At 37.8% G+C, this 106713-nt stretch overlaps 5 protein-coding genes across 10 annotated transcripts; 3 read left to right on the forward strand and 2 right to left on the reverse strand.

Moving 5' to 3' along the window:
• The first annotated feature begins 1302 nt into the window (after positions 1–1302).
• Positions 1303–15560, forward strand: LOC149069279 (RNA exonuclease 1 homolog). The gene is made up of 3 exons (XM_089249967.1): positions 1303–1383; positions 10268–10373; positions 12259–15560. Exons 2-3 carry the CDS (start codon positions 10355–10357, stop codon positions 13509–13511), a joined length of 1272 nt encoding a protein of 423 aa, XP_089106093.1. The 5' UTR covers positions 1303–1383; positions 10268–10354; the 3' UTR covers positions 13512–15560.
• A 4806-nt stretch (positions 15561–20366) lies between these two features.
• Positions 20367–42316, forward strand: LOC149069280 (uncharacterized). Its single transcript, XM_089249905.1, has 7 exons — positions 20367–20725; positions 24145–24246; positions 24419–24571; positions 36667–36800; positions 37614–37752; positions 38764–38893; positions 42163–42316. Exons 1-7 carry the CDS (start codon positions 20441–20443, stop codon positions 42255–42257), a joined length of 1038 nt encoding a protein of 345 aa, XP_089106031.1. The 5' UTR covers positions 20367–20440; the 3' UTR covers positions 42258–42316.
• A 257-nt stretch (positions 42317–42573) lies between these two features.
• ais (DExD-box helicase 52) lies at positions 42574–59445 on the reverse strand. The gene is made up of 14 exons (XM_089249518.1): positions 59205–59445; positions 56556–56670; positions 54045–54148; positions 53064–53249; positions 52682–52762; positions 51588–51756; positions 50698–50770; positions 50344–50547; positions 49630–49720; positions 48980–49253; positions 46655–46730; positions 44110–44181; positions 43906–43995; positions 42574–42702 (listed from the first exon to the last, which is right to left on the reverse strand). The coding sequence occupies exons 1-14, from the start codon at positions 59283–59285 to the stop codon at positions 42630–42632; spliced, it is 1689 nt and encodes a 562-aa protein (XP_089105644.1). The 5' UTR covers positions 59286–59445; the 3' UTR covers positions 42574–42629.
• A 1984-nt stretch (positions 59446–61429) lies between these two features.
• On the reverse strand, positions 61430–92171 carry LOC149069282 (uncharacterized). 6 transcript variants are annotated; one of them, XM_089249897.1, is made up of 13 exons: positions 91992–92142; positions 88122–88152; positions 85839–85920; positions 85613–85751; positions 83743–84264; positions 80236–80281; positions 74093–74127; positions 69248–69301; positions 68967–69064; positions 68732–68861; positions 68412–68622; positions 66721–66993; positions 61430–61681 (listed from the first exon to the last, which is right to left on the reverse strand). In XM_089249897.1, exons 1-13 carry the CDS (start codon positions 92002–92004, stop codon positions 61645–61647), a joined length of 1671 nt encoding a protein of 556 aa, XP_089106023.1. In that variant the 5' UTR covers positions 92005–92142; the 3' UTR covers positions 61430–61644. The 6 variants fall into 6 exon arrangements, with proteins under 6 accessions (XP_089106023.1, XP_089106022.1, XP_089106024.1 ...); XM_089249896.1 differs by having other exon boundaries at positions 85613–85754; XM_089249898.1 differs by lacking the exon at positions 69248–69301 and having other exon boundaries at positions 85613–85754; positions 91992–92171.
• An 8944-nt stretch (positions 92172–101115) lies between these two features.
• Tbcb (tubulin-binding cofactor B) lies at positions 101116–104287 on the forward strand. The gene has a single exon (XM_089249871.1). The coding sequence runs from the start codon at positions 101279–101281 to the stop codon at positions 101957–101959; it is 681 nt and encodes a 226-aa protein (XP_089105997.1). The 5' UTR covers positions 101116–101278; the 3' UTR covers positions 101960–104287.
• The last annotated feature ends 2426 nt before the right edge of the window (positions 104288–106713 follow it).

The raw sequence follows: 106713 nt of genomic DNA on the forward strand, positions 1-106713 counted from the left end.
TGATCTCACATATCAGTCAAACATGTACGTTTTTTTTTTTATGAATTACATTTTGACTTGAAGTACCCAAAACCGTTTCACGATTGGATCTTTTTCAGCTATCTTAAGGATAACATATTATAGACTAGCTATCTTCACTTGCCTTTGACAATTCTTTGGCTATAAATGACAACTTTATTGGCCTTTAACAATTTTTTGACTGTTACACTTCACCTGCTTTCGACAATTTTTTTTTTTTTTTTGGCTTTGATTAGCAACTTTACCTGCTTTGAACTTTTTTTTTCAGCTGTGATTGGCGATATATATCATCCTTGACAACTTTTTTTGGCGATATCCCGTATTTTTATAAAAGAAATATTTATATATATTATATATATATATAATATATATATATATATAGGTCATAATAGATATTTATCGTGTTGTGTGTATTGATACTGCTCCACCCGGAAAACTTTCGGCACAACCCTTATCAGACGTGGAGCTCGGTGTGAAATGGTAAGAATGCATAATAACCGGTTATTATGTATAATAACTCAGGCCCGCAGCCAGAAATTCCGTTCGGGGGACCACTTTCATTTCGGGTGGGGGGGGGGGCAAAGTAATAGAACAATAGATTTGGCCATCTTTTCCCCCCTCTTTTTCTCTTTTTTGGTTATTTTCTCACACTTCGGGGTGGGGACCAGACCCCCAAGTCCCACCCCCTCGCTATTTACCGCATTTACCGTAACCGGGGGGGGGGGGGGAGCAGGCGGGCCCCGTTCGCTAGACCCGAGGAGAGTGCAAATTTCATTCTGAAACCTCTCCTTCAATACAGGGGGGGGGGGGCGTCAAAATGCTCTCTTGCCCCGGTTGACCAAGCATTTAGTTGCGGCCGTGATCGTAAGGGCCATTCAAGTATTACGTAAGCAGATTTTCAACCATTTTTGACCCCCCCCCTGTCAGCAAAATTCCGTCAGCAGCTTAGAATATTTCATATCTTCAAGAAGGGGTGGTTGATGACGTAAGCAACCTTCAACCCCCCCCCATCTTCCCGCCCCCCCCCGTCATCAAAAGTCAGCAAATCCGAAACTCCCCCCCCCCACCCCTCGATGCTGACATAATACTTTAATGACCCCTAACGTATACATTCCTTGAGGAAGGGAGGGGGGAGAGAAGCTGAAAAAATCCCGCCATTTCCCTCCCTATCTCTCTCGCTGTCCTTCCGTATCTTTCAGTCGCCGCCAGATGGCGACGCCAGTACAATTTCCGATATAGATAGATATTATTTTTCCGCTCCCGCTCTTGTGCCATGCGGGGACAGAGAGAAGTTTGTTTTTATTTTTTGTCATGTATAATCATTCCAGGTTTTGTTTCAGCCGGGCGAGGACGTGCGTCGCTCCAGTGAGTGGTACACAATTAATATTATCATCATTATTATTATTTTTTTTCCTCTCTCTTTGAAACGTTTCATTTTCGTTTCTTTAGCGCGTCGCTCTTTTGTGTGGGAATTAATTAATTAATCGATTAATTAATTCTCTTTTGTGGTTTCTTCTTCTTTACTAATTGGGATCAAGTGACGGATGATGAAATAATCGACGGGGGTGGTGGGGATCGCGGTAACCCACTTCGTCCGATTTCACGTGCTCTGTTTTTGCTTTCATGTTGACATGAATTTACATGATATTTGGTTTCTAATGTGGAGATTGATTTTTCAACCGTGATTATTATATTCTCTTCTTATCAACCTTCAGTGTGCGGTAATGTAATTTTTACTTTATGACATTTCATGTTTTTATTTACATGCCTCGGTTTAATGTATGTCCACCCGTCCCCCTTCGACATCCTGGAGTGGGGGGCCCCCGTTATCTATGATTTTCCAAGCCCCCCCCTGGCCAAAATCTTCATGGGGGCCCCCTCTAGCTAGAATTTTGTAAGATAATTAAAGTTGATGAGAGATTCGATATTCCTAGCTGGAGCGCTACCCTCCCACTCATGTGAGGGGGCCCATGTGTTTATCATGTTGATTTGAATGTATGGATCATGTTATACCACCGTCTCAAAAATTTGACTCTTTTCTCAAATGGAATCCCCCCATTCTTCGATTTATGCATTCTATTTGTGGGTTATGAATGTCGAGAGATTTACATGATATGTGGGTTTACTAATTATATCAATTATCATGTTGAATATTTGATTTCCCCCCCCCTTAAATTATTAATTTCATCTTCCATGTCCAAGGATGGCTAAAGAGCAACATGGGTCCCGTGTCTCCACATCCTGGGACAAGGCCCAGGGACGTCATTTCAACTTCTTCCGGGGGGGGGGGGAGACAAAGAACATGTACTCTCAATGTATTTATAATTTTATATATATATGTGTATATGTATATATAAACCATTTTTAGTGTATTTTCAAAAGCCAGGATTTTTAAGCCGCCCCCCCCCCCAAATGACGGGTCTGACAAGGCCTTAGGTTGGAATCTTCCACGGGCAAACACCTATAGTGAATTTATAGCATGGGGAAACAAAAACTGATGGTAATTGTTCCGGGCCCCAGGGCTGGAGCCCTGTCAGCCCCCGCCGTTATGGGGGGGGGGCATGATGAGTTCCCCCCCCCTTCCAGTAAAAGTGATGTTTTTGCCCCCTCTGAAACTGTTTGTTTACCAATTTACATGATTACTGTAGAAAATTGTAGTAGATAGTTGTAGTATCGGATTTCGTTATTACAAGACTGGTTCTCATTTTTGCGTGGCCCCCGGACCGTGCCCGGGTGAGCCCATGGCTTAAGACGGCACTTCTCTGGTCATGCCGTGTTGACCATTGCATTGACAGTTCAGTTGCTGCGTCATGGACCACATCCAAATTTAATTATTAATTTATAATTATGGTGTCTAATTGGATCCCCCTTGAGCTTTTAAATGATGTAAATTGGATCCTTCATGTCCAAGGATGTCTCAAGAGCAACACGATGATGGCAAACTCGAGAGGCAAAGTGATGTTCTGGGCAGGGCCGTCTTAACAACATCACAGCCCCCCCCCCCTCCTCCCCGGGCCAAGTGATTTTTCTAAGGTCCTGTACCCAGCTCTCATTCTTGTGTGGCCCCTCCTCTGTTTAGACCCCCGGGTGGGCCCATGAGTCATGATGGCATGGGTTCTACCCCCCCCCCCCTCCGTAGCTGGTGTTTACTATGATTTCTGTAGAAAATTATGGTATCGATTTTCATCATCTCGAGGCCCCGATCGGGGGCCCATGCTGGTGCCGTCTTAACGCATGAACACTCCCGAGGGGGTGGGGATTATCGAAAGTTAGCGTATTAATTTTGAAGTAGGCATTACTATATAGGTAGGACCCCAGGATGTTCTTAAGACGGCCTTGCCCCTGCTTTAACTTTGGGAGGCCCCATGATGTAACAGCGATGTTCATTTCCATGTTGACGAGTAAATTGATAGCCCAGTTGCTGTTAAATAAATGAACGCGTGTTATATTCACCACATGGAGAACAACCTCCCATTTGCTCGATGGGAAACCCGAACCCACAACCTCTAGTGCAGGACCTCCTGGCGAGGACTCCTAGGTCAGAATCTTCGCAGGTTCCCATTCAAGCATTTTTCGAGCCCCCGCCCCCTTTCTACGAAATAAATATAGAAAAAATTGCGAGATTCTTCCGCGGCGCACAGGGCTCTATCCTCAGCCAGAGTTTCCAGAGAAACAGTTTGACTTCCCCCCCCCCCCATGTGGGGTCATACTTACAATCATGTTGTGCCGTCTAAATACGTGGACCCATCCCTTACATGGCCCGGGGGGGCGCCCTCAAGTGTGGAAAAGGCCTCATGAAAATGACATCTGATTTAAAAATTATGGAAAGTACAGTGAAACCCCCTCTTAACTGATACCTCACTTTTAATGCCAAATAATATTTCCCCTTAATAATAAAACAACGTATTTCAAGCCCCTTATTAACGGTCACTCCTCTTTCACGGACGGATTTTTTTTTTGTTCCACCGGTGTCCGCAAAAGAGAGGTTTTTCTGTATATAAATTAGGAGGAGGAGGGCATTTCTAGTCGGGGGGGGGGGCCTCGGGAAAAAATCACTTTGCCCGAGGCTCCAGAATGCTCAAAGACCATCCTGGAGACGGCACTGCAATCATTTGTGTACCGTTAATATTTTTTTCTCTTTTACTGCTTTCAAAATGTATGTATGGAGGATTAGCCTTTTGAAATGTTTGAATGTCGTGTAAAAGAATGGGAGGGGGGACGCGGAACATGTCTTCTCATGTCTGTGTGTGTGTTGCGGTTTCTTATTTTCATGTTGAAACATGTACTGGGACTTGTGGTTCTCAATATTCTGCGGCTTCCCAGAATTGTTTGGTAGATATTTTCGCTTGTCCCTTTCAGACCCCGAGCATTCTTTTTTTTTTTTTTTAATTTTTTAAATATTTTTGCATTTTTTATACTCAAAAATGCAGTGTGTGTGTGTGTGTGTGTGTGAAGAAAAGCCAAGTTGATGCATTCGATTCTTCACATAAAATATTTTTTTGCCACATTTTTATTGCTAAATTTTATGTAATTTAGGATTACTTTTTATTATTTACTTTTCCCGGAGACACTTTCTCCTGGAAGCCTTCTTAAACACCTCCCCCCCCCACCCCGAAAGTTCAACTTTAAGTGCTAAGGGGCCGTTCAAGTATTACGTAAGCAAATTTTCGGCCAATTTTTACCCCCCCCCCGTCATCAAAATTTCGTCATCAGCTCTGCCCCTCTGAATCCAACTCATATTTTCATGAAGGGTGGTTGATGACGTACGCATTATACAAACCCCCCCCCCACCCACCCTTGTCATCAACAGCCAGCAAATCGGAAACACCCCCCCCCCATCGATGATGACGTAATACTTGAAGGGTCCCTAAGCCCCCTAAAGTTCATATTCATCATATTTCTAACTCAAAACGTACACAAGGCAACTGACTACGTGCAGGGTTTTTTTTTTTTTTTTTTTTGAAATCCTGTGATTTTTTACAAAGTACAGTAAAACCTCGCTTTTGCGTACACCGGCGGGACAAAAAAAAATTCGTCCATAAAAGAGGGCTGACCGTTAATGAGGTGTTTGAAATACATACATTTATTATACAAGGGAAAATTATATTATTTGGCCTAAAAAGAGGGATGTCCATTAAGAGGAGGTTTTAATGTATTTACTACTTTAATCATAATACCATATAAAACAAGGAAATCCAGTGAAATATTTGAGATATTTTCTATCTCCCCCCTACCCCCATGCCAAAAGCATGAACGTGAAAATTTTCGCATTTTGATTTTACCCGCTGGTTGGATCCCTTACTTTGCTATCTACGTTTTGCCAGAAACACGAATGTTTAACCCGTATTGACACGCATGTAACACTTTTGACACTCACAATAAGAGTAACATGGGTATAGTAAACATTTAACGTTTATTTCCCATGTTTTGGATATTTGCACATTCATGCTTTTTGGCATGACGGGGACGATATAATGTTCTCAAAATTAGCGTAAAATTCACAAGCGCGGGGGGGTGCATGTGTGGTGTAGCAGTAGGTAGGGGCTCGGGGAACCATGATGTTCTTAAGTCAGCACCTCGTTGGGCAATTTGCCTGTTGTGGCGTTGTATTTGTATAAAAAGCACATAAATGAGCACACAAACATTTTCCCCACCTCGCCGAGACGCACACTTTGAGGAAACACAGCACTTGCGGTTAGTACCATGACCGTTTCAATAGCGGAGTTCCCGGGTAGAGTGATATTTGAGGTATTCTACCTGGCTCGAAGTCCTACCAACCTATTTTCCCGAAAAGCATTATCACGGGGCTTCCGTGTCGTTCCTAATGGACCTTCTCCCATCGTTAACATGGGTCTTGATTAGAACACAATTGACCGAATTTTGTTTAATTCGTTTATTTCATTAAAGAAAAAGTTCGAGCAGCATGAGGCATGGCCGTATTAAGAGCATCATAGGCCCCGGGCCAATTGGTATTTCTGGGGCCCTACCTCGTAAATTCTAGAAAATTTCAACCGGATCTCATTTTTGTGAGCACCCCCCGCCCCTCTCCTGAGGCGCCCGGGTGGGCCCATGCCCATGCGTTGAAATACTTGTACAGTAGAACATCGATTATCGGAAACAATGCGGACTGGAGGTGTTCGGATAACCGATTATTCACGGAAAAAAATTGTACCAGTGTCATAGGAGCAACATGTAACAAAGAAACAGTGTGATATTACACAAAAAACTATTATAGATTTTGTATCGCACGCCTTACAAATAATACAGAGAACCTACTTCAATGGTTATTTGGGACTTTTCAAGTTTAGTTTGAAAAGTTCCAAATGACCATTAAAGTAGGCCTACAGTTTAGGAAAAGAAGTCCAAAATGAGTCCTGAGACTCGTTTTTTTTTTTTTTAAATCGCGTAAACGTTTTAAAGACAGCATTGGACTGCATCACATTCTTCTTGTTGTTCTAACCACTTCATAGCCGCCGTCTCAAGGCAGTGAATTTGCCGACTGAAACGCTTTCGTTCAACCGATGTTTCGGTTGATCGGTATTCGGATAATCGATGCTCTAGTCGCTAGTGTATTACCTTGCACAGAGGAAAATTTATTTAAAGATTCAACCCCCCCCCCCTTTTCTTTGATAAATTGACTTTTCTATTAAATTTGTAGTGCATAAAATTCTCAATAAATTCGGTTGTTAGCCCATGGTCAGCCTACAATAGAAAGGTTGGAGGGAGGGAAGATGCTCAAAGTTCAATATAAGACTCTCAATCAGGCTTTTTTTTGTGTAGACGCTATGATCAAAAGCGTATTTATGGGGGAGGGAATATCATGCTATACCCCAGGGCGGCAAATTTGAAGAATGAGTGGTCAATTAATAGAATTAGTGGACGTGAGTAATGAAGTGTGCAAGCATGTGAATGACCAAGAGAGCGACCTACAGAGATTGCAAGCATGCAAGTGATTTACAGAGCGAGGGGCATGATCACTGCGTCCATGACCACATTACAGAGAGTGTCGATGAATGACCATAAGAGTGGTCTAGAGAACAAGAGACCAGTCAGTGACTGACATAGAGTTTTCAAGCACGTAAGTGATTTTTGAATGTGTTAACATTGGAAGAACGCAGGTGTCGAGGGGATATGATCCAAGTGTTTAAAATTTCCAACAGGATGTTTAGGGTTGAGTACGAGTTAATACGCCGTCAATCAACTGCTTCGACAAGGGGACACCAGTATCGTTTAGTAACGGACAACTCCGGAGTGTGGTGTCGCAGGGTTTTTCTGTAATAGGCGAAACCATAGTCATTAATAGATGGAAGGGCTTACCTCCGGGGGTCGTGAATCCTAAGGGACCATTCAAGTATTACGTAAGCAGATTTTCAGCCATTTTTGACCTCCCCCTCCCGTCAGCAAAGCACTGACACCCCCCCCCCCCCCCCGTGAGCAAAATTTCGTCAGCAGCTTAGAATATTTCATATCTTCAAAAAGGGGTGGTTGGTGACGTAAGCAGCCTTCAAAACCCCTCCTCCCTTGTCATTAAAAGTCAGCAAATCCGGAAACCCCCCCCCCCCCCGATGCTGACGTAATACTTGAATGACCCCCTAAACACACTTCACACGTTCAAAAAGAAGTACGATAAACATAGTGGGATAAATCGAGAAGCTCTCCATAGATGAGACAACCATAATCTTTTTTTAAGGGCAGAGTATTGTATATTATTAATTATTTTCGAGATATGTGTGCTTTTATATTGGGTTGCTGTATTTTATTTAGACATCCTTAGACATATTAGACATCCATATTTATTATGGGCATCTTTTTTCAGCCTCCTCCTCCCTGGGCAATTTGTGGCCTCGAAAAATTTCAGCACCTCGGATTATCCGGACCCTCGAACTTTCGAGACTGCATTTGAAGTGCTCGTGAGAAAAAGAACAATGTACAGGATAATAGAAAAAAAGAAGTGATTATTATTGTAAATGTTTCGGTTTCTATCGATGATGAAAACGAATGGCTAGCGTATTTCATTGAAAAGTTTTCTTTGTATGTATTGGATAGCACTGGGTTTGCCCTTTCCTCTTCTTTTTTTTTTTATAGCTTTTTTTGCCCGGTTTTTTTTTTTTTTTTTTTTCTTCACGCTCTTCCGATTCTTTTCCACGTTCTGAAAAGTTTGTTTGTATACATTATACATATATACGTGTGTGTTAACGGGATATTTTTTCCTCCTCTGCAGAGAACTCCCTCTCTAATAATTCTATTGCCCAGCTGCAGCACGTGCTGCTCACTCTTTCTCAACTGCATGTCCCTTCGTGTTTTTTAGTAGGTGGTGAATGCTATTTGAATTTCTGTTGGGTGGGGTGGGTTCCGAAACAAAGTTTTTGTTTATTATCGTGATGGTGAAATGTATTCGTGAATATTCCGTGGTGAGATGTGTGTGGTGTGTTGCTGGTAAAATATCGCCAATCACATTCCTAAAGGTGTAATTTACAGGGGGCTGAGTGAGCTATTTTGCCCAAGGGGTCAAATTCTTGGGTGATGGGGGTGGTAGATTTGGGGAATGAGTGGTGAAGAAGATTAATAAAATTGGAGAACGGTGGCAAAATTTATATATAGCCCTATATATGCATAATTAAAAACTAATCCGCCTCTGCCTAGAGAGCGAGTCAGTGAGCTACCTAAAGGGTTTGCAAGCACGTTGGTGACCATAACGTGCTCGCAAGTACGTAAGTGACCTAGAGAGAAAGAGGGATTAGGTTTGAGAGTGACCAAAAAGCGTGTGCAAGAATGTGAATTAGCAAAAGAAGGATTTAGAGAGCAAGAGACCATGTCGATGAATGACCAAAAGAGTGACCTATAAAGTGTGTCAGCAGAAAGTGAGTGACCAAAAGGGTGACAGAGGCGTATTTACAGTGGCGGGGAGTGGATGAGCGGGGCATATCCCAGGGCGGCAAATTCGAGGAAGTGAGTAGTCAAGAAAATTAGACTGGAAAACAGAGGCGTGGGAAATGTTTCAGACGTGTGGGTACTCAACTTGGTCTTTATATAGGAGATTTTGATTTCTTGATCAATTCTTGGAGGTGCTCAGACCGGTGCTATAAATACTGTGGGTCGAGCACCCCCCGGCTCCGACGCCATTACCAGAATGCTAGAGCGAACACCTCTGTGCACATTACAGTAGTACATGAAAATCATAGTACCAAATCTCATTACCATGGTATTAGTCTCATATGCAGCTTTGACCCTCCATGCACTTAACACAACCTTGCCCGTATTTCAATCATTCCCCAATTTATGGCTCTGGTGATGTGGTTGGTTTTATTGCCTGAGAGAAGCTGTGAGCTGAAGAGTCTACGCGTCCTGTCTGTGATCTTGATCTTTGTCACTCTACTCTACAACTTCGTAATTTAAGATGGTGTGCATATAAGCATGTGCTAGGTCACAAAACTGTTCTGCCGGGAGTGTTGGGACATCGGTGTCTGCATAGCGGTTTTTGCTTTTCCAACTCCGGCTCCGTTTTATTGAGACAAGATACAGGACCCCCGGAATTTCTCTGAAATTAAGTTTCGGGGACAATTTGCAAAAAAAATAGCTTATCCGTTCACTAGGAGAATGCAACGCCTGTTCAGCTCGTTTCAGAGAAGATTCTTGCCACTGAATGTTTGTAAATCATTCCCGCGCGTAGGGCTGTGTGACAGCTGCGGTCGCACCGGGCCTCACACTTACAGTAATAGAAATGGAAAAAATATACATAAATTATATTCAACGAATAATACATTTTTTTCGTACCTAACAAGGTGTCTGAGAGATACAGTTGATTTGATTCTGGAAATTTCTTCAATGCTGGAATTAGTTAGCCGATTAATTCTGAATTTTCATCGACTGGCATTTTTTCCCCTCATCAATTCTGAGATACTTTCTTTCATTAATTCTGAATATTCAGATATTCAAAATGCAGATTTTCAGGCATTCAAAATATCTGAATATTCATATTTTTCAGCATTCCTGTATATTCCGTAATAATTCACGAATATTTGGATGCCCGATTCCCCTTCCCATATATAAAATCGGAGCTAAAGAGCCCCGACACTATTTTCGCACCGGGGCCCCGCATGTTATAAGGGTGGCCCTTGCGTACAAAATATTTTTAGAAATCATTGGATCACTGCTCAAAAATATTTTGTGTGCATTATTCAGTTATTTTACATTACATAATTTATTTTTATGTAATTGGTGTGTTTTTTTTTGTTTTTTTTTCATTCAGATTTTCCCCACACACAGGAATTGCCTGTAATTTAAGATCGTTCATATCTCGTAAGTAGAGGAAACGGTAATCCGAACGCTTGACGAGATGATGACAGACAGGGGAGGTGAGTTTCATTCTTCGTTTACTCCGCTAGTGCGCATGTGATGTTGTTTTCAATTTCTAACTCGAAGGGATGACTCTTATCTAAGGGTCCATTCAAATATTACGTTCAAATATGCGGGATTCGAACCCACACCTGCACAGTGAGAAGCTAGTTCCCTAACCACTCGACTGCCAGGCGGCATGAATTTCTTGCATGAATTCTGAATTTTTATCAATTGCAAAGCTGTTATAACTTCATTACTTCTTAATTTTATGAATTCTAGAAGTATTTCTTTCATAAATTCTCAGTTATCAATTCTGGAATTGTTTTTCCTCATTAACTCCGAATTTTTATCAATTCCGGAATTATTTCTTCTGAATTTTCATCAACTCTGGAGTTATTTCTTTCATTAATTCTGGATTTTCATTTTTGCTTGAATTATTTCTTTCAGTTATTTTCAAAATTCATCAGTTCTAAAATTTTCATTAGTTTCGTGAATTGTTTCCTCTCATTAGTTTGAAACTGTCTTCAGTGCTGAATTTTCATGAATTTTTTGTGCGGATATTTCTCTGCACATTCGTGTACATTCTGAAATAAGATGCTAACTGATGCTGATTCCCCCCCCCCCAACAAAATATATAAAATCTTAGCGAAGTGGAGGGGGTCCTAAACATTTTTGGTGCCCCAAAATTGTCGAGGTGCACAGGGCCTCGCGTCAACTCTAAGGTTGGCCCTGTGCTTCTAAACAAAGAAGCCAACGATGCAAGGCACAGGCGCTGCAAATTATTGAAGGCCTTCACCTATATATTCTGGATTTTCAATAACTCTTCGATTATTTCTTTTTCAGAATAATTTTGAATTTTATTTAAATTTATAAATTCTCATTAATTCTAGATAAATATGCTCATTTTTCTGGTATTTTGATATTTTATAGCATTTGTATTATTACGTAGGCCTTTTTCGACGCCAACATATTTCCCCGGTTTCCAGAAATTTCGCCCTGGAATGTTTCGTCCTCGGTACATTTCGCCTGCCATGACCGTATGAGTGAAGTGACTAAATGAGAAGTTGGATGAGTGACCAAACAAGTGGGTGACTGAGTGTGATGACGTATGGTTGAGTGAGAGACCGTATGACTGGTCAAATGAATGGTCGTATGAGTGGCCAAGTTAGTTACCATACGGGCACGCACTCGTTCACTCATACGGTCATTAACTTCATCATTAATACGGTCATTAACTTCATCATTAATACGGTCACTCACTTGGTAATTCATATGATCACTCACTTGGTAATTCATATGATCACTCACTTGGTAATTCATATGATCACTCACTTGGTAATTCATATGATCACTCACTTGTTCACTCATACTCTCATTTAATTGGTCACTCATACTCTCATTTAATTGGTCACTCATACTCTCATTTAATTGGTCACTCATACTCTCATTTAATTGGTCACTCATACTCTCATTTAATTGGTCACTCATACTCTCATTTAATTGGTCACTCATACTTTCATTCAATTGGTCACTCATACGCTCACTAACTTGATCCCAATACTGTCAGTCGGTAACTCATATGGTCACTCACTCACTCACTTGTTCATTCAAACGCTTGCTCACGCATTCACTTGGTCACTCACCCGCCAACATTATCACTCACACGGTTAGGGTAGGCGAAATTTCCCGTGGAGAAACGTGCCAGGGGTGAAATTTTGGGGAAATTTCCGTAAACCCATTCAACACCCACCTCAAAAAATGCATTTTGCAACTTCTTTTTTTCTTTAAATGTTTGGCGTAAAGGTCTCTTAAAAGGTCGTTGAACAACGCAAAAAAAATAGAAATAAGAAAAAAAAGCCGTTTTTGATATATATGTGGGAAATGTTTCTCGCCTCGTTTCAGGTATCCCCGAAGGCACGAATGAAGATGCGGCCCGTGGCTCGAGTCCCACGTGCAAAACTGAACAGCAAAGCAAGGGAGAGACCGACTCCGATAAATTGTACTACAAGATGTGCGGCCTCACGTTGAGCTACAACACACTCATCGAGAATTCGTATCCTCTGGACACGCCCGAGGACCCGCTCATGGTGCTGGAAACGGAATATTTCCGGCCCGAGGACGGCTCCTGGGACACGAAGCTCTGCGTACGTTGCGGCCGGTCCTTCGACGTGACCAAGAGAGGAGTGCAGGTCGTCGACAAACCGTGCCATTATCAAAAAGTCAAAGCGGGCGAGGGAGAGAGCTGCTACTATTACTGCAGCGGGGTGCAGAGATTCGGCGAGTGCCGGGTACGGCCGTACCACGTCAATCCAGATTGTCCCGCCCGAAAGATCCAGTTCAAGAAAACGGGCTCCGTCCCGTCCAGCTGCAGGAGCGTGTTCGCCCTGGACACGGAGATGTGCGTCACCGAGAACGGCAAGGAGGCCACTAAAGTCTCGGTGGTCGATTCCGAAGGCCTCGTCGTCTACCACACCCTGGTGAAGCCCGAGAAGAGGATCGTGGATTACGTGACGCAGTACAGCGGCGTCAGTGAGGAGGACCTGGTGGGGGTCGAGACGACCCTGCAGGATGTCCAGGCCAAGCTTCTGTCCATGTTCGACAGCAACACCATCGTCGTCGGACATGGCTTGCAGAACGACCTGAAGTCGCTGAGGATCATCCACACGACCGTCCTCGACACGTCGGTGCTGTTTCCGGATCCCAAGGGACACCCGTTCAAGAGGTCCCTGAAATCGCTGGTGTCCGAGCACCTGAATTACGAGATCCAGCCCGAGGGCAGCGGGCACGACAGCGTGGAAGACGCCCGGGCCTGCATGGAGCTCGTCATGCATTACATGAAAGGCGGTGCTAAACATGCACAGGGAGTGGTGAAAAGATGTGAGGTCCCGTCGCCGCCGCCAAGACCACCACCGAGCTCTTGGAAGAAGATGACCATAGAGTCAGCGTACTACTACCACCGCCTCCGTTACGAAACGCCAGCCTTCGCTTGTCCCAATTCCATCGAGTGTCACAAGAACCCTAACTGTTCCATAAGCGTCGAAGGACCCCCGGCTTTTTATGCCCCTATGTGTTATGTCCCGTATCCATTGTATTCAGTCAATTATTACTGCTTCCATTGCACTCGTCTCTACGCCTTCTTCCCGTACAGTCCATAGGTAGCAATCATGACGTGTCTGATGCTTCTGTGCCACGCACACACACCCAAGTCACGACTCGTGTCCTTTCTCAAGTCACTCCATACTGGTGTCCATGTTAAAAAAAAAAATTCTCTATTGAATGGAAATGTCACATTTCATAATAACATCAGTAATAAATACAGTGGGTCAATTTTTCTTCCTCTACATGTTGTCATGTTTCGGACAGTGTTGTTAAACTACATCTTTCGTAATTCAGTATAGATGCCTACTCTGTTGTATTAATGTGCACATCTAACATGCATGCCATCCATGTTGTTAATATCTTTTGTGATTGTGGAATGTATGTGGAAACAAAAAATATTCACACAAGGTCCAATTATTGTCACGCACATCTCACAAAAATCCATTCCATGACCTGATAGGGTTCCCAGCAGGTTGAAAGTCAGAGAAATGCAAAATGGTCAGTGGAAAATGTAAAATACATATATTTGGAAAAGTCAGGGGACAATTCTGTGAAGGGAAAAAAACTAAAAACATTTGGAAGATTTGAATTATGTACTTTTTTCTTCTGAAGTTCTGGTCATGGAAAGTAGTGAAATTTTTGAGTTTCAGTCGGAAAAAAGTCAGGAAAATTTTTTGATGTGTTGAGATCAGAAAAAGTCTGGGAAATTTTTGAGTGTTGATCAGGAAATTTCAGGGAAAATTGATCACAAGTCAGGAAAATTTTTGAGTTTTGGTCAGGAAACTTTTTCAGGGTTGGTCAGAAAAAGTCAAGAAAAGTTTTGAATGCTAGTTAGAAAAAAACGAGGTAAATTTTGAAATGTTGGTCAGGTAAATTTTTGAGTGTTGATCAGAAAAAGTCAGGGAAAATTGGTCACAAGTCAGGAAAGTTTTTGAGTTTTGGTCAGGAAAATTTTTCAGGGTTGGTCAGAAAAAGTCAAGAAAAGTTTTGAAAGAGGAAAATTCTGAAATGTTGGTCAGAAAAAGTCGGAAATTGGTCGCAAGTCAGGAAAATTTTTGAGTTTTGGTCAAAGCAGTGATCAAGCAGATTTCGCTAAGAACCCTGTCATATGATATAGAATTTCCTTGGTAAGCACTTTAATTCTGGGTTGCCAGCGACCTGAGAAGTTTGGAAATGAAGAATGTTTAGGGAAAGTCGAGGGTAATGTGAAATGTATATAGCAAAAGAGTCAGGGAAATATGCAAATACAGTCAAACTTCGTTAGTGCGTCACCCGGTTAACACGTCACTCCGCTTACCGGGTCACTTTTTGGAAGTCCCGATTGTCCTCAGGCAGGAATTGGCACAGCTATGGCTTACTCCGTTTAACGAGTCACTCCGCCTACTAAGTCATATTTTTGCTCTCTCAAGAGTGACTCATTAACGAGGTTTGACTGTATTTTATAAAAGTCAGGAAAAAGTTCTTTGAAGGGGGAAAAAAACAAACTCGAAAAATAAAAATTCGAAATTTATAAACAGGTTTGTCTTGAATTATATTCCTTCTCTTCCGGAGTTTTTGCCAGGAAGTCAGGGAAATTTTTGTCGTTTTGGTCGGGGAAAAATGATCTAGCAGATTTCGCTGGGAACCCTGTAATTTCTACGATCTGAAATATATATTAGCCGCCATATCTATTGTTTTCGATGAGCCCTATTCTTAAATTATCTGTGTCAGATATGTACATATAGATGCTCGTAATTGTGTTTAATGGAAAGACAGTAAGGCCTATGAGATATAATGCTGATCGCTTTAAACATCAGTTTTTAAAGGCCCCTGTCCACATGATTAGCAAATTAGACTCCTACCATTATGATATAAAATGAGATTAATTTATTGTTCAGACCTCAGTATAACATCACCATGCTTTTAAAGGGTCCTGCCAACATTAGATTAAACTATTTTAGTCTCTTGCTGTTCAGATCACTTTTGTGGTTATTCACATACTTGCACACTGTTTCGATCACTCCCGTGCTTGCACACGCTCTAGGCCAATCTTAATAATCTCATACTCATAGTCTCTAGGTCACCGTTTTGGTCGCTTTTCGACCTGGCCCTTTGCACTCTAGGAAGAGCCGTAACTATGGGAGGGGGGGGGGGGAACAGGTAGGTCAGGTACACTGCTTTTTTCTACATTACTGTGGGGCGCCAAAATGAGTGCTTGCCCTGGCTGACAAAGTATCTAGTTGTCGCCTTGTCTCTAGGTCACTCTTTTAGTCTCTCACTGACTTGGTCCCTTGTTTTCTAGTTTGCTTGCTTTTGCTTTCTAGGTCCCTTGCTACTCTTTTGGTCATCCATATGCTTGCACACTGTTTTGGTTACTCGCATGCTTGCAAACCATTTTGGTCGCTCAATGACTCAGCCTGTTGATCTCTACGCCAGTCTTTTGTCCATTTACATGCTTGCAAACTCTAGAGCAAGCGTTTGATCACTCACTAATCTAGGCAAAGATCGGATCTCGGATCTATGGCTGTGGGTTATACAGATTTTGCTACCCGTCTCGCATTCCACTAATTTTTTAACCAATCATTCCTGAAATTTGCCGCCTGGACTATAGCCCGCTAAGCCACCCTGTAAATAAGCCTCTGTCGCTATTAAAGTACAAAAGCCTTATGACGTCATTTTTTCAGTCATTTTCTATCTCCGCGGGTGATGTTTAACCGAGGTCTAACTGTTATTCAGTAAAACCTCTCTTTTGCGGACACCGGTTGGACAAAAGATATCCGTCCGTAAAAGAGGGGTGAACGCATCTGAGGGACGTCCAATAAGAGGGGTTTTACTGTTTATATGAAAGTATGATTATAAATTGCGAAGAGCTTAATTAAATGCACAAGAGTTTTATGGGAGTCATACGTATCCGAATTTATACAAAAATATTTCTCATGTTTTGTATAACTTTTAACGAAACTAAAGACGAGTCGTTAGTATATATACTTTGACATATACCATTACTAAAATTTTCTATACAGTTCGTATATTTTAAAAATAAACAGCAATTTTTTTTAATGTACATAGATTTGATACGTGTTTGACGAGCTTCAACAGAAATATTTTGAGATTTTTTTCTTATTTGTATATCCGTCCGTTAGTTTAAATTACATGTTTTTGTATCTGTTATACATTCTTTTTTATAATGAAATACCATCAATCATGAGAGAAATATGTATATACAGGCAATGCATATTGCGATGATTTTGGTGATGATTGACATTTATGTCACTATTAGTCGAACTGTTCAGTTGTGCCAATGATTAGGATGTTACTTTTTTTTTGCTTTGCCATGAGCATGTTTAGCTGCTGCGTGAATATTATTATTACATATTATTTCTGTGTAATGTGCAATAGACGAAGCTGATTTGTTTCTGCAAATAATTATATTTTTGATTTTTCTTTTCCTATGCTGTTTGCTAGGATGTACGTGATTCGAGATTATCACTTAAACAGAGGAATTCCGTTGCATTTATTGATTGTGTCGTCTTACTAAAATTGTTATGTATGGTTGTTGTCATTGATTGATGGTCTGGTTGTTATTGTACAGTAATTTTCTCATGTGTCGTTTCTTGTGGAAAACAACTTTTCTTTTTTTATTCATTATCGAGAATAAATATAAGCTAGAAAAGTGAGATTTGTTCTTTGAGACTCGTATTTTATTCACTTGCTTAAATAAAGAAAGACAAAAATTTTAGATGGAGGAAAAAAATCTTTGGTTAATTTCGGAGTATGGCCAAGGGAATATATCTCTCTCTTGAGCTGTGTCAAAGCCTGTCAAGGAAGGAGAAAATGTACGTAAAAAAATTGGCGAAGAGAGAGATGTGCTTGTAAAACCCAAACGATGAGAAAAATTGAATTTAACTGGAACATCATTCGTTTATTCATAATTAAGTGCAGTAATACTTCGAAGTTACTATATAGTTGGGACTGACGATAACCGCATAAACCGGGGATACAATTTTGCATACAGAGACATATATCTAAATGTTAGTTTGATTGGGACCAGAATTTAGAAAAAACATATCTTTTGGCAAAACGTGCATTGAAGGACCGGGCGCACCCCACTTTACACCTCAGAGAGATCGAAGTGTTTCCGGAGGATGGATATGTCCGGAAATATTTTAAATAACAAGCAACATGAAGCCGCTTCCGACAAAGGCAACAACAGTTAATTGATTAATGGCTTCAATTAATCATCCATACACCAATATCATGAACTTCGAAATATAGATTTAAGGCAATCTCTGGCCCAATATAACAATGATTAATCTAGAAATCTCGCCATATAACACTCATCGATCGGAGCTTCCTTGAGGCTCGGTGAGCGTCGTGTTCAGCGGTAACCTAGGATGATGATGACATTCCACTAGTGGTTACATAGTGAAATGAGATGTAGTCGGTCCAGGTTCTTGCACCGCAGCTTACGTTGTTGCGGAGACCTGACGTCCAGCCGCCATAGTGTTCGTCCTAGTTTAGATAAAATGTCTTCATTCCTCTATTCACGACACGAAAAAGACCCTCTACAATGCCTGCTACTTTAGCAGCGGAAAATCTGGAATCGCAGTGGCGTAATCGGGTATCACGGTGGTCATTTTAAATCATAAATTATCTCAAATTCGAGGATGGTCAAGCCCAATATATGTGATGCATATAATTAGTAACTGATAGATCATTGCATTCTTGTGTGGTTACCGCTGTAAACGTTCAATCGGTTCCAGCCACCGAAGCGCCGCTAATTATGTTATAAGTATACGCAGTAGTGGATCTTAACACGCAACTGGACGGTGTGTAGTCGGCATCCGTTTAATCAATTCGTCGGTGGCCACCTCTCCAGGTAATGCAGAAGTTTCGCCATACGCTGATAACTGGGCGGGCTTTGCAGAACCCTTTACTTACAAATATATACTGGCAAAAATTACAGTAAAAAACGTAGTTATTCTTGCACAACGTACTAAATGATGGATGATGTTCAAGACGCCGGCATGAAGAAAACGTTGGAGGGGGAGGGGCCTACTACTAAACCACACATGTACCTCGTCCATATTCCTCTGCGGAACCTCTAACGAATTGGTAAATGCGGGCATGTACGTGTAGTGAAACCTGACGTGAAGTTTGTTTCTGTGTTATGCTTGTTATGTCTAGTGTTGCCATCTGCCACCAGTTTTTCTAACTATGAGTGAAGTGAGTGTAATGATTGAATAATTAATCGCTGTTGCCTGTTTGGAGGGGGGGGGGCTGAAAGTTGCTACTACACCACACATGCACCTCATCCATATTCCTCTGCGGAACTCCTAACGAATTGGTACATGTTGAATGTGCTTGTCCTTGTTGTGAACCGAACGTAAAGTTTGTCCTTGTTTAATCCTTTTTGTGTGTAGTGCTGCCATCTACCATCAATTTTTCTAATTATGAGTGAAGTGTAATGATTGAAAATTTTACACTTCATTCACGCTTGAAAGTTGCTGGTCGTCCCCTATACACGGGACTCGAACCTTAATTCCTTAAAGTCCATATTCTCCGAAATCTGTGCAAACGAAAGTCACGTGCACATCACAAATGTGTGAATTATATTTCGAATGCTTTCATTAAACCTTGGTTTCGGAGGAGAGAAAATCACTTTCTCCTCTTCCTGGGTTGAAATCGATAAAGAGTTAAAGCCCCAATGAATTATTATTGAAAACTTCTAATTAACTGCACAACTTAAAAAAAAAAATCCGTCGAATTTTTGCGGTTTTTTACCCCTCTTCTGATATTGCACTTGGGCCGGAATTAGACTGTAAAAGTTCAATAAAAGATCTTTTACAAAACTTGAAACACAACCAATAAGCCTATTGGCTGCATTTTTCAAGTTTTATGAATGACAGCCCCAGTTCATTTAAGTGGCTCGATTCATTATTTGCAGTTTATTTAATTGGCCCTCACGCTTGCAGATCACTTGAGCAGCCAGCAACACATTTGCAGTTCACTTGAGCGGCTGGCAGAGCATTTATAACTCATGTAAATGGCCCGTGGCACATTTACAGATTATTTTATTGGATCTTGGAAAATTTCTTGATCACATTTAAGTGACTCGAAGCACATTTAAGAATCACTCAAATTGCCTACTGCACATTTCGAGATCCTTCAAGAGGCCAGTGGCGCTCTTTCAGATCACCGGAGTGACTCACGGCACATTAACAGATAGCTGAAGTACCCCGCGACACGTTTTCCATTCAATGATGTGGCCCCGCACTCTCCAAAAGATTAAGAGCCTTGATTTATAAAGTATTGAATCGAAATGTTTCTTATGAATGCAACGTATATCACAAATGAGTAGTTCGACTTTTCAGATAACTATCTGAAAAAAAAAAAAAATACAGCGAAAAAAATGTTTAAAATCAGTAGTTAGAACTCGTCAGGGCATATATACTCGGAGATAGACTTGGAAGTCTGGGGGTGCAAGGGTGTAAATGTATTGCTGGGGGGGGGGGGGGGGGGGGCGCACGATGATGATGATGATGATGTCAATTCACATATACATATATACATTAGATCAATCGACTCCACCTTTGACGCTGGGCTCCCCCCCCCCCCGTATCTCCGCCCATGCGTTAGGGCCGTCTTAAGAGCATCGAGGGCCCCCGGCTCAAGTGATTTTTCCGAGGCCCTACCTGAAGAATTCACCAACTCTTCATTTTTCTGGGGCCCCTCTGGTCTTGAGGTTCCCGGGCCGTGCCCGGGTGGGCCCATGCGTCAAGACGTCACTGGAACCCGTTTCTCAACATTAATAATATATTTGTGAAATTAATACAGGATGTAATTATGCTTCGACGTCTTCTAATTGCGTCGCAAGTCACTAGATGACAGCACCGGAGTCTCTAAATACAAACACTCGTGGAGTGTTTGTTTACTCGCACTTGAACATATTGTTAAAGGAAATAAATATTTCTATTTTGATTGAAAATCGGACGAAAGATAGAGGATGAAAAAATCCAAAGGAAACGTCATCCAAGAAGCGAATGACGAAATCGCGGGAATTTGTGAGTCGGCTTTGGATGCGGGATTTACGAGGCGTGAAATCTCTGATCACATCCGAAGTGCTCTTCTCTATTCTCCTCCTCCTTTCAAGAAATCCAACAATGGACACAGAAGTAGGCTTTTCGTCTTCTCGCTGGCCGTGGTCATCTTCGCTGGACTCGGGCCTTTCTGGACGTCCAATCACGTCCGAAAATACCTCCATAAGTATGGACGGCATCTCCTTTTTCAGGTACGATTAAGGTGATAGAAAAAAAGTTTAAGGACAATCAAAACACCCGGTATATACAAATATCTTGAAAACCTGTGCTTGTAAATGTATAAAAATTCTATAGTGCAAATTTGTGAACTGAACTTGCTCCAGTAAACATAATTTAGGAAAACCAGAAAAAACAGGAAAAAAAGTATAAGAACAATTAAAAATTATGCGCAAAAATTCTATTTTAATATTGGTTTTCTTTATAATCTTTATCTTTCGGGATGTCATTGATAGAGATAAGCCATTTAGTTGCATAATCATCTTCAGTAAATATTACGAATTCAAATAAGCGTCGTGGGGAAAACGGGACGTAATTGGTCGATCAAGTTGTTTCAGACACTTTACTGGTCCTCGAGTTCAGAAAGGTTGAGAAGGTCGCTCACTATCCTGGTTATTCCATTTCTATGTCGGTCTTTTGATAAATCACGTGCTTGCGCACACGCTATAGGTCACTCTTTTGAACAGTTGCTTGCACACACTAAGGCCAATCTTTTGGTCTCTGACTGACTTGCTCCCTCGCTCTCTTTTTGGACATTCACGTGACTGAAAACTCTTCAGCTCACTCGTGTGGTAACTCGCTGACCTAGTCCATCTCGTTCTGGGCAGATTTATAGTCGGGTATACTAATTTGGTCACCCTTCTTTCATCCTTCTAATTTTTTTGTTTACTTGTTCTTCAAATTTTCCGTTCCTCCGAAATTGCTGCTCTAGGCTGTAGCCCACTAAACCCCCTGCAAATATGCCACTGATTGCGGAAGAGTCTCGATCACTTCCGTAGTTGTTGTTTTCAGCTTAATACCTTCAGTGACACGTTAGGGCTCATTAAAGTATTACGTCATCATCGAGAGGTGGGGGAGGGGGTTTCGGATTTGCTGACTTTTGATGACGGGGGGGGGGGGGGTTGAAAGTTGCTTACTTCATCAACCACCCTTTTTGAAGATATGAAATATTCTAAGCTGCTGACGAAATTTTGCTGACAAGGGGGGGGGGGTCAGTGTTTTGCTGACTTTTGGTCAGGGGGGGGGGTCAAAAATAGCTAAAAATCTGCTTACGTAATACTTGAATGGCCCCTTAGGTGTGAACTTAGTGTCTTTGACCCACACAAGAGGAAATTAAACGTGGTGGGGCGGTTAAATCTTTAGCCCGAGGTGGTGCGAACCTTTTCTTGAACTTTAATAACAGATTCTGTTGCAAAATACCAACCTAATCAGTTTACTCTTTCACTGGGCGAACCATTTCTAGAACGACGGTATCGGAAGGCGATATTTTCATATTGCATTTTATTGGGTATAGCAAATAGCTTCAAACATGCATGCCAAAATATGAAATTGCTTATTTTTGGATCCTGAAAGACAAGGGTTATGGTTTCCAAATGCCATTAATGCTAGGGTTACCATGGCGTCCTCTTTTTTGATGTCATACTCCTACATTTTAGGAAATTCGCCCTTTTGTCCTCCTCTTTTCAGGTTTCAGAAATTATTTTTCTTTTTTTTCGGGAGAATTTTTTTTTCTCACTCTAAAACACGCATAAGGTGTGTATATATATATATCTTGTTCTCCTCCCCATGCACATTTCTACACGCTTTAACCAATAACCGACGAAATTCCCAGTTGCCTCCAAGCAGGGCAGATACTATTTTAACCACGGCCCAGCTTGCTCCATGATAATACGAAAAAAACAGTCCGAAAAACAGCTCTGGAAGAACAAAACCGCAACATCCAGTTTAAGAATAGCCTAACATTGTTTGTTCACCAACATGGCGTTTACTGAAATGGGAAGGGGGGGGGGGGAGGGTGTTACACACCTTCTTTCATTCAGAAGTAAAGAAAATAGTACGCAAACAACACTCAATTCTGATTCCTATGACCAAAAAAAAGCAACGCTCCCGAAAGAACAAAAAACATTCTGAGGGTAGGAAAAAAATCTCTCGCACTGCTCCAGGTAAAGTAATAAAACTCGCCAGACTGTGTTAACAATTCATTATAAGCGAGGGAAGACAGGTCGTTATTTGTTCTTTTTCCGCTCTTTTTAGCGGTACTGCTTTAGTTGGGAATAGGATTGCCAGAGGTCCTCCTTTTTATTTAATGTCATTTCAAGCGTTTTCTTATTTTTTCCACTTTCATAATAGTACATTTGTTTACTGGAATGAGTGTTTTTGTGGTTTTCCCCCCATTAACTAATAGCCATCGAAATTGCCAGAATGTTTTTCTGTTTTTACGGTTTTGTTTTAGTGGGGAAAAACTATTCCTGTGGCCGGTTTTATCGGTCATAATAGTGGCGCCATCTGTTAGGTAAATTGGGAACAGTGACGTCAACAAAGTGCACGTGCGCAAGGGCCCTCCTTTCCCAATTTCCGAACCTGGTAACCCTAATTGATGAGCATTTGCACTATTTAAGTCAATTTTTGTTATATTGAGTTTTTAATGATACAGTGCCATCTGCACGTAAAAATTTGAACTACAATTATTTTTTTTGCTGCGATTAATCAAAAAAAATCTCTACGCCATGATAAGTATTTTCGTGCAAACCGCGCTTTTTTATGTCAATTTGGTTGATATTTTATTAATTTTTACAATGTGATCATGAACTTTTTCGAACACCCTGGAAAAAACTGATTATTTTTAATTACCTAATGCCTTCGATGTACGGGGTGCTCCATAAATATGTAAATAGTTTAAAAATTCATAAAAACTGAAGAAATTGGTTTATTTAAATGCGGTTTGCGAAAAAGTTATTCCCACGAAGAGGGACTTCTTTTTCCAGCAGGAAAAAAATGTAGTTGAAATTTTTGTCAAAAGAGGGCACTGCACGAAAGGCTGACAGGAGTGATTTGCCATGAACCTTTCTTCAATCTCTTCTGAAACGGTGATTCAGGGGGCTAGGGTAGAGCCAGTGCCGTCTTAACGCATGGGCCCACCCGAGCACGGCCCGGGGGCCTCACAAAAATGAGATGCGATTGAAATTTTCTAGGATTTACCAGATAGGGCCTCCGAAAAACCACGTGGCCCGGGGGCCCATGATGCTCTTAAGACGGCCCTGGGTAGAGCAACTTCACCACTAGCATTTTATCCAGCAATGGCAACATCACAATGAAATCTTTCGAAAGCGCCAGTAACAGGACAATTCTGCTAATAAAATGAGCTGTTAAACATTCACCCTGCATTTTATAGGGCTCCGATTTTCATATATCTCAAATGGTTTGCTTTCGTGCAGCTCCTTCTGTCGACAAAAATTTGAACTATTTTTTCCTCTTCAAATAAAATATCCCCCCCCCCCCTTCATGAGAATAACTTTTTCGCAAACTGCACTCAATCTCATCAATTCCTTCAATTTTTACGAATTTTTAATCTATTTACGGTTTTATGGGACACCCTGTATTTTATCGTTGATAGATACAACCATGGTGGGACTGGTCGTACATCTATGACAGTTCCTGCTTGATGTACAACCCATACTACAGGCCGGTACAAGAAGAATCGGCTTTCGATTGCAACGTGAGTTTTTCTTTTCCACGTTTTAGTGAATTTTTGCCAATAATATTCGTCAAAGACACCCAGTAACTCTAAATCGTCATTTACGAATCGTATGAACGAACGACTCTATCTCTCTATATTCGGTTTTTTTCCCTTTCTTCTCTCTATTAGTTACGATTTTATTGTATTCTAGCCTTGCGAAGATTTGACAGCGTTGGATCTCCTGAACGACACATCTACGGATCATGTATACCAGGAATACATGCGGTATGACGCACCGGTGATTGTGACGGATGCCATCAAGGACTGGCGACTCTCTGGCCTAGTAATTTCTAATATAACGACGGTAATCCAAAAAAAAAAAGGCGATTGTTTCGCATGTCATATGTTAGTCTATTACATCTGTTAGTTACGGTGCCGAGTTACATATTTTAACACAAAAGATATACATAGTGGTTATAATCAAACGGATCCTACTCAGCGACCTATGTAAAGCCCGTTCTGGTCAAAGTCTGTTGAAACTCCTTATAAGATGTTATACGTGGACTATGGGGGGAAAAACGGCAAAAAACAATATGTATATTATAAATAATTCAAATTTTTACCACCAGGTAAAAAAAATGGTACATCAAGAACAAAAAACACAAATTGGAAACACAAAACTTCATTTAAATACAGCGTGCGTGCATTCCATTCAGGGCTATAACTTGGATTTTTGTGAGAGAAGGGGGGGGGGCAGACATTTACCCCCCCCCCCCCCCACTGAAAAATGTAATGATTTTATTTATATATACAGTATAATGGTGTTTTTTTTCAACCTAAAATTTGCCCCCGGACAAGTTCTGGCCCTAAGGCATTCGGGAAAACTCCTCGGAGTTACCCAAACATCTTCAAAGTGAACATGAAGTACATACAGGGCCGCAACTAGGGGGGGGGGGGGTGCAGGCGGAACTGGTGCCCCGGGTGCCAGACTAGAGGGGCGCAAATTTCACACTTTAACCTCTCCTTCGACATTATGAGGGGGTGCCCAATGGTCACCAGCGGATTGACTTGTTACAGCGGATGTTCGCAAAGTACTCGTAACGGAACACATTTAAAGGGCTTTGATGAGAATTGATTGAAAATTAGCTCATTGAACAAATGGTAAGATTAAATGAAGTTTCATGTTTCTGATTTTATCTCTTGTTCTTTGTGCGCCACTTTTCCACCTGATGGTCAAAATTTTAACAATTATTTTTCATTTATTGCAGTTTTCTTTTCCCCGTGGTACGTACGGCGTTTTTCAGAATTTCAATTAAATAACTCAACCAGGATGGGCTCTACATAGGTCTGAGTAGAGTCATTTTAATACTCTAATTACTCTCATTTTAATACTCTAACTACTTTAATACTCTCTACAAAATAACTATACAGTGTATTTTAACACCCCCTTTAGAAGAAATCAGGCTGAATGAATGAATGCAGAACTATGCCACCGGACTTATCCCGTTGCCTAGATCTCTTCCAGCCCAGCTTCGTAGCAGTGTCTGAAGAAATCTGGGACTGTACTACCTGCTCATGCTTATTCTCATCCGATCCGAATTATAAGCATCGGTTCATAAGCATGACGTTAAGAATAATCCGAAAAACGATACCAAGGAATTATTCGTAGGCTCACTCCTTAACGTCACGTGACGTGAAAAAGGGAAAATCAAAGAAATCGCTTTCTACACAGGGAAAAGCTATTTTTCCCTTTGGTCGATCGACCACTGACCAATCAAAATTAAGCTTGGCATATACAACTACTACTATACATTTACTGAATATTTTGTTCAGTGACGGTGGCAACGCAATTCATTTTTGATGCACGTGCAGAGCATTTGTGTTGTTGTTTTCTTTCCACATTCTTTAACGTCAAAAATGGAAGGTGTTAGCGGGCTATCGGCTAGATAAGTTTTTTTATTTTTTTTAATGGGGAGGATGGAAAATAAGAGTATGAGAAGAGTTATTTCTATAATTAAAATATATTTTTCAGCGTGTAAATATTATTCAGAAAGATATTTCAGCATTATAATTAATTGAAGTTCTTTTTAAGCCGTACCTCTCTCTCAAAAGGAACTACCAAAATCACATTTGGATAAAAATGTATTGTCCTCCATTGCCTATTTTGATGGACGTGGGTGATTATTACTTTGCTTCATTTATTTTATATATATGTATATAATTTTAGGATAATATAATTATAATCGAGAAATATACCGTGAAAAAAAAATCTCGAAAAGACTCGAAAAAATGTAGCTGTAGAGGGAATTATCGTTATATCGAGTATCGTTGTAGCGAGGTTTCACTGTATACTACACTTGGATTTCTAATTGAATCCGTCCAATCAATTGTAAAAAGCCGACGAAATTGCAGTTTTCTTTCAAGGAAAAACACCACTTAAGTCATCGTAATAAATTTCCAAGTCCAAGAAATAAATTTTTCGTATTTTCCACTCGCCATTGCGAGTGGAAAATACGATCATCCGATGCTTAAGAAGTGGGTCTCCCCTATCCTTATCGTCATCCGAATATTCGGAGAAATACGATGCTTGTTTTCGGAGGGAGAATGCTGCTAGTACGGAAATTTCCCTTTCATGCTTATATTGTCATAATCGGCGCGGATACGGATCGGATTCCTGATAAGCATGAGGAGATAGTACAGCCCCAGACTACATCCCTAGCAACTCATCCTTACCGTCGAAGGAGTTTTGTTTTCTTTATAATGGTAGTTTTTATGAAAAACAAAACCGACGGTTGGCAAACTCCAATCATAAGTGTCGCAACATCCACCGCATATACAGGGTGATGCAGAAAAGATGGGAAAAACTAAGAAGTGGTAGTACACACAAAAACAAACAATTTTCATCAAAAAATGCATGGTCTAACATGAAATTCTAACGCGCGTTTCGAAACGGCCGCTCCACAAACGTTAAAACGACATTCATGTTGAAATTTATCGGAAGGAAAACAAAAAAACAACACCATGCATGCAAATGTAACCTGGGGAAGGAGGAGAAACCGTATGACAATCTGCGTCACAGTGAATAAAGGGCGCGGACACCAGCCCTGTGAAGTCATTCCAACATGCAACTGTTGTTTTCTTGTTTGTCTTCCGATAAATTTCAACAGGAATGTCGTTTTAACGTTTGCGGAGCGGTCGTTTCGAAACGCGCTAGCACTTTTGCGTTTCATGTTACTGTAGATCATGCATTCTTTGATGAAGATTGTTTGTGTGTAGTATTAGCTCTCAAAGTTTTCCCCGTCTTTTCTGAATCACCCTGTATGTCGGAACGGTACAAATTCTCTTAAAGGTTTTTCCTTATTTTTCTGCTGTGGTTCCAAAAGTGTGGGTCGGGAGAGAATTTCAAAAATAAAAGCTTCTTTTGACAGGAAATTTATTTTCATCTTCCGCAACGTAAATAAAATAAAAACAATGAAGTGATGCCCCTAACGCGCAAGTGAGCTATTTTACACACACGTGTATTGAAATTCTACAGAAATTAAATATTGAAATTCTACAGAAATTAAATATTGAAATTCTTCTTCTAAAATATGCAGTATTTGGAATTATTTAATCAATATATACACTGCTGGCCACCCAAATTGCAACACCAAGAAAGACAAGAGATATCGCAACAATATTTATTTTGTAGATAACATGTTGACCAAGCATCAAATGATTAAATTTATAGACTTCTGTGAAGTGTGGTTCCTGCCAAAATCAGTAGCCAGAGTAGCCGCCATTGTTGGAGATCACCGCTGCCACGCGCCTCGGCATTGATTCAAAGCGACTTTGAATGTGTTCTTGGGGTACAGCAGACCAAGCAGCTTCCACGCGTTGCCAAAGTTGATCTGGTGTGGCAGCTGGGGATGTAATCTGGGTCAATCGTTGAGCAACCATGGACCACATGTTTTCTATCGGCGAAAGATCCGGAGAGCGAGCTGGCCAGGGAAGCAATTCAATCTGGCGATTGACGAAGAACCTTTGGACAATGCGTGCCACGTGTGGTCGCGCATTATCCTGTTGAAATATGGTTGTGGGCAAGCCCTGAAGGTAAGGAGGGACAACTGGCTCCAACACCTCGGAGATGTAGCGCTGGCTTTTTAAAGTACCGGCAATGCGTACTAGAGGAGTGCGAGAATGATATCCAATACCGCCCCATACCATGATACCCGGTGCAGGACCAGTGTGGCGGTGCATAACGCAGCTGTTCAGCATCCTCTCTCCACGGTGTCTCCAGACTCGAATCCGACCATCGTGGTGTTGCAGACAGAAGCGTGACTCGTCAGTAAAGACAATTTCTTTCCATTGTGCCGTCCACATCCTTCTTTCATCGCACCATTGGCGGCGGAGACGTCTGTGGTTCTGCGTCAAGGGTAGACGAAGCAATGGACGTCTTGCGGACAGACCACTCTGCTGTAAACGGCGTCGAATGGTACGCGCAGACACTGGATGATGCGGTACAGACTGAATGTGCTGTGCTATGGTTCGTGATGTGGCTGAGCGATCCGTCACTGCATACGCACAATACGCCTGTCATCACGTGAAGTGGTGCACTGAGGTGGATGCGATCGAACACGTCGGTCCGTCGTACCCTCCTGCATCCAACGATCACATATCCGCATTACAGTTGTTTGGTTTCGTCCAACACGGCTACCGATTTCCCTGAAAGATAATCCCCAATCTCGGTAGGCCACTATCCTTCCTCTGTCGAACTCGGATACTTGATCAAAAGGTGATCGCTGTTTTCTACGAGGCATAATTGATCGTTTTTTTGAAAAAACCACAAGAAAAACACAATTGCCGTACTTCAAATCGTCGAAATCTCCAAGCCTTAAATAGCGCTTTGAAGTGGCGCCACAGGCGCGCGTGATGTGCGTCTGCGCTGAAATTCTAATCATTTGTATATCTCACCTCCGCTAATGCATGTTGTAAATTTCATATTATTTGCATGCTTCTTTCAGGGTGTTGCATTTACGGTGGCCAGCAGTGTATATCTTGTATATCAAGAGACTATTTGATAGCAGATGGCTTCATTCAATATAAAACAGTGCAGGCACTGTTTTATATTGATGAAGTTGATTACGGCAAGAGGCGGAACATGGAGGAAAGGGAAAGTGACCTATAAAACTATTATCGGAAGGAGGGGGAAGGGTTCCCGCTTCAAAAAGGTTCTGGAAACAAACACTGTTCACAGCAGTGTTTCTTAATATTTTTTTAGCCCATGGGCCCGCTTTGGACCATATTATCTTCCCGTTGCCCTTCCTGTCTTATCCCCCACATCTTCCGGGAGTGCAATCCTTTTTTTTATTGAGTCAAAACTAAATTTATAATGAACGGTCGGTCGATCCCCTGACCCCTCGGCGGGGATCCAGAGGGGGACGATGAGGAACAATCTTAAGAATTATTTAGGAAGGCACAACCTGATGAAGGATAACCTTCATCAAATAAATAGGGTAAAACAGTTTACCTCGGCTCCTCAACTGGCATCAGTTTTACAGTTCTACAGAACCGCATGAAAATGTTTAATTTCATCCTGAATATATTAACGTGTTAACGTCATACACAAATAAGTCACGTTTTCGCAGCTCAAGGACTGATGTGGTTGACTTTTACTTCACTTCAGCCTCGTCGTCGGAAAATATTCGTCGCCGTGGGTTGCTGTGAGGGATGAGTATTCTGATTATGCCGATTTCATTTTTGTTGGGCAGTCAGTGCGCTTGAAAATGGGAAGTAAGAGTATGTCGAAACTGTGTTTTTTGCATGGGATTTCTTTTGCCAGCCATCGTGCGGCATGGGACAAGGTATCTAATGCTTATATTTCATTACTTGAATATGATGTGAACGCACGTAGTGACGACGACGAGGCCCCTAACGAAACTAGTGTTAGACACGACCTAATAATCGCCATACTAAAAACTCTCGACATGCATTCGTCCCGTACGAGACATGCAGAGATTAAATCGTCTTCAAGAAGCGCGTGCAGTGGTAACAATTCTTTCTGTGAACTTATTGAACTGGGCTTTAGGCTCGTAAACTGTGAAGTTGATTATGACAAATACGAAATTGAGGATGCTATGATATGGAAACTGGGTGAAGTGCTCGATGCCGAGGCATCATCTTGTGGTATATTTCGCAAAAACAGCCCTTCTCCCCGTCAATCATCTGATGACGATGCAAATAGCGTCAATGGAAAGGGAGGTCAAAAGAAAAAGAGAAATAAGAAGAAAAAGAAGAGAGATAATGGCCCGAAGGACATTATTTGTGAGCCCATTATTGTAGAAAGGTGTGAGGTGCCCCAGGGTACCCTGTGTAATGATGGTTCAAACGAATCCCCGCTTGTTAGTGCCTACGCTGTGGCCAGCGCATCAAAGGTCGATTTGGCTAATGCTGTAACAGCCAGTAATGACGTGGTCGCTCCAGCCAATGGGCAAACAGCTACTTGTGACGTCATTGCTACAGCCAATCAGGACTCAACCAGCAATAAGACGCGCAGGAGCGATGTCACTAAAGCTATACCATCAACAAGTACTGTAGGAAATGCGGGAAATACAGGACAAAATATCGGAAACTCTGGAAATAATTCAAAAAATGAAGAAATTGATGATCCAGACCCTGATAATCCTAATCAATGGAGAGAAGTCTCTCATAAGAAAGTTCGCATTCCCCCATTGACTCTTACCAAGTATGGGAACTGGATGGAATTGCTGCAAAAAATTAAAAGCACCTGCCAAGAGACTTTTTCGGCAAAAACAGCCGGTAAAAATATGATGTTGTTTTTGAACTGTGAAAATGACCACCGTGCGATTACAAAAATGTTCGATGCGAATAACATAAAGTATAGCACATACATGCTCCATTCAGATAAGACAATAAAAGTGGTTATCAAGGACTTGGAAAGAAATACCCCCTGTGAAGTGATCAAAGAGTCGCTGGAAGCCGAGGGCTTCGAAATCATAAATGTTGCTCAGTTAAAAAGCCATAGAGGACAGGGCCCTGACAGAATAGTAGTACCAATTCCGATTTGGCTAGTGGAAATGCCCCGAAAAAATCGGAGTAAGGAAATTTATAAGTTGACTTCTTTGAACTACATCAGAATTCGAGTTGAGATGTATAGAAAACGCCAGGGTGTGGTCCAGTGTTTCAATTGTCAGGCCTGGCGACATACATCGAAGTCATGTCATAATGATCCACGCTGTGTCAAGTGTCCAGGGGAACATCACTCCTCTGAATGCAGTCTGAAACGGGGTGAGCAAGACCCGATATGCACCAACTGTGGAGGAAAACACAGTGCAAATTACAGAGGCTGTTTATCGTGCCCCACTAGCAAAGGCAGAATGGCCAGAAATGAAAACATGACAAGACGTCCAGATGTACCAAGAAACAGACCAAATATTGGTATGCATAATCGTGAAAATGATAGACAATCCGACAAGTTGAGACCAAGTCACAAATCTCAATATAAATCTCAAGATGACCATGATGATGACTGCTCAAGCGTCAGTTCAGCTAGAGGCTGGCCCAAAGGATGGAAGGGAAGGTTCAACGAACCTAAAAGGACTTCTACTGTACCAACGGCCGAGGCAGTACCAACTCATGATGACGAGAGTGCCGTGGTTCAGCGGGCTACCGACGAGATGGTGCCTTTTGCCAAAATACTGAGGTCCCCTCCTCGACGAAGTGAATCACCGGCAACAGCTGTTAGAGACGTGCGGGTCTCCAAAGCAGCTTCCAATAGCAGTAAAGTAAACTGCAATGTGGTGAAACCAACAGCTTCGAATCAACGATCTGACATGTGTGGTGGCAACCGTGTGGAAAAAGAACCCACGAAAATAGCAAATAACGATATCAATATGAACTCTAATAGCATAATTTTCCCGATTCAACAACTAATATCTATTACGAAGGACTGCTTTCTGAAAATCCTCAGAGCTACTTCAAACGAGGAGAAAATAGAAATCTTCTTCAACTGTTTTCTAACTGCAGCTGAACACTTATTTGCTTCAACACTCACAAATGTCTAGTACACCAAATGTTGTGTTGCATAACATGAAGATCATGGCTTGGAATGCCCAAAGCTTGGTCTCTAGCATGACTGAGTTCAGGGACATCCTTGACACTGAGGGTGTTCATTTGGCACTGGTGGGGGAAACTTGGCTTCGTCCTTATCACACTGCCAAAGTAGCAAATTATGACTGTATCAGACAGGATAGAAGCTTTGGTCCAGGAGGAGGAGTAGCTATATATGTAAAGCGACACATTAATTATGATATTATTCAGCTACCTCCCTCGACACAATGTGAGGTAATAGCAATAGAGATCTACGTAAACAATCAAAAAATTAGGATAGGAGTGTGCTATAAACCTCCGAGAAATACTGTGGACATTCCACTTTTTAACGAATTTTTTAATTGTCAGTACCCAGTGATAATGTGTGGCGACATGAATGCTAAATCCTTTCTGTGGAACTCGTACTCTACAAACACCCAAGGCAGGGTGCTCGAAAATTTTTGTATCAGAAAGAGCATTCAACCTTATGCGCCATACACTCCAACTCATTTTCCTGACCAGGCTGGCCAGTCACCAGATATTCTTGACATAGCGCTTGCTAAGAACCTTACATTTGCTATGTCGGTTCACGTTCAACCTGTCACGGATTCTGATCACAACCCTATATTTCTGGTAGCGGATTTCAATATTCCTTTTATATGTAAACCAAAGAAAATAGTGATATGGCCATTATTTAAGCGAAAGCTGGCCAGAATCACCTTGCCTTCCTTCACGGGTGGCAATATTGATCAAATTGAATCTGACTTATTGTTTCTCACAGAAACCATCACTAACACTGCTAAGGAATCCACCCGAGATGCTCCCACTAATAATCCACTGGGTATTCCCCGCTGGATTAAGGAACGCATCAAATTAAAAAACAAATTTAGGAGGAAATGGCAAAGAACGTTAAATCCGTACTACCAAGATAGATACAGATCTATAAAAAGAGAAGTATCTAGAGAAATCGAAGAATTTATGAGTGAGCGTTACTTCAGCTTTTTACGTGAGGCAAATTGTGCTGATGGCACGTTATACAAAGTGTATAAAACATGTAAGCCCACTTATTCGAGGATTCCTCCTATTGTCGGCACAAGCAGAACAGTATATAGTGACAGTGATAAAGCGGAAGTATTTGCTGACACATATGAGAGACAGTTCTCTCCATGTGATAACACTCCTCCTCAGCTTATTGCCAGTGTTGACAGAGAAGTTCAAATATTCTTTAGGGATATTCCCCCAGAACAACCCTCTGCTTTATTTCCTACGAACACTGAAGAAGTAACAAACATTATCAAAAACCTCAAAAAGAAAAAAGCACCTGGTCAGGACACCATCACCAACAACACTATCAAGAATCTCCCCGAAAATATGGTTCGCCAGCTGGTCAACATATTCAACGAATTACTTCGTACAAACCACTTTCCGGCAGAATGGAAACTCGCTAAAGTTAAGGTCATCCCCAAAGCTGGACATGACCTACACTATCCACAGAATTGGCGCCCAATCTCACTTCTCAGTTCATTAGGGAAACTTTTTGAGAGAGTGGTAGCCATCAGACTACACAAATTTGTAGAGGACAATAACATTATCGGTCCAGAGCAGCACGGTTTCCGCAGCAAGCACTCGACCACCACTCAATTATTGCGATTCGTAGAACGAATTCAAGAAGCCAAAATTTATAAAGACACTGCAGCAGTAGCCTTTTTCGATTTAAAGAAATCTTTTGATAAAGTTTGGCACAATGGGCTGCTGTTTAAGATGATTCGCATGGGAATGCCGTATAACATCATCAAATTTGTGAGCAATTATCTCGACTCGCGCTCCTTCCGAGTACAGATAAATGACTCAATATCTAATTCTAGACAGATTCGTTCATCAATAGCTCAGGGAAGTGTGTTAGGTCCTATCCTACACAATTTTCATATCAATGACTTCCCAGTTGCCCCTAAGGGTTTCACCGCTCTTTATGCCGACGATAGTGCCCTTTGTTGCACAGATAGGGACCCTGGCAAGGCCCTTTCAAACTTGCAAGAAATGGTAAGATTGGTCGAGCGCTGGTGTGTGCGAACCCGTGTTGAACTGAATGCAGATAAAACCAAATTCATGTGGTTCACTAACAAGTCCTCATTACCACAACAAGCACACATAGAGGTACAAGGAGTTATAATCAACCCAGTCATTCACAATAAATATTTGGGGGTGATAATGGACAAGAGATTCAGTTTCTCCCGGCAGTGTGTTGATGCCATCCGTAGGGCGACCGTGGCCTCGGTCATGCTCAACAGACTAAGCCACAGGCACTCAAGTCTTTCAATTCGAAATAAAATTATTCTGTATAAGATGGCAATTAGACCGATTCTTCTGTATGCTGCGCCTGTCTGGTTGTTCTCGAAGAAAATGAATATCATCGCTCTGGAGAGATTTCAGAACAAGACTCTGAGGAGATACACCGGACTACCTTGGTACGTTAGAAACGTTAATATCAGACGTGATTCCGGAGTGGCTGATGTAACGTCATATGCAAAGAAACTGGCAAAGAACTTATTTGATAAATTGAACGATTCTGAATTTCCACACCTTGCGGAGATTTCATCGTACGACAGTAGACACAAAGCACGATTAAAAAGACCAAAAAAATTTTCTACACATGCCTCGACCTGTGTTGCCAGGTCTATGAAGATTTGAAAACTTTTGAAAAAAAAAAAAAAACCCCCTTGGGTCTCAGGTGAACCCACGTCTTCACCCACCTTATTAGAATCTAACTATCATTGCAAAGCGCACTACTGCACAGGAATTGGCAGAGTCATGATGAAGGGGGGTTTGATGGATTATAACTATCCATTGGAACCCCGTTTCACCAATTACGGTTTTCGGTTTCACAACCTGGTCAGTCCCGTATAATACACGACGATCCAACGAATCTACACGATAAATCGTCCCTCCAGAACTGGGATCCACGCCTACCATGAACCGTGGCTAGGGGATCGCCTCTGGAACAGGGAGGATGCAGAGATTACTCTTTTTCTGTTCAAAATAATACGAGAAGAGGTGGGCAAATTGGACTCATTCATACTAACTCCTGTCTATCGCCGTGGGCAATTATTACCTATTGAGTTGTACCGGAAGTGTGAATGTGTGTACTCAACAGTCTGAGTGCGTATACAGGGTGTAACTAAACTGATGGTCATAATGGCTGATAGAACTCGCCAAAACAAACTTTCACCATACAATGTAGGGTCGGAAAGCAAGCGGCGAGCCATGACAGGGCACTTTCTCTGGAGTGGATGAGACGTCACCTTCGCAGAACCTGTCATTCAGCTGCTATCCGTCACCGATGTGACGCCTTTATGCTGTATTGCAGCTGATGGTCGCTCATTTGAGCATTTGTTGTAAAGTTTCGGATAATAAAGATTCTTTCTCCTTTATTATTCGTCTTCACTGTGCTCATTTTCGTCACGCAGGCGCCCTCTCGAGGCTCGCAGCTTGATTTCCGATCCCACATTGTGTGGTGAAATTGTTTTGGCGAGTTCTATCACCCCCTTACAGTTCTGACAATCAGTTTAGTTACACCGTCAACAACTATACAGGTGCAACTAAAATTCAGTATTAAAATTCACACTTGCGTGAATTTTTAGTACTGCCATCTGTGTTTAAAATTGTGAGTGGTGTAATGATTGAATATTTGTACTGTTGTAGGCCTGTTGCTCTCTGTGGCGAGATTTTTAATTGGGGAGATCGGCTCGCATTCACGACTCGAAGTTGGAAACTACAGAAAAGCCAAAATTGATACTGGCTTTGGCGATAAAGTAAATTTTTTTACAGTTACAGACCTGACATCATGGGTTCCTAAGAAAATTGTTCTGAGGCTTCAGCAGCAACTTACATATTTATACACTTGCTCGCGATGATCATAGAGCCAGATTTTATAATGTAGGCTTTCAATGGGAATGAGGACCCCCAGATCATGCCCAAGGCGACTTCCCACGTTAAAATGGTTCAGGTTCTATGGGCTCTCAAAGTAGCCCATTTTTTTCCATTAATAGCCTAATATTTCTTCACACCCCACAGTTTTTCAAAATTCTCCGAGTCCCCTCCCCCCACAGAATGTCCTAGGACTGCAGAGGAGTCATATGCACCCCCCCCCCCCACCCAGGGCCGTCTTAAGAGTATCATGGTCCCCCGGGCCAACTGGTTTTTCGGAGGCCCTATCTGGCAAATCCTAGAAAATTTCGATCGGATCTCATTTTTGTGAGGCCCCTCTTCTCTTGAGGCCCCCGGGCCCATGCGTTAAGACGGCACTGCCCCCACCCGGCTTTTATGCAATACACACATTTTTTAAAAAAACTGAAATTGTTATTTCCTAAGCAGATGTATGCTGAAAACGTGATGGTGCAACACTTGTGCGCATTCAACACCAACTTGAGAGTGCATGATCACAAACAGCTATATAGAGAAACAACCACTCAACAGAGAATAACATCCAGGGGATGGTACACTCACTGGTATGATTCATATTTCCTTCAATACTTTCTCTTTTTTTAGAAAACAAAGTCAGAAAATATAATACAAAAAGCTAGATGAGATTAATACAAGTTGCACATTCATTTTAGCAAGAGGTAAAAAGTTTATTATCAGCATTCTTTTAATGCATTGTAATATTTTAATATACAGAGTGTGGTACGAAAAGTTACTGGACACAATTTTAAAAATTAATAACAAATTGGCCAATTGGCATAAAAAGGTGCAGTTTCCACTAAAAATACTTATCATGGCCTAGAGTTTTTTTTTTGTTTTGATAAATTTTAAAAAAAGTTCAAATTTCACTTACAGGGGACGCTGTAAAACAAAAAAACTTGATGTATCACGCACAAAATTCAACACAAACAGTGCATAATTAATGTTTATGACACTTTTACATTACATAAAACAATCACAATTTCAAAAAAAGCGCCCTTTCTAAACAGGTGAAAGGAGGCTCATGTTGAAATATGATAGTTTTGTGTACATATATTCTTACGCAAATAGTCATAGACATTAATTATGTACTGTTTGTGTTGCATTATATGTGTTGTCTAGTTTTTTGATTCATATTGCCATCTGTAAGTGAAATTTGAACTTTTTTAATTTATCAAAAAAAACCTCTATGCCATAATAAGTATTTTGGAGTAAACTGCACCTTTTTTTATGTCAATTGGTTGATTTTTTAAAATTAATTTTTAAAATGTGTTAAATATTTTTTGCGTGGTACCCTGTATATTTCATGAAATGTACAATAGTATGGATTATCATTTCTTGAATCATTCTTTTCAATGAAGGGAGAACTGTGAAAAAACTTCACAGAAGCTTCTGCGCAAGTTCTACAAGCGACCTTATTTTCTACCAGAGACAGTATCTATGGCATACCCGAATTGGATTTTTTTGTCTTCCGATTATAGGGGGAAATCTTATAAAATGGTGAGAATACCAAAAGTAATGTATACTGAAAAAATATAGATTACAAAAATAACCAATAAAACACCAATTTTCATTTTTCATGTAAGCTAACTAGGGCCTATCTGCAAGAGCTGACGCACATTAAAATGACTCCTCTCGTTCGATCAAAAATGAACTGTATATCAGAGTATCTATATATAGGATCGTTATATCAGATATTATATAGGATAGTTGTTACACAAAAACATTTAGGGTTTATCATACTGGTCATTGTAACAGAATGGTCATTCTAATACAAGGTCATATAGTGAACGTTGATTGTATCATTTAAAGTTCATTCTAAATAGATGGTTGAAATCACCCATGCTGTATTCCTTCAGGGAGTATACCATCGCCTTGTGCTCAATGAGATTAGTCCTTTTTTTTATAAATCCTATTTCACCCTTAAAAAATAAGGACAAAAATTATGTGTGAAATTTCGATTGAATTACAAATTGGTGCTGACTTTGGACCAAGAACACTTCAAGGATGAGGTACAATTCCCTGAATTCAAACCAGTATCAATCAAATCAAACTTCAGATGCTTACCACTCAGCTCTGAGAAACCACAAAGTGCATATCGTCCCCCTCGTGCTAGAAGCATGAATGTGTAAATTTTCACTTTTTTTTATTATCATTAGCTGGTCAGATACCTAATTTTGCTAGCTAAGTTTTGCCTAAAATACAAATGTGTATCCTATTGAAATATTGTGTTACAAAACATTTTAGGAAAATAACTTTCAAACAAACATTATTTACCACATACTTTTATTTTCCAAGGACATTTCACATTTGTGTTTCTAGCATGAGGGGAAATGATATATATTGTACTTGAAAAGCTCACACAGTACTTGTGTGAGAAAATGATTTTCAGACCTCAACACAAAAAATAATAGCAATAATTTTCTTGTATTTCTAGAAATGTCAAAGTCCAATTGATTAGAATATCAATGAAGTGTAGTACCGAGCATGACAACATTTTTTTTATTTCAGGTTGAAGGTATAACTGATGTTATGTGGTTTGCACAGATAAAGGGAAGTAATCGTATCAAGTTGAATCCAAATTTAGATTGTGAAGATGTATGTACTTCGTTAGAAAAAATTTTGGAGGAAGGAGAAATTGGTAAAATCATCCTTTAGTTAATTGTGTCAAGTGCAGTGCAATTATCCAATCTGTTGCAACCAGTTGAAATACAATGGTTACTCAGTAGTAGTGGTGCACTGTTATAACTATTATTTCCTCAGTAAAGCTAAGAGAGATTAATGGTTTAATTAGAATTACTTACTGTCCCACTTGGGGAGCCATTTGCTGGTTAAAAGGGGGCTACTAATGACTATACTTCAGCGCGCTTCATGCCATAGTGCATGAAATAAGGAATGGTAGTCATCAGTGGTGTAGATGGTAGCATACTTGCCTGGTTTGCACGAAGGCCTGGGTTCGAGTCCTATGTGACTTTTTTTTCCAAGTTAATCTTGAAATAATATGTATAAAATATCTGTTTCCTTGATATCTTGGGCTGAGGAAAAAAGCTGGCTATCATTACTTACTAATGTTTAAAACCACATTGCTCTTAGAAAAGGAACTTTGACTCAGAAGTTGTGTCAAAATGCTAGCTGAAGTATTTGTGTGTGGTTTGTCAATCATGAGGTGCTAATGCATACCACCTAGAAATTACATACATGTTTACTATATGCTATTTTTTTTTCAAATAAGTAGCGAGCGTAATGTAGGGATATGTTTATGTATATTTTGGAATGTTGTGGATTACCTGCTGCAGAAATATTTTTACATTTGTATTGTCATATTGAAAAAAATAGCAGAAAAATAGCATTTTCTTGAATGACACATTACCCTTACTTGAAGCATAAGTTCACAATTTGAGACACTGACAAACTCACACTTCAAAGTGTTCACTGGAAAGCACAACTGCATCCTTTTTTCCATCACAGACAATTTTCTTAGCTAGGAGTAATTAAACTGCTCAGGTGAGAATAAGTTATTCATTTACTTATTCAATATCGCTTGGTCAAGAGAATACGATGGATAAATTTGACAGGGTGGATGGTTGATGTTACAAATAAAATTGGAAACTGTTGCACAATCAATATTGTTTGATGGAAGGTTGTTCCAATTGGTTATTGTTCAAGGAAAGAAACTAAATTTGAAACATATGTGGATGCGAAAATGTGTTTCAATTTTTGGGATTGATCAAGTCTACTGGAAAAGTGGGAAAGCTGGACAAGGATATAAGTAGTGTCAATATTAAAAAGGCCATGGAGAATTTTGAAAAGAAAAGTCAATCGGGAGATATGAAAATAGCCATGAAGGACTTTGAAAAAAAAAGTTAATTAAGAGATTTAAGAGATATGTATATGGGTGAAAAGTACACTCATGTCCATAAATTAAGGATGATGCCAGCTCCGGCAAATAAAGGTACAGAAACAAAACAAACGTTACTTATTCATAAAGCCCATTTATTAAACAAAAGATAAAGAACAAATACGATGGTGTATGTATGATACCATTTATAAAAACTACGATTTTTGCTCCCTGGAGCAATTGTAAAAAATATCTCCTTTACAAAAACTTACTATTACATGGTTGGTATGATGGTTAATACATTGTATGTCTCCCATGCGATGAAATACAGTCCGTACAACGCCTAGGCATGCTGAGTATCAAATTATCGATCTGATCTTGGGGAAGATCACTCCACTCAGCAAGCAATGCTCTCCGAAGTTCTGGTACACATGTAGGAGGTGGTTGACAGGCTGCAACTCGTCGGCCAAGCATGTCCCACACATGCTCTATTGGATTCAAGTCAGGTGAGAATGCTGGCCATTCCATACGGGTTATATCCTCAGATTCAAGGCATTCGTTTACGATGTTTGCTCGGTGAGGACGGGCGTTGTAATCCATAAACACAAATTCTGCGGCCATGGCACCCCTAAACAAACGTATATGTTGTTCCAGAATGATGTCCCGATACATTTGGGCTTTCATGGTTCCGGTTTGAACATGCAGATCTGTTCTGGAACCCAGTATAATTCCACCCCAAACGAGCAATGCTGCACCACCGTAACGGTGTCGTTCAATGATGTTGTCTTGGTGGTAATGGGTACCTGGCGTTCTCCATATGAAAGTCTGACGTGAATCAGACTGCAAGCTAAACCTGGACTCGTCGGAAAACATCACACAAGCCCACTGTGACGATGTCCACATTGCATGTTCTCTATTCCAGGCTAATCGCTGCCGACAGTGCCGTGAGCGGAACACATCTGACAGGCCTGCGAGAATATAGACCAATATCTCCCAAACGTCTGTACACGGTTTGCCTTGAAACTGTGGTACCCGTGGCTGCAGATAGCTGACGAGACAGGTCGGATGCTGTGCTCCGTCGGCTTCTTTTGGCAGTTACTGCCAAATACCGGTGTTCATTCGGCGTTGTAACTCGGGGGCAACCTGTACTGTAACGTCTACTGACATTTCCGTTATCTTGGAATCGTCGCCAAAGCCTAGAGATGACACTTTGGGCAATTCCAAGTTCCTCGGATACTTCCATCTGAGTATGCCCACATTCCAGGCGGCCGATAATTCTACCACATAAAAAATTCTCCACATGCGTCCTCTGTGTCATAACTATTCGCTTATGGCACTGAGCGCCTTACAGAACTCTTGTGAACAATTTCACTTCTTTGCCACCATTCCTTATATACCCCTTCTTACACTCTCGTCATTGTGACGTACTATTGGCATCATCTGGTAGCTTCCCGAAATTTGCATATCATTCTTGCAGATGTGTGTGATAATTCTACAGGTGAAATTTTTACTTTAGATTTCAATTTCCGCGTGATTCTGAATTATCCTTAATTTATGGACATGAGTGTAGTTGAATATTGAGTTGCTGCTTAAGTTCAGTAATAGAGGCGGAAGTAGATCAACAGTTTAAAATGAAGTGGGCAGATTTATTCTGAATAGTTGAAAGTAATGGGAAATAAAATTATGTTAATATGAAAAAATTTTTAACACACAATCTGACTTACCTATCACATTTTACTGTGTATAATCTGCAGAGAGAGAGAGAGAGAGAGATCTGAATTTCACTAATTTTAAGAAAAAAATTATAGTATATTCCTCGCATGAAAATTTCACCCACCAACTATGAAATCTAACGAGCTGAAAGTGTTTTGGTCACTTTTTTTTCTCAAAACATGCTATGAATCTTTGGAAAAAAACCCATTTTTTTACAAAAAAAAATTAATTTTTCAAAACATTTATTTCTATTTCAACCTTTCAGGGAGGCAAAAAAACCTGCAGAGATAATAGCATAATATGCAGTGATATCAACACAGGCTACAGATATACTCATATAGAGTTTTCTCTTTTTCTAGTTCTATTCAACCCATCATTCTGGACACTTTTTTACTTGCCTACTAAAGCCAAAGAAAACATAGCAATCGCAGCAACTGGGAGTTCTTTGACTTGATTATTACAGTAATCATAATATGGAATTTTGATATTAAAATTTTTTTTTTCTTGAGATTGTACAAGGGGAAAAAACCATGCATTAATAAACATTGTGAAACGTACGAAATAGTTTTATGCTTGACTTGCTTAATTATTTTATCAAAACTTGTAACTTGCTGCAGATTGTATCAATTATTAAGTGCTTCAAAGTAAACTTGATTTGTAGTGTGCATGCTCATAATTGATGATCACCTGGTTTGATGGGACATAATCAATAGCATTTGTTTGATAAAACCACAAAACAGCTTAGATCAGACCAACTAAAAACACAGGTCTCAAAAAATATAAAAGATGTTTTTACTTTATTCACCATTAAATACACTAAGTTAAATTATTTTTCTTTATTATCTAATTTCTTTCCTCCATTTTTCGAATTTTGAAGTTTGGATTTCTTGATGATTTTCCTGCACAAAGTAGAAAAAGTGAAAATAGATAAACATGTTTTAGTACTCACTGTCACATGATCTCAATTCTTACACATGATATTTTTGTGACAAAATTAATGAGTGTTTGACTTTATCATGTACATTTATCCATATTTATCCATCAATCAAATCATGTAACATACACATTTGGTAACTTTCGACATTGAAAGCCATTATTATTTCATTATGATTCAGATGACTATATTTAATTGAGACAAATATGGGAAATTTAGGTCATAAATATATGGCACCACCGATTTTTGCCAAATATTGCTTAGCAAAAAATACAGTGATGCAGTAAGTCTGCTAAAATGTATTTCACAGGAGAAAAGATGAGCATATAGAAAACATGTGAGATGAATATTTATGGTCGTGTTCATTTTAACAGAATTCATAAATTATGTACATGATTATTATCTCTAATTCTAGAAGAAATTATACATTAAAAGCTTTGTTGAAAATGGGAAAAACAGACTATTTTTTAATTTAAAAAAAAAACTAGAAAAGGGAAAAATATGGGAATATCCCATATCAGGTCATGTCAATGAACAAGTTAAAGCATTAAACAGATAATAAATATTTTTTTAAACATTAGGTATCACTAGAGCAACAGACAAACATCACCTTAATGTAATGAGCTCTAATTCAATGAATTTTTTGAGGAAACAGCACAGAAACAGAAGCAAAAGCAATGAACAATGTGTCGTTATATCTGGAGGTAATTTTGTTTTCATTCGCGCTATAAGCACTGTATCAGCTTGACTCACTAATTATTGACGTTATAGCTGAGGTGTTGTATAGGTGACTGAGGTGATGTTATAGCAGAGTTTGGCAACTACTACTAAACCACACATGCATCTTGTCAACAGAGTTTGGCTGTATATATCATTAGGATTTCATTCAAGACTCAAGATTTTATAGAATAACATTCTATATTCATGGAATATGGTGATAATTACTTCTGTACTCAAAATAAGAATGAATATAATAAAATTTGAAAAACAAAGGAATTACAATAATTTTAATTAATAATTTAAAATTAAAATAACATTTTTTACACATCAACAAGCTATTTTTAAACACATTCATAAGCTGGTTTGTTTAGCCAATGTGATTTTTAATTGATTCAAAAAAAAATCCTCTATATTATAATCTCAAATCTAAATATACGTAAAAACTTACTTTTTCTTTGCATCTTTCTCCAAAACATACTTGGGTACAGTCGATATCTTTTGCCTCTTGACTTTGACGGTAACCCTTTTCTTCTTTTTTCTAAATCCAATAAAGGGATGAGTTGCATAAAAGCTTGTAACTATAAAAACTCATTTATCAAACCGAGAGAAGAAAAAATGTGTGCAAAAATTATTTATTATAAAATAAACTTACTTTGGCATCTTTTTCAAATCCTTTACATATTCAGGAATTTCACAACCAGCATTTTTGATCACTTGAGCTATACTGATTGTTTAAAAGACAAATGTAGAAAAAAAAGATCACCAACCATTTTGCATTTAAAACTCACTGAAAATAGTAAATACTGAATGTCATTATAACAGAAGAGGCATTATCACTTAGGGCAATTCAAGTATTACGTCAGCAGATTTTTAGCCTTCTTTGCTCCCCTTTGCTGTCAGCAAAACTCTAACCCCCTTGCCAATGAAATTTCATCAGCGCTGCCCTACCTCCTAATGCATATTTGGATCAGAGACGATGTATACGGGGGGGGGGGGGGGGGACGCACACAAGCCCCCATTCTCCCCAGACGTTCAAAAATTTATTTTTACAACATTTAAATATCAGAAGAAAATGCTGTTTGTTATTATAATCAGTTTCTGTTAATGTCAATGCTGTTTGAAGGCTAAAAACTCAAAATTTCCCTTTAAGAAATTCATTGCAACCCACCCCATAAGTCATTTGTGCCCCCTGATTAGGATTGCCTTTCGAGAATATGCATAGGGCAGCAGGGCAAAAGTAGACAATTGCCTTCCTGATCACATGCGCACCCTCTGGGAATCCCCCCCACCCAATTCGAAGAGCATGTATCCACTTATGTGTATGGAAGTTCCACAAATCACTCAAGAGCAATGCATGTGTTGCACTGAGTGGACACAAAACCATTTAGCCAACCCCCCATAAGTGATCTTTATCCCCATAAAATATCTTCATAAAGTGTGGCTGGTGACTTAAGCATCAATCAACCCCCCCCCCCCACCCCTGTCATCAAAAGTCAGCAAATCCAACCACCCCCATTGACGCTGACATAATACTTGAATGTCCCTTTAATAGTAATTAAAGGAATTTGATGACACATCAAGTCACAAAGCGATAGCAGGCATTTCTTTAAAATGTGAAGAATCATCTAATAAAAATAAGGCAATTTGTATGATTTGATGTATGATTTTTTCATCACACAACCACCAATCATTTTATGCATGAGAGCTAATTAGATAGGGGACCTAAGTTTAGAAGCAATTATGAACCAATATGGTTTTATTCTTTATATTAGAATTCAAAAAAAAAAAAATCAGTCAAGCCATAGGTTGGTAAGTGGACAACTGTTTTGCAAAGTGGCTACATAATTTGTCTATTAAATTTTCAAAAATTAATCAAACAATGGAAATAAAAATTCAAGTAAAAATTAATAATAAATAAAATTGCAACACATTATATCTTAGTTCAAGAGTTCTCAAAACTTTTCTACCCACAGTGCACCTGTACTTCTTTTAATTTAATTTCTTACATTAAACAAGGAAAAAAACTGCAATAACTTTCCACTTGCTATTATTAAAAAAACAACAATAAATGATTTTTTTTCACAGTGGAAAAAAACAATTGCATCAATATTGACCCTGCATTCTCGTGTATAGGTCTCAGCAAAACAATATTGAATAAATAAAGAAAAGATAATGAATGAAATAATAAAAATCCAGTAAAGCCTTGTTATTCATTTAATCCAGAACTGTTTGTTGAATGACATCTGTTTATTGAATGATAATTTACCCCTCTGTTATAAAAGTAAATTACTGCCAAAGTTTTCGAAATTCTCCCGCAAATGATATTGATAGAAGGAGAAGTAACTTTGCCAATTCAGGTTGGCAACAATAATAGATTTTCAGAAAGGCTTTGTTTGATTGCAGTAGCAAGGGCATTCCATTCATCATTTTATAATGCACATTAGAATATATTTGGGGTAGATGATACTAGTTCTTTGAACCAATTCATATTTGATTCTTTGGAAATTTCAATTTACTGACATGAGATAAATAAATTTGTTGAATGATGTTAAGTCCCCCTCCCCTCCAATTACATCATACAGGCTACATAGGTAAAAGAGCGTATGACATTTTACTGGTGAACCATTGATCCTAGAGGCATACTTCCAATCAGAAAAAGTATTCAAATAACGTGTAGAATTCAGATATGTCATTCATGTTGCACCCTGAGCCCAAAAATGCAATTAGAAAGTTGTTACCCTGTCTCTCCTGATACCAACTAAAAAGATTTCCATTCACTAAGATATTCCAATACGGAAAACAGAGGAAAGTTGGGAAAAAACAGCATTAAATGTGCAGGGAAACTGCTTTAACCGCATTTAATGCTGTTTTTTACTAACTTTCCTAGTTTCTCGTATTTGAATATCTCAGCGAATATTGCACTTAGAAAAGTGGAATTTTTTTTAGTTGGCATCATGAGACAGGGCAACAACTTTCTAGTTGGGCTTTTGGGCACATGGGGATAGTATAAAAAGTTAATTTTTTTATTGTAATAACTATACAACCTCTTGCAACATGAATGACATATCTGAGTACTACACGTTATTTGGATACTTTTTCTAATTAGCAGTATGCCAGTAAAATGCCATATGCCCTATCACCTATGCACCCTGTATAATCAAAGCATGTATGCAAGTAAGAGAGAGATGCTTCTTTACCTGCGAAGATTATCCAAATCATCTTCAGTGAAATAAGTTATAGCGCGTCCTGGATTTCCAGCTCTTCCTGTCCTACCTGAATTTTCAAAAAATGTAAAACCAAATTAAGTAAAAATAAAATAATTTTAAAAAATGTTTTTAACCTTTTAACGGCCAATGTTCCCAATTGGGAACATACTTTTGATTAATTCAAAAAAAATATTTCTCTTTAACGAAAATAGCTGATTTTTTTTCCCTGAACATATAAGGTTCTGAACTTAATTTAGAAAAGACAAAAGTTATTCGATTCAGCTCTTATCATATCAATTTATTATTCTAAAATCACCCATTTTCAATAGAAATTATCTGTAAGTTTATGTTTTAATTATTAAAATAGTTTTTGTAAACATACATGCATCTCAATTTTTTTTTAATTGTAGAATATTGCCAAGAATGATAAGAAATGCTCAATGAGAGAGAAAAAAAATGTGTTTGAATTCCAGGGAACTTTTCCTACGATTGTTCCCAATTGGGAACATTGGCCACTACTGACTATTCTAAAGTGCAATGCAGAGGAGTGGCATTCCGAAAAAACAATTTATTGCTTTTTCCTTCTCTCTGGTGTGTCTCAAAAGGAAGGAAAAGTATCAAATTTCACATTCCGATGTTTACATGCAGCACCCCCTTTTTTCTGTGACTGACTTTGCCCCCCCCCCGCCCCCTCCCTTCAACCTTCCCTCTACGTTTTGAGTAATTTTGTTGGTACGTTGGTCTTTCAGTTCTCAGTTGATATCTGGTCTTGTGACTTTCTACACTTCTTTTTCCCATCTTTTTTGTTATACTAGTAGCTTATTAGACTGAGTTTGAGAGATTCTGATATATCACATCTCTCTGATGATGAATTCGAAATGTGCCAGCTACTGCTTGATGAAAATGAGCGGGCTACAGATGAGGAAGATATCGATGACAACATGCTTGGCCCGGTCGTTCCTGCAGATGTTTGTGGATATCTGTGTTTTAAGATCACAACGTAGTTCATTTGTGGGTGAATTTGTAGATCCTATCAACATGTCTTCTACATCAAAATTGCCTTTCAAAGATCAGATAATTACCCAGTCAAAAAATAAGAAAACATCATGTGTAAAGTGCCAAAAGACTAAAATTCATGCAGCCGAAGTGGAAAAAAAGTACTGCATTCGACAAAAATATAAGTAAACCTACTGAAGCAATCAGTCATAAGTTTCCTGAGCTAAGTGCAAGCCGACTCGATTGATATTTTTTTCAAATTTTTAGCGCAAGAGTACCTCAGTTACTTGGATGAGATGACAAATATTTATGTCACACAACATGGATCAAATTTGAAAATTGAGTGGAAAAAAATCGCAAAGTTTTTTGGATTGGTTTTGCTAAGTGGGTATCACAGAATACCAAGTGAAAATGATTACTGGAGTACTTTCAGTAGACACAGCAGTACCGATTGTCCCCACTGTCATGCCGAGAAATAACTTTAGAGACATAAAAAATAACTTCCATTTGATGGATAACTCTTTCTTACAACCCGGTGATAAGTTGGCTATCTATGATGAATTAAATGAAAAATTCACACACATTCGGTTTGGGTTGTTCCATGATAAACTAAGCATCGATGAATCAATAGTACCGTATTACGCTCATCATTCAAGTAAGATGTTTATATGGGGAAAACCGATTCGCTTTGGATTTAAAATTTGGATGATTTGCTCAAATAATGTGGTTTCCCATATAAAATGGAAGTATATGCTAGTAAGCAGTCATAGGAGCATGTGCCTTTAGGTACCAGAGTTGTAAATAATATTTTCTCTCTCTTTATATTTTTAAATAATATCTTTTAACTTACCAAGGGATCCATACAAACACCTAAATCCGCATGTATGTATTCTTTTGTGAATTTTAGACCAGCATTTCAGCTCATCATAAGCTCTTTATTATAATCCAGATATACATGCCTTTTGAGTGTATTCGAGAGAAATTTATTTCCATCATTTTTAAAATTCTATATGTATATTCTTTAATTTTTAAAATAAATTTATTAAATGATGACGAATTTTGCATCATCCTGTAAGATGGCTTCACAGCAAAAATTATGTTTAGTCAGATCCGGCCAATGTTCCCAATTGGGAACATTCAAGAAAACGCATAGGGAAATTTTTTTTCTTCAATTTCTCGATTGATATCTCTTAACTAAAAAATCAGAAGGAGAAATTAACAAAAAAAAATAATGAAAATCACTTGGAATCTGAATTCGGCCGGTAAAAGGTTAATTAATGATATTTATTGTTTCTCATGGGAAAAAAAGATTTTCCTCACCTATCCTGTGAATATAAGATATCGCACTAGGTGGGAAATCATAGTTGATGACCAAATTCACTCCTTTGAAGTCGATACCTCTACCCATGAGCTCTGTGCATATTAGTACCCATATCTTACCAGCTCTGAAAGCCCTAACGACATTGTCTCTCTGGAGCTGTGGTCGATCTGCATGAATCACGTCGACCATAATACCATCATAAATGAGTTCTTTAAACAGATCGCGAGCCCTTTCCTTTGTCTGAACAAATACAAGGACAGGGGGCATCAAACCCTGAAAGTTAAAAAATTACTTTTCTGAGGATATGTACATAAACTAAATTAGGAAAAAACAGTGGTTGTTACATCAAAAACTTAGATGTCAATTAAAACATGTAAAATTTTTTTAAAAACACAGAGAAAAATTTTTCGTAAATCTTGAAAATTTTAAAAAATCTTATTCAGCCTATTTTTCCCCTATTTTATTAGAAAAATTAACTACGATCACAATTATAAATATTATAAAATAAATTTTACGCAAGATACAATGGGTCTGTCAAAAGACTATATGAAAAAGAAAGAATAATAAATTGAAATACAAATAACTGTGGAAAACAAAGATCTAACTTGAGATCAAATTACACAAGAAAAATTGTTGAAAAAAAAAATACTTTTTTTACAAGCTCTCGGAATGCCATGAGCTTGCCATACTCGCTACCAACAAAAACAAGCTCCTGCTGCACTGTTGTCACAGCTGCGTTTCTGAAAAATAAGTCAAATAATATGCCAGTAAATGATTTGTAATCATGAACATTTTTCAATTTTTCCTTCTAATGACTCGTGACCAACTGAAAGTTTTCAAGCTGAAACTCTACAAACTTATGTATATATTTGTGGTGGTATTATTTATGGCTTTGAAAAAACAAAGTCATCATCTTGGGTTCACTATTTATGTTAGAAATTTAACAGGACATTGACATCATTCGTAACTAAATCAAGCATTTTACCTTCAATTATAGAATATTATAAGATACCTACAAATGATATTGACCAAAGTGAATGAGGATGCTGCTCCTATCTGCAATAGATACTTTTTCAGAAAAGGAGCAGAAGAGAGCTCCTGAGAATGAGGCCAGAAACTCAGCATACAGATATTGAAAAATAACAAGACATATGGTCAAAATCTGGAAAACAGCACACAAGCTAAAAATGTTCCTAATTATGGCATGGTTAGGAAAAAAGTTGGCCAAGTTGACCCTAAGCAATTTATACAGTTTTTGGAAAATTTTATGAATTTTAGAATTTAAGCATCAGAAGGTCCTGAGTACTCTAACCATGACACTTGAACTCATTAAAAAAGAAAACTTTCTCAGCCAGATACATACTTTTCTCCAATAAAAACAGATACAACACTGTCCAAATTAAGCTTACACCACTGTTCAACATCATGACTGAATGTGGCACTGAACATGGCTCTTTTCACTTGAACAGAATCACAGGCATTGTAGACAATAGCTAACTGCTCCCTAAAGCCTTGCTTTCCTGCTTCAAACAGCTTATCCGACTCATCAATGATAAGCCATTCAACCCTATAAATATACAAAATTATAGCTTTAAATCAATATTTATTCATTCATCGATACATAGCATTTCTCTGAAGTCAAATTAACTACTTGAATGAATTCGATGGTGACACACAAAAAATTGCATGCAATTTTAGAAACGAAAGATTTGCTCACTTGTCCAGAGTAACCAGTGGTGGGTCTTGATGAAGCATGAATATGAGTCTGTTAGGAGTTGATATGAGGATATCTAAGAAAAATAGAAAGTAGTAAAATTATATGTCTTATTTTTGAATAAATATTGATTTCACAGAAAACAGCATTAAAAATATGAAATTACAATTTTCATAATAAAGGCCTCAAAAAATAACAGAATTTTTATTAATTCAAATTATGAAATTTTGCTTTTAGAATTTCAAACTATAAGAGACATATACTGTCGACAGTTATTACAACAACTGTTTGTTATCGTGACTGTTCTATGATGATAATCGGTACAATAAATCTCAAATTTTTCTTATTCATACCATGCTATTTTTCATTCAATATAGCCAACAAAAATAATTAAATCCAATACAATGTTACAACTTTATTATTTTCTAACTTGATGCATTTTCACACTTCAACTGCTTGCACATTATACCAAAATATAACATAATATATATTTTTTTATTTCATCCAAATATGAATTTTCAAGAAGTTTTTCTCTTTTTTCCATTTAAAAAAATTATTTTTGTTCTTGCAAATTTTTTTTAACATTTGATATAACAAGCTCCCAATATAATGTCTGGTTTCTGGTTTCTCTAAAACGAGTTGTTATAAAGTTGATGATTGTACTTGATTAGTTGATAACTTACAATTGCTACAGAACATTTTTAAACATGTTTAATTCTTTTATTTAGAATCAAAATTAACCTAATAAACTTAATAGATAAAGTAACTAACATTGCCCGAACAAAAATATGTTAGGTTTCAACATTAACACATTACAACATCAGGTTTCAAAGCTTCAATTTTTTTAAAAAAACACTAAAATAGAAATTATTTTCATTAAAAAAAAAGCTCACCACATTTTGTAGCTAGTTTTGGCTTCTTTACTACATTTTTTACCTTGTCAATCACATGAGGCCTCAGATTGGTCCCTTCAGATAGCCTCAAACAGTCTCTGTATATCTGTTTGGCCAACTCTCTCGTGGGAACTAGTATCAATGCCCGAAATCCCCCTTTACATGGACTCTAATGAAAAAAAATTAGATACTAACATGAACAAAACTCTTACATGATCAGGTTTTTTAGCATGTCAGTTCAATTGAAACTTTATCCTTGCTAAGTAAAAATAGTGGTTCAGATTTCATAATAGTCAGATTCAAGAGAAAAAAACTTGATAAATTCTTTTGAAACAATTTTTTTCTTAACCAAAAAACTTTAGAGTGCTCATTTATCTTACCAAGCATACTAATCCTTAAAAAAAATAAACACATGATAATTGGGAAAAAAAATTGAGTACACGTGCATTCTAATTTAAATTATAATATGTTGATTTTGATTTCTAAGTGAAAAATAAAAAATGAATCATATTTATAATGTCACATCAAGTGTCGTCAATAAAAAATATCTTTGACCTATTGTTAAAAATGCAGTACTGCCCAAGGCCAGTGCCCTCTTAACGCATAAACCACCTGAGCCTCATAAAAATGAAGTCTGATTAAAATTTTCGAAAACAAGCATGCAAACTTGCAGGCAGGTATTTCTAACAGGTAAGGGCCTCGGAAAAATAATTTTGCACAGGGTTATATAGTAAGGGCTGTCACATCCCTCTGAAGTTGCTCTTGCCACCTTGGCTCAGTGGGTGTGGGTCTCAGTTCAGGTGCATGATGTCACTGCTCAAATATTTTTTAACTGAATCAACTGTGAGATACCAGGCTAACCAATGGCTATAAACTGGTTCTGTCAGGGTAATGACGTCAGTTGGTACCTACTCTGGCACGACATGAAACAGCCCAATGTAAATTGTAAAAAAAAAAATCCAAAAACCTCTAGAACAATTTCTTAGCAATGCTCATACTTTTTAGAATATTTATTACAGAAAAACACTTTTTTCACAATTTATACTTGCATAAGTGAAAATAAAAGAAATCTATATATATATCCACTGTGGTACCTTCAAACTATGAATGATGGGTATCAGGAAAGCAGCTGTTTTTCCCGATCCTGTGGGAGCAGAAACAAGGACTTGTCTCTCCTGAAAAATACCAATCAAAATTTAACAAAATAATGTAAAATTAATTAACAGAGGATGTGTGTTAACATAATTTTATCATGCAACATTTTTTATCTGGTGTGCAGAAAAGTTATAATAATGATTAAAAAAAATTTCATATTTACTTCATATCTTGAATTTTCGACACTAAAATTTTTTTGCAGGTTGATAAATGTGTGTTATATCAAGAACTTTACTAAATTTATGTATGTTTGGTATAAATAAAAGCTAAATACATATAGCAACATTGGTAAAAGAAATAAAGAAAAAGAAGAAAACTTACATTGATGAGCAAAGGTATAGCTTGCATTTGTACTGGAGTAGGTGCAACATATCCCGATTTTTCTATGTTCGACAAAACTGCACTATTTACACAATAATCTGCACTTAACTGCTGGAAATTTTCAATTGGATCAGGAATGTCTGAGCCTTCAACATGGATTCGATGAAGCTTACGCAGGTGCCTAATCTGTAATAAGAGAAAACAAGACAAAAAAATTGATGACTGTGGTAAATGGGAATAAAAATACTTCATATTAGCATACACTTATTTTATGAGATACACTTATTTTTTGCTTTAGCAAAATGGTACAATGCTAATGTAATGATTGATGGTTGGATGTCTACTCGTTTCTTACCTCTTGCACCCATTTTTGCGAAAGTGGCTACTACTTTTTCACATTATATGATTTTCTTTCGCATTTTGCAAAAAATGCGACCGTAGCTTAAACCCTGGTTCAAACCCCACTATTGCCACAGTGGTGGTCGGCTGAAGTTTGTTTTCTGTGTTTCTCTCCTAATATCAATGTGTGAGTGCGAGCTAATCCTCCCCATTAAAATGTCTCGCCACAGAGGGCAAGACCTACAATGGTACAATTATTCAATCATTACACTTCACTCATTGTTATAAAAATTGGTGGCAGGACTGCACATAAACAAGCATTACACAGAAACAAACTTCATGGTGGGTTCATGTACACACACATTCCAATATGTACCAATTTGTTAAGACGTTCTGCAGAGGAATATTGACGAGGTGCTCATGTGGTATAATAGTGGTGGTTTGATTTCTTGCAGAGACGTGAATTTTCTTTCTAAAATGTGTCTTTATCTCTGCTTGGTATCCAGTCTATCAAACTTTGTATAAACAGTGGAGAGTGACATTATTTCTCCCTAAATGTCTATCTACTAACTTTCTTAAAGTAAAATGTGCATTTCTTTCCACTTAAGAGGAACAAAATGTGAATGTACAAAATGGGCTTACTTGCTCTCGCCTGATTTTTGTCATTTTCATAAGAGACATGGTTTTGTCCTTTTTCTTTTTCTTCAGCTTTGGACTTTGAACTTCATCCGTCATTGCTTCCACATCTGAATAAAAATGTGTAAAAGCATTTACAATGTGCGTAATAAATGCCATAACTAGGGCCATACCATTAGCTTCAAAAACCCCAGATGTTAATCTCTCTACATCTAATTACCTCAATTAGTATTGAAACTAAAAACATGCCTCAGTATTAACTTATATAGAGCTATGTACCTTAGTGCAAAAACTATTACTAGGAAAAAGCAGGAGAAAAACACACAGATGAAAATGTCTTGAAGTGATAAATAGGGAAATGTGAGAATATTTTATGTTGCTATTAACTTTTGAACAATGAATAGTAGTAGTAGATATGCAGGGTTGTATATCTGCAATTAATATACAGCGATAACTGACTTATGCTAGTAATTCATTCCAAAACTAATGACATAAGTTGAGATACATTTTTCTATTTATACCATATCTGCTAACTTTAGGAAATGCGAATTAGAGAGGTTTTTGCTCGGATCAGAATTTCGTACAAATATAGATATGAAGGGGATTTTTGAAAAATAACACAAGGACTTTTCATTAATAAAAGTAGAACTGCAGGGATTTTTCTCCCCTTCACAATAATGTGACATTGTGCAAGCCGTCGCCACTCATTGCCAACCACTAGGTTAAATTGTCATTACTCCTCCCAAATCAAGCAAACAAAAAAATCAATATTGAGCCCAAAACAGGACAAAAGGACTGAATGGGACATACAGAGTCAAAGCAGATACAAGTCATCTTTCCAATTTCCCATGGTGAAAAGCTAAATTTACGCTGGCTGTTTGGAGAATTTTGTCTTTTCCCTCCAAAAATTAAATATTTTTTTGTTATTTGACATAATGGCAACAATTTCAGATAACATTTATGACATCATTTCGGGGGTTAAAATGAAGGCAAGTCTTTTTTCTGGGTAAATTGTTTGGGAATAATTTTTTTTCTCCCAAAAGTAGGGATTTTTTACAATCACAGTCAAAATTTGAGAGAATTTTTTGGAAGTCCAGAGATGGAGTAGAAATTCTGGAGTCTTTTTTTCAGTTATGTGATCTCCCCTGCAGGGGAAGAGATGGGAGAGAAATACATATATTTTCTTAACTCTTTCTCAGTTATTTGTCTTTCTTTGAACACCACATATAATAATGGAACTATAATACTTCAAGGCTTGACAAATTGGGAGAAAATTTAGGCAAGAGTCAATTTCTTAGGAGCCAAGCCTAGTTTTTTCTCAAGAAAAAACTGAAACTGTCTTAAATGATGTGTTTTAGGTCTTTCTTGGGCAGGGATTACACTAACTTTCGCCATGACAATCTGGCACTTGGGATTTGCCACGCCATGTAATATAGTGGTGAATTAAATGAAAAAACAGAAGCCACGGAATGAAATGACATTGTTTATTTCAAAAATAATTTCCAAAGCTACATAAGCACTTGTCCCATTGTTTCACCAAGCAGTGAATACCGTGTTTGTAAAATTCCATTAGCTGAGATCAGAACCAGTTTCGAACATTGTCTGTGATTTTTCTGTCAAAATAAAAATGACGATCCTTTAATGCCTTTTTCAGAGAACCAAAAATGTGAAAGTAATGTGGCGATAGATTCAGGCAATGGAGTGGGAGTTCCAACTTTGTTCACCAAAACTTTGCCAAGGTGTTCTGCTTAAGAGCAGCCATATGTGGCAGGGCATTGCCATGCAGTACCCTGCACCATTTTCTTGCAGCAATCAAGGCAGAAAAGCCTGGCCTGTTGTTCCCTGGAGTGGTTTCACTGTGTGATAACACATGGCCACATAGGGTTGCTCTTACACAGAAAACATTGATGAATTTTTGGTGGACAGTGTTGGAACATCAACCTTGTGTAGTCCAGATCTATCACCATATGACTCACATTTTTGGTTCGCTGAAAAGCCATTTTTTGTTGTTGTTGTTTTTTCTGTTGCCATTTTTACTCGGACAGTGAAGTCATGGATAATGTTTAAAATTGGTTCCAATCTCAGCCAAAGGACTTCTATAAGCAGGGTATTCATCGCTTGGTGGAACAGTGGGGCAAGTGCTTGGTAGCTTTGAAGATTATATTTGAAATAAACCATGTCATTCTACTGTTCCTCTTCCGTTTTCATTTGATCCAACTTTAATTGAATATTCCTCTTAATCAATTTCGTATGATCAAAATCATTAAATAGTTATACAATGTGCATCGCAATTCAACCCTCAAACATCTCAGGACTGCATATGCATGAAATCACCAGATAGACACACACGGAAAGTGTTGTCCAGCATTCGACATGAGTTCATCAAGGAATTAGTGTCAGATTACAAGAAACACAATACACTGTACAACACAAATCACACTGTAATAAGAATTTTTTTTTAAAGAATTAGTTTGGAATTCATTATCATCATCTACAGAGACCTTGAAGAAAAAATACCTGAATATTCTTGCTTTCGCTCAGAATCATCATCTTCATCAAGTTTTGTGCTCGACGGTCTGATTTCACTTTCATCGTCGACATAAGTATCACCATTAGCTTGTCCTTTATTTCTCTAGAAATAACAAAAGCATTGAAAAAACCACAACATGAGAAGAAAAAAGAAACTGAAAGTAGTCGTTTAGATTTGACAACTAATTATGGGCTCTGGTTGAATTTGCTTTCACGTGCAGAAAGTGACCACGGTGCACTGAAAATGATGAAAGCATTAAGAACCTCCCACCATTTCATGCTCAAAATTGGATCAAAGCTGGCGAGCAATCCGATCAAAAGAATAAGATTCTATTAGGATAAGGGGTAAATTTTATTGAACTAAATATTAATACACTATGAGCAACTGCTAACAATGTTTCAAGTCTATTTTTTCAGATGAGATATATGTTTGATCAATACAAAATCTTGGTTGGTAAAAAATGTTTTTTGTACCCCTTTTGACCTCTTCTAAACCTAGGTACACCGTTTCATTCTAGATAACTTCTCATGCTTTTGGATGTTTTAAATCGATAAAGAATAAATCGCCACCACATCATTAAAAGAAGTTACGACTTACAAAAATGTTAAGATGGGTTTTCCCAGAAACAGGTCTTCTATGGTGTGTGCAGCATGTAAACGCTGCTGCTGTGGTGGTCGAGTGGTCATAGCGACAGACTTGCATCGCGAGGATCCAGGTTCAAACCCCACTGTTGCCACAGTGGTGGTCAGCTACAGTTGGTTTTCTGCGGTTCCCAGCTTCGAAGTGCGAGTGCAAGCTGATCTCCCCATTAAAAAGTCTCGACCCAGAGAGCACCAGGCCAACATCGTTACAATTATTCATTTTTTCAGTTCACTCACTGAGTTAAGAAAAAACTCATAGTTTAAAAAAATGATTGTAGATGGCAGCACTACACATAATAATCATTACAAAGAAACAAACTTCGGAACAGCTTTGGTATAAGGAACATGCCAAATTGGTGACTTTTTTCCCCGGCGATAAGTTGCCATCGTTGGCATGCTCTGGTTTGTTGTTGTTCCAGAATGTGCTATCCTAAAGCTGTTCTGAAACATTCTGCCAGGCGGCGTTAATTGTTGTAACGCGTCTTTTCAAACAGCTGTACAGCAATTTTACTGTTTGTGTTTGTTCCGAGTGTTTGGATTTAATTTACGTCCTCTGGTCAGGTTGTATTGTTCCGTTTTTTTAAACAGTTGTTTTATTTAAACCCTGATCGGTTTATTATTTAAACAATAGTCGGGGTTTTATTTAAACCCTAATTGATTTATTTTTATCCACAGTTTTATTTTTTAAACAATCCAGAGCTTATTTTTGTTTATACCATTTGTTTTTTACTGTTTTCTATGCTGGCGATTTTTTTTTCTTCTGGTGCACGCACATCATGGAGGAAAGAATAACAGGAGGTGACGCGACCAGCGCGTCCGTTGAGAAAGCATGAGGAATCTGGGTTGCCAGATGAAGCGAGTGATCGCTCTATTAAAGGGACCAAGTAAGCCCAAACAAACCGTGGCTTTCCATGCTTTCCTATGAGAAACATCCCCGTTTTTAAAAATCATTTAAAAATTTGCTATTCACTTTAGGAACTATATTTTTTCCCTCAAATTCTGTGGATATATTTATACAATTGAACGAGAGCTTTTACAATTTTAGTCGTTATTTGTTTTTGAATATTAACTTCAACAACATGGAACCTTTTGTAAAAATAACCAAAATTTACCAATATCTTGTGCCTCAAAATTTCTTCTCAGCATTTTAATTTAAAAAAAATTATGCCAAAGCATGTAACACCTCAATGCTGAGAGACACACAATGTTTAAAGACACTTAAACACCGCGTTTTTTTTTGCGAAAAACATTAGCATATATAATGCCTTTCAGCTGTTTATATTAAAATATTGTAGAAATACTTCCAGTCCAGGTAGAACAACAAAAACTCGAGCACAGACAATTCTAGATTTCAAATTCAATTCGAAACCGTTTTTTTGTCAAATTTTCGTACACATCACTTTAAAAGCAAAGTAATAGGTACAAAATGAAGAGGGAAAAAAAAACAGCCCAAGTGATTATTTTCCTAAATACTGTAGGCCAGAGAGAGGTGACTTATCGCTGCTCGTAAAAAAAGTTTTTTATTTTAAATATTTTTTTTCTCAATACTACATCTACACAGCGGAAGGTTCGGATAGACGGCATATATTTCAATCATACGTATTCAAGAGTATGAGAGTGGAACAGAAGTAGGGTGGCGAAATTTGCACAGCCTACAGGCAGCAAAACCATAAATACACAGTGGCGGAGGACGCTCGAGCACTTCGAGGCACGGGGGTGGCAAAAATCGTAGCTACGGCCCTGTCAGGAAGGTGCTCGAGCACCTCAGAATTGATTCAGAAATCAAAATTCCTCATGTAAAGCTTACGACGAGCACCCACGGGTCTCAAACACTTTCGAAATGTCCCGGATCTATCATAATCATGAACGAAACAAAAAGGCAAAATAAACAGTTAGGTTTTTAACCAATCAGCGATTTCACGCTGAGCGCACCGTAGAAAACCTTTTCCTAGGAAAATCCGGCTTAATGCATAAGAGTTGTTAATATAAGTTTACCTTCTTCTTGCGTTTTTTCTTCGTATTTATATCGAAAGAAGTTCCGAAAACTAACTTCTTATAAATATCGTACGCATCCATAACTATGACTGGAACCTGCAGTAAACTTACGTACAATCACAGCTTAATTACGTTACGAACTTGAATATATAGTCGCCGAAAATAAAACTCAAAATTCCACGTTTTTTTTGGCTTTTGTTTACAAATCGAGTCAGCGTAATTAGGTGAGTGTTGCCATATTATTTTAACTAAATACGTATCCAATAAAAAAATAACCCGTTCGGAGTCACGTGAAGAAAAAAAATCGGTTTTTTTTAACCCAAGCTATAAGTTTTTGCTGACCATATTGCCTGAGAAAAATAAGAATTCCCAAATACGGAAATTGCTGCTGCCAATAATTGCTAAAATAAAAAAATAAAAAAAACCTTAAGGGTGGAAGATGAAGCGCTACTGCATATTGCAATGGATCAATTTTGCGAGGGGAAAAAAGCCAATCACGAGAGCTATTCATATTAGTCATAATTAGCATGAGAAATAAAAAAATAATCAGTGTGGAGCAGAGAGGTGCCAAATTCAACTTTTACGCCACGATATTCACGTATAGACCTAATACATGTGTATAATCATTTTGCCTTTCCTAAAGCATAGACGGCTATCATCACTATTAGGGGTATCGGAAGCATAGGCATAGTTATTGGACAGGGAGGGGTGTCTCAAACTTAATATTTCCATAGAGATGGTGGCTCGAGCCAGATAAGATTTTACGCCATGGTCAGAAGCATAGGCGTATGCAGAATTTTCTCAAGGGGGTTACGTTTTTCCTTGTAAAATAACACTAATCTCGGCTTGAGGGGTTAGAACCACAGCCCCCCCCCCCCCCCCGTGTACGCCAATGGTCAGAACTATGGGTGCTTGTCTAGTTTTTTGTAGGCGCAGGGCCACAACTTGACACTGTCACCCTCGTCATGTAGAAGCAGCTAAAGAGTGCATTCGGCGCCACTTCTGGTCCAGCACCTGCCAACTTGCCCTGTGTAATTGATAACTGAATTAAATCTGGGGTTACTTGAGCAAGATATAAACTGGGTATTCACCCACAGCAATGTTTTCAAATCGTAAGCTTTGTCTACCAAAAAAATGTGGAATGGGAGAGTGCCGGAAATAGATCCAGCATGAGGTTTTTACTCAAGCCACCAGTGGGGGGGGGAGTTCGCTTACGGCAAATAAGAATGGAAGCTCAGTCAACGCCAGGCCGCTCATTCGCCTTATTTCTGAGGTATTAGCTACAGCCAATAGCCGTGCTCTATGCCACTTGTTTTAAACGATTAGATATCGCTTGAATATCAACGGAAAATTAGATGGACGGTGAGTTTACTTGGCCCCAAAGCAGAGTTTTGCGTTGTTCCACAACGAGCCCACTCACTGGAAATTTTTGAGTTTGAAAAAAATTACCGTACTGTTTTCTTCCAGATGTTCTGCTGTTGCGCTTCAAACGTGGCGGACTCGATGCTAACGAAATGTAGGCAATACTATATAATTTCTGGCCGTCCAGTTATGTCAACGGGGCTCACTATAATTCATAATCTCGACTAAACTCATAGATGAAGATAACTGCAACTTATAAGCCCACTTGACTTATAGCTGGCTTCTACACAGCTTCCTTGACGTAAGTATGGAGCTATAGTTCGTTTCAGGTTAACTTTGCAGTGAAAGGGAAGCTACGAGGGAACCGCATCACACGTTGCTATGACAACGAAAGCCTTTCAACCAATGTATCGATGCGCAGTCGCGGTAAGGTATAGCTGATTCTCGCCAATCTCACTGAGAAAAATCTTTTTTTTACGCATAATGGTGATCATTTTTTTTTCTATTTTAAAATTCTTAAACGAATAAAGATCGATTCAGAACACTATTTTTTCAGTATTCGTTTTCAATCATTCAAAAAATTGAAATATTCTGCATAAATGATCATCGTAAGCCTCCGATATATGGGAACTATATTTTGCGGCGAAGGAATACACTCTCTACCTTTCTCTGCACTGCAAAGTTAACCTGAAACGGACTATAGTAATTACATTTACTAGATCCCTTTGCTTTTATTAGATTTACTGCAACACCTAGTCGTTGCAGTTTTGTAATGTTACTGAAGAACACTAATATAGGTGGCCCACATAGCAGCTTTACCCTGTTCGAATCATTGGGGAAAACACTAAGATTGAATCACCACATATTGTACAACAAATTTATTTTCAAGACCGTGCATTGACCCAAATGATCACAAAGATTACATTTTCAGATGAACACATACAAACGAATAAATGTTCTTTAAAGATAGGTTTAATTAAAACAATGGAAAAGGAATGAACACGACACAAAACTAAGAAAAATACACGCTCATCTATGTAAAATTTTACACCAATGCAGTCCATCGTCAAACGAGCCTTCAATAAGGCCTTGGTCTTCCTTCTCCACGGTCACGACTGTAAAAAATATAAATAAAAATTACATAGATAGCTAACACAAAGCATAAATAAACTGCACAAAGATTGATGCTATGGTTTTTAAAAAATTATCTACTATAATTACGACATGGAAGATACTGAATTTTTTAAAGAATGAAAAAAATTAATTTTTAGCTCTTGCACCTAATTCACTAATTTAAAGTACGCAAAAGCATCAAAACTAGTTTCTAATGAAGCAAATTAACAATTATTAAGGGTAAAATCATTAAATATGATATACAAAAGATTTATTCAAGAGAAATATGCAAGTTTTTCTTCTATTTTTCTTAATAAAATGTTCGACATCTCACTTGTATATGATTAGTAGCAAATATTTTTTAAATAGTAATTATTTGTATAAATTAAAATTTTTTTAATTGTATAATATAAGAAAATATAGATTAATGACTAGTGTTAGTAATACACACATTTTAAAACCATATATATTTAAAAAATCTAAAAAACCCTCAACCCTGATGTCTATCAAATATGCCATTTTTCACAAAATTGTATTCATACAAGGCTCTCGGCAAAATTGGCTTAATTTTATTTTCCAGGTTGCTAGGAACCAGGGTTGGTAAAAAAACCGGTTTTTTTGAAAAAAACCAAAAAAACCGGGTTTTTTTGGTTTAAACCAGGTTTTTTTGGTTTAAACCGGTTTTTTGTTTTAAATAGTATTAACATTAAAAACAATGAAATTTCTGAAAAATCATTCAAACTTCTAATAATTAACTAAAATGAAATGGTTACTAATGTAATTAACACTATTCCCATGCTAATTAATCAATAAATATTTATTACATTTTAACAAAAACCAACTTTTGCAATTTAATTATTTTTTGCTTAACTCAATGGATTACTTTGTGTTTGAAAATTCTTTCAATGTTATTATTAATCATATAGTATATAAAGGTTTTTCTCTAGTTACTTTCAGTATGCTTAATTAGGAAGCTATTTTGAAAAAAGTAATAAAAATTAAGTGAATATAATGTATTTAATGAAGCATAAATAATGCAGATTAATTAGCAATGATTTACGATATACAGGATGATTATAACTAAGGTTCTGATTTCAAAACACTGTAAAAAAAGAACGATTGTCAAAATGACTTGAAAATTGACATGAATGTTCCTGAAAAAATTCAATTTTATTTGGTAAAGGGGAAAAAATACTTAAAAATGTAAAATTAATGACATCATCCAACATGTGGGAAATTTGCTCGCAGAATGGAAACGATAGCCAGTCATGGCAAAATGATACCTTAATTATACACTGCTGGCCACCGTAAATGCAACACCCTGAAGGAAGCATGCAAATAATATGAAATTTACAACATGCATTAGCGGAGGTGAGATATGCAAATGATTAGATTTTCAGCGCAGACGCACATCACGCGCGCCTGTGGCGCCACTTCAAAGCGCTATTTAAGGCTTGGAGATTTCGACGATTTGAAGTACGCAATTGTGTTTTTCTATTCTATTTCTTTCGCCGCTGTGGTGGTCGAGTGGTTATAGTGCCGGACTCGTGATGCGAGGATCCGGGTTCGAACCCCACAGTGGTGGTCGGCTGAAGTTGGTTTTCTGTGGTTCCCAACTTCAAGGCGCAAATGCGAGCCGATCTCCCCGTTAAAAAGTCTCGCCACAGAGAGCAACAGTCCTACAACGGTAAATCATTCAACCATAACACTTCACTCATAGTTAGTAAAACTGGGGGCAGATGACAGCACTACACATAACAAGCATTACACAGAAACAAACTCTACGTCAGGTTGCACTACACGTACACGCACATTCCCGCATGTACCGATTCGTTGGGGGGTTCCGCGGGGGGGGGGGGGGGTGCATGTGTGGTGTAGCAGTAGTAGGTAGGGGCTCGGGGATCCATGATGTCTTAAGTCAACCACCTCGTTGGGCAATTTGCCTGTTGTGGCGTTGTACTTGTATTTGTATTTGTGGTTTTTTCAAAAAAACGATCAATTATGCCTCGTAGAAAACAGCGATCATCTTTTGATCAAGTATCCGAGTTCGACAGAGGAAGGATAGTGGCCTACCGAGATTGTGGATTATCTTTCAGGGAAATCGGTAGTCGTGTTGGACGAAACCAAACAACTGTAATGCGGATATGTGATCGTTGGATGCAGGAGGGTACGACGGACCGACGTGTTCGATCGCATCCACCTCAGTGCACCACTTCACGTGATAACAGGCGTATTGTGCGTATGGCAGTGACGGATCGCTCAGCCACATCACGAACCATAGCACAGCACATTCAGTCTGTACCGCATCATCCAGTGTCTGCGCGTACCATTCGACGCCGTTTACAGCAGAGTGGTCTGTCCGCAAGACGTCCATTGCTTCGTCTACCCTTGACGCAGAACCACAGACGTCTCCGCCGCCAATGGTGCGATGAAAGAAGGATGTGGACGGCACAATGGAATGAAATTGTCTTTACTGATGAGTCACGCTTCTGTCTGCAACACCACGATGGTCGGATTCGAGTCTGGAGACACCGTGGAGAGAGGATGCTGAACAGCTGAAGTTATGCACCGCCACACCGGTCCTGCACCGGGTATTATGGTATGGGGTGGTATTGGATATCACTCTCGCACTCCTCTAGTACGCATTGCCGGTACTTTAAAAAGCCAGCGCTACACCTCCGAGGTGTTGGAGCCAGTTGTCCTTCCTTACCTTCAGGGCTTGCCCACAGCCATATTTCAACAGGATAATGCGCGACCACACGTGGCACGCATTGTCCAAAGGTTCTTCGTCAATCGCCAGATTGAATTGCTTCCCTGGCCAGCTCGCTCTCCGGATCTTTCGCCGATAGAAAACATGTGGTCCATGGTTGCTCAACGATTGACCCAGATTACATCCCCAGCTGCCACACCAGGTCAACTTTGGCAACGCGTGGAAGATGCTTGGTCTGCTGTACCCCAAGAACACATCCAAAGTCTCTTTGAATCAATGCCGAGGCGTGTGGCAGCGGTGATCTCCAACAATGGCGGCTACTCTGGCTACTGATTTTGGCAGGAAACACACTTCACAGAAGTCTATAAATTTAATCATTTGATGCTTGGTCAACATGTTATCTACAAAATAAATATTGTTGCGATATCTCTTGTCTTTCTTGGTGTTGCAATTTGAGTGGCCAGCAGTGTAGTATTGCATGATTTCATAATTCATGGAAACATCACAAAAAACGAAGTAATTGAACAAATAACTACAACTTAAGAAATGTTAAATATGTTGTCCAACCTGAGGTTGAAAGCACAAAAATTGTTGTTCAACAACAGAATCGGAGTATGTTAGGGTCATGATGTAGATGTGCTTGCAATTCAGCTTTATTAAACCAAACGTGCCCCCCCCCCCATTAATATTCCCGAGGAACTTCTAACATATAGGGAATGTGCTGGAGATTGCAATTCAAAGTTTGCAATCTGACCACTGTTTATTACACCCACAGCCAGAAGTTGCAAGGGTTAAGGTGCATCCTGTCAAAATGGGTCTTCAGCAGCTGCTTTGCTGGTATTGCAATGTGCATCCTGATAGAAGTTCTATCCACACACTGATGCTGTGGAAGTGCCGAAATGATGTGGTTGCACAAAATAGATTATACTGCTGGCCAAGTACAGCATCATCTACTTGCACATTTTGCATGTTTTTCTTTTGCAAAAGAAACTTCCATTGCTTCAGGAGTATCCATGCAAATTTTCAAGTCATTCTGATCAGTACTTATTGTATAGTTTTGGAGAATCAAAATTCAAATTATAATCTCCCTGTATATAGCTGATTATTTTTCATAAATCTGTTACTATTATTCAGTAGAACCCTGATTTAACTGGGCTTAACAGTGTGAAAGTATAAAAAAAACTATTATTGAATATTAAGACTGGGAGATATACAGTACTACTTCTTATGGGAAAGAAAATGCCTGCCCCTAGCATGATGGTGTCACTACTGTAGCTGCTTCTTTGTGAAGGGAAAAAGAAACCCTGTGAGATATGTAATACATCTCTACATTTAGATGTGTGATGCAATCCTTATTCATGAATTTGCTAAAGATAGAGCATCAGAATGTAGCCAAAGGGTAGAAAATGTTGTAAGAATGAGAAATTTTGGCTTTTGTATATAACTTTAAATAACTAAGATACTTCATATGAAAAATATATATATATATTCTGGCCACTTTTATGAGACTTTTTGAAAAAAACCACTTATAAAATCTTGTCATTTAAAGATATACCATCAGAATGTACCCCAAGGATATAAAATGTGGTAAAAATGAAACATTTTGGCTAATAATGAACCAATATGATATTTTTCAAGGAAAAAAAATGATATTTAGGCAACTTTTATTTGATTTTTTGAAAAAAACCAAACTGGTTTTTTTAAAAAAACCACTTGGTTAAAACCAAGGTTTAAACCATGGTTTAAACCAACGTGGTTTAAACCAAACAACCCTGCTAGGAACTGTCGTGAGTAGTGTAAAAGGATATTCAAATTTAATTTTTATTCTTCTTTTGTGTGTGTGCTCTGTTACCTTCCCACTGTATTTTTATTTTCCTAGAGCAAAGCCATAAGTTGGAACTACTGAGACACACCAACATTGGCTTAAAGCTTGTCAGTAGTGATGAATGTGCAGCTTTGCTATGGGGGTACACCCTAGCACAATAATCATAGTACAATTAAAAAAAAAAAAAAATCAATCTTAATGGAAAACAGATATTCAACACATTTGAATATAACGTAGGGCGGCAAAATGAATATAACGTAGGCGAGCAGAAAGAACAGATCTGCCCAGAGAGTTTGTCTTTGAACTCCCTAACATGCGTATACGAATTCATCGTTATGAAGATAGATGCATTATAAAAAAATAAGTAATTCATAAGAAACGCAGATGCGATTTTTTCAAACCAATTTCTGTAGTGTCTCCTGTAGCAGTTAGCAACTCTGTACTGGTCGAAATACCTTATATTAACACGCCACTTACAGCTATAACTTGTGTAGAATAGTTCTTACCCTCCGGGTCCACCTCGCATTGGTCCACCGCGACCTGGGCCGCCACGTCCAAATCCTCCTCGACCTCCGCCCATGCCTGGAGGACCACCACGTCCACGTCCGCCACCTCTATCACCACCGCCACGACCTCCTCCTCCTCTCATGCCGCCACCACCACGTCCTCCTCTTGGTGGACCACCATCTGGAGGCATTCCACCACCCATTCCTTCAGGTCTTGGAGCATGACAACGATTACATTCCACACGCCATGAGAAATTGTTGTTCCCACATTCACTGGAAGAAAAAAAAAAATTTTCAATGAGGAGTTGAATAAACACATTGATGGACAATGTTCTTTTTAAAGTAAAATCTATAATTAAAAAAACTTAAAAGACAAGAAAGTTACCAGGACACTGAATATAAACTAACACTTCAAAACATCACTATTTCCATGATTAAAACCAGAGGTAAAAATAAGCCAAGCATCAGCCATTTTTTTTAGGAACAAAGAATATTTTATTTAGAGGAAAAGCTGCTAAAAAAGAACTGGCTGGGCAGACCCCTGTAATGCCGTGAAGAATATTATTTAGGAGAAACCAATTTCATAATACATAGCTGCCAACTTTTGAAAACGGAAATTATGGAGATTTCCGCACGGACACATATTTTATACTAAAACCACTCCCTAGTAAATACGAAAGGGATTTTTCCAAATGAAATAGGGATTAAAAAAACATTTATTTTCTGGATATTATACTGAGGTGAATTCAGAAAGAAAAGTCACCTTGTCTCTGCCGGGACACAACCCCAGATCCTCTTGCATACTGGGCAAAAGGACACGATAAGGCAAACTTTTCTTGTTACCACATCAGAGGGTTTTGTAAAACTTCCTTAAAAAAGTAATTTCCCCATTTACGTGGGACATCATTTCAAAGGGGGGGGGGGGGGAAACAAAGGCAAAAGACTTTTCGCCCAAGAAATTCCTTAGGGATTTTCAGAAGCGGGGATTCTGAAATAGGGAATGTTTAGGGAAATTAGGGATGTGATTTTTGTAAGAATTTGGGAGATTGAAGAACTTCTCGGGAGGTAGACATGAAGCTAAAATTCGGGAGACTTGGCAGCTATGATAATATGAGCTTCCCTCGCTTCATGCAATTAATTAGTTCCACAAAATGATAGTGTAAATTCAGCCGAATTTAACATGGGTAAGATAGGGAGAGATTGGCTTTCTTAAAAAATAAAATGGTAAAAACTCCAGCAGGGAAATAAAATTTTAATGAATTATTCAAACTTTCAAATTAATCTTGTGTATTTAAGATATACGAATGAATTTCATACTTTTGTCTTTATTACTTCCGATTAATTCTAAATGAGTACAGATGTTTTCTTTCCTAAAAAGTCTGGTACAATAGGCTAATAATTTTTTTTAATGAAACAGTAGATTCAGAAGACAAGCAACAGTTTTTATCTCTATGAAAACTTCAGTAGCAAGAAAATTACCTGAGAATTCGCAATATCCCTCATGATCTTTTTCTTTGTAATTTAATAATATATAATATTTAATAATAATTCATATATTAAAAAATGTAAAATACATAAAAATATTTGCCTAGAAAAATTCCTCGAAGGAATGTTTTCAACTTTATTCATTGAATAAAGATTTCTGCATTATAGAATTACATGCAACACATCTAAGTTTGGGGAAAACTTACGAATTAGGACATTTCCAGTCACCATCTCTACCAGAGCCACCACTTCCACGCTCACCCATGCCTCCTCTGCCTCCACCTTCACCGCCACGGCCTCCTCTGCCTCTTCCTCCCCCACCCCGACCACGCATTCCTCCGTCACCACCAGGACCACCAAAGTTGCTTTTCCTTTGTGCTAGCTGAACATTGATAGTTCTACCCTGGAAATCTTTCCCTAAAATAAAATGCAAAAATTATAGAAAAAGAAACACAAGCCAGATCTTTCAAAATTTTTATAAAACTTATTAGAATATTTTAAACGATTTACAAAAAGTCAAGCTTACCTCCAAACCAGCTTATAGCTGATGTGGCAGTTGGAGGATCATCATAAGTGATTGTAGCTTCTCCTTTACCCTTGCCAGTGATCTTGTCCTTATAAATCCAAATCTTTTGCTTTCCAGTCTTCTTATCAATCTATGGGGAAAAGCACGCATTCTTTAAATTCAAATTACCAGAAAATAAATTTAACAATAACAATGAAAATTACCATACTATATGAACAATAAAATACAAGGTTACCTTGATGACACCAATGGCACCAAAATGATTAGAGAGATCATCTTCATTCACACATTCAGGCAATCCAGATACAAAAACAGTGTCTTGTATTTCCTCACCTAAAAAATAGAAAAAAAGGTAAACTGAAACAAATTTAAACAACAAGTTTGAAGCTCATACACTAATACACTGCTTCAAAAGGCTAAAATTTATTTTGAAATTTTTCTTAAAGCAAGGAAGTCAGTGATGAAATTACACATCACATTTCTGATCTCCAAGATTTTTCATATCGTACAGCTTACCCCCGTAATTTCCAGCAGGAGGGTTCCCATTGAAGCGACCTCCACCTCTTCCACCTTTGAAAAGAATTCACCATCAGATCACATCCAACTAGTAAAGTCTATTATAGAACAAACATTTTCTCTTTCAAAAGAACCTCTCTCATACCCATTCTTGACTATTTGACCTCTGTCTTGACAAAGGTCACAAATACACCATGAATGATTCAATTATGAGCTCCATAAAATTTTAAAACCTCTTCTGCAAATCAACAGAGTATAAAACCAGTCTGAAAAACCTCTGTTTGCTTATCAGTCAATATCTAATATCAAGAACGCTTCACAGGAAAATTCCATACGTACACATCGCAAAATAACTTTCACCCTTTAAAATTGAAATAAATTCATACCAGTTCGTAACTAATGTTCTAATTCTCTACAAGATAAACTGATAAAATTTTTTCTTGACTTTAGAAATGTCGTGTTCGAGTGAGATTCTTTTTTTTTTTAAATAAGCACTAGTGATGCAAAATTAGAACCACAGATTGTATTCACACCACAATTATAGTCCAGCTATAAACAAACATAACCTCTTTGTACTAGGGCTTTGTACTATTATCACTTAATTTAAGGAAAAGTTAAGATCACAGTACATTTGAGATCACACCAAAAAAGAAGCTTGACTTTGAAGCATTCAAGTATTTGTCTACGCACATTGTTAACACCCCACTAATAACTAAGCTTTTTCAAACTGCACTTATAACTTCTCCTGTGTGGTATATTTAAAAGAATTATTTGCTGAACATGGGTAAAAAAAAAGCATTTATTTGGTTGAATTTTCAAGCAAGGGGTAGAAACAGTTTTACCATCATATTCAATCTTATTTCAGGAATTCCAACACTCTTGTCACATGGTTTAAGTTTTTTTTCTTTGGAAAAATAAAAGACACCTCTTTGTGTTTTAGATAGAAACTTGACAAATCAATTAAACATGAATGGATAGTCATATTTATCACACAGAAACATACGTTTAAAAAAACCAAAATCGGGCAAGATATTTGGATGCAATCAATTACAATAGAAATCAAAAGACAATTTTTGTCTTAAGACACACACACATTCATTGTGAGCAGATATGTCACACTTTACAGTAAACTTTTGAGTTAGGAAATATACACTAGATTCAATAGCATACGAGATACCACATACCCAGCAATACTTATATTGCACAACCTTTGTTTCCTGTATTTCAACAGAACCTTTCCATCTAAACTAATAATTTAAAATTAAATTTAAACCTTACGTAATAGAAGGATAAACTTGATAAACACAATACCAATACAAAATTATAAAGATTTTTAACACAATCAAGGCCACACTAAAAGAACCAAGCTGATCATTTCGACTGTTTGACCTTTTCATGCAGAATTTTGAAAAATTTCACATCACAAGAAAAATTAACCTATATTTTTAGTTCTACCTCTGCACTAGAATGATTTTATACGTAGACCAGGACTTGACAAATCGAAAAATATTTAGATGCCAGCCCAATCTTTTAGGAACCATGCATAATATTTTCAAGAAAAATAGTCCTAAATAATTTTTCCCATATTAAAAGATGTAGCGTAATGAAATCAAAATTTTATAACCATATTTAGAAAATTTTAGGCGCCACAGATTTTTTAGTCACTGACAAACTGTGGGACTTGTTCAGCCAGAACTCAACTCAGTTAAGAGCTGCACCAATACATTATAAAGGCGACTGTATAGGAAAAAATATAGCAATACCAGATTGCTGTATGCAACATAAGAAACAATGCATTTAATTTGAAAGACGTGCGAAAAATACCTCTCTAATAAAAGGCATTGAAAAGTATACACTTTTACATCTGTAAGGAATGGAGGTAATTAATTATTAGTTATGCTATGAAGAAATTTTGGATAATTAAAAATAACATTGATTTATGAAAATTTAATATGAAAAATCATTTCCATATTTTATAGATCGGTATTGCTCAGTTATCTAATACCCAATCATCCAAGTTCGCTGGATAAGGGCACATGAGTGAGTAGGGGGAATGAATTGGCTGACCAACTTGATAAAATGAGGAAAGTGATGCCAGTGTAGCATTGCCATCGTCAACAGCAAAAGCACACTTTTAAAAAAATGCTTGATCAGTGGTAGAAAGAATGAGGTCGTGCTGACACTGAGAAGAACCACTTATCATAAGTTACAGAAAAAAGTAATTCTTGTTTTCGCCACTGGTGCAAGTCTAAGTTGTGTTTTTGTACTCTGCAGTTTCAAGCATTTTTGAATGTTTGATCTTGTTTCTTTTTACTAGAAAAGTTAACCATTTCATACTTAAAATGATTCTTTTCAAGTTCACTTTTGAACATTACCTCAGTTTGATTCAACATACTTTGAGACACTTTTCCTGGGTCATTCTTAGAATATTTACTTAGAAATTCTAAGAAATTTAATAGTGATTAAAAACTATACTTAAATTTAATTCTACATTTTAATACAGGTTTTCTTTATAGGATAATGATTAGACTATTAGAAATTTAATAGAATGATTCTATTTTCACAAAAAATTGAATCGGTACATCTGATCTGTTATCACTCCCTATTTTTCACTTCGTCCCTTTTCTTATTTCATTACTTTTCTCGAATTTCGTCACCTTTGCATGATCATAGATATCCTGAATTTACCGACGGCTTTTACGTCGCAACTCCAGACGGTGAAGATGGATTCATCATTGCTGTTTTCCCAATGAGATGTTTTTTTTGTGAACTTTTCGTTTTTGTTAAGGATGCACGAATGTATTGTCAGTACAGCCAATCAGGAAAAACTGATGCAATTTTAAAAAGTTAACATAAGGAATGTATAAATCAAAGGAGTCAAACTTTTTTTCTGTAAAAAATAGCTGAAGACGTTTTTGAAGGTGGTGTTTTTTCGTTGTTCTGTGGATGAGTGAAAATTCGCAGAGTTTGGGCCCCATTTTATATGTTGTTGGTAGCCCAGGTGTCGAATCGGGGGGGGGGGGGGGGGCCTCAAGCCAATTCCATTTGTGGAAAATTATAGGGAGGACAAATGATGTTATCAAAAAGGTAGCTATTGTGACTTAACTTTTCTTAAGGGAAAATTGATTTTGGCACAAGATGGCACAGAATTTGAGAATTTTGTAACAATGTAAAAGACATTGAAAATTATAGCATCTTGTGTTAAATGCAGGGGTGGAAAATCGGATACCATAGCTGCCAACTTTTGAAAATGAAAATTCGGAAGATTTTCGCGCAAACCCTATGATTTTATTTTATGCTAAAACCACTCCCTAATAAATACAATAGGGATTTCATACAAAATCATCGGAAGATGAAGGAAAACACCGCCAATTTTTGAAGAACACTGACTTTTTGTGACACTTGCTTGATGGTTTTTTTTCCATTTCACGAGTGATGATGGCAGTCTTTCCATGACCGATGTTTATGTCTGTAACACAACTTGTACAAAAAGGAAAAGTCGACCCTCTTCTGGAACGTTTGATGAAAGGAAATTCATCGGAATAAGTATCTTTAAAATTGATTAAAATGTTTTTGCTTATCAGTATTCATGCTTGTATGCAGTAGTAACTTTAACAAAAGAAATTTTGACCATATACGCGTCACTATAATCTTCAATTATTATCCAGGACTATTGGCTGCTAAGCCATTTCCCTGCAGGATAAGACAAACAACTTTCTCGTTACCATCAGAGGGTTTGTAAAACATCCTTAAAAAGGGAATTTCCCCTTTTACGACGTGTGAAGTCATTTCAAAAGGGGAAAAAAAAGGCTTCATGCCCCACAAGAAATTCCTCAGATTGTTTTCATAAGCAGGGATTTTTTTAAATGAAGTAGGGAATGTTTAGGGACAATTAGGGATTTGTGATTTTCATAAAAATTCAGGAGATTTAAGAACTTTTCGGGAGGTCGAGCGATGAAGATAAAATTCGGGAGACTTGGCAGCGATGTGATACATTTGATTAGCTCGAACTCACTGGTGATTTACACCATTACACCTGCCCATGTATAAAATTTTTTATTTTCTGCCAGTAATGTAATTTTAATATTAAATAAATCTCAGGAGGCACCCCAGTTCCTCTGGGACAATGTGTTTAAATTAACCCTGTCTGTCAGTTATCCCGATGATCTCAATTGAAACTATCCGAAATGAAGTTGGTTTGGTTTTTCTGTCATCAATTGATGATCTTGACAAACCACCAGCACCCGTGACCTACCTACACGTTAGCCAGCATTAGTTCATTTCGGTAGAACAAAAAGATCAAACACCAACTTATTTTGAATACAACCCAATTTTAATAAGTTATTAGTCATGAATCATTGAGATATAAAGCCTAGCATAAATTTAAAAGTGATGTTTCATTACATGTAAACCAGCTCAATCTTTTCAAAGCTGAACTTTAAAAATAAGACTTGGATATTCCTAGGCCTTATTTAAACACATTCTGATTAATTTGTGAAATTTAAATTCAATACTTAAGAGAAGTACTTTTGGTGAGCATTCAACTTTTATTACACTTAGACATTATCTAGAACTAGTTCATCAGATCATTTGCATAAACATTAAATACTAAACCAGATTCAACACTGGATAGTTTAATCAAGATCATTTTCATCATAAAGAAAAAAAATTAACATTGAAACAAGCCCCCTCAATCACAGTATGCAGATTGAAAATTTATGTAGACACTAAACTTAACAATGATATGCATAAAATATCTTGCCCTCATGACATATGCAAGATGATTAAAAGAATGAGAAAAAAATAGTGATACGTTTAATTGCACCACTTAAGGGCACAAGTTACCTTTGTTGAAACCGCCCCTTCCAGGACCTTGATTACTAAAAGTGAAGCAGACTCGAGTTAAATTTCCATTTGGTTACTTCCATGACTCTTCATTTTACAATTCTTCTAAACAAATACAGTGGGTTCTTTCATAAAGAACACCACTTTTAAGACACTAAGTAAAAACAATTCTTCCAATTTCTATTAGAAATCATTATAAAAGAAAACCACAGAATTTTGTTTTGTATAGAGCATATCAGAATATACACATATTACACCAAGTTGAATGAGGGAGGTAAATATTCCTTGATAAATACTGTATGAATTTCTTATCAGTCAAGCCTGTTAGCTGTTGCCAAATCCCAAAAATTTAAATAAAATTTTATGGAAAGATGTTGGTAATTTTTTTTTACCAAAACAATTTTTTAAAAACAATTCTTCCAATTTCTATTAGAAATCATTATAAAAGAAAACCACAGAATTTTGCCCAAGCTTTACCTTTATATAACATTGAGACATTGAAAAACTTCTTGGAAAGGCAAATACTAAAACAGACTGTACCATAAGACTTCCATTAAAATTTAACCACATACTCTATAACATGAATGTAACAAATTTAACCAATGACAATTGGTCATACAGTGCACTGTCATATTAAACCTAACCTTAAAAGTAATATAAACACATTTTATTTCTAAATCAAAACTTGTTTGTAATGAAATGCAAAATAGTGTTTCCCCAAAAATAAGACTGTCTTACATTTTTATTTTAGAAAATACATTAGGGCTTATTTTTTGAGTGGACTGGGGCTTATATTAGAAACATCCTGATTAATCACAAGCTATTTTTTGGTAGAATACTAGCCTTTTTTTCAGTACATTTTCGAATGACAATTACAATCGCCAAACTTCATAAAAATTTCTAGGCGCTGTTTAAAATAAACTAGAAGTTTGGTTAAGATTTTTACGACAAAATAAAGCAGTGTCCATGCCGGCTGGAAATAATCACTATTCAGTCCTCAATGTCTAACACTATTGGTTTACTTATGACAACAATATTCATTGGGTAGCTGAAATGTCATATGCTGCATTTTTATCGTGAAACGATTTGAGCAATAATGGACAGGTTGAAGTTGGTGGTGAAGTCACATCTTTAACTAAGTCCAGAAATGCAATTTAAAAGTGCTAAACCATTGAAAGAAAAAATAAACCAAGTCACTGCTTCAATAGTATGCCTCTAAATTGAGAAATTTATATTATAATTTACTTCAGATTAAAATTTCCAATGATATTTCTATTTTTAATTGGTAATAAACAATATTAAAGTATTGTTCAATACATCCGTCATGTTGCAACGACATAGCAAATGAACCTGACTTTTAAATAGGGCTTATTTTCGAGGACACATGGGAGTAAATATATAAAACTAGAACTTTTTTTTAATCAGATACCATTCTTACCTTCTGAAAATACTGGATCCAGTAAACAAGTGTAAAGATTCCCCCCCCCCCCCCACAGAAGAAAAACATGTAATTCTTACTTTTCATAACAATTTAAAAGTCAACAGGCAAATGCAGTAAGTAATGTTTATGCACTGCAACAGCAATATAATGAGAAATCTTTCTCTTTCAATGGCTGGATATATGAGCTGAAGTCTCATTTTAAATGTTTGATAACCAAGTATTTACACTGTAAATAAACTTAGACCCCACATCCATTTTCTTCAATGAAGTTGGTTACACACCACAAATCTTTGAATTTTTACCTCTGAAAATGAACTTAGAGTTTGATCATTGAACAGAAAATGTGGATTGATAAAATAAGTTCTGCTGTTCTAGATTAAAACTGAACTATCAACATTCTAAATTGATAGCCAACTATTAAAATTGAGGGAGATAAAGAACAGTGACTTATAAACCCTATGATTATTATAACTTGCATCAAAAATGCCATTAATAAGGATATGACTCATACAACAAAGATAATTCCCATCACCAATTTCACATGACTTGACCAACACCTGAATTATTTTTCATAGAATTTTATAAAAATGTAATAAGGAATCATTAAACTCAAATACTTAAGGGTCATTCAAGTATTACGTTAACATCGAAGGAGGGGGGAAATCACACTTGCAGGAGTGCAAGCGCGCCTCATCCATTTTGGAGCAGAAATTTTGAAAATGGAACAGAACTAAAAACTAACTATATCTGCAATATTAATTTTTCTGTGAAATACCAGAAGTTTTGCCAAAAATGGTTGGAACAAATTCTAAATAAATTTCCTTCATAAACTGAAGTCCATTCAAATTTTTTCTTAGTATTCATCTAATGAATTTGTATGTATTTATCTAATTTATCTGTCACTAGGGGTCATTCAAGTATTACGTCAGCATAAATGGGGAAGTGAGAGGGTTTCCGATTTGCCGACAAGTGGGAGATCATGCTTACGTCAACCATCCTTTTTGAAAATATGAAATATTCTTCATATCTTTACTGGAAATGCCAAAAACTAAAAAACCTTTCGATAGTTTATGGGCACCTGAACTAACATTCTTCCTATTGAAAAGTCCCCTACAAAGTCACTTTATTGATCTCTAAATGTTTCATGGATCCAAGTGATCTGGAAATGTGTCCAGGCCGGCGTAAAAAATGTCTAATAATTTGCTGACGTAATACTTGAACGGCGCCTCACAAAAACATGCGTTACTAAAATGACGAATAAAAATTATTAGACTCTTAAATTAAACACCATGCATATACTGAAAACCTAGGCAGCAAGAATCTCTGCTGCTTGAACACCAAAATCTCATTCATCCTGATATAGCAAAACAAAAGTGTGTGCAGAATATAGTAAGTGTTTCAGTAAAAAAAAGCCCACAGAATTTAAGGATATGATTAAATTTAAAAGTGAAATGAAAAAAACGAGAAAAATATAAATACCTTTATAACAATCTCAACAGCATGTTAATGGATTAAAAATGCCAAATGGAATTGAAAGAGCGAAAAAAACTGTCAACCAAAAAAAAAAAAACTTGGTCAGAAGTTAAAATGGGCCCCAAAAATAAGTTCTGCATGGGTAGAGATTTTTTTCCTCGAGCCAGCCCTGTTCGGCAAATCCGGACGATAACTACACGACCACATAGTACATAGACGTCAAAACTATGGATATTTTAACTGAAGTTTTCACAGATCCTGTTTTTTCCCAACAATCTCCAAAAAATTTCGGTAATTTTATAAAACGAGTACACCGACTGCCTCCTCTTATGATTCTTTGCAAAGGCGTGTGCAATCCTGTGGGAAATAATGAATTTAAGCCGTAGATACGCTGTCTTTGAACACAGGTTGGTAGTGGCAAAATTAGTTATTTTTGAATATATAACCCACAGGAGAAAACCCGCAGAAATCTGAAAATTCAGCACATCCATGCAGAGACTGATAGCCATGGGTTATACCAATAACAGTAGAGGACTAAGTATTTGAAAATAGAACTATTTTCCAGAGTCACGAGATAACGCGATTGTGGTAGATTAGTGGGAAGTGAAAAAAATTGAAATTCCCCCCTCCATATATTTTTCTTGTCTCGAAAAGAACGTTTCCTGAGAACAAAATTTGTGTTTTCTTCTAAATTCCAGGTATTTGACACGATAGCACCCCTGGACTTGCTGACAAGGGGGGGGGGGGAAATCAGCATTTTGCTGATTGGGGAGAGGGGTCAAATGGCTAAAAATCTGACGTAATACTTGAATGATCCCTTATTGAGAATACTCTTGATAATTTCTGAATTTTAACTTTGCATCAATTTAATTTAAGACATTTTTAATTGAAATCTAAAACATCAAGCGAATAAAATTCAAAATATTCTTTAAATATTGGCAAGTTGTTATACTTTGGATCCTATTTTCCATAAAAAATAATGCAACAGGAACAGCTCAAAAGAAATAGCTATAACTATAAAAATCTTTGTTACCAAAATATATATAACTATGGCTTGCTTCAGAAACATTTATTACAGTAAATATTTATTAAATTTCATATTTCTAAAAGTTTGAACATTGAACCTTAAATAACTATCATCTATGAGAAATCAATGCAATATTATACCACAAGCGAAGATATTAAAAAAACCTAATAACTACCAATTTTTAAAGAATATGAACAGCAACTCTTCAATTGAGATGATTCCTCAATAAATATTTTTTAAACCAAACATGCTCAATTTTTGGCTCACGGGCCAAATGTGGCCCTTAGAGTCGCCTGATAAGACCAATGACCTCAATTCTAATTTCGAAAATAAAAAATAAATCATTTCATACAAGTATTGTTTGGTTAACCTGATTGTTCCATGTTTCGTAAAAACTAAGAAATTGAAAATCATGAAATATTTTCGAATGAAATGACCCTGTTCAATTAAAAGGTTGAGCACCCTTGCTTAGTTTCCTCAAAAAAATTTTGTTCAAGGGTAAAGGAATTTAAGCATATCGTAACGGAAATTTGAGTAATTAATTTTACCAACATTCCAAATAAATTACATCAGTGCCAATGTTTAAGAGATTGAGTGGACACAAGATTGTTAAAATTTTATAAAGACCGATTGAATTATCATACTAATATATAATGAGCATCAAGATTTGTGCCACAAATGTGGAAAAATTGACTAGTAAAAGCTATTGGCTGTCGTATTTTTTAGATGGTATTTTTGCCATTTATAAAACTGTAAAAATAGAATTTAATGAGAAATGGTTTTTCCAACCGAATTTAATTTAGAAATTCAGAAGTCCATTTGAATATTGAGCAGGTAGTTCTTGAAATTTTACTTTCAAGCTGCATGTCAAAACAATGCTTCTACACACGCAAATCAGCAACTTCTCGCCCTACCCTCACATTATAAAAGTCTGCAGGTAAAAAATTGCTAGGGAAGTCATACGTCACCAAAGAATAAGGCAAAGCACAATTGTGTATTTGCCTTATTCGTTGGTCACTTCTGAATATTTTTGGGCAAAGTTTATCTACTCTTCCTTGAATAAGAACTTACTCAAATGTTTATGATGTTAATTGCATACTCTGAAGACTAGTATGCAATTATATATCATTTGATTTTTAAAATTTTCAAGTATAGTCTACTCTGTGAACCACAGGTTGAAGTCAACCTGTGAATTTATAAGTTTTGAAAACTCAAAAGAATTCATACAATAGAAAATCCTATAACCCATATTTAATCAATTTAAACCTAGCCTCAAAATTTACACAGCTATCAATGCAAACCTAATATACACACGAAAAAATATCTCAACAGATATCAATCCAATAATCAAATTTATGTTATGAAGCTATTTCTTGAACTCGACTGCCCTGCAAGATTTGAAGACAGCTCATTACATTTCTATATATAATCAAATGATATTCATATTTTCACCAATGGGAATGTTTTTAGCTCAAAATTAACTTTTATAAACTATAAATGCAATTCACAATAGAATTATTTCAATTCAACAGTCTCCAGCATAAAATCTGATGAGGCCTTTTACCATCGTTGGCCCAAGTTCTTTCTCCAACCCCAATGGTTTGTTGGAAAAGACCAATTAGACTTATATTGACTAATAGATATCAGCATTTATAAAATGCATAGTGGTAAAACAATGGAAGTTGGTTCTCCCATTGTTCAGAAAATTTCAATGAGAATGCCGTTGGGGAGGAGAAAAAAAAAATCAGAAACTTCAAAAACATGGCCAATCCAGCCAAAAAAGAATCTTTATTCCTCCCATAGCTAAAACTTGAAGCTTAATTTACAGACATGGAAACTTTTGGAATCCAGAAATTCTCCCGAGATTGGGTCTATTATGGGCAAGAAGGACTGCCCTATCATATAAAAAATTTGAATTTTTTTTCAAATCAATTAGGAAAATAACCCCCCCCCCAAGTCTTTTGTAGTTGGTCCAGCGAAACAAGACTGCTCTCTATGGGTTTTTCCTAACGGGAACTGCAATCATTGATGTTAGTATGTATGTTTATTTTCTGCCAAAATTCAGAGAAATTTTTAACATCTCGAGAAGGGGTAAAAAAAAACAGTGTCTGACCTGAATTTGGTTTATCAAGAGATAGAAATTATTCAAATTAATTTGATTCACACAAAAATGTCAATCATTTGGGAGCTAATGATACATACCCATAGCCACCACGACCTCCTCTATCATATCCACCACCCGGACCACCTAGAATGCAAAAAATAAGACAAATGTAATGACTATAAAAATATGCGGCTTACTGGAATAAAATTAGAGATAATACTTTTTTCTAAATTCTTATTCCTAAAAACTTATAAAAATTTATATAAAATTCAGGATCTTCGGTGGGTCCCCAAGCCAGGCTCTTCACAGGTCCTTTTATAATAAATTTATAACATGAAAAAAAAATTACGGCAATTGTCCCGGGCCTCATTGCTGGAGCTCTGTCAGCCTCACTCCTATGGGAGCCATGCGAGAGCCCAAAACAATAAGCAAGTATGCGTGAGGCCCTAACAAAAGTGGGACTAACTGGGCTCCCTGGGCAATATACAATCATTTTCTGTTTTTTTCCATGTTATAAATTCATTATAGAAGGATTTGTGAAAAGTTTGGTTTAGGGAGGGGGCTCACCTAAAATAAGGACCCTGCTCCAGGAGAGAGACAAGAACGTGTGACTTACAGATACAGGAGCAGTAACAAGGGGGGGGGGGGTGTGTCAAGCGGGTTTTTGCATAAGGAGGTGAATTCGAAGAATGAGCAGTCAAGAAAATCAGGATGGAATGAGAGGGGCAGCAAAACCAGAAATGCACCTGTGAGGACCACCCATCCCACTACACATCTCGGAGATGACAATATTCCTGAAGGTTAGATATATCTGGAAATTTTATTAACTCTCATAGAAGCAATCCCGAGATATCTCAGGTTCTTAACATGCAGTTTTATAATGCAGATCAGGAAAAATTTAAAAACCGCTTAAAGGATTGAAACCAAAGGAACATGGCCGCCTCAGTGAAGGCAACAAAAAATAAATTTATATAATCATGGTACATCAGCTATCAATCTGAAATCGTACAATAAATAAAATGTAAACAAACCATATCAATGAGCAATCAAAATAATAAAAATGTGATAGCGTATAGCTGTTTATCATATAAGAATCTGGTAATCAATTAATCAAATTATCTTGGTATATAAAATTTTGAATCGCAGTAAATCAGCTAATCATAATCCACCATTTGTTACATCATCCCACTTATATACTTCATTTGTTTCTCGTTTCAAAACAAGTATTTTTTTTTTCTTCAAATGACAGATTTTAAAACTTCTTACATTTGGAACTGCCTAATGTCTAATAAACTGCTAGCAAACTACATATATAATACAGAATTGTGATAGGCGTAAACTTGTACCTGGTTCATGAGCCCGGGCCCACTCAATAATACAGGGTGGACAAAAAGTCTAAAAACTGAGAAAATAAATAAAGTTTCTAGACTTTTTGCCCACCCTGTATTATTGAGTGGGCCCGGGCTCATGAACCAGGTACAAGTTTACACCAAGTTTGCAAGGTTAGCATCGCTAGGTCACTGGAATTTTTTTAAAACTGAAAAACAAAACCTATAGGTGCCGCTGACGTACAAAAATCTAAAGATACACAAAGAATGAACAAAACGCATCTAAATCATTACAGCAGTATGTGTACCACATGACCACCACAGGGAATAACACATTGCAGACAAGTCACAAATCCAGCAACGGCAGAGTACAGCAGGTCCAGATGTACGACACCTGTTGGCAGAGTTTCAGTTCTGACAGATTGGCTAGACCAGACCGATACAGCCAGGACTGTACTGCTCGTACCGGTGCCACCTATTAACTTATTTGTTTTCTGCCTCAAAAAAAAATTTGTGGCTAGCGATGCTAACCCTGCAAACCTTTATTTCAGTTATTTTTCCAGTTTTTTGTTTCTATGGACTTTGTCTATGCTATACTTGCAAAATTATTGGGTTTAGTCCTTTCCAGTCCCACAATATTTTGAGCCTACCAATACCTTCACAATGATTTCCCATCTTTCCATATTGAACTTATCATTTCTAATTTAATAACGTACTAGTCTATTTTAAATCCTCTATGATATTCTAATGTTCGACCCCCTCCCAAGCAAAGAAAAAAAAAACTATTTCAAGTGAAAAACATTTTTATAACCCACCACACACAAAATTCAAGGTTACATTCTTATCTCAAATTCACAAAAACACCTTGGCAAACGAAATAGTGTTCATATTTCTTCCATAGAACTTCTGACATGTCAAACATTGGTTGGGTTAATTCAAAGCTTAATGCATGTTTCACTAGTTTTTTTTCCCACCATACAACATAGCATGTTTTAGGAATCCAGAAATTCTCCCGAAGGAAGGTACCCCCTCCCCCAACACTCAGACTCGATCAAAAAAAAATTAATTTTTTTTCTCAATTAAGAAAAAGTTCCATTCTCCCAAAGCAGGTTCTGCATTCCCCCCCCCCCAAAACAATAATTCCATGTCAGTCTTTCCATACAGAATAAAGAAATCACATCTGTATATACTGTTCGTAAAGCACAAGTTTCCCTTTGTGGATGCTATCGGTGATTATGAATTTAAAACTTCAAAATACAAATCTGCTGACGAAAAAACTTGGGATACAATAACGATTATACAGGAGCTTCGGCAACTAAGGCAATGATCCTGATATATCATTGACAATAAACCCTATGTAAACAAAATAATGTTTTTGCCAGTTGCTTAAATGCGGTCACCAAGACTTTATGGCTGCTAGATCGAAATGACCACGGCTGTTTTTCCTAACGACGGTGGCAGTCATTGACGTCACAATGTGAAAGCTCGCATAAAATCTAGTTTCTGTCAAAATCCGGAGAGCAGGAGGAAAAATCCACAGTTCTCCCTCGCCTAAATCCGGAGACTTGGCAGGTCTGGGAATCTAACATGAGCTTCATCTACAGGTTGCATTTCCAGGAATAAAAGTTCAATCTAATTGTAATCTATGTGCATCCAGAACTCGTTTTTCTTGAATGAAAGTTTGGTTCTTAAATATAGTTTAAAAAATGAAACAAACAGCTATATGATTTTTTGTATTTCATGCACCCAGAAAGACATTTTTAATCAGTCTGACAAACACCTGAAATTTAAGTATAGTTGAAATATCTCCAAACATAAAAACATGCATAGTATCACATACTATCAAATTTTTTGATTTACATTAAACAGGGCTGCAAAATAAGGGTCAGCTGAGTGATAACGTAGAATGGAAAATTGCTGAACTTTTTTCAGCAAATTTCTTGTTTTTCCAGCAAATTCAAAAATAAAAAAAAGGTTTTCGTACAACAATCTTGTATTAATTAGCTTTCTCCCATGTCTGTGGTTCAAAGAAAAACATTGAGAGGCTCCCCACACATTTGTCTCAGCTTTAGATTTTGTAATTCAAATTTCAATTTGAGAAAATTGTTCTTGCACACCTTTCCAAATAAAAATTACATTAATTTAAAAAAATATTTCTTGAAATCTCTGGATATCATATCAGACAATTTACAAGACCACCTTATTTTTTGCCACTCGCAGATCCCAAACAAATGCAGCCCTGCATAATAAATAGAAATCTAAATTAAAGATTAATACCTTGGAAGCCACCTCTTCCACCAAACCCTCCTCCCATAGGCCCTCCAAAACCTTCAGGACCAGGGGGCATACCACCACCAGGGCCACCAGGAGGCATGGGTCCACCAGGATAGCTTGCAGGTGGGCGACCATAGTCTTGCCCTGGGGGACCACCACCATAACCTTGTGGTGGTGGTGGCATACCAGGAGGAGGGGCTGACTGTGGTGCAGGTCCTCCCGCTGGTGGTGCAGCGCCATAACTTGAAGCACCACTTGGGGCTGTAGATCCAGCACTTGGAGGCTGACCACCATAGTTGCTACTTCCACTGTAGCCACCCGGAGCAGAACCATAGCCACCTCCGTAACCAGAGGAACCTGAGTAAGTTGCTTGAGTCTGCGGAGCAGTATTAGAGAATCCTGTTGCAGCAGTATATGAGGTCTGAGAAGGTGACTGTGTATACCCACTAGCTGCCGTAGAGGCCTGCCCATATGATGTATTGGTAGGTGGTGTATAGCCAGAATAACTAGATGGCTGAGTAGGGGCTGTAAAGGGATACAGAAAATATGAGAAACAGACCTTGGAATCGAAGCATGCAAAAACATAGGAAATGCATGAAATACAATGACGGCCTGTTCTCAGATGCTGAATGATTTCTTTTCAAATGGTCCGCACGATTTTATCAAATGGTCCCTTCTCAAATTTTTCGACTAAGCCTTATAAAATCATAAATGCACTATTATGAGAAATGGATTTTTCTTTTAAGGCAGTTCATTGATATATTTAGGAATTTGTTTTTTACCCAGCAAAAATAAATCCCAAATACATTTCACAAAGCCCAAAAGTAAAAGACTGCCAATCTATATTATTCCTCTTCAACCGAATATATCTGAACACTGACAATATCATGGGAAATCGGGCAATCTTTTAAAAATAAGATTTCTACTGAAAAATTTATTTCACTGCTGCCGGACAATTTTATAGAATAAGAGTTCGAAAAAAATAACAATTTTTTTATAGAATACAAATTACTTTTATATTAAAAAACAAACAATTTTTCAATATATCACATATCAACAAAATGTTTTTTAGTCCCATAAACCTCAGAATTCATTACAGTACAATAATTTTCTAAAACCTTTTTTTCAAGCGCAAAAAAATAATTTTTATAAACAAAAAATTTCTCAAAAATTAATTTTTACACAATAAATACTCAAAACTGGTGAATATTACATTTGGAATGTTGTTCACTGTACAGCAGAGATTTACAAATAAAAAAATAATTAAGTGTCAACAAAATTTCATAGATACAAATAATTTTTAATAAAATCTGGCCGAAATTGTGCAACTTGTCAAGGATTTAACGACTTTTCCATGGCAGACACGCTGACATAATCTATAATTTTGTGCTGTCCTCAGACTCCCAATTCAGCTGTCATATTTGAACAAATTAGGCAAAAAATTTCGAATTTTTCAACAGGGATTTGTCAAGCCCTGCTGTACAATATATAAAAGTTCTATATCTAAGTAGTATCATGCTTATAGTTGCACTCATAACATAAATAAGACAAAAATGAAGGTGATCTCAAACTTTTTCCTCCGCCTATCTATATAGAAATATTGTTAAATATGTAAGTTAAAGGAAATTGTATGCAAGTAAATTGAACTACATCTAAATAATACGAGATACTATGAAAATTTTTTAAGGCCAAAATTATACGAAACAAAATACATTAACTCTTTAGTGAACTTTACCAAATCAGGATAATACAAAACTACCAAGTCTTCCCTGAACCTGTTTTTGCTCCAGCAGAGATTCCGATCTTGATAGAAATATTTTCGTTCCCCCAGAAAAACCACTTCACGAAAGTCAAAAAAGTTGTTTCAACTTACCAGTGTATGAAGATGCAGCAGGTTGTCCATAGTTATAACTCTGATTTCCACTTTGACCGTACTGATCTTGTCCATAACTACTGTATCCTGTTGATGCGGCAGGAGCTGCTGATCCTCCCCAGGAACCAGAAGCTGCTGGCTGCTAAACATACACAAATATTCTTTGTAATTTAATGGGATAAAGATATTCAATACAAAAAGATGTTTTCTGAAACAATATACTCACAGGGTAGGATGAAGCTCCTGTTTGACCATAGCTAGTCTGTGAATAGGAAGAATCACCAGTGTATCCCCCATATGACCCATACCTGACAAATAAATTAAGATTATATATTGATGCATGCAACATAATTTTAAGACCAAATTACAAAAACACAAATGGCATATTAAAGGTTCTGCTGTAGATTACACAAAGTGCTTTGAGCAACAGTTATTACTTAAGAGCAATAACTTAAAAAAGGACATAAAATTTAAATTAACAGAATTAAAAAGTAGAATTACATAGAATATAAAAATATTTATGTAAATGAAAGTTCAAATGGATTTATACTCTTCTGTTAAATTACTTAAATTTAATAAATAAAACCTCCATTTAATCAAAATGAGATAAAATTAAACCAGCTTTTCACTTTTGTAATAATAAAAAGGGATATACACCTATGAGAACACTCACAGGATAGCCATGCCATTCATGGAATTAATTTGCAGACATTCAGATATGCATGATGTCAACAGCTACAGCAACCAGACACAGCACAAGCTGTTCCCTAGTAGGATGTAAGCCTGTTACCTCAGAGTTAAGCCATGCTACGTTGCCAACAGCTGTGATCCAAATAGTCATAATTTTGTGTTTTGCATCTCATTAGAAAATAGCTCAAAACATATGTGTAAGAACATTTCAACTGTGTTGTCATAGCGTAGCTACCAACTTTAGAGAATGAGAATTCGGGAGGTTTTCGCCCGGATCCAAATTCCGCAGAGAATTTAGTAGAGACAGGAGTAGGAAGTGACAGTCTTTTTCGGAACAGCCAAATATAGGATTCGGAGCAGATATTTATAAATTGGAGCAGCAAACAAGAATATTTTCGTTAACGCTCGTCCCTTTCAAAACAAAAAAAATACACTGTCAGGTATAATCAAACATCTTTTTATCAGTTGGTTTTTTGTGTTTCAGGCTTTTGACACCTTGTTTGAAAAAGTGGCTGTCATAAAATTTTTTGCAACAGTCTAAGATGATTTTTGCTTACTGAGGGCACTATTTGCTGTCTGGAACAATGGCAGTTCAAATGGGCTAAAAAGTTTATTTTTTTTAAACTCTGAAATTGTTGCAAAATGGGAGAGAATTTCGGAAAAATCAACACTATATTTGACGATTCAACACTCATTATTTGGCAACATTGACGATTTAACGCTCATTATTCAACAAATTTTTTTTCACAAAACATCAGGATTTGATGCAATGAGCAACTACAGTAATTTCTGTTTCCTGTGGCGATTTTTTTTTTTTTCAAATGGAAACTGACTTGCATTTGCGCTTTAAAGCTGAAAGACCAATGCAAACCATCTTCAGTTGCATGATCACAGATATTATCGGGGTTTCGAGATGGAAAGCCTAGTGAGGGACAGATAGTTTAAGTACAAAGGAATAAAACTCTTCTCAGAAAGAATAGTTTTGCGGCAAGCAGAAACAAACCTTTCTTAGCGTCCTTTCTAAAATTCCAGGAAAACTGAAGGAAAATTCACTATTTGGCGCAGAAAAATATTAAAATACACTATTGGAACAAGATGGCACAAGATGTTAATTTTGGCGCAGAGTTCCCATCCCTGGAAAGGGAAATTTCAAAGTTATTTTCCTGTTGCAAAAACCACGACACCACAAGCCAATACCAATCATGGCTAACCGGTAGGTTAATAATTACCTCCCAAAAATCAAATGTCGCAAACCAAAGTCGGGCCAGAATGGGACAAAGCAGATACACGCTCAATCGTGCCAATTTCGGATTTCAAAAGACCGGATTGACACTTGGCTTTAATTTTGTGTTTTCTCCTCAAAAATTACATTTTTTGCGATTTGCCGAAATGGTGACAATTTACACAACACTTACGAAGCAGTTTTTTTTGTTTCTGAGAATTCTTGGAGAATAATTTTTCCCCCTAAATGTAAGAATTTTTTACAATCACAAGCGAAATTCGGGAGATAAGAATTTTTTCGGGCATCATTGAGATAGCTGTGAAGTCTCCCGGATTTATACTCTATGTCTAAGTATGATTGCATCTTCAATTATTTAAAGTTTTTTACATGAATGATTGCCTGTGTTGCAAAGAACAGTTAAGTTCACTTCCAAATCTGGATTAAAGAATGACCAGATCTCAATCGGTACATTATTCTGCATGTGATTCTACTCATGGCATGTTATGGAGACAGTGCTAACATTTTTCATCAGATTCAATACTTCAAGAGATTCAATTAACATTTACTTAGAAATACGATTTAAAATGATAAACTTACCCTGCTTGGCTACTAGGGTAAGCAGAATACTCTGAAATGAAATGAATATAAAATTATTATGGAAATAAGACTTATGTAAAAATGGGAGAAATAACCAAAAACAAACTCAAATTGAAAATCCTTGCAATTAATGAAAAACCTCATTAACAAACACTTTGAGGTCCTGTTCCAGACTTCAAATGTACATCGATATTAAAGGACCAGACCCCCCCCCCCACATTCCAGAGATATTAAAACATTCCCAAAGGATGGGTATCTAGACATTTTTCTTGCCAAAAATTGAAAAGGATGTAAAGACGAGATATCTGGGATAAAAATTAACACCTACAGTTACGCAGTCTAATTTGATCTCAATGTGCAGTAAAACTCCCTATTAAAATAATCACCCTCCTTTTCCTTGTGTAATGAAATTATGCAATTCGGACATCTGATTAACAAACCCCTTTTATAACCTTTTTGTTCCATCAATGCTTGCAAGAGACGTTTCACTGCATTTTGCTATATCTGGTTAAGGCAGCATTACATTTGCTCGAATGTATAACCAAGTCATATGGTTGTTTTTTTTGTAAGAGCTCTGATAAAACTGGAAAAGGGAAAAATACAACAGATAAGTATTTAATATTAGAGCGAATGTAGCTAATAAGCCAATTGGGTTTTTCCCTTAGTTTTGTGAAAGATTAAAAGACCTTTAATGTAATCAACTACGCCAAATTGGCGACTTTTTTCCGGTGATAAGTTGCCATCGTTGGCGCGCTCTGGTTTGTTGTTGTTCTGCTGGGTTGTCGTTGTTCCAGAATATTCGAAGAATTCTGCGAGGCAGTGGCGCTGGTGGTTGTTTTTCCGTGTTCCTAGCGTCCTAGCGCGTCTTTCAAACAGGTTTTACTGCCATTTTCAAACTGGTTCTCTCTTTTTTCCATTCTATTCTCTCTTTTTTCCTTCCAAATGACGTCACCTTATAGCCGCGGCGTTTTGAAAAACCGTTGGGATAGTTCTTCATATTTTCTCTTCCTTCCGTATATATGATGTAGTGTGTGTGTGTCTCGGATTAATTGGAATTCCGAATTATTTTGGATATATTTTCCCTCAGGTTGTACCTTTAATATTTTCCAATATTTATTCTTTTCCACATGCAGGATGCCCCTGAATCATTATTATTTTATTTATTTATTTTACCGTTGTTTATTTATAAGAACCCGGATTCCCGAAAAGAGTCCGGGTTTTAATTTATAATACGGAATTCCTATAATACATAGAATATATTTATTTATACAACATGCAGGACTTGTTTATTTATAAGAACCCGGATTCCCGGAAAGAGAGTCCGGGTTTTAATTTATAATACATAGAATATATTTATTTATACATCATGCAGGACTTGTTTATTTATAAGAACCCGGATTCCCAGAAAGAGTCCGGGTTTTCATTTATAATTATTTTTTTTATTATAATTATGCTTGTTGGTTTTAGCATTTTTATGCTCGCTCAATTCAGCTGTTATTTACGTTTCTCTTGTGTTTCATGATATTTTTCATATTGTTTTCTATGCTGGCGATTTTTTTTTTCGGCGCTCGTAATGTGTCTAACGGCCTTGGCGACTTCTGATGGAGTCGTCGGACATATTTGGCGCCGAAAAAAAAGTCGCCGAAAATCGCCAACCTGTCCCATATACCGAAGCTGTTCCCTTATTTCTCTTGCTATGACACAAACACCTGCCATGACGTGTGGGTTTCTAGGAAGAATTTATTTTGAAAGAACTTATCTCAGGGGTGGGAAGTGACTAAGTCCATTTCGGAGCAGCAAAATATGGGATTCGGAGCAGATATTTGTAAATTGGAGCAGTAAAATTAATATTTTCGTTGACCCTCAACCCTTTTCAAAATAAAACTGCAGCATGTTTTTTGTCGTCAAACATCTTTTCCGTCAGTTTAATTTTTGTTTTTGGTGTTTTAGGCTTTTGACACCTTGTTTGAAAGAGCGGCTGTCATAAAATTTTTTGCACCTGTCTATTTAAGATGATTTTTGTTTACTGACGACACTATTTGCTGCCTTGAACAGCAGCACTTAAATGAGCTAAAAAAATTTTAATTTTTTAATTTTTTTATACTTGGAAAGAAATTATTGTAAAATGGGAGAATTTCGGAAAAATCAACTCGATGTTTGGCGATAGTTTCTAAACTAACATTCGTAATTCGGCAGAAATGCTCTTTTTACTCCCGGAATGAAAATTTTTTTCAGGAAACATCGGGATTTAACACAATCGACTACAGTAATTTCTGCTGCTTCCAGTGACAACTTTTTTTTTGAACGGAAACACTCGAATTCACACTTTAAAGCTGAAAGACCATTGCAAACCATCTTCAGTTCCACGATCACTGACAATATCAGGATTTCGCGATGGAAAGCCCGATAGTTTAAGTATAGTGGAATAAAACACGCTCTTCTCGTAAAGAAACGTTTCGTGGTTAGCAGGAACTAAAATTTTTTCGCGCCCTTTCCGAAATTCCGGGCATACTGAAGCAAAATTCGCTATTTGGCACAGAAAAATACGAAAATACGCTATTGGAGCAGGATGGCGCAAGATATTAGTTTTGGCGCAGAGTTCCCACCCCTGTTATCTAACAGAATTAATTTGCCAAAGCAGACCTAATGGGGCTAGGTTGCTATATCTCTTGCATTTTCTTCTAGATCTTTCTACGACCCAATAATTTGGGTCCCAGTATCCAAGTAAATCAAAGTACAACGGCATCTGTCAGTAGAAGCTCATCTAACCCACACCATGTTAGCCATACACACCGGAATCTGAGGAGACTTATTGGAGGTCAAGCAAAAAAAAAAAACCAAATTCCATTTTAACAAATACTGTTATAACAAAAACTTAATGGCAAAAATTTTAACAAAAACTTATCTAATCCCCCAGATAAGTTTACGTAAGAATAATGTGAAAGAATGGAATTCCTTTATAACAAAGTGTTATTCCGAAGTGATCTCTCCGGTCTCTAAAAATGTATAATAGGATTCAGCTGTATAATTATATTACACAATACAAGGTTACCATGCGGACGATCCTTAATCTCGTACACATGGGATATCAAGCAACTGACAAAAGATGAAAAACCAAACAGAAATGCATTAGAAAGCCATCACATACCCATCATTAGGGCTCCGATTTCTATGCCCCTAAACATAAAACATCGTTGCCGATCGGTAAATTCAGGTTTTTTTTTAACCTATCGGCAACATTTCATCTTGGATCAGAAAAATCCGAGCCCTACTCATTATTGTAAGAGTGCCTACCATACTAAATACGGTTTGGCGGCCTACACCACCATGATTTATAAGAAAATGATTGGAGAGAATTCCTTTGAAAAACGGGATAGAATTTTACTTTGAGAGTGGCCAGGTTCGCAAGCCACTACCGATACCATGGCACGCGTGAAGCAGGTTGGGCACCCCTGCTATGCAAATTGAGACGAAATCTACAAATTACAATTTCTCACGTTCCTTTGATTTAAATCGGGCCTTCGTGAAACAAATAGTGCACTGTTTAATAGGAATGATAAAATGATTGCCCACTGAAGTCATTTACAGGACGGTAGCGTGCCTTCATAGGAGGGACCTGCATGAAAGGGTGATTATGCAAAATAAGAGTAATTTATTGTGGGGGGGGGGGCAATTCAGCTCGGGGCAGTGTCCCGGTAGCCCCAGCTTGATTACGGGCCTGACCATTTAGTCCATCAGGGGTCCGTGACAAGAAAATACACACGCTAGAAAAATGGCGGTACGCTATATTGTATAAAAGAAATGTATAATATGCAGTTTTAAAGTTTTTATAAAATATACTTGAGCAATGCGTATGTAAAAAAAACTTACGCTGATCACCCATGATTCAGTCTCTAAAAAGAAATCTTAAAACACTTAAATATTGATGTAACACGAAGTAGGCGCTCGCACAGTGCCGGCGACGAGTCGTCTTCAAAAGAAAATGGCTGTGTTCCGGTGGAAAATTGGATATTAGTGGGACGACATGTTTCGCCTTTGCAACGACTGTGTAACACACATCGATCATTTGGGTGATTTTATTTTGATTGTACCGAGTGGCAACAAAAACGTATTCGTTAGAGGTGCTGAATTGGCAACTTTTTTGCCGAATTGGCTCGTTTGAAAAAAGTTGAGTGGCTTTGGCTACTGGCGATTTTTGCAAAGTTTCTTGTGGTGAAAATTTCTCTTTATTTTTATTTTTTTTTATTAGCTCATTTTTCTTTTAATTCATTCCAGTTCTTACCTATTTCGTGTTTTTTTCTTGATAAGTGGGTAGACTAATACCATAGCCCTCCCCGCACAAAGGTGGTGCTGACCAGGGCAGCCCTTATCAGACGCGGGGATAAGAGCAAAAATAATTTCGGATCTCCTTTTAGCCCGATTTTATAACTTTTGCTTGGGAGGGGAATCGGCACCCAAAGATTCATGTACCACAGAATCTCTAGGAACCAATATAGGAATGCTCTATTATTCAGGGCCGTCTTAAGAGCATCATGGGCCCCTGGGCCAAGTGATTTTTCTTTGGCCCCCATCTGATTAATTCTAGAAAATTTCAACCAGATCTAATTTTTATGGGGGCCCTCTTCTCTTGAGGCCCGCGGGCCGTGCCCGGGTGGTCTCATGCGTTAAGACGGCACTGGCTCTATTTACCAATGAAAATTCAGAATTAATCAATGAAAAAAATCTCATAATTGATAGAGAGATCAAAATTTAGAATTAATAAGAGAAAAATATTCCAGAATTGATAAAAATTCAGAATTAAACAGGGAGAAAAATCCCAGTGTTGGGATGTGACTCCGAAATCCAGTGCAGGATGCTGATCAATATTCAGAATTAATCAGAGAAAAAATCCCAGAATCGACAGAAATTCGTAATTAATGAGAGAAATATTCTCAGAACTGATGGAAATCCAGAATTAATGACAGGATAAATCCCAGAATCAAAAATATATTTGAAAACTGTATTTTTTTTTCACTTACCAAAAATGCGGGATTCCCCCAAACAGTGGGGCCCGGTACCAGGCCCGTAGCCAGAAATTTCGTTCGGGAGGGCCACTTTGATTTCAAGGGGGAAACCGAAGTGATAGAACAATATAGACCTTTTTCCCATTTTTCGGTCGTTTTCTCACATTTCGGGGAGAGGGGGCGGGGAAGAACCAAACCCCCAAGTCTCCCCCCCCCCCACCCGCTACGGCCTTGCCCGGTGTGACCATGCCTGTCGCATAATCCTAAGGACAGTTCTGGTGCTGTCAAGACTCCAAACCGGGAAGTTTTTTGCTTTTTCAAAATTTTAGCGCAGGAGACCCATAAACAAATCCGACACGGGACCCATCAAGGATCTCAGATTAGAGGCCCTGCTGCAGGATGTGGGGGGGGGGCACATAGAGGCGGGGATTGACTTGGAAATCTGGGGGGGGGGCACGATGATGATGATGATGATGTCAGCTCATATATACATATATATACAGTAGATCAGTCGACTCCACCTTTGACGCTGGGGGAGCAATGACCCCCCCCCCCCAACCCCCTCCCGTATCTCCTCCCATGGGGGGGGCGAATGAAAGAAACAGATCTGAAGCATTTGAGCGACAGAAAAACATGGTTTGGGGGCTGGGGGAGAAGCGTGTTTTTACTGCTTTTAGAATCTAGTAGGACCCCACACACAACAAAAAGGGTCACTACCCTTTTTGTTGTGTGTGGGGTCCTCACGGCATCGGCCTCATAAAAAATAAATGTGGTCAAAAAATTCGATTGTAAGGATATGCAAATTGAAAGGGACAAATTTATATCCAATTGGGGGAGGCCTCACAAAAATCACTTTTCCCGCCGGCGCCCCCCCCCCCCCATGATGCTCTTAAGATGACTCCGAATGAAGATCAGAGCCACCTCTAGAGGACAGGGAGCCTTTCTAGCCTGAAGGCATGGACCCCACATCCTGCAGCAGGTTAGGATCGTTAGCGGGCCACTCTATAGTGGATTTTTACAGTGTGAAAAGGCATAAAAAGGTAAGAATCGTCCTGGCTGGAGCCAAGTTTATCTTAAGAGCATCATGGGCCCAAGGGCAAATTGATTTTTTCTGAAGGAGGCTACCTCGTTATAAGTGTGCGCCCTATTATTTACATACTTGCACTCGAAAATTTTAACTATATCTTATTATTGAAAGGCCCTCTGTACTCTAGGCCCCCCCGGGCCATTCCCGGGTGGGCAAATACATTAAGATGACACTGGCTGGAGCCCTGTCAGGCCTACCTTTGTAGTAACTATGCCTGAAGGTGCCTGCCTACCAATTCACATACTTACTTTTTGAAAATCCATTGTACTAAATTTCATTAGAAGTCCTTCTATGATCTTATGGCCTTGCTCGGGTCGGTCCTTGCATTAAAAAGCGGCCCAGGAGAGAATATCGAGTTTCTTGTCCGAACTTCCACAGTTTATCCCAGAAATATATTTATTCAGTAAAAGACAAGTCTTATCTTTTCCGTGAATGTACATAAGAAGTGGCGGAGGGAAGGATTCTGATTGTGTAAGGAAAAACTATAAACCACTGTTTTTTTGCCGGCTAGATCAGTGGTTCTCAATTTTGGTGCCATATATGGATTCCCTTGTAGTTCTGGGATACTTTAAAGTTGTCATAGATGGAAATCAGATAAAAGTAGAGGCTCTACTTTTATAGAGCCACGACAAGTGATGGAGGGAGCCCACATAGAGCTGCGAAGAAATAAATTTATTTCAAGCTTAAAGCTTCAAAGGGAGATGCAGTAAAACTTCTCTTTTGCGGATACCGGTGGTTCAAAAAAATTCGTCAGTAAAAGAGGGGGGGGGGGGGGGTAACCGTTGATCAGGGATTTGAAAAGCGTAGTTTTATTATATATGCGGAAATTATTATTTGGTCGTAAAAGAGACGTCACCGCATCTGAGGGGTTTTACTGTGTGTATTGGGAAAAATGGGACTACTTTCACAATTCAACAGTGCTGTCCATAGAATGAGGGCCATCTTAATCCATGGGCCCATCTGGGCATGGGGCCTACACGATGAGGTCTGATACTATGATTTTTGAATGCGAGTATATAAATATGCAAGCTGTACTTGCAACTGGAGTATGGATTCCCCCCCCCCTTTTCAACATCACTTCGTCCGGGGATCCATGATATTGAGATGGCTTTATATACCCCCCTCCCATATTCTTTGATCATCCCGTATTCTACACAGACCTATTTTTCTCAGTTAATTCGGCTCTTGGGAGAGATGATCACCCAACTTCTGTATCCGATCAACTTTTTCTGGGGGGGGGGGGGGCAAAGCACATGTACTCAATGTATGTATATATATATTTGTATATATATATACCATTTCTAGTGTATTTTCGAAAGCCAGGAGGGTTGCCCCCCTCTAAATGACGGGCCTGGCTCCGGCACATATCAGACCAGAGTGTGCCGGATGAAAGTCATTTGAAAAAGACATAGTGATGTGTAGAGCCCGGATTATATGCACTAAAAAAGTGGCGAAATATGCTCTAAAAATATGCAAATATGCACTTAAAATAAAAATGCCGAAATATGCACTTAAAATAAAAATGCCGAAATATGCACTTAAAAATGCCGAAATATGCACTTAAAAATGCCGAAATATGCACTTAAAAATGCCGAAATATGCACTTAAAATGCTAAAATATGCACTCAAAAATGTCAAAATATGCATTAAAACCCAAAATATACACTAAAAAGTCATGAAAAGTTACATGTAATCAAAAATGAGAAAATATGCACTTAAAAAATCACCATGCAGAAAAAGCAGATATGCTTTTGAAATGAACATTTCCTATTTTTTAATGCAGTTTCATATACTATTTTCATTTACAAAAAAATATCCCCGCAAATACACTCCTTGCATATTTCTACACATTTTTTATTTAGGCATTTTTAATTTCTAGTTTGTTGTAGTTGCTCAGTAACGAAATACCAATAACAAAAGAATTTCGACACCATTTCTAAAAAAATTGAACGCTTTTGACATAGCTCTGGAAATAGCCTTAATAATAGAACACTTGATATTAGGAAAATAGGAACATCTCTATTAATTCACTAAATTCCACCTGCGGTAGAAAACCCTGTTATAAAAATATAATGAAACCCCGTTTTAACGGACACCCCTCAGATGCGGTCGCCCTTCTTTTAAGGGCCAAATAATATTTTCCCCTTCTATAATAGAAATATGCATTTCAAATCCCTGATGAAAGGTCACCCCCTCTTTTACGAACGAATTGTTTTGTCCCGCCGGTAAAAGAGGTTTTACTGTATTATTAGCAATATTTATTTTGAAGGATTATAAAAAAAGTGATTACGCTTAAATAAACTTTCAAAAATATGCACTTATTATGAAAATTCTTCGATTTTATGCGTTTATATGCATTAATGCTAAAAAAGACCAAAATATGCAAATGCATATGCACATATGCATTTGCATATAATTCGGGCTCTAGTGATGTGTTTTCCTTTTCTATGCTGGAATCCTAAAAAACACCGGATAACTAGATGTGCTGGATTATTGAGAGTCTACTGTAAATTTCTTTTGCCCCGTATAGCATAAATAACGGAAAAAACGATACTTTTTTTTCCTCTTCTTTGTTTTTTTGTCTTTATTATTATTTTGTGTTGGAAGAGAAGAAAGCATTTATCAACTCGCAATCGGAAAAAAAAGATTCTTCATGAAAATAAGTAGCAATTTCTAGAAAGTTTAGTGACTGGCAGTCATAATACAAATACAAATACAACGCCACAACAGGCAAAATGCCCAACGAGGTGGCTGATAAAAAAGATGCCCATAAAAATATGGTTGTCATATGTTTCAAAAATGCAGCAACCCAATTAAAAATGCAATTAACACAAATTACAAACAATATATACACATGATAAAATATTATACAATGCCCATAAAGAATACTTATGGTTGTCTTATTCTAAGAATGGATAGCTTCTCGATTTACCCCAACATGTTTATCGTATTTCTTTTTAAACGTGTCAATTGTGTTATAATTTACTACCTCCGGGGGTAAGCTATTCCATTTATTAACAACCCTATTGGAGAAAAATTCCCTGCGACACCATAACCTTGCATTGTCCCTCACCAATCGATACTGGTGTCCCCTTGTAAAAGCAGTCGATTGGCGGTGTACTAAAAGTTCATGGTCCATCCTATCCATCCCATTGAAAATTTTGAACACTTCGATCATATCTCCTCGACACCTGCGTTCATCCAATGTAAACATATTCAAAAAATGAAGTCTTTCTTCATAACTCAAGCCCTGTGTGCCAATAAGGACACGCGTAGCTCTTCTCTGCACCCCTTCAACCAAGTCTATGTCCCTCTGTAGGTATGGTCTCCAAAACCTTACAGCATACTCCAGTCCAGGACGAACTAAGCCTCGAAAAAGCGGAAGAATGACTTTAGGAGAACGCGAAGAGACCTTTTTGAAAATGAGACCAAGCATTCTATTCGATTTTTTGACAACCGCTGAACAATGTTCAGAAAACTTAAGTCGCTCGTCAATGAGAATTCCCAAATCGGTGACTCTAGTTGCATCCGGGATAGTGACACCATTCAACTCGTAAGAGAACCGTGGGTTGTTCGAACCAAAATGAGCGACCATGCACTTATCTACGCTAAACGTCATGCTCCATTCATTTGCCCATGCTGCAATCTTGTTTAAGTTGGTCTGGAGCAACTCCCTATCGCTTTCATTTCCGATTACCCCCATTAGCTTCACATCATCTGCGAATTTGCTAGTAATTCCATCGATACCCTGATCGAGTTTGTCGATAAAAAGTGAAAAAAGTATGGGGCCAAGGACACTTCCCTGAGGAACTCCACTTGTGACGTCTGTCCAACCAGAGAATTCCCCGTTCACCATAACTCGTTGCGACCTATCTCTTAACCACGATTCTATCCAATTCAGCAAGTTGCCCCCTATTCCAATCTCGTGTAAACGCTTCAAGAGTTTGCCATGTTGGACCCGATCGAATGCCTTCTGGAAATCAAGGTAAACAACGTCGACATTTTTGCTCTTACCCAAAGCCTTAGTCACGTAATCATAGAAGCAAAGGAGGTTAGTTACACATGACTTCCCCTTCCTGAACCCATGCTGATTATCCGACAATACATTATTCTCGTCTATCCACTTCACAAACTGCCTTTTGATGATAATTTCCAAAATTTTCGAGAGGGAGCTCGTCAAACTCACTGGACGATAATTAGACACCACTTCTCTACTACCCTTCTTAAATATCGGAACAACGTTAGCCAGTTTCCAATCTCTCGGGACGATACCCTCAGCAACACTACTCCTGTATATCCGTGCGACTGGCCCCAACAATTCATTAGCACCTTCCCTGAGAACCCTGGGATAGATATCATCTGGTCCTGGTGCTTTGCTTGCACATACATTTCTTAGAAGATTTAGGACCTCCACGTCTTCCACTTGAATATCGTTGAGCGTTTTATTACCCCATGCAACACCCGTATATCGAATATCATTATCTCCATTAAAAACCGACGCGAAAAAGTCATTGAAAGCACTACACATGCCTACATTGCTCTCTACTTTTGAGCCTCCTATCGAGAGGGGGCCAACTGTCCCCTTACATCCATTATTGACGTATCGAAAAAATGATTTTGGGTCAGAGCCAATGTTATCTGCCAACCTAGATTCAACTTGCTTTTTACTATCCCTTATCGCTTTCTTCAACAGTCTTCTTTTATCAGTAAACAATGATAGGTCACCTCGTCCACTTTTATACTCTCTGAATGCTCTTTTCTTTTCAAGATAAAGGTTCCGCACGCTATCCGTGAACCATAGAGGGTGTGATGTACAAACACGCTTTTTTCGAACAAAGGGTATGACGTCGTGCAAAACAGAGGACAGCTTCGTACTAAATTCTTCCCATTGACTTACCACCCCTACTGATTCCAACCGGTCTTTGAAAACTTCCGCTAACCTTCTTCGCAAAACATCAAAGTTAATTCTCCGAAAACAAGGAACCAGTCTTTTGTTATCAACCTTACCCGAGGAAAAGTTACAGTGAAATCTGACGATACGATGATCACTGGAAGAAAACTCTTCCCCCACCGAAACATGTTCAACTAGATCCTCAGAACTAGTAAGAACTAAATCCAAAATAGCAGTACCCCTAGTGGCTTCTGATACATGCTGATACAAAAAATTTTCGAGCACCAACTTAAGAAAGTCTCTTTCATACTGATTTCCAGATGAAAGCGGCTCAGGAAAATTTTAAAAACCACTTAAAGGGTTAAATCCCTTTCTATAAGTATAGAAAAGGTCTCGCTCTTGGATAAGGGTTTTGGAACTCTGGATAAGACGGGAGGGGCCACGAGAAAAAAATATTTTCCAAAGGGGACCGTGGGCAGAAAAAAGTTAACGCTGGGCTAGACCAGTGGTAGGCAATCTTGTTTTCTGACCAAAAAACAAAAGTAAAAGATTTTGGCTGGAATCAACCTTATATTATCCTAGAGGGGTGTTTCTCTAAAAAAAAAAGCTCTGGAAGAAGAAAACTGCAACATACATTTTAAGAATACCATTTTTTGAGAAAAAGCTGCCTATATCACTTAATACTATTCTTTTCTCCCTAACAGCTAAGGCCGTATACTGGGGGGGGGGGGGTACATAGGTGGCGATAGGCTTGAAAGGGAGGAGGCACAACGAGGATGAGATAACGCCAATTTATATATGCGCTATCCTTATCCTTATATCAGTATGCTCCGCGATTCACGCTGCGAGGACAATGCACCTCCAAGTTTCTCCATTACTTTGGGGGGGGGGGGGTCACCTCTTTCATTCAGAAACTTCCACTCAAAAAACCAAAACTAGGGTTACCAACCGTCCTCCTTTTTTGATGCCATTTCAAGTGTCCTCCTATGTTTCGGAAAATTCACCCTTTTGTCCTCCTTCTCAGGGATTTCCGGAATTACTTTCCTTTTTTTTCGGGAAAAAAATTATTTTTTCCCCTTTAACTTTTTTATGTTTTTGTGGTTTTTCTCCCACACGCATTCACCAATAGCCGCCGTAATTGCCAGTATTTTTTCTGTTTCTGCTTTTTTTAGCAGTTCTGTTTTAGAGTTGAGAAAAATTATTGTTGTGGCCGGTTTTTTATAGATCGGAAGAGTGGCGCTATCTATTGTGGTAATTGAATACATGAGGTCATTATGGGTTCCGGCACAGGCGTCCTCCTTTCTTAGTTCTTAAATCAGGTAACCTTACTTACTCTATTATCTATTATGTATATACTGTTTTTTACTCTCTCTTGTTTTTTTTCCCTTCCTTTTTCTCTTCCAACTTTTCCTTTCTCTTTCTTTTCCTGTTTCTAACACGTGGTTAGGTTAGGGCATGCTTACCATATTTATCATCCGTCAAATAGAGATCATTCAAATTTTTTGCCAATGTTGCTGAATCCGTTTGCTTGCAAGCGAATGAAGGGGTTGAAGACAGTGATGGTAACTTAGTCAAGCAAAATTTCCCTCAAAAATTTCCGTTTTGACTAAATTCCCCCGCCCCCACACTTTCCGTAATTTGTGCTGTCATCTATCAGTGGGAATATGTAGTCAATTATTTTGCACTAGAAAAGCATTTGTGTGTGTTGTGTTTTGCATTTATATATTTTTTTCTCACCAAAAATTGTTTTGTTTGATGACTTCCCAAAATTTCCCACAAACGCCAAGAAATTTCCCATGTGGTCCAATTTTACCCACGAGTATGGGAAATTTCCCACGAGTTACCATCACTGGTTGAAGATGAATTTAACTGGAAATTTAAAAAAAAAAAAAAAAAAAGACTGCACATTGCAGTTCGTATGTCGTTTCCTAGATGGTAGCACAAGTACAAATATTTTGTGTAGCTTTTTTGGCCATTTTTAAAAATACATTTGGCTAGAAATTTTTTAAAGACTTGGCAACCTCTGATGTTGCTGTAAGCGCTGGAAGTAAACAACCGCATGTTTGTATAGAAACGCCGATTTAAATGATATAGTCATATTTTGCATAGTGGTAAATTTACATAATTTATATGTCTCTGTGGTAAAAGTGCCTATATCAAGTATAATAATCGAAAAATGATCTCTCTAATTGTGATTAGCAACATAAATTCCTTCGAAACGGCGAGGAGATTCGCACCGGACACTTTGGTCAAGGATTTGAAAGAAAAACTGGAGCTTCTAACTGGAGCATCACCCACCTCCATGAAGGTCCAACTTTTAAGTAAGAACAAAGACATCGTCGCCGAGCTCTCAGATGAAACCGCATCGCTCGCAACGTTTCCAGTCGAGGACGGGATGTATCTGAACGTGATCGACGCTTGCCACAAAGCGGGACAGTTCGAAGACGTGACCGTGGTGGAGAAGTTCGAGTTGTCGAAGGAAGAGTACGCTAAACGCGAGAACACTTTCCGGGCCTTCAAGGACAAAATGAAATTGGACCAACGTAACGAAGAGGAGGACATCAAGAAGCTGGAGCTGGAAGAGAAACTGGTAGGCAGTTTCAAGATTGGAGATCGCTGTGAAGTGGTTGTGGCCGGGAAACCAGCTAGGCGTGGGACGGTCATGTTCCTCGGCAAGACTGATTTCAAGCCGGGCTGTTGGGTGGGGGTGAAGTACGATGAACCATTTGGCAAGAACGACGGCAGCGTCAAAGGGAAACGTTATTTCCAATGTGAACCGAACTATGGTGGTTTTGTTAAACCTCAAGATGTTACTGTCGGTGATTTTCCCGAAGAAGGACTTGAAGATGAAATTTAACTGACAGTTTAATAATAATATGGGGTGAACGAGAAGTCCTGGACATAAAATGAATAACAGATCAATCAATTTACATAAAAGGTGCGGTTTGCACCTTTTAAATACTTATCGAGAAGCATTTATATTTTGCCACCCGTGGGCTACATGAATTTTGTTGCCCCTTTCCCATTCAAGTCTAATTTTCTTGACTATTTCCTTGAATTTGCCACCCTGTGTTATAACCTGCTTTGACCCCACCCCAGTGTTGTCATTCTTTTAGTTATTCATATACTTGCACTCAGTTTTGGTCTCTCACATACTTGCACTCAGTTTTGGTCTCTCACATACTTGCACAATCTCTAGGTCACTCGCTGACCTGGTCCTTTGCTCTGTATGTCACTCGTTTGGTCATCCACGTGCTTGACCACACTCTGAGTCACTCATGCACTCTTAAACTCTATAGGTCACTCTTTGACCTAGTCCCTTGCTGTCTGGGCAGAGGCATATTTATTGAGAGTTATACAAATTTCACCACCCTTCTCCTATTCTACCAATTTTCTTGGCACTCGTTCCTCAAACTTGCTACCCTAGGCTATAGTAGCCCCTGTAAATATGTCAATGATCGCTGCAAAAAGTTTTTTTTTTAATACTTAAAAAAAAATTTCACTCGCAGGTGGTGCTGTGTAAAATGAAAAACTCGATATAGCACATAAAATTTAACAAACAATGCTTAATTGTTTATGACAATTTGTGTTGCTCTAGAGTCTAGATAATTTGAGTCTCAAAACTTCGTGGTTCTAAATAATATGAGATGCAAATTTCTCTCTCAAAATTTTATTTTAAAAACTCTCTTTTCTCTGCCATTCTTCCCCCACGAATACAATTATTCCAGTTGTAAGGAGGTCTTGATCCTTTGACAGGGGTCTGTTGTGGATTCACAGGCCTCCATAGTAAACTTAAGAATGCAAAATAATAACATATCGAGCCCACAGTGCTCCAGCACTTGTCAGCCTCCTTTATGCAGAGCCCATGTGTCTTGATCATTGTGTAATAAATTAATTAAGCTGTTGAATTAAGGGCAAAACGGGTAGGAGTAGCTATCTTCCCCCAACTTAAAAAGTTGTTTTTCATTACTTTTCAGAAATTGGAGTTTTCAGTAATCCGAGGGAGTTTGGGTCCCATTCACTTCAGATTATCATAACTCTACTGCAGGCATCTTTAACCTGTTTCTCATAAGCTCCACAGTGTTCTCTAAAGCACCCAGAGTGTTTGATGCTTGTGTCCGATTCTGTCTTTGTGAGCACCTGATCAACATCCTATAAAAAAGTTCCTAAAAAAAATTTTCTTCAAGTTCTAAAATCATCCGGATTTCATGTACATTTGTGGTCAAACTTGCTATAAGAGTGCTCTTAAAAAAAGGTTGCCATAAGGGATGCAAGAAAAAGTTCGAAGATCTGTTCTAACGAGCACAACCCTTTCATCTGTTGAGTTGTAGCCTTAGCTGAAAATGATGCTCAAATTGAAATGCGATAGTTTTATGTGAAGAAAATTGTCAGACATTAATTATGAAGTCTTTGTCAGGGGTTGACAAATAGCAAGAAGATTTGGGCGGCAGAACAGTATTTAAGGAGACGACACATTTTTTCCCCCATGAAAAACAGATCAAATATAATGTTCCAGGTAACTGCCTTTGTATTGATAGATACTCTGATATAAATTCCAAAAATTTTAGACATTAATACTGATTTCTTAGTCGTTATGTCAACGTGGTGCCTAGGTTTTGTCAAGCCCTGTTTTATGTGTTATGTCAAGTGTCACGTGTGAGTGAATTGAACATGATGCTTTTTTTATTTATCAGAAAAATTCTAGGCCATGATAAGTATTTTAGTGCAAACCAACCTTTTCATGTTGATTTGTTATTAATTTTTCAAATGTGTCCAGGAATTCTTGTCCACGCTTTATATCTTTTCTATATAGGCTCACTAATTATGAAATGCCATTGCTTCAAAGCTGTGATGCATCAAAGTATTTGGAGTGGCCCTTGAACTTTGCTTATAAATGTATATCAGGGTAATGGAAAAACAAAATGCCAGTTGCTACTTGAGCAAATGCTAATTCAATCTCCCCGTTAAGGAGACCTTGTTAATTTTTTTGAGATTCCCAAATTTGTCAAGAAAACTTTGCGATTACATTTACATGGGCAAAATATGTCTCTTGAATGTTGTTTCCACTCTATTTTTGTGCTTCGCTGTATACTGTTTCGTATGATTTTTCAACTCTGAATTTAATGCTATATTTGTTTCTTCAAGTGTTAAAACTTTTTATTTGTGAAATATATATTTCTCTGCACGTGCATCTTTTCATTTCTAGTGTTTTTCCCCCTAATTGAAATGCATTGTCTTAAGGTAATGAATCGTGAAAACGAGTTCTTAGTTTTTTTTTTAAAGTAGAAAAATAAGATGGCAAGTTTTTTTTACTTAATTATATACTAGCTACTTTACCGCACACCAACTTCAGTCACATATTGCCATATCACAATTTTCAAGCAGTGGAGTTGGGTAGGAAATGAAGGTGCCATCTATATTGGCGATCTCCCCGAGGCTCGGCAGGTAAAGAACTTGCTTCTGATGTTCTATGTCAAGAATCGACATTACAGTAACCTTCATAGTGTAAAGACAAGCATCTTACCACTCTGACGCCTAATGATACTAGCTGGAATTTTTACTATGCAGTTGATGCTGCTTATTAGAATGTTATTATTTGGGTATTATCACTTTCGCACATAATGGAACGGGACCAATATCATAATATGGAAAAAAATTTGCTTGTATTTATGAGAACTTTTGATAATGTTGTCAATTTTTTCTTTAGAAAGTTATTTCTTTTGCATTCTGAAGCTAAGGTTTTGCCAAATTTATTTATTTTCTCTGTAGTTATCAGGCTGCAAGACTGTAGGAGGCTATATGTTCTCTCCTGCTTCCCTTGTTGACAAACATTTACAAACAAAACTTAGTATCCTAATCAGTCCGTAGTATTTGCTGTGATCCAAGTATGTGTGGAGCTACTTTTGCAATGACCTTCCTACAGTGCAGGCTAATGTATGACAAAAAAAAAAAAAAAAGGTTGCTTTCCTTCAGTTGTTGATCAGTTTCTTTCTGTTGACCATATTCAATTTAATTTTTCTGAAAGACTTTCTCAACCTATGGAATTATACATTAAAAAAAATTGTGTAATTTGTGATATACATTAGACAGTTTCATTCTAACGCCTCACAGTGACTGAATAACAAAAATGTGGGATTTTCGATGAAGGGGGTAAAAAGTATTTTAGAATAGAAAGGGAAAAAAATCAATGGAACTATTGAAAATTTTTTGCAGTCAATTATATGGGAAAGAAAAACAGCTTTTTGCTTTGCTAGCACTCCAGCATTAATTTTCAGACATCTTATTTCTAGATCAGGCTTAACAAATCCCAGGCACCATGGCAACTATAAAATTTGTATTGACATCTAAAAGTTTGTGATTGCTAATTGCAGTGGCACTGTGGTAGTTGAGTGGTCATAGGGCGTAGCGAGGGGGGGGACTTTTGGGGTCTGGTCTCCCCAAAATGTGAGAAAATGACCGAAAAAGGGAAAAAGATGGCCAAATCTATATTCTATCACTTTGCCCCCCACCCCCCCGGAACAATTCTGGCTATGTCCCTGTAATGTACTCATGAAGACCTGTTTCAAATCCCACCAGCACCACAGTGGTGGTCGGATGAAGTTGGCTTTCTGTGTTCGTTCCCCAAAACAATGTTTTGCATTGTTCTGCATTGAGCCCTTGGCTGATTGGAAATGTTCTGCAGTAAAAATAACCACAATAGCGTTTTCTGTAATTTTTCTGAAAATTCTTCCTGATTGTTCTGTAGTAGTACCTAAAATGGGCAACAATAGCAAAAAGCTCAAGTCAGTATCAGTAATTTGTTTTAAGACTGATGATGTAAATAGAGTAAACTTTTCCAATGGTAATGCCACTCCCTCTTCAGGAACAAAAAAGGGATATATATTTGCATATTTTCTTGTCTTTTTTTATCTTTTAATATTTTTTTGTAACTTTGGGAAAAAAGTCCTCCACAAAAACATGACGTCAAAGGCCTTCAAGTTTTGCTGAAAATGCATTGGATTAAAAGAAATAATTTTTGAGTGTGGCAATTTCCCCCACCCATCAACACTCCCGTTTCGGCTGCATAAAATAAAGTTTGACGGCCATTAGAAAATTTTCTGGATTACTTAGATTTGACCATAAAGGGTGGAAATCATTGAGGCCAGCTAGTGCTGTGAAAGGGGGGATGGTAGTGATTTGTCAATTGAGACGGACAAGCATGCATTTGTGCCTCAAAGTTAGAAAACCGAAGAAATGATAAAATTATGTTTTTCAACTTTCAACAGAAATTTTGTGATACCTTGTTTTTTTGTATTAAAGTGGTTCATGCTTACTTATCTTCAAATTGGGGAGGGGAGATTTTCCACCACCTGCCTATGTTAACGATAAAAAAAAATTACGGAACAGGGGGGGGGGGTCGCATTTACGGCCCTCCTGTATCTGCCTATGCTTGTCGTGTTCTCACACTAATCAAGGAATTCATCAGCTTTCGCTTGTTAGGTATACATCTACACTATTTCAAGTTACCTGTGAAGTAACCACATTACTCATGAAAGTACGTCAATACGCGTACAGGGCCGTCTTAAGAGCATCATGGGCCCCCGGGCCAAGTGATTTTTCTGAGGCCCTACC

Source organism: Pholcus phalangioides, unplaced genomic scaffold (assembly GCF_987345545.1).
Source record: "Pholcus phalangioides strain wild (caught in Gottingen) unplaced genomic scaffold, Ppha-v1.0 ptg000022l_1, whole genome shotgun sequence".
In the NCBI taxonomy this organism is placed as follows: domain Eukaryota; kingdom Metazoa; phylum Arthropoda; class Arachnida; order Araneae; family Pholcidae; genus Pholcus; species Pholcus phalangioides.

Bases quoted from the DNA above. Each gene is read 5' to 3' on its own strand.
- LOC149069280 (XM_089249905.1), top strand. From the start codon at position 20,441: ATGAAAAAATCCAAAGGAAACGTCATCCAAGAAGCGAATGACGAAATC. The intron at 36,801-37,613 runs GTATGATTCATA...TTTTCAATGAAG, and splicing joins AGGGGATGGTACACTCACTG to GGAGAACTGTGAAAAAACTT. The intron at 37,753-38,763 runs GTGAGAATACCA...TTTTTATTTCAG, and splicing joins GGGGGAAATCTTATAAAATG to GTTGAAGGTATAACTGATGT.
- LOC149069282 (XM_089249896.1), bottom strand. The intron at 85,755-85,838 runs GTGAGTATATTG...GTGTATGTTTAG, and splicing joins CAGGAGCTTCATCCTACCCT to CAGCCAGCAGCTTCTGGTTC. The intron at 80,282-83,742 runs GTATTAATCTTT...TTTGCATTCTAG, and splicing joins TGGAAGAGGTGGCTTCCAAG to GTGGTCCGGGTGGTGGATAT.
- ais (XM_089249518.1), bottom strand. From the start codon at position 59,285: ATGGATGCGTACGATATTTATAAGAAGTTAGTTTTCGGAACTTCTTTC. The intron at 50,771-51,587 runs GTGAGCTTTTTT...TATTTTTCTTAG, and splicing joins AAAACTAGCTACAAAATGTG to ATATCCTCATATCAACTCCT. The intron at 49,254-49,629 runs GTATTTTTTTTT...TTTAACTTTCAG, and splicing joins TCCGAGAGCTTGTAAAAAAA to GGTTTGATGCCCCCTGTCCT.
- Tbcb (XM_089249871.1), top strand. From the start codon at position 101,279: ATGATCTCTCTAATTGTGATTAGCAACATAAATTCCTTCGAAACGGCG.